This window comes from Dipodomys spectabilis, unplaced genomic scaffold (genome assembly GCF_019054845.1).
Source record: "Dipodomys spectabilis isolate Male_0828 unplaced genomic scaffold, ASM1905484v1 ptg000036l, whole genome shotgun sequence".
NCBI classification, from domain to species: domain Eukaryota; kingdom Metazoa; phylum Chordata; class Mammalia; order Rodentia; family Heteromyidae; genus Dipodomys; species Dipodomys spectabilis.
This window is the reverse complement of record NW_024870713.1, coordinates 4,747,027-4,891,205: the sequence shown is the minus strand read 5'-3', so window position 1 is coordinate 4,891,205 and position 144,179 is coordinate 4,747,027. Positions and strand designations below refer to the sequence as shown.

The 144,179-nt window shown below is 38.0% G+C and overlaps 2 protein-coding genes, 1 long non-coding RNA gene, 1 other non-coding gene and 1 pseudogene across 5 annotated transcripts; 3 read left to right on the top strand and 2 right to left on the bottom strand.

The window, feature by feature from the left end:
- Positions 1 to 37,302: 37,302 nt before the first annotated feature.
- Positions 37,303 to 43,675, top strand: Rgs4 (regulator of G protein signaling 4). Of its 2 annotated transcripts, XM_042677334.1 has the most exons (5): positions 37,303 to 37,466; positions 39,680 to 39,784; positions 40,092 to 40,153; positions 40,768 to 40,934; positions 41,340 to 43,675. In XM_042677334.1, exons 1-5 carry the CDS (start codon positions 37,423 to 37,425, stop codon positions 41,577 to 41,579), a joined length of 618 nt encoding a protein of 205 aa, XP_042533268.1. In that variant the 5' UTR covers positions 37,303 to 37,422; the 3' UTR covers positions 41,580 to 43,675. The 2 variants fall into 2 exon arrangements, with proteins under 2 accessions (XP_042533268.1, XP_042533270.1); XM_042677336.1 differs by lacking the exon at positions 40,768 to 40,934 and having other exon boundaries at positions 41,340 to 41,500.
- Positions 43,676 to 68,015: 24,340 nt separating this feature from the next.
- Positions 68,016 to 69,142, bottom strand: LOC122106093 (annotated as a pseudogene).
- A 12,403-nt stretch (positions 69,143 to 81,545) lies between these two features.
- LOC122106066 lies at positions 81,546 to 92,839 on the top strand. The gene is made up of 3 exons (XR_006147114.1): positions 81,546 to 81,556; positions 89,491 to 89,498; positions 91,786 to 92,839. It is a non-coding gene; the product is annotated as an uncharacterized LOC122106066 (long non-coding RNA).
- Positions 92,840 to 93,048: 209 nt separating this feature from the next.
- Positions 93,049 to 139,679, bottom strand: Rgs5 (regulator of G protein signaling 5). Its single transcript, XM_042677332.1, has 5 exons — positions 139,524 to 139,679; positions 112,102 to 112,212; positions 105,713 to 105,774; positions 98,818 to 98,984; positions 93,049 to 95,136 (listed from the first exon to the last, which is right to left on the bottom strand). Exons 1-5 carry the CDS (start codon positions 139,565 to 139,567, stop codon positions 94,975 to 94,977), a joined length of 546 nt encoding a protein of 181 aa, XP_042533266.1. The 5' UTR covers positions 139,568 to 139,679; the 3' UTR covers positions 93,049 to 94,974.
- On the top strand, positions 109,606 to 109,727 carry LOC122106103. The gene has a single exon (XR_006147118.1). It is a non-coding gene; the product is annotated as a small nucleolar RNA SNORA3/SNORA45 family (small nucleolar RNA).
- Positions 139,680 to 144,179: the final 4,500 nt, after the last annotated feature.

The following is a 144,179-nucleotide window of genomic DNA, read 5'->3' as shown; positions in this document are numbered from 1 at the left end:
TCAGCTTTCATTTTAAACATCCTATAAAATGCAAACCTATATTAATTTATGTTTATTACCATGGAAACCTACACCTGCATTTGCATTTGTACTAGTCCTAATCTGTCTCACGTGTCAGTTTTCAAAAATGTGTTTCAGTGATTTATGTTTCCTTTAAATAGATATCATTACTTCGTCTGCTACTAATACTTTGGTGTTTCTATGTATTTTATTTATTTATTTTTTTATCGTGAAAATACTGTACAGAGGGGTTACAATTACATGGGCAAGATAATAAGTACATTTCTTATCAAGTATTGTAGCCTCCTCCTTTGTTTCCCCTTCCCATCCCTTCTCATCCTCCCCCCCCACCCCCCCACCCAATCCCCCCCCCCCACCAAAGTTGTAAAGCTTGTTTTCGACATAACAACTTGTACATCTCATTGTTGCAACGGGTCCACCTGTATCTCTATTTAAACGATTTGTTTTTCCCCTTCCCCTCCACAAATTATACCGACATCAAATACAGTGAAAGCAGGAATTTCCTTGTAAGGACTTTCAGACTTTCACTCTCAGACACATTCCTTCCTTCCTTCCTTCCTTCCTTCCTTCCTTCCTTCCTTCCTTCCTTCCTTCCTTCCTTCCTTCCTTCCTTCCTTCCTTCCTCTTCTCTTTTTTTTTTGTCCTTTCTCTGTCTCTGTCTCTCTCTGTCTTTGTTTCTCTGTCTCTGTTTCTGCCCTGCCCCCTCTCCTGGTACTGGAGCTTCAACTCAGGGTCTCATGCTCTCACTTTCAAGTCAAAGGCTCTACTAGTTGAGCTTTTTTTCTGGTTAATTAGAGATAAAATTCTCTCCAATTCATCTGCCTGGGTTGACTTCAAGCCACAATCCTCAGATCTCAGCCTCCTGAGTAGCTAGGATTATAGGCATGAATCAATAGCAGCAGGCTCATATAAGAAGCTTTTAAGCTCCACAACGACCACACACTATCTTACATGTTCTCCTAAATTTGTCTCCACCTATATCCCCTTTTCAAAGCTTACTTCAAATCCTTTCTTTTCCAGAAAGCCTTCATGTGGGCTGTTACAGAACAGTTGCTCTGTGTTCTTTCTTTCCAAACTACATTGCTCTGTTAAGCAATATCTCATTTCCACTTGTCTAAAAATTTCTGCTCCTTTCTTTTTTCCTTACCTTACTTAGAATTTATTAAACTCCATACAATAAGGGTAAGTGCATGCCACAATAATTACTATAGCTCATAAGTAATTACTATATCTCATAAGATTCAGCACAATATCAGTGAAAACTCAAAATTTATTTACAAAATTTAAAGCTGTTCTCTATTTCCAACCAACTCCCTCCTCTCATTATACTCACTAAGAAACACATAAAGAGAAACAGCAAGAGGAGATTAGCCGTGGTCCTCTTGGGTGGACTTAGAGAAGAAATTGAGTAGACATGTGGAACAGGATATCAAAAGAGGCATATTGGAGAAGAAAAAAACACAGAATGGTCTCTATGAGGGTGTCACAGAAAGATTCACAGGCAAGACAGTATGATGGCATGTCAAAACTGAGAAAGATATCTTGAGGAGGCTCTGTGGGGGCTTCCTAACTTAGAATGCTAGCCTCTCTTACAGGGAATCTTTGAATATAGGCTAGGTATGATGGCTGGGAAAAGGTGGAAAAACTGTTAAATCTCAACCATAAGTTGGAGAGGAAAAAAGTCCCAGAAAAGCAGTTAAAGTTTGGAAAGAAGAATGGATTTACAAATCAGAGTAAACCATCACATTCAAGACTTGTGTTTATCAAGCTCAGTGGTGTCTTTGGCTGGTCAGCTGAAGTTAATATATCTTTTTCTGTGGCCATTACTGAATGGGCCAGAGCTAAATGTCATAGGCTTTGAGGATTAGAGATGAAGGTGGGAACAGTTAGCAAGATTAGCTCTGGCTTCTACTGTGAATTACATATTTAAATTGCAACCTATTGAGCTTTCAACTGTCTTCAAAAACCTGTCTGCAACATCAGTAGTGATAACAGAAAAAATTTCTGCCTTTGAAATAAATAGGTAACAGTCTAAAACTGCACTAAAGTTTTGGCAGAATTTTCCACTGGTGGCTCCACAATCATCTATCAAACCTACTTCTCAGCTCTGTTGGGAAGAATTTAACTTTTTGTTATATGGTTTGCTCACATTATATCATCTATTCCTTGTTTGGTCTTTTGCTTTTCTCTTCTGGGAAGTTACCTGAAGGTCTTCTGGTGTAGCTTCACTGGAAAGATGAGTGACTTGTATTTGGGCTTTACATATTATCTGAAGGCCTAGATAAGTGTTGTAATTACCACAAAAATAAGCTTTGTCATCTGAAACTTATGGATGATATTCAACATGGGATTGCTGTGAAAAAAACAAACAATGATAATAATAGAAGATTTTCATTGCTATAATTGTGACTATTAATGATAAAGGTTCAAGTATCAGCTTTTAAGTAACCAAATAAGCTCTTGACTCCAAGACTTATTTTAAAAAACATTTTGCACAACTCAAGTTTCAATGTTCCATATTTATATAATTGTAATTATCTTGCCAGCTCCCTAGTCCTTGTTTCTACAGCATAGGAATACAATTACAAAAAAATAACAATTTTTTTTGGGGGGTCCGGTCGTGGGGCCTGAACTCTGGGCCTGGGCACTGTCCCTCAGCTCTTCAGCTCAAGGCTAGTGCTCTACCACTTGAGCCACAGCGCCACTTCCGGCTTTTTTCTTTTTGCTTATGTGGTGCTGAGGAATCGAACCCAGGGCCTTGAGCATGCAAGGCGAGCGCTCTACCACTGAGCCACCTTCCCAGCCCCAAAATAACAATTTTTGAGAATATTAAAACTGTTCCTTGTAATGATTTCCCAATTTTGTGTTTTAGGAATTTTCCATGCCTAGAAAATTACTTAAAAAATAAGTTCCTTAGTTCATAAAAGAATGCAAGTTAATAGCATGTGTACTGAGAAATTAAGAGAAAAATATGTAAAAATATTTTATATTCACTGTTAATATTTTCATATTCTTAAAAAATCTTTTAAATTCTTAGGATTACTTTTGTAAACATAGGATAATTCTGCATATTTCTTCTAAAATCTCACTTCCCAGTTTTGAAATAATTTTTCTACAGTGTGACAAAGATGTAGATAATGAATCATAAGTATCCATCTTCATTCAATCATTCCTTAACTCTGAACATTTTGGAGCATTTTTTTTCATGTTCATAATGAAATCCATTGTTTGCAGAGTAATTTAGATAAGAGCTTGGTAGTGTTCTCCTACCCAACTCTTGACAATCTAGAAATCTTCCCCCAGATTCATTTTCACATCCAGCTTTGGCTCTCTGTGCTTACTTATACCAAGTTCATCTAATTTCTGGATAGTTCTGTTTCTTCCTTTCCTATCCATATGTCTCCCTCCTCGTACCTTTAACTCTGGCAAGGAGCTCAAAACTTTGCTGAGATGTACATCCAGACATGATAAGCCATTCACACCCTTCCACTGGGTGCCGGTGGATCTAACTGAAGCTTGCTGGATCTTTGTGTTCTACTAAAGATACAATTGAGATTGGGACTCATCACCAGTGCATCTAGTGGCTGGATTGGGTTTTTAAGGTGACACCATGGTATGACAAAAAGGTCACAGGCTTCTGTTTAGAGGCCTGGAATTCCTACAAGCAACAATGATTAGCCAAGTGCTAACAACATTATTATAGCTTTGGACCTATTGCCACCTTATCTTCCAGATATGTGATGTGAATTTAGACTCCCACCCATAGACTCCCACCAACAGTGTATGAGATTGTCCATCTGATAGCCAGTAACTTTTGAAACAAATGGAAATTCCTACAACCTGGCCTTCCACACTGATTCCACATTTGAACCTGTCCCCAGCTCTCACAAGCAGGATCTGTAAAGATTCCTCTACTACACTGTGGATGTGTATATGTTCTAGACCTAATCATATGGTACCAAAATTATTTATGTGTCTGCCTTATTCTTTAAATCAACTCTCTGAGGCCAAAATCAAGTCTTCCTCTTCTCTGTGACTTTAGTACAGAATGTATTGGCCAGCAATAATATATTAGTCAGAGTTCTTTAGAGGGATAGAACTTGCAGAATCATATAATATCTATATCATATATAGTTATGACAAGGGATTTATTAGGTTAGCCTACATGATTGTAGGGCATCTATCTGTACACTACAGAGCCAGAAACATTAGTACCTGCTAAGTCTAAGAATCTCTGAGCCTCAGAATAAAGACCAAATAGGCCATCCAGTCTGAGGTTCAAGGCCTGGAAGTTCCCTTAAGGAAAGGTGGAGAAGGTGGAGTCTGAATCCCCTGACAGAAAAATATATGTACTTGCTTGGAAAGAATCCAGTGTCTTTATACCAACTGTTCTTCTCCTGTATTTGTTCTACCAAGACATCTAGCCTAGTAAACGGTGCTATCCACATCAAGAGGGGTCTTCTACCCTCAATTGTTATACTTTATGTAAATTATTTGTGGAAATACTCTTACAGACATACCCAATAGTGGGCTTTACTAATCTCTTTAATCTAATCACATTGACACTTAAACAATGATAGGCCCCAATCAGGTAGGTATTCATTGCATGCTGCTTTCAGAAGTGTGAAATGGCCTGATCAACATGAATCAGTTTCTTCTGAAGTCTGGGGGCTTCTTGCTTACTTGAGGCTGATTTATATTATGGTTGGTCTTTAATTGGTCAGCCTATTCTAGATTCTTTCTCTTTCTCCTGCGATGTTCATCTTCATTTGCTCGGTTTTCTACTATGCTCTCTTATACCAACACACCAGGAAACATGATTTCTTTCCTTGAAATGCCTTTTATTTTTGTACCTGATACTTTCCTTTTTATCCCTCAAGATTCACACCAAAGCTGACCCTATTAATGCCAAACACCATATCACCTGGAAAGGGTTAATGTAATTTCCTTAAGATCCAAGAGTTCAAGGTAAATGTGGTTTTTGGAGTATTCCCATATTACATCTAATTTACTAATTTGAGTATTTCCACATTGTATCTAATTTACCAATTCAATTGCCTTTCTTTTTCAATAGATGTGTGGTTTTCAAATTAGAGATCAGAACCTACAACCTCCTAGTGTTGTAAATTAACTTTACCTAGGGTAAAAGATGAGGGACAAAAGGAAAAAATGAAATAGAAAATAGCAGGACACATTGCATATAATAAGCTGGAGAAAATATTTATTTCATGGCAGTTTGAATGTGTTATGTGTTGGAGCAGTGTGATGTTGCAATGTGAGGCGTGTTTCTTAATTTAAGTTGTAAGTAAATGGATTAAAATTCCCTGTTCTAACTTTGATCTTTGAGAACAGATAATTAGGCAGAAGTTCTTTGACTGGTCATATGCTCAGCATCATGAACAAAATCTAATTTTAGCACGCAGTATGCAATATAAAATACTTAAATGTATAATGCTCATATATGATAGCCATAGGAAATTTATCTCAAGAGCAGTGAGAGAAATGCTTGAATCTGGAGTTGACCATGTTTTAGTTATGCCTTAAGTCCAGTACAGATTCAATTGATGGGTATCAGCAATTCCATCAGATAACTGACATGAAAATGATACATGAGGTTTTCCAACTCTTATAGTGAAAGGTTGAATGTAGTGATAGCCTTGCTTGGTTAAAATCTTGCTTGGTTGAAATGAGGCTTTTGCTACATCATCTTTGCAATATCATCTTTAAAATGAAGACCTGCATCATGTGCCTTAGTCCAATAGTGACTACTTAACAAGTGTGGCTTATTAGTAGGTCATAGTATTTATTTGCGGCAGAGTAATGATGTTGTCCAATCAATATTTATTCTCTTTTGTGTTTTTATTTCCAACATCTAATTTTAGCAAGAAAAACACTGAAATATTAGATTCTGTAATCTTTTTGGAAGATGGATGAAATACAAAACATTGAAATTCAAAACTCCATAGTCTTTTCTCTGACTGGATGGAATTTCCTGAACACTCTTTTTAAATTATTATCTTTAAGGAACAGTACAAATGGGTTTTAATTTATGATTTTAATTTATGATTTGATCAATGTCATCATGTCAACACTAGGAATACTCTTCAAAGTAAAATTGCTCTTCAGGCCTGGCCTTTTATATTTTCTCTCTATTTTTCTTCTACCTGGAAATCCACATTGTCATGACAATGTGGAAAATTGTGGTAAAGAAGGCAGATTGTAAACAGAATCAAGTTTGAGTCTTGCTTCCAACATGGACCCTAACTCTGCTCCTCCTAAGTTTTCCCATGTGAGCGAAAAAGTAAATTTTCTCTTGTTAAATACACAGTTGTTTTATTAACTATACCATTGGAACCAATTCTAAAGTAGAACTCAGTAAGTATTGATTTGTTTTCAGATTTTAAATCATTTGAGAAAGGAAAATTGGCCTTTAAATTAACACTTACTATGCGAATATATTGGGATACATCTTTTCCTCCCACTTAGTTCTCATAGGATTCCAGAGAGATGGAATTACTATTTTTCCCTTTACAGATAAGGATATTTCAGCTTGTCTGAGCAAGAACTCTTGGTAAGCAGAGGAAAGTCAGATAAGCCTAGTCTAGAATACCCTCTTTTCCAGTAAATATTGAGTAGGTAGCCCATTTTCCTAATCAAGAGATATTGTTGAACACATAAGAAATAAAACTTATTTTTCTATTTTAACAACACAGATGCATTAGAGGCTGGAACTCAACATGCAAAGAGATTTCAAACAAATATGGCACTGCAAATTTAATTTCTAGAGAAGTGTGTTTGTTAAAACGTTAGAAATTCTTCAGGGGCAGATTTGTGAAGCAATGGGTGTTATCTGATTACCTCTTGAAGAATATGAATGATTGTCTTGATGCCAGCTCCCCACACAGCAAAGAACCTCAGGGTGATGTGCTCCTGAATCATCAGCTCGTGATTCATATCCCTCTGCTTTGAGCACTGTCTTCATTTCTGGAGAATTTAACTCCTCCTGGCTATTTGTTCTTCTTGTAATAGAAGTACCTTGACCTGAGCCTTGAAAATAGCTTCTGAAATGCCTCAGTTTTGTAAGATAATGAGCTCTGGTGGCATTCCTAAGAGGATGCAGCAACCTCATCCTTATGATGCTATAAACCTCAGCTATTTCCTCAGCCTCCCACCTTTCCTCTCAGGGCTTTTCCTCACCTCTGAGGAACCCTTACCATTTGGACAGAAAGCAGGAAGGGCCTCAAACCTCACCTGTGGAAACTCATAATGCTGACACAAACCTTTGTGTTCTGCGGTACACAGATGGAGTCTGACTGGTCTGTTATGAACAGTGTCTCCTACAAAGGCACATTATTCACTAAAATTAAATCTTAGAGTGTTACTGCTAATCATTTTTCTTACAAAGGTAATATAAATTCATAATACAAAAATGTCAAAAGTGAGGCATATACTTTCCGTATAGGCCATTCAGATACACCAGAAAACACCCACTCCACGGTCTTGTTCTACTTCAGGAATTCCTACATGGGTAAGTGTATACATGAGTGTCCTCATGAGGAGACGGTCATACCTTGAATCCTGACCTTTCCAATTCACTGTGCAATAGATTGTGGGGATCTAATTAATGCAATTTGCACTTTTCTTTGTACTATCCGCATGGTATACCATTGTGTGTCTATATCATAAATTATTAATTAATTTCCTGTTTATGGAAATTTAGATTGCTTTTAGTTGGCTTCCAATTAGCAAAGAAATGTGCCGAATATGTAGTCAAGCCCAAGTACTCTATGAAAAGACAACTCAGAAGGAAAGGTGGTAACATGAAGTCAAAAGAATAAAGACTCTAAGTATCCAGTATGCAAATAAGATGTCACCAAACTCATGATTCAGGAGACAGAAACTAAAACACACTTCGAGGATATCATTTTGACCTATCCAATTGGAAAAACCTTAAGATATATCATGAACAGCCTTTGTCAGAGTTTGAGGAAGGAAATTTCATTCATTTATTGCTGGAGTGTTCATTTTGTGCAATGTTCTATGGAGGCAATCTGTCTTAATCTATTTAAATTTTATAAAAACAGAGCCTTGATGTTCAATTCCTGCCCTATGTGCTCTTGCTCAGGTATGCAGAAATATATGTGCACAAATGTGTTGGCTTGAATGCAGGGCCTAAGTACTATCCTTGAGTTATTTTGCTCAAAGTTGGTGTTCTATCACTAGAGAGCCACAGCTCCACTTCTAGCATTTATTTATCTATTTATTTTGGTGGTGGTCATTAATTGGAGACAAGAGTGTCATCTACATTTCTGACTGGGCTGGCTTTGAATAATGTCTCCCCAGCCTCCTGAATAGCTTGGATTACAAGCCTGAGCTATGGCAGTACTTGCTGCAATGTATGATTGCAATAATCACGAACTCTAAATTTACTTGTAGATGTAAAAAGAAAATAATAACACATTGCCAGATCGCTATAAGTTTACAGATGATGTACTTAAGTTCTTGGAACCATGCCCACGCATAGTTATTATTCAGCAAATGGTGGCGATTTTAACCCTCAGAAAATCAGGTTCTTCTTCATCTTAGCTGGAGAATTGGTCAGGGTGTTTCTATTACCACCTCACAAAGGGGACACCTGCTACATGATACTCCCAATTCTGAATCATAATAGGGCTCTAATGGCGTTATATCAGTGGTGCAACTGCTGCAGCTGGATTTCTACATTGCTCACATAGTTGAGAGTAGGGAATTTAGAATGAGGGCTCTTGGTTTGGAGATGCTTTGATATCAAAATTGGTGTGTAAGTTAAGCATAAGGTAAGAGAGGCTTTGTGCTCCCATCATATCTGGGACTGCTTAAGAATAAAGGATAAAGAGAAGATAAACCATTATTAAACAGTTAGTGTTTCAGGAACTCAGCAAGGTGTTGCAACTTCATAAAACATACCTGAGAGTAAACAATCTGTTCCATTTCTGGATGAGAAAGCCAAAATCTGATAAGTGATATGGTTGGTAGATGTCACACTCCAGGGAACAACGGGTTCAAACCCACAATTTTTGCACTAAGATTTTCCCTGCAAGTAGATTTATTATGGACAGTAAAAGGAAAAGAACTAAAGCATTACATCCTCTAGGCTGACATAGCCCCTGGGGGAAGCATCACTGAACTCAAAAGTAGCCCATCAGTGTTAAAAGACTCTTGGAACAATTCTACCTCTGCCACTACCAACTGGTTTACCAGGGAGAAGTTGCTTGGAAACTCTGAAACATTTTTCCACCTATTTCCCAAGATCCCTAGAAGTGGTTAAAGTTTAGAAAAACTGCCTTGATTTAGCTGTTCAGTTCTAACAATTCAAAAAAAATTAAAGCTGTTGAAAGAAGCATACCTATCTTGGATGACCCAAAGTTACCTACACGTGAACTGCTCAGAGTTAGAATGTAGCTTCTGATACTGGAGAAAGACGAGATCCTCAAGCTGAGTCTTGGATGGAGTAGAATTAGGCAAGATGGGACCAAGTTTCCTGGAATAATTCTTTGATATATTTTCATGTGCAACTATTCTTGAACTTTTTTAAAAAAAGAATGAGCTTAACATTCCCAGAGGGTGTTATTAAATATTTATAAAACATTGTGTGTCTGGTGACAATTTGGATGAACTTGAAGGACATTGAATTCATGAAATAAGCTGGCCACACCAAGCCTATATTTTTCAAAATAAAAAGTTAAGGAGAAGGATGGTATTGTTTTCATATTTTACAAATTTTTGGTCTACTTTGAGAGAAGAGATGTGAGTTCTACCTACTTAAACATTCATTCTGTTGTAATAAGTAGTCATAGTTGAGGGAAAATTGTTCTCACACAGATAATAGTTGGAAAAGGAATCAAATTTTAATAGGCTTTTCACTGAATTGTGAATATGTTTCTTCTACATCAAAACTTGACAGGTGGTAATCTCTTAACTTTTTTTTTTACAATATAAGATCTGAAAGCATAGAAAACAAGTTGAATAGTTATCACACCACCCACTGGTCTTTTCAAAAACCTGTTTGCCAATTTATGCAGATCCTCCAAATATTGCCATATTTCCTAATATAATATTAAAAAATACTTGATTGAAATACGATTTTTGCATACAAAATGCTGTAAGCCAGGTGCGGGTGGCTCATACCTGTAATCATAGCTATTAAGGAGCCTGAGATCTGAGGATCACAGTTCAAAGCCAGCCCAAGCAGGAAAGCCCGTGAGACTCTTATGTCCAATAAACCATCAGAAAACTGGAAGTGCAACTGTGGCTCAAGTGATAGAGTGCTTGCCTTGAGCTGAAGAGCTCAGGGACAGTGCTTAGGCCCAGATTTGAAGGCCAATGATGGGGGGGAAAACTGTATATATTTAAGGTATATAAGTTGATGAGTTTGGAGATAAGTATACATGAAAATATCACACAAAAGCCTAAATAAATATCTAGCCATCTAAAATGTCCTCTTGCTTTCTTCTCTTTATTTATTATTGATTTTTTGTGTTAATAAGAACACAACACAAAATCTAACCCTTTAGCAAATTTTAAGTATACAATATAGTGTTGTTAACTAGTCAGGCCCTCTACCACTTGACCCACAAGGACTAACATCCATACTATTAACTACTGTTACACAGCAGAGCTTTAGAATTTACTCTTTACAACAAATATTGTACCATTTGGCTAACACTGCAAGTTTGTCTCTAACAATTAACATCTTAACTTCTGCTTTTATGAGTCTCATTATTTTAGCTTCATTATATAAGTAGCTTCAGGAAGTGTTTGTCCTTCTGTATCTGTGTATTTCACTTAGTGTAATATCATCCAGCTTCATTCCTTTTTGTTGGCAAAGGTAGAATTTTCTCTTTCTTAAGGTTGGATACTACTCTATTATCTGTATATACCATATTTTATTTAACTTCTCACCCATCTATGGACACTTAAATTGCTTCCATATCTTGTTTTCTTAGTAGTGTACTTGGGAGACAGATATGTTTTCAAGATCCTGATTTTGGTACTAAATCATGTGGTAGTTCTGTTTTATTATTTGAGGGATAGCTCTGTTCTTCTATATACATACTCCACCAATATACATTCTTACCACCGGTTTACAAGGGTTGCTTCATTTCACATCCTTACCAATAGTTTATCTTTTTGTCCTCATAATAATCATCCTAGCAAGTGTAACATGATGTCTCATTATAGTTTTTTAGTTGTTTCTGGTGATTAACAATGTTGAGCACATTTTCTTATACCTGTTAACTCTTTGTCTGTCTTCTATAGAAAAAGGTCTACTCAGTTCCTTTGTTCATATGTTATTTTGGATTATTTGTGGTTTTGCTATCAAGTTTTATGATTTCCTTATTTTTGGTTATTGGTTAATTGGTATGTTTTTAAAGTTTTTCTTCTCATTCTATAGACTTGCTTTTGCATTTTATTGATTGCTTTCCATCTTTACAGAAGCTCTTAGTTTGAGATAATCTCATTTGTCTATTTTTGTTTTGTGCCTTTGGGATTATATATAAGAAACTGTTGCCAAGATCCATGTCAAAATAGGTTCTCTCTGTTTTAAAAGTTTTACAATTTCAGGGGCTGGGAAGGTGGCTCAGTGATAGAGCGCTTGCCTTGCATGCCTGAGGCCCTGGGTTTGATTCCTCAGCACCACATAAGCAAAAAGGAAAAAGCTGGAAGTGGCGCTGTGGCTCAAGTGGTAGAGTGCTAGCCTTGAGCTGAAGAGCTGAGGGACAGTGCCCAGGCAGAGTTCAGGCCCCACGACCAGACACCCCCCCCCCCCCCCGCCCCAAAGAAAAGTTTTACAATTTCAGGTCTAACATTTAATCTGTATTTATTCTGAATCTGTGTGTGTGTGTGTGTGTGTGTGTGTGTGTGTGTGTGTGATATGAGTCCAATTTCATTCTTTTACCTGTGGATATAGTTTTCCTAACATCATCTATTGAAGAGATTACTTTTCTCTACTTTTCTTCTACTTTTCTTGAAGATTAGTTGACTTTATGTCTTAATAATGTCTTTGACTCTGCTCCAACTGGACTGTGGTATTCTGAATTTGAATAATTTGGTCTTTGTAATCCTAATTCTAGCACATAGTGAGTTCTTGGAAAACAAATAAATAAATAAATTGTACCAAATATTTCTCTGATTTTCTGGGGACTACAGACCAAAGGGAAGTTGGAATAGATGAAGGACATGGAGAAGGGAACTGAAGACAAAGTTGACATAATTCTGACATTTGTAAAAATCCCCACATGTGTATCTTTTGTTGAATGTGGACACATTGGGTTTCATTGTGTCTGTGGCAGTTACGAAGAGCACAGCCCTGAGCATGAAGCCTGTCATCCGTCTGCAGGAGATGAATTTATTACTTCTTTGCTTTTTAAATCCTATATCCCTTATCAGAGAAGATCTGGCATTGAAGTATTTTCATATGGAAGGGGTCAAATCTGAGGATGGAGGAGAATGATGGGAGGGACCTCCACCTAGGAAGATATGTCTGATGGTCCAGATTGGTTCTGTAAGGAAGATAACGACTTTGGGTTAAGAAAGTATATAAGTGGTACAAAAAGAGTTGATGGTTTACTACAAGCCATAATGAGGCCGTAGCATGAGGAGGGCAGGAAATCTGCGCAGGAATAGACGAGTTCTTCATGACAGTGGTAATCATGGAGAAGTCTTGCTGTTGGAAACTTTGTGTTGGGAAACAAGCTTGAAAGTAAAATTGGCTTGTTGACAGTCAGAAAGTTCATGATAGCCACAAGAAGGCTCCTAGGAATACCATAACAACAGACACAGAGATTGGAGGAATCTATGCCCAGGAATGATGAAGATTGTCAGGAACTAGAAGAAGAAAGGAAGGACATCCCCTTAGAAGCTTTCAGGGAAGGTATGGCAACTAAACATCTTGATTCGTGGTCTCTCATGTCTAAAACTTGTGAGAATAAACCACCTGGGATGTATTTCATTGCAACTACTTGCTATGGTTTGGAAAATATTTGAATGTCCCCTATAGGTTCCTGTGCTGATAGCTTAGTCTCTAGTGTGGTGTTGAGGTGATAGAAACTTTCAGAAGTTTGGACTATCCAGGGACCTTGAAAGTTGGGCTTTTCACCTTTTACAAACAGAAGTGTCATTGAAGAGGGGACTTCTACAGGAAGCCATATGTTTGGCAAGACCCTGGACACCTTTTGAAAGAAAGCACAATTTGTGGGAGGGAAATAGAATGAAGGAACCAATGGCTTTTCACCAGTTGATCATGGTAACCCCTGAGGAGTAAACTGACTCTAATAGTAGAATGGAAAAGAGTTGATAGACACTAACTTACCAGCAGGCAAAGGCTGAAGAAATCAGAAATGATACAAAGTTCTTCTGTTTCGCTGTATCATTTTCAATAGTTCTTCTCTTTGGGGGAGCGAGCTTTCGGCTATATGTTTCAGGTGTCTTTCATGGAATCTGTGCAACAATTAAGCATTAAATGACAAACCAGATGACACAGCACCAACAATATCTCAAACTGAGGAGTAGGCAAGGACAAAGAGGAGGTGTAGATTGTTACAGAGGTGAAAGTGTTCCTTCTCCTTCTTTTTGCTTCCCACCCCTCCTTAAACCCTCCTCCTCCTCTTCCTCCCAATCAGCACAAGAAGATGCTCCTGGTGTTTTCTTCAGATGTCCCCAGACCTGCATCAAGACCTTCCCCTTCCAAACCTTCAGCTCTGCCTCTACTCAGCATGAAGCAGGCAGAACAGAGACGTTACATAACGTCTCTAAAAACTGGAAAGAGGGATTGGTGGTGAGAAAATACAATACACACAGAAACTACACTGCGAACTTGAAAGCAGAGAAAAAATACCCAGCACAAAAAGCATGTTAAGTTGATGATTTTGGAGTAGAAGAACTGGAGTGTGAATTGGGGACTTTTGTTTCTGTTGCTCCTCCCATTCGTTCCTTCATCTTTTATTCACTTTGGCTTCCATACCCACCTTTCCACACTCTTGGAAGACCCATCCTTTTCATGTGATATGGTATGTAATGCCCTCTCCCCATGTTTATACTAGCTCTAGGAAGTTAAGATCAAGATCATTTTTCAGCCTGTAACCCAGCTTGAATCAGAAGGATCACTGTTCAAGGCCAGTATAAGCAAAAAAAGAAAAATTAGTGAGACATCATCTTAATCAATAAGTTAGATGCACACCTGTGAACCCAGCTTCCTCAGAGGCATAGGTAGGAGAATCATAGTCTGAGACCCACCTCAAGCAAAAACACAAGGCCCTACCTAAAGCATGTGTAAAAGCAATGTGAACTAGGGGCATTGCACAAGCAGTAGAATACCTTGCTAACCAACAAACATAAGGTTCAGAGTTCAAATCTCAATTACGACCTTCCCCTCCCAGGCTCCTCCCTTCCCCTCCCTCCTCTCCCCACTCCTCCCCCCACCCCAGTCCAGATCACTGTCAAGAAGAGGAAAAGAAGATGGAGTTCTGAAGAGGAAGATCTCAGCCAACCTGAGGACTTCCTGCCCATTGTCTCACTGTAGCCTTTTGCTCCTAAAACATCTTCAAAAAATGGGGGTTTGAGACAGAGAGGTTTCTCTGTTTTCTTCAGGGCTGGACTTGAATAAATCTGTTTCCTTCCATCAATAAGTAAATAAAACATAACCGAGGTATAGCTTTTGGGGCAGTAGCTACCCTTGGAAGGGGTGAAAGCTGTTCTTTTGGAGTAGGTTGGATCTTTCAAGGATGAGCTAGATTCAGAAAAATGGGGTTACAAGAAAAGAGAGCAAGGCTGGTTACCTGCCTCAGTCTCTCACTTTCTATTGCATCATGTGACCTCATCTTCCACACAGGCTTCTGCCATGGTGACATAACCTTATGAGTTAATAAATCTCTTCGTTATAAGTGCCCAACCTTGGGGATTTTGTTATAGCACAACAAATTGAGCAAAACACAAATCCAGAAAACACGTTAGTATTTTTTTTAAGATTTTAGTATATTTTACTAGGATTTCTTTTTTTTCCCCCCAAAAGAACAAAATTGTATGCATTAAATTTCAGGTATCAGAAAGACTCCAAAGGCTGTTTTTCACTTTGTTCAAGTTTTGTTTCCAAGCATTAAGTGTGTCATACAGTTGTTGCCACTGCTGTTTTCCAAATGTCCGATGTGTGCTATGACTGACCACTACTTTTCTCTGGGTCTGATCAATTTTGCTGTAGACCATTTTAGTTCTCACTGCATCAATAACACGTTAGTATTTTTTTCTGACAGTTCTGAACCTAAGGCAGTAGTAAACTCAGGACCCCAAGGGTCATGGGCAAGTATCCTACCACTGAGCTACATCCGAAGCAAAGCAGGCTCTCTGTCATTTAGAAGACAAAACTGAAGCGTTAGAGAGCCCTTTAGGATTGGGCTACTTTCTACCTGCACAACATCTTATCTAGCCACTCCCTTTGCTCTAGGACTCTTGAACCATCTATGTTTCCCATACATTTGTATCTTCAAGATATAGTACACACTGCCCACTCTTCTTGGAATGACTGTCCCAACACTGGTCCACCTACTGTGCCTTCCTACATTTTATGTCTTGGCTCAAGCACAACATCAGTGATTGCAGTCTCCCCTGATTCATCAACAAACGCCGTGTTCCCTAGGTATGCACTGCAAGGTTTCATCCAATTTTGTCATGCTTCTTATGTGTCTATTCATTGTACTAATGCTTCTTGTGTTGTATGTGAACAGCCACCATGAGCTCTAATGAAAGGAAGAGGTTCAGATCCCTTCCTGGAACAGCCTTGTATTCCAGGCTGTCCCAACTTGCTGAACACTGGGAAGATATTGATGAACTGCATTCCAGGGGTAAAGAGCCTACATAATATTACAGAGCTCCAGACAATGTGCAGGATTGGTCTAAATTCATCCAAACCTTGATGTTTTAGGCAGGAGAATTCCCAGAAAAAGCAAAAATCATCTTAATTGAGGGTAACTGATTTAAGTGGATTGAAACAATGGTCAGAAAGCCAAATAGCAGACTAGATCGGAGCAGAGCTATTGGTTCTCTCATGTCTTAAAAATGTAAGTTGTCCTCAAGTAAAGTAACATGGTGCAATGGAAAGAACGAAGGCTTGGGGGCTCAGCCAGCCCCCAGGTCTGCTATTTAATAGTAGCATAGCCAAGTAATTCTGAGATGGTATGCGTGTACATATACATGTATGTGTATGGGTACTGAGGCTTAAGCTCAGGACCTGGGTGCTGTCCCTGAACATTTTCCACTCAAGGCTGGTGTTTTACCACTTGATACACAGCTCCACTTCTGATGTTTTGATGGATAATTGGTGATAAGCATCATAAAGATGTTCCTAGCCCATATAGCTCAAAACTACAATCCTCGCATTCAGCCTCTTGAGAAGGTAAGTTTACAGGTATGAGCCACTGGCACCTGAGTGAGATTTGGTTTTAACCTCCTTGAGTTTCAGTTTCTTATCTGTGCTATGAGGGTGGTTCAAATGAACAAACACCCAAAGTGCATCACTAAAGGCCTGGCTCACAGTGAGTGTTTCCTTGCCTTTTCCATCTTGTTAGGAGGGGACACCGATAAAGCTCAGGATTTACATACTGCCTCTGACAGCATTGTGCTAGGATGGATAAGAATTCAATGACAAAGTTCTCTATTTCTGGGGCAGAGAGGGTAGAGAGCGTAGTGGTGATTCCTGATGGGAAGGGTAGGTAGGCCAGACATTAGAAATAGAAGACCTTTTAAGAGCCTTGGGAAATGACATGAGTCAGAGAGAATTGAAACAAGCTACATTTAAATTTAATTTTAAAAGATGGGGGAGAAAAGCAAGGTACAATGAACATTGCTCCCAGTACACACATTCAGAGCCCCTGACAAGCATAGTTCAAGGTTATGTGTGTGTGTCCTGTAGTCCCACAGAAACTTATTTTGTCATATTTACACTTGAGTGGATTTGGCCATATGGTGCCACTTGCTAAAGGTGTTTGGAGAACATGTACTTATTAAAAACACACACACACTTCCCTCTGGTAGATTTGCCACATTAGGAAGACTGTATGAGCAAAAGGCACAATAATAAAATGGTAATCGTCGGAAAAATGACTGCATGAAACGCAGACTTACTGCTCTACTTACCTAATTACTCTGCCCTTGAGATATTTTTGTTTAAAGCCACTTAGATAAGAGTAGTGTTGCCATAGAAACCTGATGTTGGATGTTGTTTGGTATCTCCAAGTAGATTAAATCACCCACAGTTCCCATCAACGATGCTCTAGTGGCATAATTTCTAAAAGCCTAGTTCATTTTCCCTCTTAATCATTCTATAAAGTAGAGCAGAAAACAGGATGGCAGTTGTCAAAGGTCCCTGTGGTTTCTGACATGTGCCTCTAGAAGGCTTCAGAGGCTAGAGTTCCAATGGAAGCTCCGATGGGAGAAATGCTGGTCCTGGACCCAGAACACTGGCTGCCCTGTTTTACTAGCTAAGTGATTTTTCAATACTTTTTTAACTTGACCTCTCCGAGCCTCAGCTTCCTTATTGGAAAAATGGCTTGGGGTTGTGATTTTTCTCCTCACCCTGCCCTAACCCACAATGCATTGTCAGGGCTATATGAGATGCTGTGAGAGACAAGGGGAACTGTGCTGGATCAGGTCTGGACCTCCAAGACACGGCACTGGTATATTTCCTGTTCCTTGGTGCCTCTAAAGACCTCCCACAGCCGTCAGTCCAGAACTCTTATAGAAGCCTCAGTTCTTATGTAGAAAGAATTCTGATGCAGAGTAAAATTTCACATAGAATAAAAAAAATCTTAAGGTTGCTTTCTTGGGTATGTCATCTCTTTTTGATTATTCATGCACATTCTTTTCAAAAGTATCCAATAGCAAATTCATCTCTATAAGACACAAATTTTTTCTCCTTCCTTCCTTCCTTCTTTCCTTCCTTCCTTCCTTCCTTCCTTCCTTCCTTCCTTCCTTCCTTCCTTCCTTCCTTCCTTCCTTCCTTCCTTCCTTCCTTCCTTCCTTCCTTCCTTCTTTCTCTCCTTCCGCCTCTCTCTACCTCCTTCTCTCTCTCTCCCATGCTCCGCAGGCAAGAACTCTACCACTGACCCAACCCTACCGCCACAAGACATATTTTCTTGTTACAATCATCTTGAAAACTGAAAAAAAATCCCTGAAATGTAGGAAAATAAAGAACCATTGCTACTAGTCTCTTGACAGAGATGTCTCTGTCATCATTAGTGTGAAAGAATATAGTAGACACTCAATAGAATAAATAGAATATATATATATGTGTGTGTGTGTGTGTGTGTGTGTGTGTGTGTGTGTGTGTGTGTGTGTGTGTGTGTGTATACATTCTGTGGATGGTGATTGGGGCTGAGGCAGAAAGGCAAGTCTGAGTTAGCAAGGGGGCATTATGCTTGAGTTAACAGCAGAATCTCAAAAAAAAAAAAAATAGAGGCTATCTCTGACACTGGCAGTTCTTTCTCCTTCTACCCCACTGTTGACCCAGCATGACAGACAAGAAAGTCAAGGAGCAAGAATGGTTAAACACACCCAGAATCACTAACTCTTCCACTCCAAGCTTTGTGTGGAAAATGGCAGCTTTTGATGCTGGAATCATGATAAGACTTGAAATATGGCACTGGGAAGGTGGCCTAGTGGTAGAGTGCTCACCTAACATGAACAAAGCCCTGGGTTCGATTCCTCAGTACCACATATGCAGAAAAAGCCGGAATGGCTCAAGTGGTAGAGTGCTAGCTTTGAGCAAAAAAAGCTCAAGGACAGTGCCCAGGCCCTGAGTTCAAGTCCCATGAATGACAAAACAAACAAATAAAAAAAAAAAAACGACCTGAAATTCACAAGTCATGGGAGCGCGAATGTTCCAGATGAGACATTGAGGTTGCCTGCGTCATACTTGACTGTCCCTCCATTTCCTCATCTCTCTCCCTCCTTCTTCCTCCCTCCTTCCTTCTTTTCTTTGCCATTGCTCGGACTTGTGTCTATTTCTGTGGTTAGCTGTTATTCTTCCTTGTCCTCACAACTCCCTTGATTCTTAACACCACTCTTTTTGCTTAGCATTAGGACCAAAAAAGGTAGTTAATGATGATAATGATTATATTTCTCCAATTACCTGAAATTTAAAATGAAAAATATCTGAGCCTGAGACTTTTTACTATCTAAAACCCATTATTAGTCTACTTTCTCTATTAAGGGGAGAAAGTCTGGAAAGGAAGCATCATTTAATCTCTAGTGACTCAGCAGCTTATAAGAACTCTAGAGTGGACATGGATTCTCATCAGAGAAGGAGGTGGGGTCCTTGGGAGGTAGGGGTAGGGGCTCAGAAGCAGAGCTCAGACCAACTGCTCTGGGATCTGTTCTGGAGATTATTTTTCTTTAATTTTCTTTCTTCCTTCTTTCATATCTCTCTCATTCTCTCTCCTCATTCTTTATATCTTTCTTCTTTTTAGAAATAGTTCCATATTATAAGTACTTCTGTGACTTGATTCTGTACCCCACAAAAAATGTAAATGCTCCTTTGGCAGTACAACAAAACTCTATGGTTTGTGATGTCCAGCAAATATAGGTTATACTTATCCCCTTTCCTCTTTCAGGTCATTAAAGACTTCTCCTTTATCCAAATAATGTAATCTCCACACCTTAGCACTGGGGCCTGGTAGGGTAAATTTACAAAATGTCCTGAGTTATACTGTCAGTCTTCGTTCATCCTATACCCACTCATCTTCTAAGTAATTCTCCTAACGCACAGACCTCCATTCTTTCTACTTTATTTTCTTGGAACATGGAAGACACTCTTTCTTTCCTTTATAAAAATTATTAACTATAAGTATCTGTACAAAGGAGTTGCCATTTAACAAAGTAGTCTATGAAAACAACATATTATGATTCATGTCACCCGTTAACATTCTCACCCATTCCTCCCCTGCCCTCCCCTTCTCTTACTCTTCTTATTTTATAGGATATACACTGGATTCTTATCTCCATTTCCCCCCTTTTCTCCTCTTCATTTGTCTACTCCTTTCCCATTGACTCCTCCCCTCATCCCATCCTTTCAAATACCTGCTTCCTGGTGTTTTAGTTTGACACACTTCAATTACACTATTTGAGTTCACCCTTGAATCTACTGGTATTTCAGTTAATATATCTGTACACAGTTGCATACCACCAACTTATTTGCTTATGAGTTTTTAACAGATGTGTCAGCATCTGTCCCTTCTCAAAACTCAACTTTTTGAAAAGAGCTCTGTCCCACCTCTTTTGTCCAACAGACTGTCAGCAAGCAGTTAAAGTAGAAGAAAGGGTTGAGGGTGGGTGAGGAGGGAACAAACATCAAGGATTCTGAGACATTTGAGCTTCAGAGAGGATGTAGAGTAGACAAACCATCCACAGGTGAAGGTGTCTAACAAATAAGACATAAAGGGGAAATCTAATACATGTAGCCATTGGTTATGGAATGGATCATGTTCAAGAATGGAATTCATTTTCACTAAGTTTTGTCTGAGGTTCTTGTGGGCATTTGAAAGTGGCAGCAAGAGGAACCCTGGGATTGTTCTATCTCTTGAATTCTTCAGTTTTTCAAGGCCCACTCCAATGGCACGTCTCTCAAATCCTTCCTCTTCTCTCAATGGATATTCATGTAATCTCTGTGTGTCTTTGTCTTCCTCTTTTGAACTCCCTTAGCTTAGCATACTGTACCTCCCTTGGAAATTCTCAACTGACAGTATTTTGTATTGTGCTATGTTAATGTTGCATGTCACTTTTTCCTGTTATGGGCCTGTAAATTGTTTTTGAGGACAGATTGAAATTGACTCAGCTGTGTATCTGCACTGTGAATAGAAAAGGATTGAACAGAATTTAGTTAAAAGTGAGCAAAGGTAAAAGACACAGTAGGAACAGTCAGCAGGAGCTTTTAAACTAGCTTCTCACCTTGTGTTTTGTGGGTAGTCATTCCATCTCTCCAGCTGTCCAGGTTGGAAGGGTGAAGTTTTGATGTCTAAATACATAGATCGATCATGACAATTGATCTTGCCATCAAAATATTTTTTGGATTCAATACCCTCCTCTATCTGTAGTCATTCTAGTCTACAACCTACATTTTTTTTCTTCCTCCAGTGAAGGGCTAGAATGAATACTTAAAGCTTACAGGATCACATGCAGGACCTACAACCTATTCTTCACTAATGCTGTTGTTTTTACAACTGTCTTAGTCAGTTATGGCTGATACAACAAAGTAACATAGATAAAGATTTCAGCGTATGGTTATTTGAGTCCTTTGTGTTTGGGCCTATTCTGAGGTAGGTCATGATGGCAGGGCATGTGTGGTAGAAGAAAGAAGTTCACTTCATGGCTAGAAGTAAAGAGACTGAGAGATGAAAGACCAGCAGCCATTAAATAGGACACTTCTAGCCCTAGATGAGGAATTATATACAATCTATTTCCTGGGTCTAGCACAGTACATGAAACAATAGAAATGCATTAACAGTTTGTTGAATTCTCCAAAGAAATGCTCAGAAATCTCCTCTGCTTTTGCTACTAATAGAAAAACGAATAAAACTTTGAAAGACGAATATGAGCAAAGTCACTCTTGGCCTTTTATATGTCCACTTAGTTCTTTGTGCTATCAAGCTTTGCTGAGCCTTTTTATTTCTGAATGCTGGTAATGGTATTTGGAGTACAGGTAATGCAGGCAGACCTTGTGCCATGTACAGAATTCTCACTGCTTCTGATATCCTTTAAAGGCAATCAACAATAACAGGAGCTGTCACTTCCTGTATTTCCATCTATGGCCACCACTGCTGATTCTTTAGCCCTGCTATGCTAGAAGAATTGACTTTAAGCAATCATGTCTCTCCTTTGTTCTCTCTTTTCAGATGTTCTTAGCAGGTCAGGTCAGTTCAGATGATAGAACACAGTTGCCTCTTTAGTCTCAGCTTTTCTCCACTGAGACTTTTGCTCATGATGAAATGAAAACAGAAATTGGATTTATAAATCAAATGGCCTTTTACCCCTCCATTCTGTCACTGGCTAATTGTGGGGTTTCTGACAATCATTTAAATGTTTTGTGGAAGACTTCATTATTTAAAAATATTTGCTCTCTGTCTTAGGAAAATGATTTTAATTACCAATTTTTGATAGTCCCTGTGATTGGTGAAATAGAATATGAGAACTAATGGATGCCACTTTTACAGAGGCACTTTCAGAGATAAAACATAGTTTGCTTTTTTTTTCTCTCTTTCATGATGTCAGAGCATCATGTGAGCTCCAGCAATATTATAGACAGAGGCTGTTCCAACAGCTTGTGCCCTGCGGTCAGTCAACAATAATAAACGAAATCACAGGATACAAAAGAACACACAGTACAACAAGAAAAAAGTCCGTGTTCTTTTAAGTTTTCTGAGATTTAGGTGGGGAGGGGGATTTTATGTTACCGCAACGTCACTTAGTTTATCCTAAGATTCATCTGATTTCTTAGTTTCCTCATCTGTAAAAGAAAGTTGTAACAATCCAGACTCCCCAGATTTATTCAAGCAGCAACTTTACAAACCACTGTCACATTTTTTTTCAAAAACGTATTGCCACTAAGTTCCTACAAAATGACAATCAAGTTTCCTAGCGAAGACTACGGAAGATAGGACATCCCAGTTCCATTTCTACATTAATTTGAAATCCTTCATAAACACTGTGAAATGTTTGTTTTTGTCTCTCATTGATCGATGACTCTCAAAACCTGAGTCATTTTGATGGGGGAGGAAATTCCTCCATCCTAGTTCACAGTGTCACTCAGTCTTCAAAGTCAATGCTCCTACAAGAAGAATTTCTTGAACTTTCAGTTGAAAGGGTTGTGCTTCTTTAAATTTACCAAGACATTTTGCTTACTTCATATTTGGTGACATTTAACAACTTCAAGCATAAATTTTAATTTTGTACTCACTACTCTTCTTTGTTTTTAATATATATATTATTGTAACTGTACAGAGGGGTTACAGTTACATGAATAAGGTAATGAGTAAATTTCCTATAGAGCATTGCTATCCCCTCCTTTGTTTTTCCCCTGCCATCCCTTCCCTCCTTACCGCCCCAACTTGTAAAGTTTGTTTTCAACATAGTGTCTTGTACATCTCATTATTACAATGGGTCAACCTGTATCCTTATATCAGCTTTTTGTTATTTCCCTTTCCCTCCCCAAATTAGCAAAATGTGTATACAAGATGCAGGTTACCAGAATCAAATACAGTGAAAATAGGGGTTATACCATGGGAGAAGAACATATTAGAGAGACAAAAAAAATCACATAGTACATTATAAGTACATTAAAAACAACAGCAACAAAGATAAAATTTCTTGTGTCACTATCACTTGGGGTTTATTTTGCTTAGCATCATCATATATGGCCATATGTACATAGCTTTACTCTTTTACTGTTCTATAAATTTTTTTTTTTTTTGGGTCAGTCGTGGGGCTTGAACTTTGGGCCTGGGCGCTGCCCCTCAGCTCTTCAGCTCATGGCGAGTGCTCTACCACTTGAACTACAGCGCCACTTCCGGTTTTCTGGTGGTTTATTGGAGATAGGAGTCTCATGGTCTCTTCTGCCCAGGCTGGCTTTGAACCGCGATCCTCAGATCTCAGCCTCCTGAGTAGCTAGGATTACAGGTGTGAGCCACCAGTGCCTGGCTGTTCTATAAAATTTTTATGATAAGTACTTGCCTACCGTTTTCTAGAAAATTTTTAATTTTTTAATTATCTTAAGTGGTTATCTTAAGTAGTTGTACAAAGGAATTCAACGTGATAATTTGTGAGGACAATGTATTTTGATCAATGTAATACCTTTTAGCATTCTCCCCCTTCTTTCTCCACCCTACACATGCTCTCCATTTTTCTAATTCTATTTTCACACACATACATTGGATATTATAACTGTATCCACCCATACTTTCTCTCTTCATTTGTCTACCTTTTTCCCCATAACCTCATACTCCTCTGACAACACGTTTCGGCTTTCTCGCATTCATTTTGTTAAACTTTAAGTTAGTTGTTCAAAGGATTCCTCCCGTGCATGGGCATCCAAGCCTGATGGCTCAATAGAATTTTTAAAGGCCAGAAAGTAAGTAGTTCAGCTTTTATGAAATGTGCACTCTGTATGGTAACTACTCAGTTCTACCAGCATAACATGAAAGCAGATGTAGACTGAAAAGCAAACAAAAATGGACGTAGATATGGTCCAATAAAGCCTTAGGTTTTCTTGGGATTTTCTTTCTTTTTTCATTTTGATAAGTATTTTTTAAAGTTATATTGTAAAGGTGATGTACAGAGGGGCAATAGTTACATAAGTAAGGTAATTAGTACATTTCTCCCTGAACAGTGTTACTCCCTCCCTCGTTTTCTCCTGCTTCCCCGTTCCCCATTGCAAATTGTGTTTAATTTCCAACATTTAAGTATCACTGATGCATTGACTCACCCTTTGTCCCACCATTTCTATGATTCCTCTTTCCTTCCCCAAATCAGATAAACTTATAGACAAGACAAAGGGTACAAAAAACAAAAACAGTGACAACAGGGCATAAACCAAAAGAGAATAAAAGTAAAAGAAAAGGTAACAATGCTTGATAAGAAATGTGCTCATTACCTTACCCATGTAACTGTAACCCCTCTGTACAGTATTTTCACAATAAATAACTTTTTTTTTAAAGAATTAAGTGGATTATTCTGAGAGGATATAAACACCTTTCTTCTTTATCTCATTGGCATCATCACATTCTGTCTTGTACACTGATGTACCATATCAAGACTTCATTGGAAAAGAAGCAGTATTCCCATTTTGAAAAGAAATGAGAACATCTGTTCTAGGTGACATGTAAAGAGCTTCTGAACTAGGACAGTAAGGAATGGAGAGGAAGAACAGGGTGAAAAAAATGGTAGGGGTAGATTTACAGGAATAAAGAGCACTAAAGGTAGAGTAGTTTTGAGAGGGAGAAATTATTTCAATTTTGGAAATACTGAGTTTGAGGTGAGAGACAAATGAGATAATGTAGGAAAAAGTGCTTCACAAACTGTGAAGTGTTTTAGCAATGGAAGGGTTATTTTAAGAGGAAATGGCTAAAGCCATTTTATGACTCAACACAAACCCATCAACACTTCTGCAAAAGCAATCAAAGCACATGAGCTGTAGTTTGTGGGGTAGCCCTATCCTATTTCTAGGTCAACACCCCGACATTATATTATTCTCAGCACTGTCATTTCCTTTGAAGCAAAGGGCAGCCATTCCTATAGCTTGATATATGTGAATCCATTTACTTGTTTACACATGAGTCTCAGTAGGACTCCTGAAGAGGGGCTGAGATGTTTTCCTGCTGAGCTTTGACTGGTGAAGTACTAAGTGCAGAAGCCAGGGGTAGAACTTGGTCATCACTCCTCCGCATGATTTTCTTCCTTAGAATTTTGTTTCAGTATTTCTTTGCAATTTGACCTTTATGGAAACAGATAGCATTGACTTCTTCATAGCATAATAGTTAAGTCAAATGATCATTTTAAAGCACAAGGCTCTTAAAGGTTTATGCCCTGAGGAATTCATCTACTGACAAGAAGTAGCTTGAGTTTTACAACTCTTGGAGACTTGCTCTTTCCTTCTTGTCTTACTTTCACTTTGATCTTTTTGGTTAGATCACTGTAAGTTCAAGATGAAAGGTCATAGTCATTAAATGGAAAGAGACATGGGAAGATTAATTCACTGACACAAGAAAGGCTGATTCTATTACTTTGCTTCCCAGAAAGAAAAGATGATGTGATACATGTGTTCTAACTATCATTAGAACAAGCAAGCACATGAAGCTAGGACATGTTACTAGCTCACGAGGGTCAAAGAAGTAGCATATTTCATGAGAGTTAGTCTTGCTCTATGGCTTCTTACCTGTGCAACTGCTAAGCATGTCATTTAACTTCTTTGTGCTTTGGGTCCTTCATTTGTAAAATGGAAAAATAATTTATGTGTTTTGAATATGAAGTGTCCCTCAAAAAAGCTCTTGTGTGTTATCTGGGCATGGGTGGCTCTCCCCTGTAATCCTACTTAGGAAACTTAGATTTGAGGATAGTGGTTTAAAGCCAGCTTGGGCAGGAAAGCCCATGAGACTCTTGCACTGTGCATTATTAAGTGATAAAGCGCTAGGCTTGAGCACAAAGGAGCTCAGGGACAGCACCCAAACCTCAGGAATGACAAAAAAAAGGCTCTGGTTGAAGGCTTGGCCCCAGCTGGTGTGGTGCTATAGAAAGGGTAATTAGACCATGAGAGTGCTATGTCATCAATGAAGTAAGTCCTTGATGAGTTCAGATCTGAATAGGCTATTAGGAGGGGGAGTTGAGCTGTTAGAAGGTGTTAGCTCAATGTGCTCCCTTCTCATAGTTCAGTACACTCCTTCCCTTCTCCATAGCTTAGCACATTCCCTCCCTAGGCAACACTAGGCCCATTTAGTAAAGGCAGTTAATAATCAGCCTCCAAGCCCCTTTACCTTAAGATGGAACTTCTCTGGGGCAGCTACCACTATATAAGAGCAACAAGAACCCCTTGGAGTGAACTTCAGGTCGGGGCAGCTGCAGGACCCCTTATCTACTATTTGGACAGCAGCCATAAATCCTAGTCCACCATGATGAAGCCCCTGACCTTCATGTCCACACCAGGGTCTCCACCTCCTAGCCCCTCCTAAACCTCCTAGGTTATATAGGTCAGCTCAGAAAATAGCCGGCGCTTCTTGTCACTTCCCCCTTGTGAGAAGGGCATCTTGCCGGCCCTTTTCCTGGTAATAAATCTTTCTCTTCTCTGTACCTGGATGTCTGTGTGGTTTTCTGGCAAAGTCCAAATAATCTAACAGAAGGATATAACTTATCCACAGATCTGTCTTCTCTGTTCTCTCTGCTTCCGGGTCACTATGAGGCAAACAGCTCTGCTCTGCCATGTGCTCTCTCTACCATGACTACAGACCAGAAAACACTGGAGCCTAACGACCATGTACGGAAACCTCTGAAACCATAACACAAAATACATCTTTTATTCTCCGAGCTCTCCCTCTCAGGCATTTTCTCTCAGCCATAAAAAGCTAACTTACATATACTGATATCTATCTTGTAAAGTAGTCGAGAAGGCAGCCTACACGGTGTGATCCATAGGGATTAGTTGTACTACCTTAAGCTGCTAAGAACAATAGAGCAGTGTTAACCTAGAAGAAGGGTCAGAGGTTGAGATATCAGTACAAAGCCAAATGGTGACACTGGGCAGGGGCAGAGTAGAGGGCATGCCCAGATTCTGATATTGAGTTAAATGTGAGCAACATGGATTTGTGAAAAAAGGAAATGTAAACAAGCAACAAAACCAGAAATGATGGAGGAAATAAGGAGATAGCACGAGGATGATTCTGGAAATATCTAGAAAGAAACTAGTCCTTATATCAATGTGATCGACTCTCACTTCTGAGGTGGAATGCGTTCCAAGGTTTCCAGTGCATGCCCCACACTGAAACTATGGGTAGTGTTAACCCAGTTGCATCCTCCCTCAGAGCTTAGTATGCTCTTTTCCTAGGTAATGCTAGGCCCATTTAGTAAAGGCAGTACATGATGAGCCCTTACCCCCTAACCTGAGAGGGCTCTCCTTTGGGGTAACTACCACCATATAAGGCAGCAAGATCCCCTAAACCTCACAGGTCAGGAGGGTCACCTGAGAGGGCACTCCTTTGGGGCAGCTATAACCATATAAGGAAAAAAAGATTCCCCTGACACAACAGCCAGCACTCCCTCTCATTCCTTCTCTCTTGTGAGAAGGGAGGGTCTTGCTGGTCCTTTTTACTGGCAATACACCTTTTCTTTGTTCTTTGTACCTGGATGTCTGCCTGGTTTTCTGGCAAAGTCTAATTTACTCCAACAAGTAGTATTAACCTATATGTATACAGTGCTGTTATTTGGTGGGTTTTTTTTCCTGATAAGGCCTACAGAATGATATCTAACACCAAAGTTAACCTGTCCTTTATTTTTTGTCCTGGTGCTTCCTTTTCATCACTACTTTTACACTTTGGGGCTGTAATGGAGTAAAATAAAATTCACATAAACACAACATGTATTGCATGATCTGGAAAACAGAGTGACTAAGTGGTATTTATAACATGGGTATATCATACAAAGGGCTGAATCATGGCTTGGTTGAGACAGGAAGGCAGTGATAGTAGCCTTCATCATGTTATTCAGAACAAAATCCAATTTAACAATTAGGAATAGTTTATTCCTGGAAGTTTCCATTTAATATTTTCGGACCATGGTTTGTGATGAATAACTAAAACATGAAAAGTGAACTAACAGATACAAGAGAAATGCTGAAAGTCTTCACTGGAGGTGGTTCTGGGAACCGAGCCCCAGGCCCATGCTTAGCATATAGTCTAACCGCTAAACGATGCCCTCATTTACTTCTTTTGATGTCAGCCCTTCTCTCTCAGGGGCTCTTTCAGCTCCTGTAGAATTTGTCTGTAGCTCTCTAAAGCCAGTGTCTGAAATCAGCCTGCTTGCAGCTAGGAAGGACATTTTAGTGAATCATTTGTGCATGCCTAGAGAAGAGGTTTTAAATCAAATGAACTTTGAAGAACAAAAGCATTTAGACATTCTTTCTCACTCTTTCATTGTGCCAGACACAGCAAAATAGAATGTAGGTCTCTTGGTTTTCATTTAGGCATCCTCCTTGCCTCATTGCTATGGATTTTATTATTATTGTTGCTGTTTGCATTATTTGCCACCAGAAGTTTCCAGAAGTCCACCTAGAACAACAAGAATGCAATTCATAGGCATCATAAAACTTATATCTGATTATTTAAAAAATTGAACTTTTTTTTTTTTGGTTGGCTGTGGGGCTTGAACTCTTGGCCTGGGCGCTGTCCCTCAGCTCTTCAGCTCAAGGTGAGCACTCTACCACTGAGCCACAGTACCACTTATGTTTTTCTGGTGGTTTACTGGAGATAAGAGTCTCATGGACTTTTCTGCCCGGGCTGGCTTTGAACCACGATCCTCAGATCTCAGCCTCTTGAGTAGCTAGGATTACAGGCGTGAGCCACTGATGCCCAGCTTGAACTGGTTTTATAACAGTGCCCAGAGGCAGCCATTTTTAAGAGGGTGAAAGACCTCAAAATGAGCTACCTAAGGACGAGGTGGAACCACCATTGCTTAAATATGCCCAGATCCAATCAGCCCAGTGAAACTACTGGAGCTTAGCATTGTGCAAAAGCAGTAAAAGTAGGTAAATAATTCAGTTCTGGGCTGAAATATCAAGGCTGGCATACAAAGACCAACCCAGTAAATTGCATAAATTTGTAAATATTACAATGCCTGAAAGAAAAGCTTATTTTGAATTTTTTTTGTGCCCAGTTGTAGGGCTTGAACTCAGGGCCTGCATGCTGTCCCTGAGCTCAAGACAACATTCTAGCATTTTGAGCCACAGCACCCCTTCTGGTTTTCTGGTGGTTAATTGAAGACAAGAGTCTCACAGGGATTTTTCTACCTGGGCTGCTTCAAACTGCAATCCTCAGATCTCAGACTCCTGAGTAGCCGGGCATGAGCCACTGGTGACTGGATAAGAAAAGCTTATTTTATTATTTATGTTTGATTGTGGTCCTGGGGCGTAACTCAAGAGTCTGGGCACTGTCCCTGAGTGTTTTTGCTCAAGGTTAGTGCTCTACCACTTGAGCCACAGCTTCACTTCTGGGTTTTTATTGTTGTTGTTTCTTTTGGGTGGTTAATTGAGATCAGAGTCTCATAGGTGTTCTGCTTGAACTGTCTTCAAACTGTGATCCTCAGATCTCAGCCTCTAATAGCTAGGATTGCAGTAGTGAGGCACCAGTGTCTGGCTGAAAGCTTATTCCTAAGTAGAATGTTCAGGGTAAGCTTATAGAAGCTGCTTTTAAGATATGTTTTAATGGATCTGAAACATTTTAGAAAGGTACACCATGTCAAGGATGTGTGCCTTGCTCAAGTCTCTAATCTGTTTTCATTCCCTTTTTTCCCGTTAGTTCTATCAGTCCACCCTTTACTTCTTCACGTTCTTATTTGATGTGCTGCTTTCCAGTGGTCTCTTATTTGTGGAATCAGCTCCTGGAACGTCCCGTGCTGAGGAGCATTAGCCAACATGTTCTTGTTATTTTGATCCCAGAGACACTAGTAAATTTTGAATCCTAAGAATCCAAAGCCAAATCCAACAAATGAAGTTGTTGAAGAGGGAATGATAATATCTTACCACTTATCATAAATTATTCCAAGTCCAGCCTAGTTACAAGACAGATTATATCCATGAAGAACTTATACTTCTTTCCTTCTTCTTGTACTCATGGTCATCTCTATTTTGGAATGTTTAATGATTCAGAGGCTTTATCTACCACCACAGCAATAGCTCTGTAAAGTTAGGGATGAGATCATAGTCATTTCCCTGGTTTAGGCTCCATTATCTAGACAATTGCTATGGTTTCTGACATACCTTCTCAACCTCCTAAAGTCTATTTGTCATGGAGAAACCAGAGAAGCTTGAAATGTAAGCAATGAAATGCAAGACACAGCTCTATTACAGATAAAATAGGCAACCCGTTCACTAGAGTCTCCATGGTTCTGTATGAATTGCCTCGATGCTATCTTACGCTATTCCCTCTATGCTGTCCACATTCTCCCCACTGTGGTCCCTAAACATTCAACTTTTCTTGAGCCTCAGAGTCACACTCATGTTTTCTCCTGTGTCAGATACCCTTTTATTTACATAACTAGTACCTTGTTCATCCATTAGGTGTGAATATAAGTATTACTTCCTCAGAGAAGTTTTGCTTCATTCTATAAGACAGCAGGACGCTCACCCTGTCATTTCTTCAGTTACTGCTCTTTTGATTTTCTTCTTCAAAGCACATATTCTAATTTACAACTATTTTAGCTATTTGCCTCTTATGGTCATGTGGATATAACAATATTTCGATGATGGACTGGATATACCAGAGTCGTCCCGTAAGATTGTGCAGAAGCACAATCTAGTCCTGCTGTAGTTATGTTAGTTTGAGTATGCACCCTTTGTGATGGGCACACAATGACACAATTAGCAATTCATTCTCCAAATGCATCTCCATAGGAAATTAATGCCTGATCGCACTAGATGTTTCTGTCCATTTTCCCACCAGAATATACTGTAAGATTAAAGGGTACAGGATCTGTTTCTGCCCCTGGTGTTCCATAGAATATCTAGGGAACACATATGTAATATGTAATCATCAGATTTATATATCAGGAGTTATCAACTTTCTAAAACATGTAGTGGAGTTCTCCATGAATCCTATTGAATTGAACTTTACTGTCAAATGTAACACAATCAGATTTAAAGCAGCATGTTGTTGTGCAAAAGAAGTAATAATTGATTAGCACTGGAATCTGAGAGAGAAAGAGGTTGAGGGTGAATATTGTGGGTAGACAGGCTGATGGCCCAACATGCCCCAAGGCAGAGAGTGAGTGACATACATAGGTGTCTGGAAAATGATCAGTAGTTTGAGCTGTCTGCGGAGGTTAAGATGAGGAACTAAGTCAAAGGACGTAAAGTTGGATTGGAGTCAGAATGTAAAAGTACCAGAGTATCTTGCTAGGAAGTTAAAGGTTTTAATCCAGGGGCAATTGAAAAATCCAGACTTAGAAAACTGCAAAGCAGTAAGTTTGGCACAGTTTGCCAAGATTCTCCAGCCCATCAGTGGAGTATCTGGAATTAGAATCGAGGTCTGCCTCCTTGTAATGCTCAAGCGTTTTCCATGACACTATACTGTCTCTTTCCACCTGCACAATGCAAATGACTCTTATGAAACTGCTATTTCGGTCTTTTTTCTGCAGAAGAAAGATCTAATCTTTTGGATAGAGATATTTTTGTTCTTCCTTTACTTCTTGGGAAAGAAAGAGTTTTTTCTAACCGTTAATACAGTATGTCCCTCCAGGGAAACCCAGTGATATATTGTCTACTGCTATCAAGTGTCAGGATTAGAGTTTCTGGTGACTGTGTATGGTGCAGTGGTAGATGCTTCCCCAAAGTAAAGACTACTGGGAAAGTCCCTGATAGTTTTCCTGGTATACAGCATTCTCCAGAAGGGTCTGTTTGCTCTTTGGCCTTAAGAAAATCAATAGCTGTGAACTCTCAGTGATGTCCAGGCCATTGTAGTGAACAATAAAGAAAGAGAAGGTCTTCTGTCAGCTGAGAGGAAATTGTAGTCTGAGATGGTGCAAATACTGCCTAAGGCTGAGCTTTGGCTCATATCCTGGCCCGGAAGAAAAGCAAAGGCCCCTTTGAAAATCTGATAGGAGAAAATATCCAAGTCACATGTCATAATGGCTTATTTCCTTGTGGTTGATTCTGTAAGTGATTGAGAAATAATTGCTGAGCAAAGCTTGGAAAATCTGAAATTTACCTGGGGACCACACAATTTCATTTCCTGTTGTGTGGCTGCATGCCATGCAACACAGTAAGAAACAGCTATCCTATAGCATCTTGTTGACCACAACTCTGCAGAATCCAGAATCTTACTGCTGACTAAGCTTTTTTATATTTACTGCTCTTTTAATTCTCACACCAACATGGCTTCATACTAGTTTTAGTATTGCTTTTCCTGTAGGTAATTGAGGTGGTCTTCCAACTTTCTGCTGGTTTCTCTCAACATCCACTATAATTCTATGCCTGTAATTCTGTGTTCTCTTTCTAAAACATTAATCTGATCAGCTTAAATACTTCGGCAAATATACACCCCTCATCAAATATAAATTCTGGTGTTCAGTGTGACAAGAAGCATCCAATAAAATGGGATTATTGTGCTGAAATTGTAATATTTTGGGTTTCTTACTACATTAAAACTCCATCTCTATTTTGAAAATTACTTCAAAGTCCAAAGCCATTCTTCATTTTCTGTGCTTTCTTAAAAATTTGTAGTTATTGAACAGTGGCACTCAACTTAATGTTTTCTGTTTGTGTATGCTTCTTCCCAACTGTAAGATGAAATCTTACAGCCATTACTAATTCTGGTGTAGATCACCATGCAGTTTAGAAACCGGTAGGCCAGGATGCTCACTACTGACTCTGCAGACTGGTCTTCTGCTTCTGTGTCCCTGCCTTCCCACTTCAATTCTTTCTCCTACCACAGCCAGCAGGCAGAGAATCTGCTGGCTCCCACTGCACTGGCCCCTTTAGTTCCCTTTGTTACTGATAACCTCTGGCCTCCTTACCACAGTTCAGAAATTCCTTGCAGCATTGGCTGCCTCCTTCCCACCTCTGCTCCACGCTGCTCTCTCCTTGTTCTCAATCCCCAACTTAGAGCAAGGACATTTTCACTTGCTCTTTCTTCTATGTGGAGTATTGTTTTCTAGGCGTCTTACATAGCTTGTTTGTTTGTTTTTCTCATCCATCAAACCTTGTTTTGGAAGCTAGGCATGGCATTCCATACTTATAGTCCCAGCATTTACAAGGCTGAGATTGGAGGATTGTGTATTCCAAGTTAACCTTTGCTACATAGCAAGATCCTATCTTGACTCCTACCCTTTCACACAAAAAAAGGATTAAAAAAAATTCTACTCATTCCAGATACTACCTGGTCACAGAGACCTTTCCTAACACCTTGGTTATATAAACCCTTTGTCATTCAGTTATATCTCCCATTACCTATTTTCTTCATGGTACAAGTCAAATCTTTAATTTTCTTATGGGTTAGTTTTCTGATTCTTTCCAATACTACGAGTACAGATTTCTATCTGTTTGGTTACCATGTTAAAAATACTCATTTAAAATATTACCTGGCCAGAATAGGTTCTCAAAAGTTAGGTCTTAAATAAATAAATACAAAGTAGATATTTTTAAGAGCAGAACTATTCACACTACCAGAATTATGCGAATCATCACATAATAAAGTTTAATGTTTTGTGCATCTCAGAGAAAGGAGGTGAAATATTATCATGGTGTCATGATGCACCAGACCTCATCTCCTGAACACAAACAGCAAGTCTGGGGGTAAAATATAGCTAATTTATGAACAGCTTTTGCAATAAATCTTTGAAAGTATTAAAACATTAAGGGAACCAAGAAATCATAGTCAAAGAAGGGAAGAAATATGATATGTCTAAACAGCATAATGGTTTAAAGAATAGAATTTACCAAAGAAACAATATGGAGAACATTCACATAGAGCAAGAGAAAATGAGCAGAATGAACGCTTCTTGAATAAAATGCAAAAAATTCAAATTGGCCTCTACTATCTCATGTATATAAACTGAAATTTTTTTAAAAACTTTGCCAAGCATCTTCTAGTTCAGAAATTTCTTTATTTACACAGTTTATCTCCTTTGATAAGACCATTAGTGAAAATCCATACAACCGTGGATGAGGAAACCTGGGTTTGGCCAGGTACCAGTGGCTCAAACCTGTAATCCTAGCTACTCAGGATATTGAGATCTGAGGATTGTAGTTCAAAGATAGCTGTGCAGTAAAGGCCATGAGACTCTTATCTCCAATAAATTACCAAAAAGCCAGAAGTGGAGCGGTGGCTCAAGTCGTAGAGTGCTAGCCTTAAGCAAAAGAAGTTCAGTTATAGCACTGAGCCCCAGAATTTCAGCCCCCAGTCTGGCACACACATGCACACACACACACACACACACACACACACACACACACACACACACACACACACACACACACAAGAAACAGAAACCTCAGTCTTCATCCAGCCCCATTGATGAGAAGCTGTGACAATGTCTAGTTACTTTCTTTCTCTGGGCTTCTGTTTCTTTCTTTGATAAAATGAGAGTATTGGATAAGATCGTTGTTAAAGTCTATTCACTCATCTATTGTAGTGATCTATATTTAACTCATGAAAGAATCAGGCTTCTCTTTTTTGAAGATCAAAGATATGAACTTTCAGGCATTAATAAATCACTTTTTTGTCCCCACTCAAGTTCCTAAAACTAAATAAGTTCTTTTTTTCTTTTCTTTTTGTCAGTTGTGGGGCTTGAACTCTGGGCCTGGGCACTGTCCCTCAGCTCTTCAGCTCAAGGCAAGCGCTCTACCACTTGAGACACAGTGCCACTTCTGGTTTTCTAGTAGTTTATTGGAGATAAGAGTCTCATGGACTTTGCTGCCTGGCTGGCTTTGAACCACGATCCTCAAATCTCAGCCTCCTGAGTAGCTAGGATTACAGGTGTGGGACACCAGCACCCAGCTTCCAAATGAGTTCTTTGATCATTCTCCTAAATGCCTAGGTAATCAACGGCAGCCCTGGCTCACCTTTAAGTATCCATGATTTCCAAGTAAAATACTATCTTCCCTTTGGTGGCAGGGCTGCCTGATTCAACACCTGTGTTGTCCCCTGGCAAATGGCATCTCATTGAATGGTTCATGACGTTCCCTCTACAGCATCACCAACTTTCATTTGTCCTGTGTTATAACTCAAGGAAAAGCTTCCCAGCAGTCAATCTAATAGATATTTTTGATACCTGTTATACTCTGTCTTCATGGAAGAAGGCTGGAAATGCCTTCTTATACACAATTCTGAAGATGCCGCTCTTCTACCCTTTTATATTTGTCTACCATTTGCTTACTCTGCCAGCCATGGGAGGGATTGGGGAGGCTCCCTGAATCAAAAAGGGGTGGGAGTGGACAGCAGTAGAATCTTGAAGGGGCATGTAGGTCTGAGAAAGGACTACATAGAAGTAGTCTCTTTACTATTTTTCCTTCTCTAATGTTGGTACTGTTGCATTTCATCGGAACCCATCCACTTTTCAGGTCTAGCCAAACCATTTGACATTTCTGTTTCTTATACATAAAGTAGAGCATGCTGTAGCCTATGGCCAAGAATCTATCTGCTTTTAAAATAGATGTTGTGTCCAGGTGCTGGTGACAGCTGCCTATAATCCTAGCTACTCAGGAGGCTAAAATCTGAGGATCACAGTTCAAAACCAGTCCAGACAGAAAGGTCTGTGAGATTCTTATCTCCAATTAACCAACAGAACACAGGAAATGGAGCTGTGGCTCAAAGTGGTAGAGCACTAGCCTTGAGCACAAAGAAGCTCAGGGATAGCACATAAGCTTTGAGATAAAGCCCCATGATGGACAAAAAAATACTGTTATTGTCAAGCATAGCAATGAATTTGCTACTTCCAATCATAGATTCTTACCTGAAAGCATCCCTCTGGAAGTCTGAGGTGGGTATTTGAGCTACAAATACCAGGTGGAACACTTACATGATTGTTTGAAGGACTCAGTCCATGGTTTATATGCAAAAGATACTAACTGTCCAGGTTCTCAGAAGGTTTGATATTCTTCCATCATTCTGAAGACTGTTAATATCCAAGGCAAACTGCATTTTTCAATCTGCTTTCTCTCTCCCCTTTGAACTACTAGCTTTGTGACTTAAAATTATATATTATATAATAACATAAGTTGCTACTGAGAGCAGGTGCCTAGATGTGATCATCTGCTCCCTGTTCTGGTCCTTGTGCTGCTATATTAGGTTTCTTGTAGGAGGTAAGCATACCAGAGAGACTGTCAATGCGAGGCTAAATTCTGAAAGATTTCTAGAAAAGTATTCCACAGACAAGTTGGTTATAAAGGCAGAGGGCTTATTTCCCTTAGAGTAGCTTTTCTGGGCAGTTGGACATAGATTGCCTGCTATTCACCCTTTTCTCCCCACAACTCTTTGTACAGGACAACCCAACAGGGAACTTCTGCACATCACTGCCGGGAGAATGGAGACATGATCTTGATAGCTCCTGTCTGGGAAGCAGATCAGGTTAGATCTCGGATCACATGGAATATATTTGTAATTCATCTGTAAAGCATTCAGAAAATCTTCCCCAACTAAAGCCTTAGAATTCCTGCTAGTACCTTTCCTTCCAGGAGGCAAATTTTCTGCATATTATTATTATTGTATAAACAAACCCTTTATTTGCTGCACTGCAGACGTTCCCTTTATTCTTTCCCCCGAATTCAGAAGCTCAGATACTGCTAGAGACATGGAATAAAAACTCATTCTCCGTGCCGACTTTGGAAAAGGATTTTGTCCACCTGGCTGCGTTACAGATGCGTCAATCCTTTCATTCCTCCCCACCTCATCTCTGTCAGGCTGGAGAGGCAGAGAGAGGCAGAGGAGCTGATCCATTATGTTGCTGCTATCTGATTGGCTGGAAGGTCCGTGGCTGGGCTATAAAAAGAGACCTGAACAGACTTTGGAGGGAGAAGCTCAAGAGGATTCTGACAGCATCTTTGTGGAGAAGGAAGAGCTTTCAAAATAGAAACCACAGCTCCTCCTGCTGCCTTTCTTTCCTACCTGCGACTCCCACACCGATAGCAAGATGTGTAAGGGACTTGCAGGTCTGCCAGCTTCCTGCCTAAGGAGGTAAGATTGCTGCTATCACTGATCAGCTTAAACTCTGGGATAGACAATTCTAAGTCACTTGCATGCTGTATTTCTTAACTTCGTTCTTTGGAATTAGAAGCGACATGGTTATCAGAACAGCAACTTCCTATTCTTTTTTTCACCAAGATTAGCTACATATTGTGAGTTCGGAAGTATCTATATGTTCTGCAAATATTCAGACTTGTGTATTGTTTCACATGACCAGTATCAAGAGCTGTTCTGAGCAGGTCCTTTCATCAAGCTAGCTTAGACTAAGGAGTAATATGAGGTTTGGGGCTATGTAGAGGGGCTGACAGGAACTCTGGGATTCATGCTTGTATTTGAGCATCACAGGATCACTTTTTAGTTGTATACTAGATTTGGGATATGAAGAGACCTCAAAAGTAAGTCGAGTGGCATCACCAGACAAACTGATGATGCTTTTCTCTGTCGTGTTGCAGTATTGGTCATTCTATGTTCTCATAAGCAATGGTGGCGCTAAAATGTGGTTTTCAAAGCTAGGTTTCCCCCTCTCTGGCTGCCCCACTTGTAGTTCTTAAAGTTTCCTATGTGAGAGGATATTGAGAAGTACTGATTAGAATAAATCAGCTAGAAGTTCTGCAGCCAATCTCTGTAAAGACCTGGTTTTATCATGTACTCTCTTATTTAAAAAAAAAAATAAAGACTTTAAAGGTATGTAGCTCTTGATCTGCCTTCAGCTTTTCAAACAAGATCTAAGTAAATGATTTCAAAGGATGCTTGCATATCTGTCAGTCAAAAATAAAATACAAAAACAGTATATGTTACATGATTTTCATTTATAACAAAAGGTAAAAGAAATCAATCTGAGAGTATACCAACTCTGTGTGTGTGTGTGTGTGTGTGTGTGTGTGTGTGTGTGTGTGTGTGTGTGTGTGTGTGTGTGTGTGTGTGTGTGTGTGTGTTTCCGGACAAATAGAAATCACCTTATAATTCAGTTTGGAAATAATCCCTGAAATCATAGTCTTTGTGCTTTCCTGAGAAGTTTATCTTTTAAGCAGTCTGCCATTCATGAGTAAGAACATGTTAATGGTCACTTTAAGTGAAGCAGTGAGGTCTGACAGAAAGGCAGTAAGAATTCCTCATCTTCACTTTTGATTTCCTGATCAGAGTGAAGGAAGGCATTCGAAGCTTTAGTTATATTCTTCACAATCAGTAAAGAGGCTTCACAGGGGGTCCTGACTGCTCAAGGTCACATGCAAGGTGTGTGGCAGAGTGGAACCAACTTAGGTTTCCTGTCTCCAGTGGCTTCTAAGGTCACTTTAGCTTTTATCTTTGTAGTTGTATTCTATTGTGTTATAAGGAAATTTGTTAGGCAGAATTTCAGTTCTTCATAAAATTGACCCTGGGTTTATTCAATAAATGTTGGATCTCAGGCAAAGACAACTTATGGGAATATGAAATAATTTCTTTGGAACTGAATTACAAATATTATCACGTTAGCCTTCCAGATTGTATCTTTCTATTATTGAAGAGATTTTTGCCTCTCCTGACCAGTTTCCATTTAGGGAAGAAGAGAAAGGAAAGCAGTTTTGTGAAGGAAAGTAGATACTCATTAAAGGATAATCCAAGAACATAATGAGATCCAAATAGTTTGGGAAGGGACAAGTGTCTCAGTAGCTGAACTGTCTTTCTGCCCTTTGTGCCCTTGTCCCTTCCAGGTAGGAACAACCGCTTGCCAGCAGGGGGAGTGCAGCAAAAAGATTTTGCAGTTCCTTGCTTTGCTTTTCAATCTACAGGTTACTCGAGCTCACTCATATATCTAGTATCGTTCCACTGACAATAGCAAAGATATGGTTAGAATGGTGGCAGTACAGAGGAGCCTTTCTGAGACAGACTGAAAAGTGAAAATTCAAATTATACATGAATAGGTGAATGAACCAGTATTAGGATTTGGTCTCACAATTTTGCTAGAATTACAAAAATTTTGTTTTCCCAAGAAGTTTATGTTGCTACAATTTCGGTTCCCTCAATACACTGCTCTGTCTCCTGCATTAATAATGATTTTTTTTTCATGGTGATGGTACTGGTATTGAACTCAGTGCCTTGCATTTGCTAAGAAAGTTCTCTACTGCTTGAGACATACCTTCAAGCGCTTCAAGATCTATCCAAAGGGTTTCTTTTATACCAAGATGGTTATCATGTTAATTCTCTCCCCCCCCTCTTCTGTGCAGTGCAAAGGACATGAAGCATCGGCTGGGGTTTCTGCTGCAAAAGTCTGATTCTGGTGAACACAGTTCATCCCACAGCAGGAAAGACAGAGGGGTTGTTAATCAGAGGTAAGAAAAATGTTTCTGATCATAGTCCATTGACTAGGGGTTATCTAATGGCAGAGTCATCTTATAAGAAGAGAGGAACTTATGCTCATAGTCAAGTCAGATTTTTATCTCCAGGGCTTCCATTTTCATGGATGTCATAACTAGATTTGAAATTCCCATCTATTTAGTGAAAAATTGTCCTAATCATTGTTTTCATCATAATGATGGAAGATAGAAATCTGCATGATATTTAGGATCTTATATTTCTTTCCCCAAGTCTATTTTATGACATTCACATTATTCTTTTTTTTCTCTGTAACGTCTCAAGGGCGAGCCAAGAGGAAGTCAAGAAATGGGCTGAATCACTGGAAAACCTGATTAGCCACGAATGTAAGTCAGATACCCTTCACCTTGAGGCTGAGGATAAATGCACTCTAGATAAAACAACTTATCTTGTATTCTGCAAGTCTGAAAGGAAATACAGAAAGACCTAAGCTCCTTCTGTTCCTAGATTCAGTATAAACTGGCATTACAATTGGCGAGCTTAAAATTTTACCATGATTTATGATTTATGACAGGATGTTCATAGAGGGGCCTGGTGACAGAAAGAACATCATTCTCATCGCATAGAAAAATGACAAAGAGAAAAGTTTTCTGAATATGAAATCTCGTAGAGCCATTCTCAGCTTCTCTTTCCAAAATTCACTTTGGTAATATATGGCTGCATAGATTCTTCAGGAATGTACTGCTTTTTTGAAAGTAGCTTTAACATTGAGTGGAAATCATTAGGTATAGCTAGCACCTACTAGATATAACTAGAATCTACAGGATGTTTAACACATACTAGGGTTATTTGGCCCCAAAGTACTCTCCAAAGTCAGCAAGATTTCCCAACCCCACACTCATCCCCCCTAAGTAGCTTAGTTTAATTTGAAATTTGAAGTATTAATTTCCAACTGCTAGCCAGCATGATGATAACTGTCATTCTTTTTCTTGTGTCACAGGTGGGCTAGCAGCTTTCAAGGCTTTCTTGAAGTCTGAATTCAGTGAGGAGAATATTGACTTCTGGGTCAGCTGTGAAGAGTACAAGAAAATCAGGTCACCCTCTAAGCTCAGTCCCAAGGCCAAGAAGATCTACAATGAGTTCATCTCAGTTCAAGCAACCAAGGAGGTAAGTTTTCATAGCTGAGAAGTCTTTGGATCTGACTGCAAGTTCTTAGAGATGACATTCTAGGGATCATTGGATTAAGAAATATTTGAGTAGGTGTCATAACAACCCCAAAGTGGATTAAGAAAATTAAAGCTCTTTCATCCATGTGGTTTTAATAATATTTCCTGATAAATCTCCCTGATTTGAAGGAAAGAAGATACTGTTCTCACTTTGAAGTAGAATCAACTTATTAATTATTATTATTATTATTATTATTGCACATATGACAGGGTAGATCCAATTGTCCTGTACTTCATTCTTGGGACATGGAGTACCCATAGTCTTCTATTATCCTGTACAGAGCACATTACCTCCTGTCCTCAACAGGGTTGTAGGACTAATGGCACCCTGGCCTTTGCTCCTCAGGTGAACCTGGACTCTTGCACCAGGGAGGAGACAAGTCGGAACATGATCCATCCTACAAGAACCTGCTTTGATGAAGCTCAGAGGAAGATTTTCAACCTGATGGAAAAGGATTCATACCGCCGATTCCTGAAGTCCCGATTCTATCTTGATTTGGTCAATCCTTCCAGCTGTAGGGCAGAGAGGAAGAAAGGAGGCAAGAGATTGGCAGACTGCACTCACCTGCTCCCCCAGTATGCCTAATTCGCACTGAAGGCAGAGAGCTGACAAACTAAGACTCTATGCTCTGAAAAAATCTGAGGCCAAATATTGATCTCTATAAAGCACCAATGCTTTATCCACATTGTAGCCTAAGTGTTCATGCTGTCTGCCATGTGTGAGTCACTTCCATGTACAAATTAGATTTAGTCATGGTGGTTGGGTCTTCATCAGGGTGGGACCTTGTTCTAGTCCAATTTCTCCTAGTTTCCTTGAGGATGTCATGCAAGCAAGTATTCAAATAATGACCTTGTAGGTCTGGAATCTCAAAGTATGTTGGGAGTTCTTCTCCACTCCTAACAGTCTGACCTCAGGTTGGTTGATGGATGCACCCCATGTGTATGTATACATACACATGTATATGTATTCAGTTAGCCAGTATTTCCTACAGACTCTCAGTGTTTAGGGGAGGTGGATATGTATGTATGTATGCATATATGTTAAATACATATATATGTATATATACTATATACATATACATTCCTTATATGTTGTATCCATGTATTCATATTGGTGTGTGACACACACACACACACACACACACACACACACACACACACACACACAGAATGTAAGAATAGTTGGGAAAGACCTAGGTGCTCAAAATAGAGTGTATATGCAATTCCATGCAAATGATGCTGGCTCTTCAATACTGCATTTAAACAGGGCAAACTGAACTGACTACCATTCAGACTAAGAGAGAAGGATGGTAACTTCTGGGAAGTTGGTTCTTTAAAGCCACTGGGTCTTGGGGAATCATTGGGGAAGCATCTATGGGACTTCATGATTAATTTAACTGCTGGTGGTCTTCACATTGAATGCTATTGTAAGGAACAAATACCATAAAGAATCATACATCTGGCCAACACAAAACTGTCTTGCATTGGTTATCACTTTTAAGTCCTTCTGCTGCTTGCTTTTTCTTCTTTGCCTGGGTACTCAGGACCTGTGGCTCAGCAGTTGGATTAGTCTAGAGTTGGGAGAGGAGAGACTTGAGCTAAGAAATGCAGTCATGGCATTGCCAGCTAGCCCTATCATCTGTAACTGGCTAAGCAAGAGCACAGAATTGGAAAGTTACATTACTATCCTCTGTCCTCTTTTTCTTTCCTGATTAAGGTGCTCTTCTCATATTTCCCCTGAGAACCTTAGCCAACAGATGAGTTCCTTGTGGTTGCTTATTTTACTTTTTTTCTCCTTCATAGTGGTTCCTGGCTCTATGCCTTCGATACAAAGCAGGGGAAAGGTAATACTTTACAAGGGGAAAACAAGTTTTCACAAACTGAGAAGCTCTCATAAATGTTCTCTTTTAAGGTAAAGTTGTGTTCATTCCATACCAAATATCAGGGCTAGCAGAGACTGAAGGCATTTCTTTCTAGGCTCTGAGAATAAAGGAGAAAGAGAGAAAGAGAGAGAGGGAGAGAGAGAGAGAGGAGAGACAAAGGAAGAAAGAAAGGAAAATGAAAGAAAGGAGAAGAGAGAAAGTTGTTAGAATTGTTGTTTGGATCTTTTCAAGGCAAATGAAATACTTGAAAAATTATCATTTATGTTATTTATGCTGTTGTTTTATACAATATTTTTTAAATTATTATATTATTTTATAAAATGGAGATACAAGATATCACCTGAATTACTAATGAATGCCCAGGAAGTAATTTCCTTCTCATTCTTCTAAAACAGTTGCCTTTGAACTACCCATACTCATGCGCACACACACTGTATCCAATGCTCAAGTTACATGCACAAGCACTTTTGTGGCTTTTAGCCAGTGTATAGAGCTGCAAAATGAAGATGCTAGAGTGTTTGTATACAAATCCCATGGTGTCAAAGATGTAAAGGTTCAAACTATACCCTTTCTGTCCAGCAATCTTACTCTCCATGTCCCTAAAGTTCCTCATCAACTTCCCTCTTTTGTTATCCAACACAGCCATGTTTCTAGTTGACTCTAGGATCCAAACATACAACTCTGGTCTTGCCCTATTATGTCAGTCAGAACTTTCAGATTGTACCTGTACTCACTGAATCCTGTCTCACAAATAGGTCTGGAAGGTCATTCTGAATGAGAAGTAAATTATTTTATGTAATATATTTCGAGTGTGTTTTTCAATTACATGTTCCTGTGATCTCAACACCACTTGTTTGCTCATGGTCCATGGACAGAACATTCCTTCCATCTGCATGCCTCTTTCTCCTGTGCTTTATAGGCCTCCTAGCTGCTGCTTCCAGTGAAGCACACACATCTTATTATTAAGGGTAAATAAAAGCTTCATGCAAAATGTTGTGCTTGGAAACCCATTAATGATCCACAGATACACATTGTGAGAGGCAGCAGGGTGCAGGATAACTTCTGAAGATGACTCACACTGGGTCTTTTATCCTTGCCATGCCAACTATCTCTGAGAAGCAGAAACAGAATGTTGTTTATTCTTTGTTTCCCGAAGCTCTGCTGCTTCCACTCACAGAACCAGCCCATTTTGGCTTCAGAGACTGTACTGAACACATTCAAAGGGCTACTTCCACTTCATCAATAGAGATTTTTTTTTAAAAAGAACTCTTCTACTTCCAATTACCTAGCTGATTGAAGAAAAATGGAGTATGGAGTAATTGAGAGGGTTGAAGGAAGCTATAATATCTGGGAAATGGAACCCATGCCCAAACTGCTAAAAAAAACTCTTCCTTTATTTTTGAATTATTTTCCCTGAAAAGAGGTCACAGAATGCTCATGTGTGAAGCCACAGATATGTCATGTTATGAGACCCCTTTCCCCACTTCCTAGAGCTTTTCTTTTTATACTTTAAGAGTCATGTTTGGAGGGTGCTAGGGACATCGGATCATAAACATTTTTGAATGGTTGGCCTTTTAAAGAGCTCATGGAAACTATGGTTCATATCCCTTAAAAAGAACACAGAGCAATCCAAATTTCTCATAAATGTTTAGCAACAACTTTCACAGCCTCCCTTCAGCGCATACAAAATGATTATTCCTATCTTATACTTGTCAAACCATACTTAATTCTCAAAACATCCCTGAGAAACATAGGTCAATTTTGACATTTCCTTCACTGAATTTCCATAGATGAAGAAACTCAGGTACAGAATATTAACTTGGCAACTTCTAATTGCTTGTAAGGGATAGATACTAGCTCAAATTTGAACTGAAGAAGCCTGGGCACCTACAAGCATAGCAGAAACATGTAGCACTCACCAAATAGCCACATTCCAGTCAGTGAAAAGCAAAGGGTCTCTTTCAGACATATTAGTGAAGAACCACCTCAAAAGTGACTGGCGTCATGACACATACCTGTAATTGCAGCATTTAGGAAACTGGACTAGGAGGATTGGGAATTTGAGGCCGGAATCAACCTGGCTATATAGAGAGTTCCAGGCCATCCTGGATTACATAAAAACATGTGGTTTTAGAAAAAAAGCAAAATAAAGAATAGAGCCAAAATGTACTCTCCATTGCTCTCTCATGTTTTGTTGCAAGTTTGGAGTCTCCATATACAATGTGGAGAAGAGCCTTCTGGCCTACCTCAGAGCAAGAGGTAAATAAAACAAATCATGGTTGAGTTAAGCAATGTATGCATCTCTCTTCTATTGTAGCACAGTATTTATTACACTAAGCAATGGAAGCTCTGTACCAGACTTTTGCCATTTATTTATGTGAGGAAGAGAGCAGGCACTCAGTATGTAGTTAAGAGGGCTTATTTATAATTACAGCAGTTTTAGAACTCCAAACTTCACTTTATTGGGAGACATTACAAAAGCCAAGGTGCCTCAAGCTATCTTTTGACATTCTGTATTATAAATGCTTAGATTTTTAAATTAAAAATGAGATGATAGAAAGGATGGAGCCCAATAAAATAAGTACTAGAAAATAGGTATTTGCAAGAGGGGAAAGTGGGGCCAAGGGGAGAGAGGTAGAGGAATAAAGGGGGGATAAAAATGCAGGAAAGAATTCATTGTATATACCACAGAATTGAGAAATATAAGGGAAGGGGCTGGTTGAAGGGGGTTGAAGATGCTGAAGTGAAGATATAGATCGAGATGCATTGTACACATAAACTGCTTTGTTAAATGGGAAAAAATTCAACACTTAACCTAAAATGAAGATAAATAAGGGAAGGAGTGGGTTGGAAGGAGGGAGTGAGAATGTTGAAAGGAGTGGCATTGATCAAGATGCACTGTTTTCATAAACTGCTTTGGTGAATGGCAACTTCTTTGTACAACTACTTAAAGAGAGTAAAACTATTTTTTAAGAACAGGATGGAAGATGAGAAAAGGAAAAAAGGTGAAGGAAAAGCTATAAAGAACAAACCTGAAAGGAAAACCAACTCCTCATCAGCCCAGGCTAACTACACCATGGTGAAAAGTGTCATTAGAGCAAAGCCAGTCAGATCGCTTGGTATATATGACAAGCCAGAAGTCAAAATACTGTATAAAAATCTATAAAAATGGAATTACCCTATAGAGTTAATCCAAAGGCTTGGTTCTAAACATGCTTAGGTGATTAAGCCACAAGATGAGCTACTAAATCACCTTGTTTTTTTAAATACACATGGCTTTGCTTTTTAAACATATAGTTGACATAGGAAATATGACAAAAGAGAGGAGCATATTAGGACTTATCCTTTTTTAAAAATTAATTGCACAGAGGAAACATTTAGTCAGATGACTTAATCATATCCAGGTACAATTAGTATCCAGGTTTTAGATTTTTTTCTAATTGGAAGAAATGAAGTCAGTGACTGTTCAATTCCTAAGACATCCCAGTGGAGGGAAAGGGGGTTAAATAATGCCTGGAGAGAATGTATTGTTTCCAAAGGAGACTTAAAGTTGTTATGTATTCCACAATGTTTTATATAATCTTTACATAATCTTACTTAATACTTAGGACAAAACTGAAGTAGTTAGTCTTATTATTTTTTTCCATTGTAGAGAGTGAAACTTTGATATAGAAGAGTTCAGAAATGTATCTAAAATCATACATCAAAAAAATGTGGTAGAACTTGGGTCAACTCAGAATTCTTCCCACAGAGTTTCACATGTTTATTCTAATCAAGGACAACAGAGAAGGCAGAAATAAACAAAAACAGGAACTGAGGCAAGCAAGAGAAGAATAACTGGAAGTAAATGAAATGGAGAGAAGAGGTTAAAAAAAAGGTGAGAAAGGAGGAAAAAATAAAAAGAAAAGAAAGGGAGCAGAAAAAGGAAAGCAAATGTGGAAGAAAGGGACATGAAGGAGTGAGAAAAGAAAATAAAGAAACATGGTATGAAGAAGGACAAATGTAAAATGCTCTTTGGTCTCTTACTACAAGGTGGCTGAAGCACCAGGCAGCTACTGGGTTTCTCCAGGTCCTTCATTTCTTCTAAATTTTATTTTATTATAAAGATTCTGTACAGAGGGGTTACAGTAAGGTAATGAGTACATTTTCTGTCGAGCATTGTTACCTCCTCCTTTGTTTTTCTCCAACTATACTTTCCCACTCCCATCTCCCACACTCCTCCTCACCACCAAGTTGTAAAGTTCATTTCCAACATAGTGTCTTGTGAGTCTCATTGTTGCAATGGATCATCCTGCATCCTTGTTTCAGCACTTCGTTATTCTCCTTCCCCTCCCCAAATTAGATAAATGTATTTACGAGATGCAAGGTACCAAAATCAAATACAGTGACAACAAGGAAATACCATAGGGGGAAGAAAATACAAAGGAAACAAAAAAATCACATAGTGCATTAAAAACAACAACAACAAAGAAAGACCTCTTGTGTCCGTTTCTTGGAGTTAATTTCACTTTATCTTATATGGTCATATGTACATAGCTTTGGAACTTTTCTGTTTATCTGATAAGATTATTTTAGATGTATACTAATTATTGGAAATTAGGGAAATCATGAGACCTATATTTCTTTGGGTCTGGCTTATTTCACTTAATATGATTTTTTCCAAGTCTTTCCATTTCCTAACAAATGGGGAAGTATCATTCTTTCTGATGGAAGCATAGAATTCCAAATATACCACATTTTCTCATCCATTCATCTACTGAGGGACATCTGGGGTGGTTCCATATCTTAGCTATGGTAAATAATGCTGCAATGAACATGGTTGTGCTGGTAGCTTTAGTATGGCCTTGTTTGTGATCATTTGGGAAATCCCAGAAGTGGGATTGCTGGGTCATAGGGGAGCTCTATGTGGAGTCTTTTAAGGAACCTCCATACAGCTTTTCAGAGTGGTTGAACAAGTTTACCCTCCCAACAGTTCAGTAGGTCTCACTTTTGGCCACATCCCCTGCAGCATCTGTTGTTATTAAATTTCTTGATTATAGTCATTCTAATTAGGGTAAGGTTGAATCTTAATGTTGTTTTGAGCTGGGGCAGGTCCTAGGTACCCTGAGGGTCAGTGAAAAGGGCAATTTGGAAGCAAGGATTAGAAAAGAACCAGGACTATTTTGCTCTCTATCATTCTTCTGTTTGTTCCTTCTTCTTTGCAAGGTTGTGAACTACCCACAGAGCAACTATTTAGTTCATTTTTTTTCAAATTTATTATTATTTGTACAAAGAGGATACAATTCCAAAAGTCAGGTTATGAGTGAGTATAATGCTTCTTCATCAATGTCACTCCTTCCATTGTTCTCCTTCATGTTGCAACTATTTTTTAAAATATATGTCAACAATAACAGCAACAACAAAAAACAAAGAATGACAAAAAGAAAGGATATACAAATGCCCCAGATCTCTTTTGGCTTCAGTGCACTGCTGCTTGGGGGGCATTATTCAGAGACTAGAAGTCAGTCAGCCACTCCTGAGATCTCACACAACCAGGACCCCAGCTGCAAACAGACTTTGGGCCCCATGGTCCTGGTCACGTTGTTCCTGCCTCCCCTAGGGGACAGAAGCCAGTGGCCACTGGTGACTATTGGGCCCGGGTTAAAGGGCATTCCCTCCCTAGTGTGGTCAAGGCAACAATGCACACAAATTAGTAGCTGGACCGTGGGAACTGGTAAGAGGTGACCTCTCCAGACTCCCAAGGGCTGACTGAGAGCACTGCTACTGAAGAAAAGAGAAAATGACTTTTTTTTCCCCAAAGACTATTTGTAAAATTCCCAGAGTATTTCACCAATCCATTTGGTCTTTCTGTAGCTGTCTTCTCTCAGGACAGTGGATCCCTGAGATATATGTTTGATCATAATCAATCATGGAAAACAACATCAGAAGTCACATACATGAAAATGACTGCTCCTGTGGTGGTGGGGAGGTCGTGCGCGGGCGCGCGTGTGCGTGTGCCAGTTCTGGGACTTGAACTCAGGGGACCTAGCTACTGTCCCTGAGCTTTTTTGCTCAAGGCGAGTACTTTATTTCTATCTTTTGGGGTAGTGAATTGGAGAAAAAAATCTCAATCTCTCCTGTTTGGGCTGGTTTTGAATGGTCATCCTCAGTTCTCATCCTTCTGAGAAGGCAGGATTACAGAAGTCAGCCACCCGGCACCTGGCGCCTGCTCCTTTTATCATTTTTCCACCATTTCCCAAATATTCAACTTCTTAGTATACATACACAATGGAATTTTACTCATCCGTTAAAAAGAATGTTATTTTACCATTTGTAAAGAAATGGAAAGCTAAGTGAAGTTAGATCCTGAGAGAGATAAAAGATGACTGTTTTCCTTTACTTGTGGAAGGTAGTTAGCTTACCTTGGGGAGTATGCACGTGTATATAAATACATTACCTGAAATATGGTAGTTTCAAGGGAGATCTTAGATATAATTCCTTAGAAAGGCAAAAATCAACATTCAGCAATATAAAACCCCAGGAATCAGGCACTTGAGAGGGATGAGGTGAGGTCAAGGGAAAATGGGTAGAGAAATGAAAAGGAGAAGGGGAAGAAAATGTGGTCAAGGACCCACTTTGTAGCCAACCAAATAAAAAAGAGTGAGGGAAGGGGTGGGTAGAGGAGGGATGGGTGAGAATGTTGAAAGGGGTGACATTGATCACATTATTTTTATGTTCATAAATGACTTGATTAAATGGAAAGTCCGTTGTATAACTACTTAAAACAAAACAAAACAAAAACTCTTTAAAAACGATTTGACTTCTTCCTTCTCTTTTCGTTTTGTAGGACTTGGACTTTTTTTATTTCCAGCTCATTTTTTCATGATGTGGGGGTCTTAGAAATATTGCAAATTCTAAAGCAAGTGCTTTTCTTCTTCCTTTCTTTCCTCCTGAATGATGGTCTGAGCTTGCATAATGTCACTCCAACTACAGACTACAGAGCTGTCCTTCCTGACTCACTTCACACATGCAGCTATCACCCAGCTTTGCAGAATTCCTCAAAGTTAAAATTTTCAAAATGTCTCCACCTGAAAGATGTCTCTTCATCCAGGACCTTATCCTAAATGTCTGGGTTATTGATTTAATATTTTTGTCCTCCTCCTACCAGCGGTCCTATATCTTCTAATTCACTTCAAGTAACTGACAGTGTTTGTCGATACACATTTGAACGATCTCCTTTTGAAAATTCACAAAGCCTTCAGGCTAGTGTTCAAGGCCCTGATTTTTAAGTTTTTCACACTTTCTTCTTTAATCTGGGAGCTATAAAGATTTGTGATTCCTGAAGTGGTACAATGCTACTTGCTTCTGTCATTTTCCAGTTAGTTCATCTCCAGAATCTAGCTAACACCTGTTCTTTGTTTTAAACTTAACTACTCATCTTGAAAAATCTCCCAATGTCTTGCGTGGTATGACTTAAATGTTCCTTTTAAAACTCTGGCATGCTTTTTTAGCCTAGTATCCTGACGACACTAGTTTATATGTAAATCTCCCAAATTTTACTGCCAACTCCTCAAGGTAAGAACCATGTTTCATTTGCACCAAGTAATGAGCTTAACACATACAAGTTTACTGTTGGCTGAGTGATTGTCACTAGTTTATGGATTCCTGGATATAAACAGGAAATAGTCTATCTAGTTTCTACTACTTCATGAGTGCTTATGCTATACTGAGTGTTGATGTGGTATAGCCCTAGTTGGCCATGGTCTTGTCATTTGCCTTTGGGAAAATAGAAGCTGTTTTACCCAACCTAATACTAGGGTCTGAGAATGAAAGAATCAGGGTAGAGATGATCTGATTAGAGGTACTTCTCAGAAAAGAAAAGGTTTTACAAGAGTTACCTGAGGCCAACAGTGTTTGTATATTTTATACATACCATGAAAGTTAATTATATTTTCTGTATGTTATACTTTAATGATGCTACTTTATATACACAAACTTTTTGATTATATCCAAACCATAGATTCACTCACATTATTACTGTTTACTTTGAAGTAGTACCACTCTTTGCATTAATTCATTGAATATATAGACCTGTCCTGTGATTGAGAAGCTGTAGAACTGATCACTTCTCTTTCAAGGACAAGGAACTGAGAAAGGCAAATACTTTGCCCAAGACCACATGGTTCATATGGAAAGGAACCAAGACTTGGTGGAAGATATCATGATTCCAATGCCTAAGGGCCTCTCACAGGAAAGTAGATTCTGCTCAGAGTGACCACACCCAAGATGTGGCCCCCAAGGACCCCTCTTCTCTCAAAGTTTCTTCTGGTAATCTTGCCTGTATCTATTTCTTGAAATGATCCCATTTCTGTTTATTTCCACTATCGCATGTAAATTTCTAGACAGTTTGCCAACACAGTCTCATGTTTGAAAGATGCTTGTTTCAAATATCATCTTTGGGTAGGGGAAAAACAAAGGAGGAGGTAACAATGCTCAATACTCATTACTCAGGTAACTGTAACCGCTCTGTACAGTATTTTTACAATAAAATCATATAAAAATCATCTCTGGATTTACACCATATTCTTGTAAATACACTCTTAGTTAGGTTTTCAAAAACTAAATTAAATCTAGGTCAGAGCTGTATTGGCATCCCATAATAGCCAGTCTCCTCTGCTGTCTTTAATTTCTATCACCCCCATTAGCATCTGGATTCATTCCATAGAATGATTACAGATGGCAGGTGGGCAGTCTCCGCACCTGCCTCCAATTCTGTTTCTTGATTTATGGCTCTTTAGCACATTGATAATTAGGAAAATAACTTGAGTATTTTGGTGACTCAGCACTAAAAATGAGTGTTGAAAATAGGTCCCAGGGCTGTTTATTCTTCAGGATTAAATATCACAGAAAATTTGAATCAGATGCACCAATTTAAGAATAAATAGAAATGACCAAGCAAAGCAAAGGGAATTGAAGATCATTTAAGGGGAGATGTTGGTCTATGTGTTTTAGGAGAACAGCTTTTAATTATTTGAGGCTACAATTAAGCCTGTCACTGGAATTGTGCTTTATAATTTTTACACTATTAATTTCTTCTAACAGGTCCACATTGCAGATTAATAAAGCCAATCAGAGTCCAGTGAGACTGAGTCATTAGCACAACATCTTATAGCCAATGAACAAGGATTTAGAGCTCAAGAAGTCTCATTTTAATAATTTTCTCTCCCCCAAATTATACCATTTTCAACAATCACCTCAAAATGAGTCTTTTCCATGTCTACTCACATGTAAAATAGCATTTGAGGTACTATTATGTGAATTTGTATTTATCTATCCCTAGATAATTGATTAGAGGAAAGAAAAAAATGCTTACCTAAAGCAGAAATCAGGACAGCTTTACAATAATGACAGACTCCCAGGCCCCAACTCCAAAGCTTTCTTATTTAGGCAACTGGTATCTAAAAAATAAGAAAAGAAATGAATAAAACAAAATTGTAGTTGGTAAATAATAATCAGTTTGGCAATCGCATAGCTAGAGAATGTAGCCCAGAATCAAGGCATAGGCTGTCTATCCATTTATACAAATTATGTTTCCATTACTCTTTACATCTTTCCTGTTGACAAATTAGCTTAATGATGAGCCTATTGCTCACACTTAGGAGCAATGGAGAGGTGGATGGCAGTCTGGAGAGAAGTCTAGAAATAGTCCACATGGAATACTGGAGGATGATGGGAAGGGCCCTCCACCCAGTAGTTTACATTGATGGTGATGATGAAGCAGACCATTGTGCATTGAAACAAATTGATTCAATGGACATCCATGACAACCAGTGATGTAGATATCATTGCAATGATCTCCACGTTTTTCAGACGGGAAAAGAAAAACTGCTTAGTTAATAAGCAGCAATGTCAAGTCATAGAATTCTAAGTTCTTCCCACAAGACCATATGGATTCCTAAATGATAATTATTCCTTCCTGGGTAAAACAACTAGACAAGGAAAATATGACAGGGTCACTATGTGCAAATAAATTGAAATGATAAGCTTGTTGATGAACTCAAAAGTCATTCATCCATAGGAATAAACAGGACCAAAACATTGGTATATCTCAGGCATCTTCAAATGGTTTTTGAAATTTATGGATGTAATGTGGTGGAGCACTCAGAATAGATATTCCTTTCTATAAAGATACTCTAGAAGCCTTAATCATCATAATAAAGTCCCATACTGAATATTGAATCAAGAAGTCAACTGAAGATGATATTCCTTCAGTTGACTTCCCATTTTCTAGAGGATTGTATCTTTCTGAAGTTCCTTAAAAGAATTTTGGATGCTGTCTGGTCCATAACAAATATTCAATAAGTGTTGTCTAGAATTAACCTTGTTACATGTGAATTCTCCTTCCTTTATGAAGTACAAACTTAAGGAGCAACTGACAAATTAATATTCTTTAATTCTCCTTGCTGGTGCATTATGACCTTTCTTAATAAATGTGTTTTCTCACATTTGTTTCTATAGCCTCAGAGAAGTTGCTTTTGTGCAGTGTTTACCACCTAGGATAGATTAATGATAGCATCTAGCCAGGATCCATCTGCCCTAGAAGAACCAGAAAACAAAAAGAGCCAGAGAGGACAAAACAAAATGTAAATGCATGCTTTAAAAGGCTGAAGTTGGGTCCCAAGTTCTACTTTCAGTAGCACTATGCAAGTTTCCTTTGATCTTTATCTTTGCCAACTTTTAATGGGTTTGGTCATTATCTCTAGTCAATGGTTGCCAATATTGAGAATGTGAAATAAGAATTTATTGTGTTTATAAGCTGAATTTTCCTGATGACAAAGTTTTTGTATCTTTGCTATTTATAACCCTTTCTTCTGTGAAGTAATTGCTCAAGAGTTGTTTGTGCTTTGTCAGATTTTTTAAAAGAATTTTAACATATTGTAAAAGCTATTACTATTCTTTTCAGCTGTACATGTTGTACACATTTTTCTTCCAAGATTTTTTGACTGCAATCCATAGGATATTGAAATGAGAATTGACTTATATTTTCTTCCATATATTTAGGTCTGAAAAATTGACTTATTTCATACAATTTGTAACATTAAATGTCTCATAAATTATATTTCTATACAAGTATGCACTTCTATCTGGAAATATACTGTCTCAATGGGTGATTTGTCTATCCATTGTCTTATTCTGGTTTTAAATGTTTTCTTTTTCTGTTTTCCCAGAAGTGTCCTTGATATACTTATACCTTTATCCTTCTACCACTTCTGGGTACCAGCTTGGCAAATTCCTCCAAAAACAATTGATAAGCTATCTCAATAATTTAATTGGAATTTTAACTGAAATTGAATCTTACTTAAAAATGGAATTGAAGCAAATTGATACACCTAATATTCAATGTCACTGTTTATTAAAATGATAGTCCTTTTTATATCTTCCTGACTTTTCAAAAAATTTATAATTTCCCCAAGCTCATGCTTTTTAAGGCATATCCTTTACCATTTTATACCTTTACAGTTATACCTGTACCTTATTAGAAGTATTTTAAAATTATACTTGCTTTTTATTGCTAATGAGAAGTATACTTGAACATTAAAATAATTTCCTATCAGAATCTTGATGAACAGTTTTATTAATTTTAATCATTTATTTGCAAATTCATTTGGGATTTTTTCCAAAGATAATCACAGTGTTTGTAAATACTGAGAGTTTCACTTCTTAAATTTTCATGTAGTATGTTTTCTTTACTTTTCTTACTTCGGCAATGAATGCAGTGGTTATGATCATTCAGGCCTTGCTTCTCATTTTAAGGGTATTGCAAAACAAATGCTTACTTTGGGCTATTTGGAGGCATTTTTCATTGAAACATTTTTATGATCAAGGATATCTAATAAAACCAATAAGTAAGCTTGGAGTTTAAGTGAATGGTTTTCTGAATCTTTTCAAGTGATATAGTTCCGTTCATTATACTGAATGTACAAAATGAAACAGGTGAAGAGACTGTTGTAAAGCAGACAGTGCTTGCAGCAAATACTATCAGTACTGGGAGAAATGTTGGCCAGGGTTTTCTTTAGTAAACACTAATATATGTTAGCTGAAGATGTCTGAGATCAAGCTAAAGATGGCTATATGAGTCTGTGCTAATTAATGCCAGTTGAATATTTTCAATGGACCAGAGATTATGAGTGATCAGCAAGGATATATAAATAAGTCTCTGATATAAACAAAATTTAGTGAGTGGAACTTACAATGCAAATGATGGAAAACCAGATTATTTTTATCCTAAAAGACTCATATGCAGGTAGAGAAAGCAAGTTGTAAGTAACCTCCTTCTCTGCTGGTTATCCTGGTAATTCTGTTCCCTCCCAGTTATAATTTCTCTATCTTACTCTTTCAAATCCCTGTCTGTATTTTCTAATCCTAGAGATGACTCACTTTTCTCAGAAAATATTAACCAATTCTACTACTTTCAGTGACTCAGTTCTTTCTCCTAACATCAGAGCTTCAGGAAAACTAAATTCTATGTTGCCCTATGTCATTCACAGAGTTTTTCTAATATTTTCCATGTTCTCTGATAAAGAATAAGACCTGAGAAGGCAAGACACTACATGGAAGTAACTTCTGTACATCCTATATCTCCAGTACTGTGGTAGTCAGAGAGACTAGTTCTTAGCAAGTGCTTATATAATGACATTGATTTGTAAATAGTTTTATGATATTTATTAAAGCAGTTTCCATCCAAGTACTATACCTCCTCTAATATGTATCTCCTCACACTGTAGGACTCTTTAGGCTCTGGATCTGAATCATACTCTTTTCTGGAAAGTCTAAAATAGGATCTGAATAAGGGTTCAATAAACATTTGTTGCTGTCTAAAGAGAAATTGAATGTGGAATAAAGGAATGAAAAGAAGAGGGAGAAGGGGAAAAGATAGGGAGAGAGGCAAGGAAGAAACAAAGGAAGAATGGAAAGAAGGAAGGAAGAAAGAAGAAAGGAAGGAAGGAAGGAAGGAGGAGAGGAAGGAAAAAGGAAGAGAGGGAGGGAGGAAAGAAGGAAGGAAGGAAAAAGGAAGAAAGGGAGGGAGGAAAGAAGGAAGTAAAGAAGGAAGGAAGGAAGAAAAGAAGGAAGGAAGGAAAAAAAGAAGGAAAGAAGGAAGGAAGGAAGGAGGGAAAGAAGGAAGGAAGGAAAGAAGGAAAGAAAGGCTTAGTCCCTGACAGATTTGCAATTATAGATTTTCAGGGGCAATAACTTCCACAGTGGATTTTGTTTCTACAATTAGGAACCATGATGAGCATAGTAAAATTACAAAATTTTAGTTACATCTGAAGGTAAGTGCTAGGGAAGGCTTCCTTTCAGGGACTGCAGTTTGGGATAGTGGGAAAAAATCATGGAATTATTTATTAGAAGCCATAATTCATATGAATCATGGAACATCAAATTATTCCACTTGTGTGAAATTCAAGATACTCACCTGAACTAAGTTAATTAATATCAATATACAGAAGCTCCTATTTATTTACAATAGTTTGCAGTCATTTGCTAAATGTTCACTCTTTTTTTGGGGGTGGGGGAGGTCTGGTTGTGGGGCCTGAACTCTGGGCCTGGGTGCTGTCCCTCAGCTCTTCAGCTTAAGGCTAGCGCTTTACCACTCATTTGAGCCACAGCGCCACTTCCAGCTTTTTTCTTTTTGCTTATATGGTGCTGAGGATTCGAACCCAGAGCCTCATGCATGCAAGGCAAGCGCTCTACCACTGAGCCACCTTCCCAGCCCTAAATGTTCACTCTTTTAAATTATATGTTATTATGTTTAAGTACTTATACAAAGAAATTGCCACTCACCAAATCAATTTATGAATTCAGAGCATCTTGATCAACATCACTATTTCATTGTTCTCCCTACCCCTCCTAACCCAACTTCTCCCCTCAATTTTCTTAATTTTGTAGGACATGCATTGAATTTTATAACTATATTCTCTCCCTTTCTTCTCTTCACTTGTCTATCCCTCTCAACTCTTTCAAACACTTTATTTGAATAAAATAGGCTAAAATGTGCTCTCATAGAGCTTACATGAAACAGGAGACAAAATAAAAAAGAGCACCATGTGCTATATCAATTGGGAATAAGTGCTTAGAGAAACAAATAAGTTAAGAGAAGAGCTTGGAAAATGACAGGATGCAGTGGCTGACCTCTTCGTTTATCTTGTATGCTTCTGTGAGGTTAGAAGCATGGTAGGAAGAGACACAGTGGGTACATGAAGTGAAAGTTTGGGGCAGAGGGAAAACATATTCTGCACATTTAAGGACCAGCTCAAAAGCCAAGAAGCAACATGAGAGTTGGCAAAATACATAAAATAATGTATATAATATGTCAAATGGAAATAAGAGTACTTTATATGTATGTACTTATATTTATGTACATAAAACATGATTAGAAGTATAGACCTACTTAGATATTGAGGGAAGTAATGACAGGGAAAAAATCTGATGGAGGATAACTAGTACTGAAATGCATTGCATCTGTGTTTGAATATGGTATAAGAAATCTCACTGAAAGCTGTTAAACAATAGGGACAGGGAGGAGACAGGGAAAGAGTGAGCAATTAAGGGATTATTCTGAGTAAAATGTAATACATGTAAATGTAACATACCATGGTGAAAGCCCTTAGTGCAATGAATATAAACTAAAAAAACAAAGACCACATGGTAAAATAGATCCTTAGGATGTGGGGACCACCAGGAAGAGGGAAGATGAACATGGTCAAAGTACTTTGCATACATGTATAAAAATAAAACAATAAAACCAGCTCAAATTGTCTGAGGAAGGAAGAAGAGGATAAAGGAGAATGATAGAGGAGTTGAACTGATGATAGAATACATTGTATGAAATTATAGAATATCACAACAAACCCTCCTTGAATAACTAATATATGATAATAAATTCTTAAAAATTCTTTTTCTGTATATTCCTTTCTCTAGGAAACTCATCCCCACATACTACCAATTCATTACTCTTAGGACAGGCCATCTTCAATACACCGGTGAATATAAAAAAGCCAACTTATAAAGAAAGTCAACTTGTAAAAAATTGAAAGTTGATGTCACATTTTAGGCTTACAATCTGACACTTGGCATGAGAAGAGCATGGGCAAATATTTGTCACATGAGATAGAGTAGTTCATCAACTATGCTGTTAAAGTCAACAGACATCTCTAAATCACTTCTCTGACAGAGTAGACCTGGCCTTTCTTCACAAAGCCATTGTTTTGTTTGTGATGTTTCATTTGTCAAGAATCATCTTCATGTTAAGGATTTAAAACCCTACGTTAGTCAGTTCTAGTCTCTGCTGTCAATCTCTTTATCTTTATTGCTACACTTCATAATTATTCCTATCTCCCTAATAGTCTGAGAAGCTTACAATGTGCATATGGATCAATTATCTTTTTTAACTATTTTCATTATCATCATTCATATTTTTTGGTGCTTACAAAAATGTCTGTTGGCACTCTGAAGAAAAAGAGTAAGGAAAGAGGCAAAAATGAAGGGAGGAAGGAGAAAAGAGGGGAGGCAGAAAGACTATATCTTTCTGGCATGCTTTTCATTTTTAATGTTTTTTAAAAATCTGTATGTTTCTGTTTGAGACAGGATCTCACAATATAACACAGATGGACAGCGAACTTGCTATCATTTTGCTTCAATCTCAGATCAGGTAATGTTTACATTTTTTATAAAAGAGGAAACCGAAGCTCAGAGGTTGCTTTATTTGCTTGACTTATGTAGTGTATTCGATCCTGGAGAAACAGATTTAGGCATTTAGGTAAATCATTACCTTATGCCTATATTTTGCTGTTTGTAGCAATGCAATCTTTATTTTAAGCCTACAGCATTTTTGACATCAAATTGTGTGGATTCTAGATTATAGACTAGGTTGAAGCTCACAAGAAGGGAACCCTGATTGTGGTCTGAGTTGCAATCCATACTTAAGAGAAAAGACTGTGGCAGTAAGTATGCTCAGATGGCAAAATGGAAATGTCTCCAAAATGGTAGCCGACAATGTGAAAGTTTAATCACATAAGACAAATGGCAGGGTGTGTTTTGCTGTTGTTGTTGTTTCTGTTTTTGTTTATTTGTTTTTTTAAATACCAACTAAGCTCCTAACAGTTCCATATGGTAGCATTTATCCTGGTGAATTCGATGTAATCTTTGACAGTTTAAAGTCTGCCTAATATCTAGAAATCAATACGTTGCTACAGAACCAACTGCTCTGTCTTTCTCCCTGCTGGCATGCTAACATTCATAGCTGACTGAAAGCTAGTCAAGCATTTCTCCTCTGGTAATAGAGAAGGCAAGATACTGGTAGATAAGATGCTTTTGTGGAGAATGTATCTGTTACTTGAGCCAATAGTCACAAAAGGCCAAATCAACAGAGAATTGTCATTCAGCCCTAACAGCAGGGTCAGTAATTCTTCATTTCACTTAGCTGGCAATCCCACTGTAGTGAAAATGCTCCCCTGTAGTTATGAAAGAACAAGTTTGTGTTGAGAGCCATCAGAATCTTTTAATAACAAGGTGAGTTGGAATTTCTTTAAGGCCTACATTCTTAAGTGTTAAGCTTTTTGATGAACGTGATCAAATGTAATGAATGCTGCCTTCGTGTTGCTATTTTTTTTTTTTTTTTTTTGTCGGTCGTGGGGCTTGAACTCTGGGCCTGGGCGCTGTCCCTCAGCTCTTCAGCTCAAGGCGAGAGCTCTACCACTTGAGCTACAGCGCCACTTCCGGTTTTCTGGTGGTTTTTTTATTGGAGATAGGAGTCTCACGGTCTCTCATGCCCGGGCTGGCTTTGAACCGCGATCCTCAGATCTCAGCCTCCTGAGTAGCTAGGATTACAGGCGTGAGCCACCAGCGCCCGGCTATGTTGCTATTTTTATTTACTCTGTTTTATGAAAGTAGAAACAGAACTAGAAAGACTAAATTACTGGACTGAGGTCGCAGATAATGTCATTGACCACTGGGGACCCTGAGTTTCATCAGATTTATGGGCTATTCTAGAAGAGAGAAGATTATGTGTAATTAAAGGAAAAGTCAGTATGATGTAATGATTTAGAGAGTTTTTAAATGGAAAGTGACTGAGAGAGGAAGCAAATGATTCCTAGCCATGTAGAAATAAACTAATGTAAGAAGATGTAAGGATTCTCCATAAAATAGTAACTGTCTACTAAAAGGTGCATCATAAATTCAGTTAACTTTAGAGAGAAATCTCAGCTTTATAGGTACAAAGAAGACCTGGGCAATGACCTGGATCAGTTATCTCACATAGATCCAAAGACATTAATTGTTGGGGAATTTAACACACCACTATCCCCAATAGATAGATCAACTCAGCAAAAACTCAACAGAGAAACCGCAGATCCAAACAACTGCATAGAACAAGTAGATTTAGCAGACATCTACTGAATATTTCACCCAACAGCATCAGAATACACATTTTTCTCAGCAGCACATGGAACATTTTCCAAAATAGACCACATTTTAGGCCACAAAGCAAACTTGTCCAAATTCAGAAACACTGAAGTTATACCTTGCATTCTCTCAGACCACAAGGGAATAAAATTAGAACTCAACACCAAAAGCCACCAAAGAAAGTCCTGTAACACATGGAGGCTGAACAACACACTGTTGATTCACCAGTGGATCATGGAAGAGATTAGAAATGAAATTCAAATGTTTATGATATTCAACAAAAATGAACACACAAATTACTAGCTCATCTGGGACACAGCAAAGGCAGTACTCAGAGGCAAGTTTATAGCTCTGAGTTCCTACATCAACAAATTGGAGAGATCTGAAACCAACAATTTAATGAGACATCTGAACCTCCTTGAAAAAGAGCAGCAATCCAGTAGACAGAAAGAAATAATTAAAATTAAATCAGAATTAAATGAATTAGAATCCAAAAAAATCATAGAAAGAATCAACAAAACAAAGAGTTGTTTCTTTGAAAAAATTAACAAAATTGACAGACCCTTAGCAAATCTTATCAGAAAAAGAAGAGAACACACCCAAATTAATAAACTCAGAGATGAGAATGGAAACATCACCACGGAAACAACCAAGATTCAGAACAGCTATATCATTTTAGACATCTGTAATTTTATGTAAAAATGAAAAGCAGTAAAGCACAATAAGTAAACAGAATATGACACTCTTCTAAGAACTGAATTTTTCAAGAAAAATTGACCTTAGGGTATGAGTCAGTGAACCATAGGTGACAGGAAAAAAACAGGTAAAACAAGAACAATTACAAAAGCTTAGAGAAAAGAATGCCTGGAATACTTAACATATACACAGAGTGGGTAGGGGGAAGGAGGAAGGGACAGAGGCAAAGAGATATTCTGGGCAGGAGGTTTTGAAAAAGAATGAATAGATGAAGCTGGAAAGAATGCTTAGAAGATGAGCACTTAATCACACAGGGTCATGATAAATACTTCATTCTAAGCGTGTTGGAAAGCCATTAAAAAGCTCTCAGTTAATTTATGTTTTATAAAAATACCATTCTGATTGCAGTGTACAAACTAGATTAGGGTGCATTATAAAAGGGGCCATGAATAGAAGCTGAGGGAATATTTAAGTGTACTTGGTAAAAGCTTGGACACAAACCAACAGTGGAAGTAATGAAAATAGTCAGATTCTGTGTATATTTCTGTGGGAGACTCAACTAGAGGGAATTTGTAAAAATAATGAGTACAAAATATAGAGGATGGAGAAGTGAAGGGTGAAGACAAAGTTTTAGTCTACATAATGGGGCAAATTATATCATTACTGATTACAATGGGAAAGAAATTCTGTAGAAGAGACAGAGTGAGAGAGAGTTGGAGTATAAAATGCCTGACTAAGGTTTGAGATTATATTTAAGATTCCCACTTTGGCCAGCTGCAAGTGGCTCATACCCATAACCTTAGCTGAGAGGCTGAGATCTGAGAATAGTGTTTCAAGCCAGTCCCAGCAGGAAAGGCCAGTGACACTCTTACCTCCAATTAACCACCAAAAATATAAATAAAAGTCACAAGTCAAGTTGTAGAAGACTGCTAGGTTTGAACAAAAAACATCTCACAGATAGTACCCAATTCTTGGGTTCAAGCCCCAGAACTGCCCCACTCCCCAAAGACATCATTTTGTTTACAACAAAAGCAGCATCTCAAGTCTGCAGGAAAAGTTAATTATTAACTCAATGTTTTGGAAGCAAATGGAGAGCCAGATGGCAAAACCAAAGTCTTTTATGGATCTTCTGCTAGGATAAATTGCAAATGAGTCAGAGTTGTAACGGCAAATGAAACCATAAAAGTGTGACAAAAATTATTGGAAAAATTCTGTTATTAGCTTAATTTAGACACACTCTGACTATGACACAATATTAATTTTAAGCCTCCATCAATGTCAAAAAAATCTCAACATTAGCTGATGTAGGATGTAGTTTTGATTTCTTAGTCCATGCTCTCTGAGGGTTCAACAGAGGAGCTGATTCTTGTCTCGGGAGAATGTAGATACAGAACTTCATATTCATATCTCTATAGTATTTTTCTGCTTTAGCAATGGGATTATCAAGTCCTGGTTTCCATTTTATTCTTCAGTCCAGGAATACTATGGCAAAGTCCAGGTTTCTATTCCCTTTGGGGGATTTGTTACAAATCCTGACTATCAAATTTCCTAGGGTAATGTGTGATGAACAGACGAAGGAAGTCAACGTACTTTCCTTCACTCTAGTACCTCATCCTACAGCTCTTGACTATGTCACTTTGTGATATCATACACTGCTTTTTATTTCTACTACATTTTTAACTATAAAATATTCTCAGGAGAATTTGTAAGGTACCAGTTATTCCATCGTGGATGAACATCCCTTCTCTTAGTAATTAATTGATCATAAAAAGTATCAGAAAGACCTTAGATAATTTCAGTAGCACAATTTATAAGCTCAACCTGAAAGGCACAGCTGGAGAATAAATGTTTATTTTAAACTGTCTTGGAAAATCTGCAAAAATGTATCATGTGTCAGGATGTAAAATGAATCCCAAGAAATTTCATGGGTTTGTTTTCATAAAGACTACAAGCAATTGAATATTATATTTAAGTTGCAAATGAATGTAAAGTTCATTTGAAAATTCAGAAAATGACTCAAAGGGAAAATTATCATAGAAGCAAAATCAACTTCAAATTAATTGTGAAAACATTATGCATCAAAATTTGCATAATGAAGTTGAGGAATTATTTAGCAGATTTATTAGTTAAAAGCTTTATAGTTAAAAAAAAAAAAGAACATTTGCTGGTGACAGTGGTTTTCATTTAATAGTTCAATTACTCAGAAGTCAGAGATTGGGAAAAGTGTTTCAACAAATAAGCCAAATGAGATATAGTTCAGACCTGTAATCCCAGTGCCAAGGAAGGCATCAGTAGGAGGATTTTGTTCCAAGGTCAGGCTGGGGAAAAACATGAGACCCTATCTGAAAAATAACAAAGGTTTAGAGGAACTACTGATTGGAAAGCATTCTTTTACCAAGTTCCAGCTCCTTAGTTCAAATGACAGATAAATTGCTAATAAAAAAAATGTTTAACATCCAATTTCAGACAAAAAGAGAAATAGATAAAGAAAAAGAACAAGTAAAGAAATCATAAAGATAGGAACAGAAATTAACTGAAAATAAAAATTGTATGATAAAGAAAATCATAAAATCAAACAGTTAATATTTTTATAAAGATTAATAGTGCAAACTTGTTAGTGATTAATTTCCAGAGGACGTATAATCAAATGATACTTAGAAAAAAGTGTATGCAAAACAACCACATTAGGGATTTAAAGATGAGAAACATTATAAATTGCACAACATTTGAGAACATATGTAAAATAACTTTTAAAAAATATAAGATATGGTAAATGACTGACTCATGAAGAAGTTAGAATCACTAGCAAAATTAAATCAGTCTCAGGTAACTTCTAATGGTGAACTTTGTTGAACATAGAAGGGCTAGACTTGCCTCTCTACCTATGTGGAATTTTTCTGGAATTCATAAAAATAGGGAATATATTTTTCATTATATTTTGTGACAGTGCTATAACAAATTTGATACCAATAACACAAAAAATACAATAATTGCAAGTAAATCTCACACATGGAAAAGAAACTAAAAATGCCAAAAAATACTTACAAAATGAACTTCACAGATGAAAAAGATGAACACATCAAAATTAGTTCATTTTATTTCAGAGGTTCTAAGTGATATAACACTTTCAGTATATTTTATTCTGTACTAAGGGAAAATGCATGAGTTATGGGTGTCTGTTATGTGCAGAAAAGTATTTGGTAGAAAGTTCATCCTTTTTTGCTGATGAGCTGTTTGAGTAAACTAAACATTTTAAAATGTGTTTTTATTTGAAGAATGACATTTACAAAAATGGTTCTACAATGTTCTATTTTAAGGTGAGCCATTAAAAATATTGTTTATTGGTGATGTTGTAGGTATTGTTTGTTTTTGTTTTTGTTGTTTTTTAGTCTTTTGTGGAGGCAAAAGAGGCACAGGAAATGGATGGAGGAAGGGTGAATGAATGCAGTCATGAGATTCAATATACACTAAGTAAAAAAAGTAAAAAATTCTGTTTTAAATCTGAAAAATATACAAATACCTATACCTGCTATCACTCTTAAAACTCCACCTTGTCCTGAAAAATCCTAACCAGTGCACAAAATTAGAAAAATACAACATAGAAGTATCAGAAAGGGAAAATAACCAAAGTTTTGTTCAATTCATAGACAAACTCAAAAGAATGCAAATTATTCAAGTAATAAAAATACCAGATCAATAAAAAATTCAATGGCCTTTTTATTTGCTATCCATAGATAAAATGCAGTAAAAATAAGATGTCATTTGATACAACATAAAAAATGGTGAGCTTCTTAAGAATCAATCCAACAGAGGTCTTTATTAGTTATCCAGTATTGCTCAGAAAGTGCCACAAAATACTTTGAAAACAATACAAGAGGGGGAAATATAGTCAAGAGTCCCATGTATAACTTACAAAATTAAGAAGTAGAGGATGAGTGAGAACATTGAAAGGGGTTACATCAATCAATATCTACTGTATTCATGAATGATTTTGTTAAATGGTTAAAAAGAGAGAGAAATAGATACTCTATTCATATCAGATGCTGGAAGTTGGAAGTTAAGTGCTGGAAACCATGCTCGTTATTAAATTTTTGTTGAAGGACTCTTCAATTCGTCCATTCTGACAGCCCTGGGCATTCTTTGTCTTATGGCAGCTCAACTCTGACCACTGCATCTTCACAGTGTCATCTCTTTGTGTGTCTGTAACTCTTCCTTTGGGATACCAGTTATGCTACATTTAGGCCTGCTCTGAGTTTGACCCCATCTTAACATGATTTGATAAGCAAATAATCTTTTAAATAAGGTCATGTTCACAAATATTGGAATTTAAGACTTTAAAATCTGTTTTAAAGGGATACAATTCAAATCATAATAGTTATGCATGGACTTTATGTAGAAAATTATAATGATCTGTTGAAATGTAGGAAGATATTTCAACGTGGAGAAATATTCAATATATAATTCAATTTAAACCAAATTATTGGTTCAATGTAGTTCCAACTAATTGAGAATTTAATTTAATTTATTCTTCTTTTTTAAATTTTATTATCTTTAGGTAGTTATACAAAAGAGTTGCCATTTAACAAAGCAGTTTAGGAAAACAGTGGATCTTGATCAATAGAGTTTCTTCTTAGTGAAACTTAGTAGATTGTTTCCTAAGGTTTTGTGAAAGTATAAGAGGCCAAGAACCATCAGATCAGTACATTTCCAACACACACACACACACACACACACACACACACACACACACACACACCCTTAAAAGTGGGGGTCTACTCTAATACATGTCAGTATTAATGTCTTCTTTTTTAAATCTAGCATGACATAATTTGTACGATATGCTATTAGTTCTGTGCCATTAAGAAAGAAGGCGCTCTGGAACTCTGAACTGTGACACTATATCTTAATGAGAGTCTGTTTAATGTGTGAATTAATCACAACAGCTTCTCTTTGTTTTGAAATGTCTTTCCCTGTTTGAGATTAAGCCATCTCTCCTGCTTTTAAATGAATTGTTTTGTTGATGATAGGAAAGCTTTCGCATGCATCTTGTGACTTGTGACTCTCTTGATTTATTAGTATGTGGTATCATTTTATGTTGAAAAATTGAAATCATGGTCACTGTGTGATTCAACTTATATGAATTATCTACAGTAGTCTGACTTGTAGAAATAATTGACAAAAACAGAAAGGTAGTTGGGAGTTTAATGGCTGTAGAGATTCAGGTTTGCAAAATGGAAAAGTCCTAAGTATGTCAGGTATGCAACAATGTCTGTCTACTTAACACTACTAAATGGAACAGTTATAAATGATTTAAAGCATCACAAAGATGAAGATATGCAAACAACTGAGGGGTTCATTGACAAGTGAGTGGACAAGCATATGGCAATGGGGGAATTAGGGGTGATACTGAGAAGAATGATTTAGGTGGGGTCAGCACTCTGCTTGGACATGCTTTGAGTGAAGCACCAAAGGTTCATAAACCAAAATATGGTCTCTGGAATGACATTGTTGAGGCGATGGAACCTTTAAAATGTGAGGCCTGGCTGGGTATGGTGGCACACATACCTGTAACCCCAGAACTGGGGAGACTGAGGCAGAAGGATCATGATTTCAAGATTAGCTGAAGCTACAGTGAGACCTTGTCTCTAACTGAATAGATGGATGATAGATAGATAGATAGGCAGACAGACAGACAGATAGATAGCTATTTAGAGGTAGGACATTCTGGGATGTGACTAGGTCCCCTGAAATGGGGACTCTAGAGAACTAGCCCTAGTTAGTTATGGTAACTAACCTGAGAACAGATTATCATAAGAACATTTCTGGCTCCTGAGCTCCTCTCACGATATGATCACTTCTGTAAATACTGCTGCCAATACAATACTATTTACCCAAAGGCCCTTACCACACACCAGAAAGTTGACCAAGATTGTTCATCTTGGACTTTCAGCTCCCCAAATCTGAGCTGAATAAACCTATTTTCTTTACCTGTACCTTTCTGTGCTATCTTACAGAAAATAGAGATTGAACTGACATAAGCAAATCCCAAAAGAATGGAAAATATATTAATGACTGAAAAATCTCTTCCTGTCATTTTTGAAGTTGCTCTAATCACTGTTTTATTTTTCATTTCAATACTTTTAAAGATCCCATATTTTAGACAAAGAAATTTTCTCATAACATGTTAATTTCTCTGGAGACAACCATATAATCATTTAAAACAACATGTACATATATGAGATAGAAGTTTCTACAGCTTATAAAAGCCTCTTTGGGGTAATAAAAGTGATGTACTGACCATTCAAAATTTTAACTTTAAAATGAATGGTTTCCTTACCAAACATGGAGCTCTACACACGGAACTACCATTGGTGTAGGCAAAGAACTCAGGTCAAGTAAACCCCAAATATTACGCCTACCTTCAGTTACTGCAGGCAACTCTGGTCCCCTAGAAAGACCCTCAGCCCTCCAGCAACTTCTCAGATTGCTGCTTATTGTAAGCAGGGGTAAGCGGACAGTCTTCCTAAGATGACAGGAGGAGACAAACATTTGTGGAGTGTTTTTTGAGTACTTCTTGGGCATTTCACACCCACATCTTACTAATTCCAAGAAAACATGCCTCCAATTCCTTCCACTGCACCCTTCATTACAAAAAAGAAGGGAACTACTTCTTCCTAACTCATACTCGGTGTCTGGAACAACCAAATATTACACCAAACGACATGTAATAAATGCCATTTAATAGAGGTAAAAATAAGGAAAAAACAAAAATAACTGCTTTCATTTGACTTAAAGGAAAAAATGCACCAATGTGCTTTACTACATAATAAAATATCAGACAAGTGCACAGCATATTGCAAAACTTTAATACAACCTGGTTAAACACAATACTCAGATATTAAACGTTTCAAACATATAAAAATCATCTCCTGAAAGATCAATGGGCTTTCTATTGTAGCTTCTTGTAGTTACTTTTGCGTAACTTTATAAAAATTAACCCTCAATGTCTGACACTGATCTTGATGCTTGCTTGGAAGTTTGATGTAAGATAATAGCATCTTGACAGTCAGAGGCTTAGATTATTCCCGTTCCCATCTTCAGAATCCATCATCAGAGGACTGCTCATCATCTTCATCCTTTACTTCTCGGTATTTCCCCAAACACTTCCCTTCTGGATATAGTTCTGCATTTTAATATTCAGTCTTTCAGCTAGTATTTTTGTGCTGCGAGCTTCGCTTGCATCTCCTCATAATTCTGTTTCTGAAGCGCCAAGGACTCCTTTACGGAGAGCAGTTGTGTAGGCAAATGGTGAAGTGGTAGGAGTCTCGCTGCAGTGATGTCACCAAGATGCTGCTCTTCTGTGATGGCAACAGGTTAGTTTTAAATGTATGTGGCAGGGGCACTGGGTTCGGTGCTTGCATTTCTAGCATTCCATGTGATGAGGCTTCTTAGGAGTCCCACTGCAAAGGACTGTTGAATTCTCAGCACTCAGGTTTTCCTCTGAATTGTGTTCAACTTGATCTGCCAGCGTGATTCTTTTTAACCCGTCAATAAATAGGTTGTCAAGGCTGTAGGAAATGTCTTCTCAGTCTGAAGCACAGTGCTGGGAGAGATGCTCAATAGCTCCAGACAAGGAAGGTCCCTTCTCGGCTGCTGGAAGCTGGGCCCTTGCTCACTGAGTCCTCAGCCTCCAGAGTGTCTTCGTGGCCTGTGTGAGCAGGATGCAAAGTCCCTGCTTTCTGGAGGTTGTTTTAGATGACTTTTGATCCTAGCCACAGGGGAACAGCCAGGAACTGGTGATGGAGTATCAAGTCTCTGGACAGAATTCTGGGGCTTATCTCCACCCACATGAACTCCTGAAATTGCTTTTTGCCTTAGCTTATAGTCGAAACGAATAGGATGAAACAGTTCACTTTTTCCTCTAACCTCTTCACGTTCTGCAATAGCAGCTTTCAGTTTGTCAACGGTGCCAAAAGATCCTTTTCCCTTTGTCGGGCAATCTGCAAATGCATTTTCTGTTCCTTGGTAAAAGTCTCTCCTGGCGCCTCAGCATCTCCCGCTACTCAGTCAAACTCCGGGGCTCCAAGTCCTAGGGAGCTGGGGGCTCGAAGCCGAGGGGCAGCGAGGGCATCCTGCGGGACCTGAGGTTGGCAAAGGCGGAGGCAACTCAGGCCACGGGTGAAAGTCACCATTTCCCCCCCCCCCCCCCCCAAGAACAGAAGAGGTTATTTTTTTTAAGAAAGATGGTTGTTTTAAATTTTGGGATTTCTGGTTTGGGAGGAAAAATGGACATATGGTATCATGTTTGGATGCTGATAGAAATGATCTAGAGGAAAAAGTCAAAGTGGTTAATGTAGCAGAGTTTGTGTATAATTTGAAGGAGCAAAGTGATATTTCACTTCCTCTGTTATTTTAATACTTTCCTGAAAGCAAAGCAGCCAAAGCTCAGGAAAGTAGGACTGAAGCTAGCGTATGTTACACAATTGCACTAAGTTGTGAATCTCCAGGTGGAGAATGATGGGGTGAGTACCAACTATTCCTACCTTCTCTGATTGAGAAGGCCTCCTACAATGTGCTGTAGTAAAGTTCAAGGCAGGATGGAAAATGATCTAAAAATAAAATGATATAGGCAACAGAACTTGGGAGAAAATATGAAAGTGACCTTTAAATACGTGCCATTCAAAGAAGGAGTGTTTATTTTATCAACACATTCTTCAGAAGAGAAGTAGGATTAAGAGAAAATCTTAACTGGGCATTAATAACTGGGCCTGTAATCCTAACTACTCAGAGGCTGAGATCTGAGGATTGTGGTTCAAAGCCAGCTCTGGCAGAAAGGCCCTCCTGAGACTCTTATCTCCAATTAACCACTCAAAAACCTGCAATGGTGGGTACTGTGGCTCAAGTGGTAGAGCCCTGAGGTCAAGCCCCACAACGGACAAAAAAAGAATAAAAAGAAAAACCCACCATGAGTAGGTAGTTTTTGGTCAATTTTTCAAAAATGTAACCACATGTTTTGTACATATATAACATTTTAATAATTAAAGCTTTTAGGATTTACATAACTTAAAACCTATAATAATTAGAAATGTAAAAATATGGTCTAAGCACTTTTTCCATTGGAATGTTTGTTTCTTTTTGCTATTTTTTCTCTTTTTATATTCTGGATGCATTCCTCTAGCAAACAGGTGATTTACAATATTTTTCCCTGGTCTCTTGTTTCTCATTTTATTCACTTACAGTTTATAATCTATCTTTTCTGCTTTTGATCATTTTAATTTTATTGTTTTTCTTATTGATTCTCATTTTCTTTAAAACAAACTTTCAGTATTTTTATTCTATTTTACCTTCACTTTCTATGTAAATATTTTCTGTTGCATTTTTTTACTTGCATTCATTTTTGTTTCCATTACATTTATTGTGTTTCTACTTCTTCTTACTTGAGATACTGGCTCATAGCACTGCTGTGTCTGAGCACTCCTCCATTCTAATCCACACAGTTAAACGGTATATTCTTTTGTAGGCATAGATTTGGCACATCCCACAGACTTTTTTTTTTTTTTTGCCAATCCTGGGGATTGAAATCTGGACCTAGGCACTGTCCTTGAGATTCTTTTGCTCAAGGCTAGCACCCTACCACAAGCAATATTGCCTCTTCTGGCTTTTTTTTCTGAGTTTACTGAAAATAAGAATCTCACAGACTTTCTTGCCTGGGCTGGCTTCAAACCGTGATCCTCTGATCTCAGTCTCTGGAATACAAGCCACCCATGCCCAGCCCCACAGATTTTATATGTTATAGTTTTGTAATTATTTACCTAAACATTTTCTAATTTTCACTACATTTCTTTTTGAGGCATGATTTATGGAAAAGTACATTTCTTGATTTCCTAAAACATGGGAAATTCATAATTAACTTCTCATTACTGATTGCTGAATAAATTATATAACTGCATGTCTTTAATGTTTCTAAAATATTTGAAGGAATATGTATATACCCTACATGTGGCCTTATTTATTAAATCATCCTTGTACACTTGAGATTAATATATATTTTGAGGACATACTTTATATGCCACAATTAATGTTAACTGATTTATTCAACACTTATTCATAGCACATAAGCATATGAAAAGATGAGGGAACTTCAAATTAAAACTACTTATTCACTTAATTACATCACTTAAATATCAAAAATATTATGACACCAAATATTATTAATAATGGACAATTGCCCACATAATGGCTGGTGGTGAGTGCAGCATGAATTAGTTTGGAAAACAATTCCTTCCTTCCTTCCTTCCTTCCTTCCTTCGTTCCTCCCTTCCTTCCTCCCTCCCTTCCTCCCTTCCTTCCTTCCTTCCTTCCTTCCTTCTTTTTTTGAAAAATAAGAAAGGTAATAAGAGTTGGAGTCTTAGTTCAAGTGGTAGGGTACCTGCCTAGGTAATCTCTGAGCTCAAACTCTATTGCCATTGCAGAAGAAGAAGGAAGAAGAAGAGGAAGAAAAGGAGGAGGAGGGTTAATATCCTACAAAATCAATTTCCTACTAGTAAAAGTTTCAAAACTCCTCCCTAAAAGTTTACAACATAGTTCAGAATAAATATGTAGCATTTATAATGATGAATAAATTCCAGAGGAAAATAGCTATAAATTAATGATAAAAGAATAAAAGACAATGTATGCCCAAGATAGCAAAGAGAATATTGACTATTGTTTTCTTATACGAAGTAATTCAGGCTTTAAAAAAGGCCACAAGCACTGGAGGTGTGTGGCTTGCAGAACACTTGCTTCGACCCTGAAATCAAACTCCTGTAATGCCAAAAATAAATAAATAAATTTAACCTAGAAAAGCAAAGGCAAAAAAGACATTTTAACATGAAAATTGATAGTATTATTAGCATATATATGTATATATATATGAACTTTGGAAATGGTAAATATGTGGATAAATACAAACACCAACACAGGATTTGCATGTAAGTATGCAAACCCTAATCATAGAAAAGCTCCAATGGATGTGATACAATGAAGAGTCCAAGACAGTATTGTTAGAATTTAAGAGAGAGATTTTATTTAAAAAACACAAAAGAAAGCCAAATTTATGGAGGATGTCATCCTAAATGAGTTGACACCTAACAAGCAAAAGTCTGATATACAAAACAAAAATTATTGACAGAACACAAGTAGATAAACATAGTATGAGTTAATACTCATCACTCTGAATACCTGGGGGAGGAGCCCAGTGACTTGGAGCAGAGCCTCTTAGCTACAGTCTGGTTGTAGTCCCACTGCCCAGAGGTCAAGGCTGGCAGAGACACAAAGAATACACAATGAGGAATGGATAATCTCTTCAATAAACAAAGCTGGAAAAACTGGATATTCATATGCAAAAGCATGAAATTGAACCATTATACTATAAACAAATATTAACTTGAAAGGGATTAAAGTCTTAAAGATAACTTGAAAAACTTCTAAAATTATACAGGGAAAATGAATTTGGCAATGGTTTCTTGGATATGACATTGAAAAATCACAAGTGGCAAGAGCAAAAATAAACAAGTAGGACTATATCAAACTAAAGACTCTTGCACATAAACAGAATAATCAACAAAATTAAAGTGCAACCTATGGAAAGAAGAAAGTGTTTGTGAACCATAAATTTAACAAACAAGTAATCCCCAAAATATACAAATAACTCATATAACTCAATAGCAAAAACAAAACAACCCTCTAAACAACCAGATTAAAAAGTGGGTAAAGACCCTTAGTTATAAGGAAGATGAAAGTCAAAAGACAGTAAAATGGCACATCATCTATTTTAGAATGGGTTACTGTATATTTTTAAAAAGGAAAAAAAAAAATAAATGGTGTCAAAGTGAAGGGGAAAAAGGATTGGTACATCCACTATATGTAAAACAGTAAGAAGGTTTCTCCAAAAATGAAAAATAGGACTTCCTCTCTGTAGCAAAACCAGTTTGGGTATTTCTCCCAAGAACTGATGATCAATATGGCAAAGAGATACTTATAATTCTGTGTTCTTTGCAGCAATATTCATACATCATGCTAAGTGAAATAAGCCAGACACAGAGAGACTGATGTTTGATCTCACATACACAGAGTGCCTAAAAGAGTTCAAGTTACAAGAGTTAAGAATAGGATAGCAACTATCTGGTGAGGGGAGAAGAATAGACAGACATTGGTCACGGGGTAGAAACAATGTCAAGGTGAGTAAGTCTGCGAGCATAAATGCCTCCTACAAAACATATTTAATAAAACTATATTACCTACTTGAAACTTGCTGAGAGTGGATCTTAAATGATCTCATCAGAAAAAGCAAAGAGAGATCAGATAACTGCAAGTTGAAGACAGTATTCATTAGCTTGATCCTGGTAATCAGATAACAATCTATACAATATGAAATCATCATGTTGTACAGCTTAAATGCATACATAACTTTAGTGTTGTGGTACTGAGGCTATAACCCAAGGCCTTGTACATACTACATGTGTTCTACCACTGCGTTACACTTGAGCAACCTCTCCCAACTCTGTTCTATGTGGACTTCAGGCTTGTGAATCAGATAGGAAAACTATAGACTTACAGAGACATTTTAAACCAATTCTCATAATTGTATATCATACAACTTCTGTGAGTTAAAAGCAGTGCTGTGTTCCTGGCAATGTTTTTGGAAACAACTCCACTATCAAAGACACATGATTTGTAAATTCTTATATCCCTATTCAGGTAATAATATTTGATCAGTACAGAAAACAAATAGATGTGTCTTCCAGAATTACAGTGGATTGTCATAAATTTAATGAAGTAGCAATTCAAACTGCAGGTATTTCTTCATACTGTTTTAATTGCGAGAACATTTTCTGGATGCCGCTAAACAGCAGTGATCTGTCAGATGCTTTTTCCCTTCATATTCTTTTTATTTGTAAAGACTACTATATTGATATTCCTCTTAACTCCATTAAACGTTCACTTTCCTTTGACAAACGAGCAACATACATTCACTGTTCTACCACAGGACTATACCAACTCCCCAGTCTTATTCTAGATTGAGAGATACTTGAGAGATCTTTATTCCACAAGAAATCATACTTCTTCCTACCTATGTGTTATACAGACTGGGCATGTTAAGTAGGAACATAGGCTCCTCTAGACCAGAGGACAGCCAGCCATGACCAAAGTTCTCCTAATATTTGTTCTAATACTCATTGAAGCACAGCTACTTCTACATCTCCATATTATCTATGACTGCCTTCCTACTACAGTGAAAGAGCTGAGAAACCAACGAAGTGAGTTACAAGGCCCACAAAGTCTGATTTGTTTTCTGTTTAGACTTCAACAGAAAAAGTTTGCTGACCATTGCTTTAGACACATGAGAAGAATATTTGTCACACTGAGTGTGGGAAATTAATCCTTTCAAAATTCAAAGGACAAGGTAAGTTTACCTAAGGGTCAGACATCTTGAGGACTCTCTCAGGATCAAATATACATCATTTGTCTCTGGTGAAACTATCATTAGGATAAAGTCACAATGCTTTAGGGATTCTCTGGGTGTGGAGTAACATATACCTTGCTATGATAAATTATTTCAATCCTTTCACTCTGTAACCTGGAAACCTACCAGTGCCTAGTGGGCCTCAGAATAGAAGGAGGCTGTTATAAATGCCAAGAACAAGGTTTGGAATTATCCTATCTGGCTAGAAACCACAGCCAACTGATGTGCTTTCTAGAGGCCAAGGAATGTAGAATGGTCAGTGGAGGAATATAGTTATAAATCCCAACGAGAACACTGTGACTTGTCTGCCACATAGTTATTTGGGGCTTCTTTTAGACTCTAGAGGACTTGATAGTGCTTCAAATCTCAGTAGTGTATGGTGATGGTCTTTGGAGTCTTGTTGGGTCTTTAGGGGTTAATCGCAGAGAAGACCTTTAGTTTGGCACAAAGTCCTGCTATCATTGAGTCCTTTGGAGAAAAAGATTATAGCTTGTTAATAGGTGTTAGTCTTGGCCAAGGCTACTAAGTGATCATGTAATGTAAGTTGCTCATCTTTAACTGGGTGTCATTTCACATACTCTGCAGTGAAGGTAGAGATACATAGGAACTCAATCATCAAATGGAAGGGAAAGGGAAATAAAGCTTCAACAGATCTTGAAGGTACGAGTTAATTCTAGGAGGAAGTAGCTCAAATGCCTAAAGCCCTGTTACTGATACATTACCTCTCTCTCTTTCTCTCTCTTTCTCCCTGTCCATATTCAGTCTTAAGGAGGTCTACCTATCACTAAATCACTGAAGAAGATTAACACATAGAGGCCTAGTTTACAGATTTTTCTGCATTATGTTTATTTTTAAAAAAATCATCCTAAGCAGGAACCAGCTACAAAACTCAACCTCTTACCTGGGGCAAGTGTAAAGGACAACAATGAAAGGAAATCTGAGACAGACTTTTAAGGGACGTATGTAGATGGTTATTTATTTATAAGAAGAGATAGCCATAGGTACATGTCTCTGCTTAATCATGAGTGGGGAAGCCTTGGAATTCACACCACTGAAAGTTATTGTGCAAAATACCTCAATAAACATGATCCTTATTTCAGTTCTTATGGTTGTACCCAGAAGTGGGGTTATTAAGCCATACGGTATTTCCAATTTTATTTTCTTTGAGGAATATAGTGTTTTATATAAATGATCTACCAATTCACATTCCAACCCATTGTTTATGTTTTCTACATCTTTGCAAAGATTAAACTGTTGCTTTTTAAATTATTTATTTTTATTATCATTAAGTAGTTGCCATTTCAAAAAGCAGTTTATGAACTCAATAGATCTTGATCAATGTCACCCCTTTTTAACATTCTCATCCATCCCTCCCTACTCACCTACTCACCCCTTCCCTCACTCTTCTTCTTCTTTCTTTCTTTCTTTCCTTCTTTCTTTCTTTCATTTTTGTCGGTCGTGGGGCTTGAACTCTGGGCCTGGGCGCTGTCCCTCAGCTCTTCAGCTCAAGGCTAGTGCTCTACCACTTGAGCCACAGTGCCACTTCCGGTTTTCTAAGTGGTTTGTTGAAGATAAGAGTCTCATAGACTTTCCTGCCTAGGCTGCCTTTGAACCACAATCTTCAGATCTCAGCCTCCTGAGTAGCTAGGATTACAGGCATGAGCCACCGGCACCCGACCTCTCACTCATTAATTTTGCAGGATATACATTGGATTCCTGTCTGATTTTCTCCCCACTCCTTCTCCTCTTCATTTATCTATGATTTTCCCCTTGACTCTACCCCACCCCATTGAAGTACCTGCTTCCTGGTGTTTTATTTTGCCAAATATTTTTTGCTTTCTAAAGATTTGCACTATTTGTGATCTCTGTTGATTCAAAGTATGTTACTTAGTACAATAGTCAATCTAAAAGGTGTGAGATAATATCTCAGTATAGTATTGGTTTGTATCTCCTTGATGAGTAGTGGTATTTAGTAAATTTTATACAGTGCAGGTCATTTATATGTCTTTTTTTGGGAGAACTACCTATTTTTTTTAAATTGGACTTTATTGTGAAGGTGATGTACAGAGGTGTTACAGACGCATATGTATTGTAGTGAGTACATTTCTTGTCAAACTACCTATTTCTTTTGCCACGTAAAAATCAGGTTTATGGAGTTGTACAAGCCCCATTTATATTCTTGGTAGTGGACATTTGCAAACAACTTGTCCACATTTTGTTGGCTTTTCAGTTGCTGGGAAGGAGCATTTCCATTTGACTTAGAACCATTTGGCTATTTTCACATTGGCTGCCCACAGCTGTGGTATCAGATCCAAGAAATCCTTGTCAAGGCCAATGTCAAGAAGATTTTCCACTGTTTCTTTAGAAGTTTTACAGCTTGGAAGTTTATGAGTAAGTCCTTAATTCATTTTTAGTTGACTTGTACATGGCATAAACATCAGATATCATTCCTTTGCATCTAGTTTTTCTGATAATTTTTGAAGTAACTGTATTTTTTTTCAGTCTATACCATTAGCAACCTTGGTGAGAATCAGTTTTCCTTGCTTGTCTGAGTTTATTTCTGAGATCTTTATTTTATTTTATTGATCTATGTGTTATTTATAAGCCAGGACCTTTTAGTTGTTTGTATTATAGCTTTGTAATATATTTTTAAAAAACAAAAATTTGATACCATCAGCTTAGCTCTTCTTGTTCAAAATTTTTTTAGCTATTTGGAGTCTTTTGTGGTTCCATATAAATTTTAAAATTTTTTTTCTTATTTTTTAAGTGTCATTGAGGACTTCATTGTAGATTATTTTGAGTAGTATAAACATTTTAACATACTAAAATTCCAATCTATAACCCTGAGTGTCTTTCCTTTTGCCAATATTTTGTACTTTTCAGTGTATAAATCCTTTGCCTCCTTATTTTATTCTTAATTTTTTTGGGGGGGGGTCTGGTCATGGGGCCTGAACTCTGCCTGGGCACTGTCCCTCAGCTCTTCAGCTCAAGGCTAGCGCTCTACCACTTGAGCCACAGCACCACTTCCGGCTTTTTTTCTTTTTGCTTATGTGGTGCTGAGGAATCGAACCCAGGGCCTCGAGCATGCAAGGCAAGCGCTCTACCACTGAGCCACCCTCCCAGCCCTTATTCTTAATTTTTTTGCTATCATAAATGGCACTGCTTCCTCAAATTCCTTTTGTGATCATTAAGTATTACAAGTTACTCTTATATGTTGATTTTTGTACCCTATGTCTTTGATCAAAGTTTTTGTTAATGCCAGTAGGTTTTTAAAAATATTTTCAAGGTTTCTACATGAGATACTTTTTAAATTTTTTATTTTGGTTTCTTGGGCCCAATGATCATAAAAAGTTCATTATTTAATTTCTGTATGTTTGTGAAATTTTCCAATTTCCTTCTGTTGTGTATTTCTAATTATACTGTATTATTTTTATGAAATATACTTGGAATGATTTGTCTTATTGTGTGTATATGATTGTGTTCAATCATATTATGTATGTATGTGAGAGATAGAGAGAAAGAGAGAGAGAGAGAGAGAGAGAGAGACCTAGAAGGTGAGCTATTCTTGGAGAATGTTTTATATACTTTTGGATAAAATTTTTATAGTATGTCTGTTAGATCATTGTCTATAGTATTTTTTTAGTTTTGTTATTTTCTTTTTGAATTTCTGTCTGGATAATCTATTTATTATTATAAGTGGTGTATTAAAGTTTTTATTAGTGTATTGTCTTTATTAGAGTATTGTAGTTTTTCAACACAGACTTATCAAGTGTCTATGCATTTTGGATATATATATATATATATTTATCTATGTATGTAAGTATACACACATACACACATATATAGTTGTTGTGCCTTCTTACTGAGTTGACTCTTCATCATTATGTATTTTATAAATCACTGAATCATATACTCAATCCATTCAGCCACTCTTTAATCAATGGGTTTGATTCATTTACATTTAAATTAATTATGTTTAAGATGTGAACTTAGGCTGAACATTTGGGGGTGGTCCTTTAGTGGTCCACTTTCAAAAGATACAGAGGCTCATATTTCCTAATATGTGACTCTACTATTTGACTGATCACCTTCATTCTATGTCAAAGCCTTTATCGCAAATCAGTAAATGAGCTGCCCTGCATTTTTTGAGCCATTCTGCCAAATTAAGCAAACCAAGGGAGGCATAGTTGGAAATCCAATTCACAGCAAATCAATCCAATGTGGATGAGAACCTACTGCTGGCAGCTGGGGAAGTCCAGTAAGACTAAGCCATTACCCGGTGAGATTTAATGTTTTGTAGGTAGATAGTTTCATAATTTTTTCATAATTTAAAGGAGATAGAGCTAGGTGCCATTGGAGAATTGTGTGAGTATAAAGAAAGAAACCTTCCAGCGGCAACAGACATATGTAATCTTCTGTAGAAAGAAGGAACAAGTGACTTTTGCCTATAAATGAGCGTATTTCACCCCATGATGAAATACCTGTGCTCAACTGGACCCTTATGCCATGATATTCAGGAGAACAGTTTCAGGCTGTCTGTGGTCTGCAGCTCTCATGGTGGGAGCAGCTTTGTCTTGCTCTTCTGCACCTTACATATGAGCCTCATTTCCAACACAACAATAGATTCCAAACCCTGTCCTTCACCACACAGCCTACAGTTATTTCTAATTTAAAAAAAAACTAAAAGCCAGAACAGAATCTGACAAATAAATTGTTAATTCTCAGAGAATTTCTGGTATATATTTATTTCTGAATAATAGAAATAGTTAAGTTCATATAGGAAATTTAATACCCAGTAAAATTGCTTTGAAACTCAAGACTAGCAGTGGAAATTTTTTGAGATAAATTTAGTAAATAAAGATAGAAATCCTTGTTTCTATCTTTATTTACTAAATATACAGGTGGACCTGTTGCAACAATGAGAAGTACAAGTTGTCATGTCAAAAACGAACTTTACAACTTTGGTGCGGGGGGCGGGTGGGGGGGAGTTGGGGGGAGGCTGGGAAGGAATGTGAAGGGTAAACAAAGGAGGAGGCTGCAATGCTTGATAAGAAATGTATGCATTATCCTGCCCATGTAATTGTAACCCCTCTGTGCAGTATGTTCACAAAAAATAAAATAAAATAATATATATATATATATAAGATAGAAATCCTTGAGCCACTGGATCTCAGAGTAACAAGTGAAACTCTATTAAAGGCTAGAAAAGTCAGTCAAAACGTTGAAAGACACAAAGTATCTTGGACATGATAAGTTATACAGGACTGTAGATATTCATACAATGAGACCAAAGGATATTTTTAGGAGCAAATCACAAAAGCTCCATAACTATGTGCATATGTCATATAAAATGATGTTTATTGAATTGAACTCCAAGATAGTAACAAGAGGGATTTTTCCTTCGTTGTTGTTTTTGTTTTCTATTACTTTTGTCCTGTTTGTTCATTTATCTGTCTTTGGGAGGGTAAGAGGGGGGCACAGAAATGGTAGGACAAAGGGCGAATAAATGTAGCAGTGATACTCATTAGACACTATGCTGAAAATGAATGATATACCTTGTGGGGGAGGGCAATTGGAAGGGGAAAACTGGGAGAAAACAAGGGAAGAGGAGACACTGATCAAAAAGAAATATACTCATTACCTGACTTATTTAACTGTAACTCCTCTGTGTATCACCTTTACAATGCCAATAAAAATAAAATAAAAGATATTTTTTATAAAAAGGAGTGACTTGCTGTTAGAACTGGGATAAGCCCACAAAATATTTTGATCTGGTATCAGTTGGTCAGTAACAGGGAAATCCTTTTCAGCTAGAGCTGCTTTCTGAAAGCCTAGAATTGAGAACAATGCACGACTATTGATTATTTGTGGTTAATGAATATAAAATTTGATGTTCTTGGGATGGGAGACCAAAAATGATAAAATCATGGAAACTCAGCATATTTTTAACATGGACATAACCATTCTGTATCTGGATTTGTGAAAGGGTATTAAAACAGAAAGGCAGAGGGCATTGACGATGCTGCTGACTCTCAGGGTGAGAAGGTGGTGACCATGTACAAGTGGTAGAGTTGAAATCATGACATTTACATCAGTTTCTTACTATTCTTAGGATCTGCAGATGATTTCATCTGCAAAGTGAATTTCTTCACTTGCAAAGTGGGCATAATTATATGTTTTCCTACCTTGCAAGATCAACTGAGCTTGACTCAGGTTTGGTATTCATTTATTCACCACTTAAAAAATAGCTTTGAAGTTATTCTCCTGTACAATTTCCTTGGATCACACAAATTAAGACTGTGTTCACTATCTGGGCAGACCTAAGAAACACGCTAACTTTTGGTAAGTTATCAAATCTCTTTTCTCATTTTAAGCCAAGAAAGCCAATAGCTACCTGTCATGTTTTTTAAAGGTTATTGTGATTGTGGATAGAAAGTCATAAATAACATGCTTAACATGCTATTATTTTAGCAGGAAGGCACAAACAAAAGGAGTCTGTACTTAGAGATATGATCAGACTTTTTTTCTTTTTTTTTGTCGGGCTTGAACTCTGGGCCTGGGCACTATCTCTCAGCTTTTCAGCTCAAGGCTAGTGCTCTACCACTTGAGCCACAGCGCCACTTCCGGTTTTCGAGTGGTTTATTGGAGATTAGAGTCTCATGGATTTTCTTTGCTCTGGCTGGCTAGGATTACAGGCGCGAGCCACCGGCACCCAGCTTTGATCAGACTATCTCTATGATAAACGAACTTCTACAGCAGTCTTTAAAGAATGAGTGACTGTGGGGGAAAATTCATGCAGATAAGGTGAGGGAACAACACTAGGAGTCAGAAGGTTAGGTTTAATTGTCTGCAGTGCTTTTCATTCATATAGGAACTAAGTGGTAGTGTTTGTGTGATATGGATGGACTCAAGCTCATCTGCTGTGTTGTGCTACATAGAAGGGTCACTTGGTGGCTAGTTTCATCTCCTAGAATTTCTGAATTCTGAGCTCTTACCTGTCATTAATTACTTTATTGTGGGACTTTCTTTGTGTATGTGTGTGTATGTATTATATATGCATATATACATATATAATACACACACACACACACATGTATCACTCCTTGAGAGCTGACATGGGATTTGCTTTGTATATGAATTCCTAACTAGCATAGGACATTGTACATAGTCAGTATTCAATAAATATATACATATGGAACAAACACACTAAGCAATATAGTTGAGTTAAAGACAAATCATAAAATGGAGAGAAGTAGGGAATGACAGACTTTGGTGAGTGCCAGACAGGATTTCATAAGCAGTAAAATCCAGAGAGTTAGGGCCAGGGTCTTTGTGTTATCCTTCCCAAGTGCCAATATTTTATTTTGTGCAAAATGATGTGTTCCAGTAGTCACTCAGGATCTAGAAAATTTAGCTGTTTATCCTTTGAAGCTGAAGAACGTGTTTTCCTACAGCTGCTGATTTATTAGTGTTACTATAGTTATACAAACCTTGTCTGTCTGGGCTAAGTAACAGCGTAAGCTGGAAGAAATGCATTTTCTAAACTCAAAGCTAGAACACATAGTGTAAGTGTGCTTAAGAGAATAACAGAATGGCATATTTGACATGGCAAACCATCTTGGAAAATTCCTGTAACCTCTAGCTGCAATTAGCATAGCCTGTTACTTCGTTGTGCTTAGAGACTATGTAAATTCCTCAGAAATCCATAGATTATGACCCAGGGCTGACCAGAGTGGGTTGGAAAGGGGAAGAAAAACAGTACATGGGAAATTTTCATGCCTCTGAATAAGTAAAAGAAAATCCAAGCTTTCTTTCCAGTAAAATAACACAGTGTGAAGTTCCAGAAGGAGAGGAAATAAAAATTAGGGAAGGAAAGAAGGACAAAAGCTCAGTGCTGATTGCAACTATGGATGCCTGCTGGGCTCCTTTCTAATTTTGTGAACTTGAGATCATCCCCAACTCTTTGAGTCTTGGTTTCTCAATAGAAAAATTGAGCAAAAACTAATTTCCTGAAAGTTATGTATGTGAAATACTTTGTATAGTATCCACAAAGAACATAAGCAAGTTAAGTTTTGAATAAGTAATAACTTCTATTATAGAACTAAAAAATCAATACCAGAAAGAAACCAAAGGCGAGAACAAGAGGAAGACTGCAGATGGAAATAAAGGATTAATGTCTAGAACATAAGCAAACTACCAAGTGGTAATTTGGTTTACCAGAGCTAGACTCAGAGAAGAGAATTGATGTGATCACACAGGTAGAATGACTTTAAAACAAACAGGCAGATGTGAGAAGTCATGAAATACTAAAACAAGATAATTATAGCAAAATAAACCAAGAGCAGTCCTCCACAAATATACATAAAAGCATCATTTCAGATGCTAGTCAAGAGCTCCAGACTTTATAAAAACAGAAATAACAGATGGCCCTTCCATCTCAACCTATGATAAGAACAAGGAATTCAATAGGAACTTTGTATGTAAGTTTGATAACAAACATATGTATTTTCCTTCATTCTTCTGTTTTTCTTTACCACTAGATCTATTATTGTTAACTTCTAATGAAAAGTATTTATAAAGGAAAATAAGCCAGGTGCCAACAGCTCTCCTAGCTACTCAGGAGACTTAGACTGGAGGATCATTCATTGTATGAAACCAGCCTGGACAGAAAAGTCCTGTGAAACTTTTCAATTACTAAAATGCTGCAAGTGGAGCTGTGGTTCAAATGGAAGAATGTTGTAGGGTACTTGGGATGCTTCTATAGATTGGATACTATGAACAATAAATGTACATGTAAATGTTTGATGTGTACCCCTTTGGATACATGTCCAAGGATGGTATCTTGATGGCATGGTAATTCTCTTTTATACACTTATACATAGTGTGGATCTTCAATGCAGAGTACACAGACTTATGCAAAGTCTGAATTCTGCTACTTCTAGTCTTGAGAAGATGCTATGACACAGAGCTTTTCATCATAGACTGCAGAGACTGGCAAAGGTGTTCCTGGGCTAAAGCCACTCTCCATGCACAAAGCTCTGCTAACTTTCTTGTTTATTTTAAATATTTTTTATTGAGTACGTAACTTAATGGAATCAAGTAATTCTGCTTTTCACATATACCTACTTTATTTAATAATACATCAAACACTTTTCTGCTAACTTTCTTTTGCTGATACGACTGGGTGACTGTGCCAAGTCTTTCACATTTCTGAATTTCAGATTTTTTTTTTTTTTTTTTTTGGGTCCGGTCATGGGGCCTGAACTCTGGGCCTGGGCGCTGTCCCTCAGCTCTTCAGCTCAAGGCTAGCACTCTACCACTTGAGCCACAGCGCCACTTCCGGCTTTTTTCTTTTTGCTTATGTGGTGCTGAGGAATTGAACCCAGGGCCTCGAGCATGCAAGGCAAGCGCTCTACCACTGAGCCAACTTCCCAGCCCTTGAATATCAGATTTTTTTAAGTATAAAATAAACATTTTTCCATCCTACCTCCCCATCTCATCAATTTATAACATCTCTCTCATCAACTTATGATGATAATCAAGTGAAATAAAGTAAGTCAAAATGAAACAAGGATAAATATCACAGTCCTTGAATAGACTTAGGTTAATGAAGCCAAAATATCTCAAGCAGACATCTGGTCAACCAGTTTAAGTTCACAATATGAGGCAATGAGATGATGTTGCATGTACTCAGGACACAGGGAACTTTCTGGAAGGAAGGGGAAATGGGATAGAAATGATAACATGTTATCACTCTCCTTCTTGGTAATACTGAAAGTAGTACCTTCTTTCTCTGATTAAGCTCTAATGAGTCATAGAAGAGTAATATAAGAAGACGGAAACTGCTCTGGATGGAGATCTGAGAAAGCAGTTTTATTTTACAGGTTACAAAGCCACTTTTTTTTTTTTTTGTCGGTCGTGGGGCTTGAACTCTGGGCCTTTGCGCTGTCCTTCAGCTCTTCAGCTCAAGGCGAGCACTCTACCACTTGAGCTACAGCGCCACTTCTGGTTTTCTGGTGGTTTATTGGAGATAGGAGTCCCACAGTCTTTCCTACCCGGGCTGGCTTTGAACCGTGATCCTCAGATCTCAGCCTCCTGAGTAGCTAGGATTACAGGAGTGAGCCACCAGCGCCCGGCTACAAAGCCACTTTTTATAGTTTATGTGTTTTTTTAATTTGACATTGCCTTTCTGGGTTATAGAATATCAAGGTATCCCTAAATGTTGCAAATGAGAAAAAAGAGGCTGAGGTAGGTATTTCAGCTGCTTAAGGTCATAGGGAGAAAGAACCTAGCCTACAAGTTGAGTGACTCCAGCCACATGGCACTGAGTCAAGTTGAATGACATGAAAGTTGTACATAAAAAATGCCCTCCACCAAGCCCTATTACTTGTGCACCATTTTTAGATGTCTGCACTTAGAGTTCAAAGAGCCACCGGTTTCATTTTTATCAAACTATAGCATCTGGATCATTGACTTCTTTTTAGCATTTGCTTGTCATGAAGAGCTAGAATCTGAATAAATGCTTTCATTTGGAGTTCAATTGCGTTTATTCGCATCTGCAGACCACTGATTAATAAAAATAGAAAGCTCTTCATACAAGCTAAAAAAATATGCTGTTTGACTTCCTGTACTTATAGTTAGTCATTCTATAAGACTAGACAAGGAAGTCACACAATCCCCAAATGTTATTAAACCTTTTTAGAGGAACAAAATATGGAAGGAAGTGCATGAGATTAGCCTCTTAGCACACTCACCCCCTAAAGGGAAACAGAAATACCATTAGAGTGAAAAGTCGCAACAGCTACTTGCCATAAAATTATCGGGAAGAATCCATTTATTTTCTGTCTCTTTTCTTTTATGGTTAGCAAATTGGCTGGAGATGTTCAGAGACAGGTGTCTGACCTACTTACCCAGAAAAGGAGCACAGTCACAGAGTCAAGGAAATTAAACTCACAACACAGCTTTGAAGGAGATGGAGGAGATGATTATATTCTTACTCTTGGGGAGTTCTGAGCTTATTGATGGTCCCAATAGTCTCTGATCTACTGTGGTGACAGACAGCCTTATTATATCTCTGACAGTACTTTCATCACACAGAATGACACCAGGGTGTTGGGGGAATGCTGTCTGCTGGTGGTATAGCTAGAACCCACAGTTATTTTAGTTTATGTTCTTGGCCTATCTTCCCAGGAATTTAGGAAGAGGGTAGTAACTGATCATTTTCATATTCTGAATTCTTTTCTAAAGTTAAAATAACAAATCTTTGTTTTTCTAATGCTGTTCTCAGAGACAATTCCCTTAAGTGCTCTATACAATGAATCTAAAAAAAGTAGAGGCATAGTTTTGGTGGAATCACAACACTCTAGAGAAATGTCATCCAACCTGGCTCAATGTTAGATGTGGTTTAATGGAGGTGAAGGAAGTTTCGTTGGGAAACCCCTTTGTACAAAGGGGTTTCAATTCAACAAATCAGATTAGGAGTACAATGTATCTTGATAGATGTCACTCCTTCTATCCTTCCCATCCACATGCCAATTCTTTAAAAAAAATTGTTGATGTTACCTAAGTAAAATAGAGGAAGCTCAATAAATGGAGTTTCTCTGCTCAAGACCTTTAATACCTGAGAAAGTAAGGTGTGTTCAGAGCTCTCTGGGAAAGTTGCTTATGCCTGGCTGGTTTACAGAATTTCATGTATGGTGCTGAGGATGCAGGATGCTATTCACTGGGGTTGTGAATTTCTGAGTGAATTTTGAGGAGATCCATAATAGAATAGCCACAATATCATTATCAATTCATTTAAAACAATGATATTGTGCCATTTGTAAGGAAATGGGAACACTTAGGAAAAAATTCTATTAAGTGAAGTAAGTCAGGCCCAGAGAAACACTAGTTGCATGTTTTGCCTCATTTGTGGTAGCTAGAATGTGCCTATAAATCTACCAGTAAATACATTGGGTGATAATCAAGGGGCTACAAATGAAGGAACAGAAGTGCAATAAACTCCATGGGAAGCACAAATAGTGTGACTCTTTTTAAAGACTAAGTCAAAGCCCAAGGAAAGAAGTACCAGGAAATGGATGTTTCAAGGTGGGAGGATGGAGACAAGGGGAAAGAAGAATGAAGAAGGAAGGAGTTAGAATGCAGGGAAGAATTCATTATATGTACCACAGAATAGAGAAATACAAGGGCATGGGTGGGTAGAAGGGAAGTGATAATGTTGAAGTCGTGACAGATCAAGATGCATGGTACACATAAGTTGTTTGTTAGATTGGGAGGTTAGATTGGGAGGGGTGGGTGAGAATGTTGAAAGAGGTCACACAGATTGAGCTGCACTGTATTCATAAATTACTTTGGTGAATGGCAACTCCTATGTAAAACTACTTAATAATAATAAAAATGCTGTTTCAAAATGTAAATAAAAGGTTAATTGTAGAAATAAAAATTACTAGTAAAATAATTTTTTTAAAAAGTTTTGAAATGACAAGCTCAGAGAAATTCAGGAAATACTTGAGTGAATCTGTGTTTTGCTATTAACAATAACTGGGTGAGTCTAAATACATGAGCATGTATTATTGAGTCAGTTGATGGGAAAGGATACCCACCCATTCATGTACAAATATTTCTGGCTCCTGGGTCTGAAGCTTATGGGGGCTACCAACAATAAACAGCCAGCATATTTTAAACAGAAGGAAAATATGATCGGCTACCCTACATTATTTTCCTTCTTGTTACAAAAAGCTGTTGAGGATTGTATGTGTTGCTCTTCCTGTGAGATTTGGGGCTTAAGTGATGGGCCATGTTTTGCCAAGGTGAACTGAAAATGGTACTGTGCAGTTGGTAACATGGGAAACAGCATGAGAGGTTTGCCAGTTCTTCATATCCAGGTAAAGAGTAAAGCAACAGCCAAACACTGACCACCATACTATTCAAGAGAGAATGGAATCCTGTATAACACATATGGATTACTAACCATCAAAATATAATAATAGGTAGATCTCACTCTCCTTCAATCAAAACAATCTTCCTCTCAGTCAGTGAACACTATTCCTCTGCTGTCTTCAGGGAGAATTTAAGAAAAATAAGCCATATGCACAATTCTATTGGAGATGCTTATTTTAAAATATGAATGGCTGATAATCTTCTAACATCATATTTTATATTCAGGGGAGTGAGTTGCTCACCCAAAAGGATATCCAGCTAGGAAAATTATCACCACAAAAGGAGAGAAATTCTATTTTCAAGATGCAGCATTTTATCTGAGCCAAAATGCACTAATATGTAGTAGCTCTATAATATCAACTTTAAGAACATCTATTATTATGAAATACATACATTAATGTTGGTAGAACACCAATTTTAAGATAAAACTATCCACACAAGGAACCATACAGAATCATTATCCAGATGTGTATCTGTAAGTGAATAGTTAGACCTCTGTGGACCTCAGTTTCTTCTTTGACATGGAATGGAGTCATGAAGATGACTGGGTTTATTTCTTATATGTGATATGGCTGATCACAGGGGTAATTTGGCTGAGAGACCTGGACAGGCAAATAGGTGTCTCAGTTGCTGTCCCATCAGAGACTGACATCCCAGCTGAAGTAAAACTTTGCAGAGGGAGGAAGAATAAGTACCCATGCTAGCCATGTGAGAATGTTTGTAAAGTCAGCTACAGTGCCTACATTTTACTGAACTTGGGTTTTTATTCTCTTTATTTTCTACCCACTCATTGCCATTCAAAATGTTAGAGAAACTCAAATAGGTTAGGGCTTTAGTTACTAAATGAAGAAGCAGTCAAAATAAATGTTCAGTGAAAAGAAATAAGGGAACATCAATCTCCACACATCCTCATTCATTAAAACCTCCGGGGCTCTAATTCCTTTTTAAGTGTCTTTTATGTTTTCCAAGAATTCTGCTTAGAAGCAAAGAGGCTTCAGGCATTTAGCAGCACAAATTGAGGCGGGCATCTATTTCTCACCTGTCACATGTTGTTCCTTCCTGTGGCAATGACAGGCACCACTTCTTAAGCGTGGGCATCCTTGCCCTGTTGGCTTACCATCATCAACTGCAAACCTCCTTTATGGGAGCAATGGGGAAATGTGACCTTAATAGCAGAGTCCTTGTTGGCTATGAGGTCTAGCTGCCAAAGGCTGAGCCTAGACTGCCTTCTCATAGGCTTTGCTTTTTATTTTTTATTTTTAAATTATATTTTCATTATCTTTAAGTAGTTTTCCAAAGGGGTTACAATTCAACATGTCTATTTATGAAAACAATGTATCTTGATCAATATCACCACTTCCATTGTACTTCCATCCCTCCTAATCATGCCCCTCTCCTCAGTTTTTCTAGTTTCCTAGGACATACATTGAATATTGTGACATCTGTTATTGTTTAAACAAGCTGAACCCTCTGTACAGTATGTTCACAAAAAATTAAAATTAAAATTAAAAAAAAAAACAAGCTGAAGTATAAGAAGGCAGGATTTGACCAAAGAGAAAATGAGAAGAACATTTTCCAGATGAGACTAAATCAAATGTTGAGTAAATTGGACTCACTTAGAAGCTACCTGAGAAAATTAATGTATTTTTAAGGTATTTATTATAGGCAAACTTTTTTCAAGACACTAATGATTCAGAAATTATTAACTTAGATATTCTTTGGAGATCTTATGGTTTGGAGAGTGTGGCTATCCTGACTTGGACACATAATAGAACTGGGTTCCAACTTTGAACCCAGTTATAGTGATCTTAGAGCCAAATTACCCAACTGTCCTACAAGTTCTCTGCTGTAGTGAACCAAACAGGAATTTGAGAAGCAACCTGATTTACAAGCTCTGTTCTGTCACTAATTTTCATATTGATCTTGAGAATATCACACTTATTCTTGGGGAGAGAGAGAAGTCTGTTATCTTTGTTCCAGTAATACTTCTGGGTGGAAACTCTCAAAAGCTCATCCAAGATCATTGAAATGAAGAGGAGAGAAGGTTGAAATGATTCTGCATGAGGAATAGGAATGAAAATTAAAATACTTGTCAAAGACTAAGAAAGGTCCTCGTGAATGTCCGTGTTGAATTTTCTTTGTCTCTGCTCTATCTTGGCTCCTCTCCCCTCTTCCATTCCTTCTCCCCTGCCTTTCCCTGTCTTCCTCTCCTCTACTTCCATCCTCCTATGTTCTACTCTCCTCTCTTTTCTCTCTTTCTCTTCTCTTTCCTCTTTTCTCCTCTCTTCTCTCTCTTTCCACATGGATTCCAATTATTACTTATTTCTATAATCTGATCCTATATGGGCTTTTTATTCTTTGTATACAAGCTTTCTCCCCTAGCTCCAATCCTCCTCATTATGTGACCCTAATGCTCTACATAAACTATTTTAGCATGAATTTTAAGGTCCTAGCTTCTTATAGTGACAGCTGGATTTCATATTTTTAACCAGTGCAGGAAAAAAAGAAAGCACTGCATTCATCAAATATTGTAGCATTCAATGAATATGATGTACATAGTCAATTTCTAATGGTGATAGCACCTAAATCAGTAAGTGATTGCCATTGGTACTTGAGAGACAGGAGTCACCAGAGCATAGGAAAACAGGGCACTTGGCATTTTTTTCTGAGTTTTGCATATTAGGATGGGTTATAGTGGACCCTTACTGACAAGGACCGCTCCATTGATCAAGGGCTCCTCTGCCATTAGAAACCTGGTGAGCAAACAAATCTTTCTTGAGGAAGAATGCATAAAAGAATGCTCAGGAGTCAAAAATGACACACACAAGGCTATTACAGGCATATATATTTAATATGACATTGTGATTATGGCTACAGATTATATATATATATATGTATATATATGGTGATTTATTTACCAAGAAACAAGAGTTGTTCATAAAATAATGGGTTTAAAAAAACAGAAGATAAACACAATTGTTCCAGAATTTAAAGCTTATAGGTATAATGATGACAAAATGGCTTGCTCAAACTTTTACTTCTACTCCATCCTCCTGACTTTATCTCCTGATGTTGATTTTCAAATTGCAGTATTTTAAAAAATCCTCAAACTTTAGTTCCCTCATATCCAGGCACTATATGACATAAAATGAAGTTTTGCAAATATTATGCTTGTTACTCATCTCTGGTAACATGTTTCTCAGTGTTTTCCTTTGTCTTGTCTGCATTGGCCTGTATATTTTCTTAGACAGGAAGTTAAATGCTTTTAATGTATCCACTATCAAGTAACGTTGATTAGACTTAACTATTTTAAATATTTCCTGTTACAGAGAAAAAAGGAAAAGAAAGTACAGGGGATATGTGGGGAGGAGAATATCACTAATGAGAGAGTAAGTAACTAATGAGAGAGTAAGTAACTTGCCATAGGTTTAGTCAAACAGATATTAATAAGGTTGTATTATAGTTTTTCTACTAGAAAATATAAGATTATTTTTAACCTATGGGCTGAAGATAGTACTCCAAATATTATCATGCTATGATATGGGTTTCCATTCAAAGTCTCAGATGTCTTCTAAATAGAAAGAGTTGAACTTTTAGTTCCAGAATTGTTTAGGGGAAAGTATTTCTTTGGATATCAATTGCTTTGGTTTGACAGATGATTTGTTAAAAAAGAAAAAAAAAGTATGTTTAACATAAGAAGCTGTTGCTAAGTTGTTAACTAAAGAGCTTTGCCCTAAGCAAATGTTAACTCTGTGCTTTTCACATCAATAATAAGCCAGAGTGGTCTCATAGATCAAGATATACCAAAACCTTATATCCAAAGCCAACATAGAATTGTCTTGCTCTTAGGTTTGAATGATTGAGTATTTTAGAAATTGGGTTCTCTACTAATTGCCTTCTGGCACATACAAGACAAATGGTATTAGGAGATTCTCCACATTTTTTTCTTCTAGTTAAATTTCTCTAGGGTGTTAAAATGGGCTTTCTTGTATAGCTACATGGTGGGTAAAGAAATGCCTCCCTGCAATGATGGAAAATGACAGCAACAAGCAGTTGGATTTTTAGTTAAAGTGAGCGTCTCTTAAATCTTTCTTAGCCAGTGGACTAATTTCACAAGTCTGGGTACTTCTTTACAACTTCCTTCTTCTGCTTTCTTGTCTTTTATCTCATGACCCATCCTTTCCCAAACAATCAAGATTCTCAAAGAATAGGGAAAATGGCTTACTAATGGGAATAGTTTCAGGAGTAAAGGTCATTTAGCTTAAATATAACTAGCCTTTCAGATGATCCTCAAATCATATAATTTATGATGGAATGTATAAGTATCAGAGGAGGAAGAAGGGAAGGATGGAGGGCTCTTCACATGACCCACCACTGCTTTTAAACAAACATGAACATAGTTTCCTAGTTACTCTGGAACTGATAGTCTGTCTTTTTGCCCAGACCCTAACCCCAAGCAATAAAACTTAGTTAGGAGATAATACCTAGGCTAATCATAGGTCTCTCTCAAGAACAAAAACAAATACTTCTTTTTCCACTGACCAAAACTTGGTTCTAACATGTTCCTACATCCCAAATCCACTATGACTATAGTTCCTTGTTCATAAGGGGGAAAAAGCAAACACAGGTCTCTAACGTGAGCCTTCATTTTTCCCAGGCAATTTATTCAAGTAAAAGTAGAGAGGAAGGAGAGGAAGGAGAGAAATGATAGATAGAGGTTACCCATTTTTTTCCTGGAAAGAACATCTCATGTTTTCTAATTTCCAAGATTAAAAGGAATATATTTTCTTCAAGTAACCATAGAAACTACTACCAACATAGAAGTGTTGCTTTTACTTTTCTTTCTTTCTTGCTGTTTTTAAAATAGCTCTGTATTATTTATGTTTCAAAGAGCTTTCCCAAAAGAATTTCTAGGGCAATTTTCATACATATGGCTTCTCATTTGGGTCTAGAATATTTATGCTCATTTTATTATTTTATATAATAGAAGAATATACATGGAGGTATATATAGAGCTGTTTAACTGTAAAATACTTATAGCTATAAATAGATGTGTGGGTACAATGTGACCATTTGGCTTCAGGATTTCCCTTATTTCCACTGTTGAAGCTTTACAACCCTAGTTTGAGATGCCCTTCCTGCCCTTTTCCTCTGGGTTCAGCAAAGGCTCTCTTCATCCTCCATTTACACTTCAGCCTCCCATAAAAGATGCACAGTCAGTTTTCAAATATAGTCAATTAGAGAAAGCATCTGAGTGAAAGTTGTGACACCTAGTTAATTCCATGAACAATTCCAAAATTTGGCTAGTTTGTATAACATAAAAAATATTTGAAGCCGGGCACCGGTGGCTCATGCCTGTAATCCTAGCTACTCAGGAGGCTGAGATCTGAGGACTGCAGTTCAAAGCCAGCCTGGGCAAGAAAATCCGTGAGACTCTTATCTCCAATAAACCACTAGAAAACTGGAAGTGGTGCTATGCCTTAAGTGGTAGAGCACTTGCCTTGAGCTGAAAAACGCAGGGACAGTGCCCAAGCCCAGAGTTCAAACCCCACAACTGACCAAAAAAAAAAAATTTAAACTTTTAACTACATTAATTTTTCTTAACAATGTATGGCATTCAAGGAGAAATGAACTTCCTAGATTAAGAGACTTCAAGGTCTGAGACTTTTTGTTTACTTGGTACAGAATGGCTAGCTCCTGAGGAAGAATGTCAGAATACCTGCTGGGACTTTTCATCTGAGTGCCTTGTCAATCCCACACAAGAGCACATAATGAGAACTTCTCCATGCCCGCAGTGTTGAGCTCATATATCGCATATATTGATACATGAAGAGCTCCTCTACAATACTGGAAGTATAAATGACAATATTGACATAAATGAATTCCTATCACTTGTAACTTTGTGGTATATTCTGTCACTTTAATTCATATTGAGAATGTGAAATGTCAATAATTCAGATAAAATATCCTTTGAAACCCCAAAAGCCTTACCAACATCCACAGTGTTTGCCCAAAGAAAAGAATAACAAAGTCACTTAGCTTTCAATATTCTTAGGAAATAAGTGAATAAATGCGATACACGTGGTGGGAAACTAAGAGTCTGTGAATGAAAAAGGAAAAAGAGCAAATATAATATTAAACAATGTAATCTACTTAACCATTTAAGGATTTTATTAGTCCTGTTCAAAACACTTTCCTTCTTAAAAATCAACTCAATGCCCTCAATTTAACTATCCTTATATGGTTCCGTTTACTTATATTTCTTACTAAATTATGTGAATTATTACTTCATAAAATCTATGAAAAAAGATTTTAGCAAGACTTGTAATAATGAAATAGAGAACTATAAGCTTAAATCTATTAAAAATACCATAGCCTATCACTTCGCTGTATGAGGCATGTTGGGAGTGTGAATCTGAACTTCTGACTATAATTAAAAGTTACTAATTCAGAAAGCAGGAGAGTGAAGGAAGTCTGGTTGCAAAAAGGTTCTATTATTTTGCAAACTGCAGGATATTTGAAAGCTGTCTCATTTAGAAAGCTTTCACATAGTCACCTTTTTTCAAAGACAATTTGGTATTTGAATATAATCATCATTACTAAAGAAACAGATGGCATCATAAGATAATTAATTATAATTAATGTTGAGATTATTTTTCCCTTTTTAGTGCATTGCCCTTTTGATATTGAGATAATAGGCCACTCCAAAGCATGGCAACAGTTTTATTTTATATGATTAGAGTCAGAAATTTGGGGATTAATTGTACACTCGGAACGATTTCAAATCATTTGGAAATTAAATTTTGGCCTGCATCTCAGTTACATAGATATTTTTATATAATAATTCATTGTTGATCTTAGGTCACCAATTTCAAAAACAATTTATAGAGAGACCAGTGAGGGAGATATAAGGTCAAGATTAATATAAATTATTTTAGGTTGATTTTATATAAACAAGATATTCATATTTGTATACCTTATGTATCACATCATTTGCAATTAACATAAAGATGATTTTGGAGAAAGCTCTATTAGAAAATCAAATGGTTATCTCATAAAAAGCTTATGACTTGTAAAAATTCAGAAATTATTAGAGGAGTAATCTCTTTCAGTCAGGATTAAAACAATCAATCGTGTTCCTTTGAAATTGGTCTTTTAACTATATTCTCTTTTATTTCAGGCTAGTTTAGGTGGCAATAATCTTTCCCTACACTTGATTGTACCATATTCTTCTCTGAGATAGCTTTGTGTTAGGCAAGATTTTTCTGTGATGAATGAAGACTGACAGAAACTGGGTAGAGCTCAATCGAATAGGGCAGGAAGAATGAAAGGCCTTCAGACAACAGATCCACATCCAGACTGATGTAGGCAAAAGAGTAATGGGCACTCCCTGGAATTCTCTGTGTGGGTATCTTTGAGCAAAGCTGCTATGGAAAGCTAGATGTGCATGTGATTGGATAATTCAGTGTTGTTATGGAAAGCAGAACTCATGGAATGTTTTTCATAGACAGATCAAATTACTACTTGATTAACTCCTGATAAAACTCAGAACGCACGAAGCGTGGCAGAGAATCCTTCTCCATCAGAGCATGGATTCTTTTCTGGGCCACATCAAAGCTGCTCAGGGAAGGTTCCACCAGGCTCTTCATTGTGATGTCCTTAGTGAAGTGGTCAATATTCACCTGTAGACCAGAAAGCAAGTCACTGAGTCAGCGTAGGTTGCAGGAATTGTCAGTGGGTGGACAGACAGGTGGGATTTCTTGTCAGTAAAATACATCCTGAGCCTAGTGGCTCATTTCTACAATCTCGCAACTCAGGAAGCAGGAGAATTGCAAGTCCAGGGTTACTCTCAATTAGTTATCATAGTAGTGTTGTTGAGAACTTGTCTAAAAACAACAACAAAAAATCCCAAGATGCCAGAGGAGTTACAGAAAGATGAGAAGTGTCACTGCTATTTTATAGGCAACAGGATAGAAAAATTGATATTCCAATAAATGGATAACACAGATTGAACCAACATTAAGACATCTAATTGCTTTTAGTCTTTCCATTACTAGCCAACAAATACATGTGTTATTTAATCCTAATAAACACACACACACACACACACACAGGAGAGGAGAGAGAGAGAGAGAGAGAGAGAGAGAGAGAGAGAGAGAGAGAGAATGTTCAGTGACTTGAAGATCATAGCACTGGTAAGAGCATTTGAATTCAGAAGATCATAATTTCAATCCAGACGTACTGATACTTAATTTGATAATCTTCCTACCACAGCATTTACTTCCCTGCCTTGTGGGGGGAGTAACAGCAGAAAAAGAAATTCTGACTGTGATCTTTTTTTATGGCTTTGGAAAAGCAAGGAGGAAAGAATAGTTCGGATAGAATCATAAATATAGCCAATGGCTGTGAGTATTTGAGAGGTTAGTCAGTGTCAGATGATGTGCCTCAAGGTTTAGGTGAATAAATTCAGTCAATCCCACATGTCTGTGAGATGCAGACATCTCCTATATTTTACAGAAGAGGAAATAAAGTTATAGAAATATTATGTGACTTGTCCAAGGCCACAAATAGCATAGAAAAGGAAATCCAATGTGGCTCCTGAACCCAAGGTTGTTAGCAGCAGACTGGGGCACTAGAAAGCATCAAGGCTCCCATGTCCCAGGTGCAGGGACACTACATCATACTTTCTGGAACATCATTACTATTAGGGTCTATGTGAATGGGTTCCTGAGCTGTGAGCTGTGCAAGATTCAACATATGAGTCTATCCCACTGGGATGTGAAGGGGACATTTATACTTTACAATGCATGCTTTAATGACTTGTAGGATGACTAAGTGTTAAAAAGAAAAGTAGAATCCAAATCAGTCAATAGTCCTGGATCAGAACATGGAAAATTGCTTCAGGTCTTTCCTAGGTTTATAGAGTTCATCACTATGGAAAAGAGTTATTTCAGAGTCTCAGATAGTTATGGCAGGTTAGAGTCAAGACAAAGGCTTAATTGGGCAGTTCCCACTCAGGACAGCCTGACTAGTTTGTCTTTGGAAGTTCAAGGTCATTGCTTAAAGTAGGCACAGTAGATGTAAAGGAATGCCGGAATCGAAAGCAGCCCCAGAGATGATGGATTCCAATGTCTGCCTCCACATTCAGCAATAACAAAGGTTTGGATGGTTCTCCTTTATTTACAGGCATTTCAGCATATTCTAGAATTCTGTGAGGAGGACTGAACTTGAAGGGAGAAATTTAGCTTGCAATTTAACTTGAAATTAATCTTTTGGTTAATAAACTCCCTCCTCACATAGAGAGATTCCATGAGGACAGAAAAATGATGCTGTCGTAAATGGCATCTGAAGTAGTGGAGAAAAAGAACTGTATAGAGGGTCTAATGAAAGTCTTTTTTTTCCCCCAAAAGTTGGAGTTCATGTTAATATGCTTCATTATATACAGTCCTTTGCACTAAACATTTGGGATCTTGAGATCCCCTGTTTATAGTATCTTCTACATATTTTAGTTCTTAGAGATGAGGGAGATCATGTGACTTGCCTTTCTTTGGGTCTGGCTTACTTCACTTAATATAATTTTTTTCTAAGTCTTTCCATTTCCTTATGAATGGAACAATGTTATTTTTTCTGATGGAAGCAGAGAATTCCATTGTGCATATGCAATAATTAGTATAAATCTAGTATAATTTTATCAGATGAGCAGAAAAGCTCAAAAGCTATGTACATATGATCATATAAGATGATGCTAAGTGAAACAAACTCCAAGATATGGACACAAGAGGTTTTTCTTTGTTGCTGTTGTTTTTAATGTACTGAGATTCTTTTGTTTCCTTTGTATGTTCTTCCCCCTATGGTATATCTCCTGTTGTTATTGTACTTGATATTGGTACCCTGCATCTTTTTTTGTCAGTCCTAGGGCTTGAACTCTGGGCCTGGGCTCTGTCCCTCAGCTCAAGGCGAGCACAATACCACTTGAGCCATAATGCCCTTTCAACCCCATCTTTTATATACATTTGTCCAATTTGAGGAGGGGAAGGGGAATAACAAAATGCTGAAACTAGGACACAGGATGAAACATTGCAACATTGATACCCCCAAAACACTATATTGGGAAATGAACTTTACAACTTGGGGGGGGGGGAGAGGAGCGTGGGAGGTGGAGGAGGAAAGGGATAGTGGGAAAACAACAAAGGAGGGAGTAACAATTCAAAACAAGAAATGTACTCATTACCTTACTCATGTGACTGTATCCCCTCTGTACAGCATCTTTACAATAAAATTAAATTAAAAATTAGTGGAGAGCTAACTTATGTGCTTATAATGGGAGGTGGAGGAAGTAGGTGGGGAGATCTGGAGAGAATTTCCAAATCAATACCCACAGCAGGATTACAACCTATTTCCCTTCTTGGAGATTTTCATTTTCTTAACATTGGCTTACATTATTCTGTACTTTCATCCTTCTAATCTTTGCTGTCTGTGTATGGAAAGAATATCTGTTGGTATTGAGTCATACAGTTTTCCCATCTATCCAAACATATTTGATCTCTTTTTTAGTGTATGTTTAAACTACAGCATTCTACCCCACATGTAGAGGAAAAAAAGATGTTATGAACTTCCTCCTTTCAAATCATGGTAAATAAATGACTTTCTACACAAAGAGTTGTTCAGTCATCTCTGTTCCTTATTCCAAACATGTTTCTATGAAACATGTAATGTTCAGGTTAGGTTAAGGGGAACTTGGTTTAATTAAATAGCAAAGGAAAAGATAAAGTTTCTCCAAAGTTTCTTTGAAACAAACACGTATGCTGTCTTTTCGAATCAAACAGCAGCCTGTCTGTAGCACTACTATCTTGTATTATTTTGGTTTTCATGAATAGAAGTGCACTTCTCCCAACTAGGGTATGAATGCCCAAAACCAGGGAAAGAGAAATAAAGGATATGAAAGAACAGAAAAAGGGGAAAAGGGGAAATTTGAAGACAGGTAAGGGGAAGGAAAGAGGAACAAAAAAAGACAAATAGTAGGAATACTCAGTAGACAGTTATCTCAAACACTCACAAAACAAATATCCATTATTCTTATTTTGATAGAGGAGAGCATTGTCATCCAAGAATCCTCAGTGGCATCTCTCCAACTTAAGATTGCATGAAGTGGTCTGAACAGGACTCAAGTTGTTTAGTGCCAATCTGACTGCATTGCTGTGACTTTGTGCTGACAAAGCCCACTCACAAATAGGGGCAGACCTCAGTGCTAAGTGTTGGATCTGTATCTCAGGTCTGCATCCTTCTTGGGAGTGTGTTGATCTGATCTTCAACTAACCACATGCAAACTCCCACCTCCACCCCCACCCCACATCTATATCAACCTCTTTAGGAGCCTCGGTTTGGATGAATTCTTCATAAATTTGTTTTGCCTTCTCAGCCATCTTGACAGGGGACTTGATTTTCTTGTAATCCTCACAAGCAATCCAGAACTCAAGGTTTTCTTCACTGAATTCAGACTTCAGGAAACTTTTGAAGCTGGCAAGCCCATCTAGCAAGAAAAGAGTCACTTAAGATGGTCTGTTAACTTATTCAACAAGTGTTATAGCCTGTGTATAGCTTGGAATCATTTCCTATGTATTTCTATCCTTGATGCAAGAACTTATAAATGTTACTTGTTCAGCTCTGATTCATGGCTAAGAGACAGGTGCCACATGTAAGTACTCCACTGGTGATGTCAGAGAAGTCAAGTAACTACTCATAGCTGCCCAAATGTAAGTGGCAGAGCCAGGATTCAAACCTAGACTAGCTGACTAATAGTCCACGCATCGATCCAGTACTCTGAGCCACTTCCCAAAGAGACATGTGATTCAGCTTCTTGGAATAGAAATAAAATGACTGCCTGTTTTCTAGTTTAGTTGGACTGAGAGAAAAATACAAGGCCAGTACAAACCTCTGACACGGACAGAAGTTTATTAGCTTGTCTTTTGATACAACTGAATGCAGTGTGCATTCAGGTGACACAAACCTATTTATGACATCCAGGAACATGATTGACACTGATGCCATTCTAGACACATATCAATTACCAATGCAGAAACAATCATTTCACATATGGTTTGCCAGTATAAAAAATAGTAATGAAGAGTATCATACATAATCCTGGTAATTTCTTTCTGAAAATTATTTCCAAGTAATTTGTTATGCTTCAGGTACTATGCTTAGTCAGTGTGGTAAACAAAATAAACATGGCTCCTGTCCAGTGAAGCTTATAGTCAAAGGAAAATGAAGAACTACACTAAGTATTCATACAGTAAAGAAAAAGGTGCATCACTACAGAGTCATAACAGGGTTAGGGAAGGGAAGGTAGCTACATTCAAGGTAAGAACTAAAGGGAAAGGTCAGATAGAGATGCCACATGTAATTAGTTAGTGTGGCCATAAATGACATACCTGTGATTGACATATATTGCATTTAGAGTAACAATCATCATTCTGTCTTCAGTTGTAATGCTACAACAAATCTTAGTTTATGATCTAAGAAACACATCCATCTATGCTACTACATAAAGATATAGATAGAATGCCATCTCAGAAAATTCTTGGATCTGGTCATTTTTCTTTCCATTTATTTCCCATCTTTCTTTATTAATTTCCAACATGGAAGGTGAATAGAATGTGTGGGGAAGATTTAATAAGGTAAGGGAGATGGAAAACATAAAAAATATGTATGTTTATATACATTTACATATCTTATATATATGAATCTCATATATTAGATACATATTTCATATGTATGAAACATTTCAAGCCAAAATTCCAACAAATTATATACATATATACATATATCTGTAGAAAGAAAATCTGTGTTGACTTGTTACATAAGAAAAGAAAAATTCTAGAGAAATGAGGTAATTCAACTTTTTTTTCCGATCATGGGACTTGAACTCTGGGCCTGGGTACTGTCCCTGAGCTCTTCAGCTCGAGGCTAGCACTCTACAACTTTGAACCACAGCACCACTTCCAGTTTTCTGGTAGTTTATTGGAGATAATAGGCTCATGGTCTTTCCTGCCCAGGCTAGCTTTGAACCATGATCCTCAGATCTCAGCCTCCTGAGTAGCCTGGATTACAGGCGTGAGCCAATGGTGCCCAGCTATAATTCTAATTTTCTATCTGTAAGATGTACCAATCCAGCAAGCTTACGTGTCACCTTCCTTCAGGGCAGAGGTAAAAAGGACTCCAATTTTCCTCCAACTTGCCCCATCAGAGATGCTTCTATAACAATCCATGAGTTCTTTCAGAATGTATTCACTATTCACAATGCATTTTCTTTGACCCTGTTTCAATCTATTTCTCTTTCCCTTGAGTTTTTCTCCTGTAATTTTTTTTTGTACAGACCGAATTTGCATCCACTAGTCATTGCCTAATGCAGTGACTTGACACATAAGCAAAAATATATGTGGTGATTAAAGCAGAAATGTAGTGTCCTCCAGCATTTGATTTACTTTAGGTATATTTTTATCACCCATGCTCTTCACAGTCTCTGAAACCACATTCAATTCTGAAGAAACAGAATACCTGGAGTGAAAATTAATTTGGATTAAAGCCACCATCGATTTCAGCATCCACACAAGGCACTGCATAATTTAATCGTTTCTCCCTATATCTACTCTAGAAATATTTTTATGAACAATACTTGAAAACCTATCATGGAATAATGATAGAAATGATAAACAATTTCCTCTAGAGACCTCAATTGAGGAATTACTTTAAAATTCTTTGATAGCCTTTCCTGGTTAAAATCAGGTGCATTTTCTTTCTATCACTACCTGTATTTTCTGTTAGATTCCCATCACCATTTATCATCATTTAATGACATGGGAGTCAACATATATACTGAAAGAAGAAATAAGGACTAGTTCTCTTTGTGTCACAGTTAAAAGTTTCACTGTGTATTAAACAAGCGATGTCAAATAATCTCTGTGGAAATGGAAAAATTCCCAGGGATTTTCAACTGCCAGGAAATGAAACCTTATGAGTTCTTACAGACTAGATCTAAGACTGCAGAGGAGAAAATAGTTCTAAAAAATAGGCCCATGTCAAATTAATGCTTATTAACCCCAAAACCCAATAAACTACCAGGCATTCTGAATCATCCTTTCTACATTGTTGTAAAATGGAGAGCTAAAAGAAAAGTCTTCCCAAACATTGTTATTTAAGATGAAAGGGCATGTGTCAGGATGTGACAACAGAGTTGACATTTACTATACTTCCAGGAAATAAGCCTAGAAAAGAATTTTCCAGGGTAGTGAGTCACCCTGTGTATTGGTTCTATAGCTTTAGTTGAATTCCACAAAATTATTTCAAGACTTTGTCCATGCATACACATGGCTTTATACCCTATTGATCCAGGAGATGTTTAAATTTATTCTTCCTGTCACCTGACTTTTGAGCATGTCTAGGGAATTGTTTTATGGGACCCTCTACAACAACTCTCACTGCTCTTTCTCCTCCATACACTGTGGTTTTTCTATTGATTCATTCATTCTAATGATACCTTCTCTAGTGGCCCAGCATTTCTACTAATCTATACTTTTCTAGTGATAGCTTCTCTGCTGAATTCCTATCACCCTTGAGGATGTCTTCTTGGGACAAGAGTTGAAAGGACTCCAAGCTAAATATTTATGTAAGAAGGCATATTTTTTCAGCCCTGCCACCTTCTCTGCCCTTGACACCCCAGGAGAACTCCCAACCTACATCTCTAGAAAGCCACACACTCCCTGCTGCTCCTGAATGAGCCTCCCTAACCCTCTCAACATACCTCCCCAGGCATTGACTACCCAGAAAGCAGATGATGCCAGTCCAATCTCCTGGAAGCACCTATAAGATCACTTGGTGAATAAAAGCAGAATTAGGTAAGTCCCAGTGAGTATTCTATAAAGGAAAAGATACTAAAAAGAGTACATAAATCTCTTCCCATAGAAAGGACGAAGGAGAAGAAAATGGTACTGACAATTGATATGCAACATTATGTAGCTTATTGAATGACAGCATGGACCCTACAGCCAAGATCTCCTGGGAGTGAATCCTAGCACACGATATTGTTGCAGAAACTTGGTCAAGTTGCTTCATTTGTCAATGGAGATAAGGGAACCTACTTGATAGGGCTGTGGCTAGAATTATATGATTCAGACACAGCTCTTACATAGTGCCAAACAACTATCATTATGTATGTATCTCCATAAATGCTGGCTTTGTCAGTGTTATTTATAACAAATTTAAGATTTAGCTTTGTCATTATTAAAAATAGAACTCAAATGTTGCCTCATTTCTGTGGTGTCTTCACCACTGCTGAGGATTTTCATTCCTAGGTAGGAAGAGATCAGTTCTGTTCTTTTGTTGAGATCACTTACTTCTGTAGCCATCTCTTCCAAGAAATATAAATTCTTTAAGTTCCAGGTTTGAGTTTCACTTACTTCTGCCTCTCTTTTACTTCCTATCTTCTAGCCCAAACCTGTGCACTTAGTAGTTAATACAGGTTTTAACTGAATGGAAGCATTTCCTTCCTTCCGATTGGCAGACCAAAATACACAAACGTTAAAGAAAAAAGAATTTTCTGATTTTGCCATTGCTTTAGTACTTTGTGGGCAATCTAGCCTCTCTAAATTTCAGTTTCCTGTTCTAAAAAGAGGGATTATTATTGTAACTATGTCAAAATTATTAAAATCATTTAATAGGCAAATGCATACAAAGTGCTTAGAATAGTTACCTGGCATGTAAGGAATCAACATATTAGTTTGCTTTTATTATTAAAAATAATTGTCTTGCATGGAAATTGTGGTTTCCAGTGACTTAGATGACAAGAAGAAAAATATTTTTAAAAACTCTAGAAAACAAAGAAAGAGAAACAAAAGGAAAGGCAATGGTAGACACAAAAAATTGATGTTAAGCGAAATGAACCCCAAGATAAGGACTCAAATGGTTTTTCTTTCTTGCTATTGTTTCTAACATGTTTATAAGATAATTTCTTTGTTGCTTTGTATGTCCCTCCCCCACGGTATAACCCTTGTTTTCACTGTATTTGATGTTGGTATACTTTGTGGAGGGGAAGGGAATAAACAAATTGTTTAAATAGGGATACAAGTGGACCCATTGCAACAGTGAGATGTACAAGACTTAATGTCGAAAAACGAACTTTACAACTTTGCGGGGGGCTGGGGGGAGGAGGGCAGGGATGGTAAGGGGAAACAAAGGAGGAGGCAACAATGCTTGATAAGAAATGTACTCATTACCTTGCTCATGTAATTTTATCCCCTCTGTACAGTATTTTCACAACAAAAAAACTTATTAATAAAAAAGAGCCTGGATTCAGGCTACTTCAGTCTCAAGAGTGTATCAAGAAAATATTTTGACCTTCTAGAACTCCTGGGAAAGGAGGATCCACTAAAAACTTGACTGCCATTCAATTGTTTCACTCTCCTGTCTCTCTCAAAAATGATCATTTGGAAGAAATAGTGTCATATAAGCACCCAAATGCAATCTATTTTTTTGTGTTTACAGAAACAACATACTTGTCATAAACCCCCATAGACCTAATAGATGAAAATAGATGGAGACACTCATAGAACTGAGGGCAGAGCATTGAAGAAGATGTACTTTAAGAATAAAGTAAAAGGGGCTGGGAAGGTGGCTCAGTGGTAGAGCGCTTGCCTTGCATGCTCAAGGCCCTGGGTTCGATTCCTCAGCACCACATAAACAAAAAGAAAAAAGCCGGAAGTGGCACTGTGGCTCAAGTGGTAGAGTGCTAGCCTTGAGCTGAAGAGCTGAGGGACAGCGCCCAGGCCCAGAGTTCAGGCCCCACAACCGGACCCAAAAAAAAAAAAAAAAAAAGAATAAAGTAAAAGACACTGGATAATTGAATGAGTAAAAGAGCATCATTGCTAGGTAGAAAAGACTGAATAGCAACTTACCTGCTTCTGTATTATTTAGAGGCTTGGTACCAATTGTCTTTATACTCACTGATGAAAATTTTGGCATAAGGAATAACTGGATTATTCTATCAACCATGAGGGGAAATGGCCTATTTTAATACAAAAAAATTGCCAAATGTCTCATAACTCAACAGATACGCTCTTCTCCAAGTTTAAATGCTCTAAGTTTATCAGAAGTAATTGTGAACTTCTGGAAGCATGTCTTTCCCAAATGCATCTGTCTTCCTTCCCTATTTTGTGTGAATCCCAGCTAACCTCAGACACTTTCTGGATACACATTATTCATTTTAGCAGATCCAAACAAAAATATCTCATAAGAACTGAGTAGCAAAAGTGTGACTTATAGTTGTTCTACACAGCCACTGATGTGCAGAGAAGTAGGTCAAGTGTCTTTTGTGCAGGTCGGTGACATTAGCCACCAGTCCTTCCTCAGGAATCTTTCACAGAAGGAAGACAACAACAAACAGAAGGCAATGCAAAAACTACCCATGAGCATGAACAATGTGCTGGCAGAGGTCTCTGGAAGTCCAGAGGGTGAATCATTCATTCTGAATGGAACACTGGGCATTTGACATGAAGGTTAGCTCTTATAGGAAAGAGAGAATTTCATCAGATAAGAGACATGAATGAGTACAAGGGGATTATGTAGAAATCTTACGCACTCTGACAGCAATTCAATTTTCCTGAAGACTAGCCCCAGAGTTAACCTGGTGAGTCTTCACTATGAGACCTTTGAAACTAGTACTATAAGTATGAGAATAAGTAAGGCTTTGAGGTTAGGGAAAAGGTAAGGAGTATTCATTGTTGTGCTGATTTTCATTTGGAAGAGAATTCTGACGTTTATATTGTTTTGAACATAAAAATATGGTCTGCTGTCAGAAGAGGATCTGAACTTCAAGAGATAACAATTCTTGTCAGGCCACAGGAGTAGCTGATAGCAGTTGGAGCTATATAATCCATAACTTGTGCAGAGATCTTTGTACTGCTACTATCAATCCTCACCAATCCATAGTTTTTCTGTGTTACTGCTGAGAGTTGTAACAAGCACTCAGGTCAAGCCACTTGCTCTGCTCACACAAGTAAGCAAGTATGTCTTCCTTTTTCCCACAGTTGTTTTTTCTCTCCTAGCCAGCTGTATAACTGCACACCCATGGAAATCTTCTCTTTTTGAAGCCAATTTGAAATATGGAAGAAATGTTGAAATTGAGGAAGAAAGACATGAGCCAAACCAAAGTGTTTTGTGTCTCTGTCTCCATCCTAATCATAATAAGAAATAATGTGAACTTACAGTTGTTCTGCAGGAGCTTATCCAGGGAGTCACGCCATTGCAGGGCGTCATCCAGCGAGGGCCTAAAATCAAGAATAAGAACAGAAAACGCTGATAGCATTGGTAGGGAGTTAAATACATGCACAGCAATGCCTTGGCCTTGTTTCTCTATGTGGTGGAAGTAATACCCATTCTCAAGACAAGGACATTTGAAGTTTTTTTAACAACTGGTCTGATGATAGGTTTGCTTTCATATATCTACACTGCTGCTTTTATTTTAACATTTATATATGCAGATACCCAGCAGTGATTTGCTTTCAACCACCAATCCTTTTCTCACAGCAGGATGTGTCTAAGTGAGCTGATTTTGCCTGAGGGGTGGTGGCAGGAGGGGGCTAGGGATGGTTGACTGCATTTGTTCCCTCTGGGAGCACCTTATTTGAACTCTTGTACTAGGATGTGAGTTCTTCATTGTCAAATCAGAATAGACTGATAGGGCATTTATTATAAGCGGAAGGGGAACAAGGATGTTTTTGCAAATTAGAATTTCCTTAGCTCTAAAATTTTTTATCAGTTTTCAGGAAAATTCTCGCTTCTGACTTGTAAGAAATGATATTTTGGGGATTTCAATGTTTGAAGCCAGCATCTGAGATCAATATAAAAATCATTTCATTTTTCATGTTACTGGTTCAGATTCCGCCTCATTCTGTCTGTGTAAGGAGTCTAAAGCAGCAGTGAATTTCTTGGCTAAAAGCACCGTGATTATTTCCTAACTTTTCCGTTCCTCATTGCAATGTACAGAGTGTGAACCTTAAATCATGTGATTTTTTTCATCATGTTTTATGTGTTCACTCTTTGAAACTTATACTTGACAAAAATGACAGTAACAACCCTTGTGAAATTACCTGAGGTATTTTCTATTTTCCAGGCTATAAAGACAAATATAATAGATTGAAAACACACTAATTCCCTGGAAGTTTATTTTTCACAAGTGAGCTCCCTTCACTTCTGTTCATGGGAAGGGACATGGGGAGGAAAAGTGACATGAGACATGGTTGAAGTGTGCCTCTATACTATAAAAAGGATAAATTTTCTAGAAGTCAATAACTCCTTCTGACTCTTCTATATTGCTTTATACCAAGAACTTTCTCTATGGATATGTCACTTCAGACCTACATATTCAACATAAGGCCATATACTCTTTAATTTGTTCACTGTGGGTTCATCATTTCCCATAAAATAGACATCTACCAAGTCTAGTTGTTTGCAGAAGCATCAAACATTGAATTACTGAACAAAAACAACTGGCTCAGACCAAAGGGAGTTGACTCACTGAATCATCTGATTTTATAAATATTCTCCCAGAATGCAATCACCTTTGGCCTTCATCTTCTTCTGGCTAATATAAAGGAGTTCAGGAAGAAATAATGTCATGGGGAGGTGCACCAAACTTTATTACCAGATCTCCTTTATCCCAAATGGTCTTGTTAGAACCAGGTCAATATTAGTAGCATCACAGCCAAGATTAAATTCCTGAAAAGGACATGTGCAGAGGGTATGCCTGGGGGTGAAATCAGTCCAAATGGATTTAAGGTCCTAGTCAAACATGACATATCTCCCACAGCTTGCATCCCAGTGTCCTGATGACCAGCCTAGGAGGTAACAGTTCATCCTGTCCTGATTCTCAGAATTTGTCAGCCCTCATTAAGTCTGACTTCTTTGGGAACAAGATAGATGCAGATCTCTAAATGACCAATAAAGCATCCTGGCTTGCAAGGTCCCAGCTCACCACAGAGAGAGTAAGCACAAAGTCACTGTGTGGACTGAGGGAGAGGAAGCTACTCCAAATGACAGGACAAATAAGCATTTATAGGAATGATTAACTGTGTGTTTTATAGTGCCCAGTGTAAATGCTATCTGGTTGGGAAATGACCATAGTACGTGGTGCTGGCAGCTCTCCTCTCCTTTCACCATTCTGACCATATTTTACTTGCCTAAACTCCCGGTATGACAATGGTGTCCTTGCTGCTGGAAAACTATAGCACATCATCCATAGAGACCCCTTCCCATCCCACCCTATCCCGTGGCTTGTCCCCCCACAGTGGCATCTGAATAAGTGACCTCTGTTGTGATGATAAAGATGTATGTGCAATTGTGAGTCCATATATATGCAACAGTTTTCTTGTTTCTCCATCTATCACCCACCCATGATTTCCAGGTCAGTACTGGCCATGGGATAAGGGCTCAGTAAATGCTAATGGACTTGAGATTGATCCTGAGCAAAACTCACTGCAGGATAGACAGCCTCCAATAAATGTAGATGTGTCAAATTTATAAATGAGTGCATGCTGTCTCATTTCACCCAAAGTTTGTCTGGCTATTGAAAGCCACAGAAGAAGATTAACTTATATTTAAACAATGAGTCCTATGAACCATGACTGCACCTGCTCTCTTGCTGTCAATTCCATGCATGGACTGTAACCATGCAAAGTGTCTTAACTATTCTATGTGCCAGAAGTGGGATTTTTGTTTGTTTGGCGTGGCTTTGATATTGATTTTGTTTTTTTTCCTTCTCTTTTAAATTTTGTGTTACTGGGGATTAAATTCAGGATCTTGCATTTCCTAGGTGAGTATTCTACCATTTGAGCCATGCCTCCTCCTCATTTTTTAAAATTTGGTTAAATTTTAAAGAGGGTCTCAGATATTTCTTGCCAACTCTAGCCTGGGCTATGATCTTACTCATGCCTTCTCTCCTGAGTAGGTGGGATTACATGTGTGTACCAATACCTAACTCTTATCACAAACTAAACTTACGTGGCTTACTAATTTTATTTATTGTTCATTTTGATGACCTGCCACAGAGCCTTGGTGTGTGTGTGGGGGGGAAGCACTTAGAGAATTTTAACAAGGAGATAGCTAGTGAGCTGCAGACAAATCAGAAAAGGGGCCTAGGAGGAAGAGGAGGAGGGAGAGAGGTAGATCGGGGCAGAGGAGGAGTTTAAAGCCTAATGAGAAGACAAAGAAAATGTTAGAAGTACATATAGACTTTGAGAGTTCTCTGAGAAGTGAATGTTATATGCCAAGGGGCTGGAGAGCAGAGATAGTGAAATAGGGAAGGGTACTTGTTTGCTCCAAGTGAAGAAGACAAGATCTGAGGAAAAAGTGTTGTTCAAACTAGTAAATCTGAAACCAAAGCTGGAGTTTGGTATAGGAATATCAGCTGAAGAGTTGTTCAAACTAGTAAATTTGTAACCGAAGCTGGAGTTTGGTACAGAAATATCAGCAATTGTTGTTTTCTTGACTTTGTTCTTGTTTTTTTAAATTTCCCAATGATTCAATTTTTTTTTTTTAGTTTTTTTATTGTGAACTTACTGTACAGAGGGGTTACAATTACATGGGCAAGATAATGAGTACATTTCCTATCAAGCATTGCAGCCTCCTCCTTTGTTTACCCTTCACATCCCTTCCCAGCCTCCCTCTGCCCCCTACTCAATCCTCCCCCCCACCAAAGTTGTAAAGTTCATTTTCGGCATGACAACTTGTACTTCTCATTGCTGCAACGGGTCCACCTGTATCCTTATTTAAAGGACTTGTTTTTCCCCTTCCTCTCCACAAATTATACTGACTATTTTTTTTATTCTTAAGGTGAACTACAGAGGAGTTACAGTTACATAAGTATAGTAATAAGTACATTTCTTGTCAAACTTGTTACCCTTTCCCTCATTTTTTCTCCTACTTTCTTTTTAATCAATCAAGAATTGAAAATATATTAAGCAACTGAAATGTTTCCTAAAAAATAAGAAAGGTAAGCAAGATTAAGAACACTTTCAGCCCAGAGGGTTAATTTTTCCTCTGAGAGAATACAGGTAGATTTTAAAAAGGAATGATAGAAAATGATGAGAAAATAAAAGTTGATGGAGTTCATGTAGGAAAAATTTTTATCATGATATGTTAGAGTTCTCGAGAGACTCTTCTGGTCTTGACTCACTGGTGGGGTCAGCCAGGGTCCCCATTTGTGTTCAGATCAGAAACATGTCCACTGGAGGGAAGACCTCCTTCATCACCTTTAGATAGTTGGTATGTGCTATATAGTATGTTGTAAATCTTCTTCTGTCCTTCTAGAAAAGCAAAACAAAAGCCAAATTCTCCTTGCTAGATAAAAGTCAAAGAAATTTGCCCAACATGAAGGTTTGGGGATTTGGAAGAGTTGGGGGTTATGGATTTGGAAGAGAGTGAAACACTTAGTAGTCACTGTAAAAATTATAGTAAACAACAGAGAGAAAAAGGAAGGAGATTCTTTAGGGATGGGAACATCTTTCCGGAAATAAATCAAATTTTCAGAAGGAGAAATTGGATGGAAGGCAAGAGAGGTAAATAACCCAATAAGGGCAGCACAAGTTTGCTTCTGAATCTATTTAGCCAAATAGTACAAGTGTTTATGTGGGACATTAACCTGCAGAATCAAAATAGGAAATGTAGGACTATATTTTTTAAAAAATTATTCCACTAGTCAACAATTACCAAACTATTTCCTTCAAAGTAGACCTTTTGATCTGTTCCTACTAAGAAATGTCATTCTTACTCTCCATAAGTACTCTGAGCCTCATGCTTTCCATTGAATTAACTATCCTTTTTTAAAAAAATTTTGCAGAGCAATAAACCCAATTATGCCCCACTTCCATTTTGAGATCACTTTGAAGTAATGAAAAGAGAAGGGAAATATCCACTTAGGATTTTTTTTTAAAGCATAAGGCATTTCTTTATCTGCCAACCAAGTCAGCTATATTAAGTTGAAGGTCATTTGGGCAAAAGATGGGTTAGCCACTTTCTACAAATGTTAAATTTAAAATGAGAAATGGAAGTCAGAGTTTCCTGTATTTTCCTATGTTTCTGTGATATCAAAACTTGCAGGAGGCATAGAAAAGTTATTATTACATTGGCTTTTCCTTTTCCATCTTTCCGTTCTTGAATTCTGCGTGTAACTATACTTTTTGAAGGGAAGATGAAGAGGATCTATTTAGACAGGAATGATCTAGATGGCTCTAGAAGGAAGATGAACAGGCAAATGAGGGGCCCATTTAAACTGTGAGATCTAGATTCACTGACATAACATACAGACTTTAGAACCATAGCTTCCTGCCAGATACTAGTAACTTATGCCTGTGATCCTAGCTATTAAAGAGGCTGAGAACTGAAGGGTTGTGGTTCAAAGCTATGAACTCCATCTCCAATGAACCAGCAAAGAACCAGACTAGAGGTGTGGTTCAAGTAAGTGGTAAAGCAAGAAAGCTGAGCAAGAATGGGAGACTTTGAGTTCAAGCCCTGGTACTGGCATATAGATAGATAGATAGATAGATAGATAGATAGATAGATAGATAGATAGATAGACTGACAGATTGATAGATAGATATAGATACACATATATGTCATCATCATATGTCTATACAGATAAAGATCTATATATAGAGAGATCTATCACTATAGATCTATATGGATATATCATATGATAGGTATCATATATAAATACATATTATGATATATTATATGTATGATATATGATCTATTATATGTATCATATATATGGTACATATATATGTGTATACATATATAGCCATATATATATATATTATATTGTGTACCCTATGATAGATTATGTAATATATGTACTACACAGTAGATATATAGTACATAATATACATAGTGCCAGTATCATATGTGCTATATTATATATTTCTATTTCTGTTCATGTTACCTACCATGACCAAGTTAAACAGAGATGTGGAGGTTGCAATGGTGGGGAATAAGAGAGGGAAGACAAAAAAATCTTATCAGGAATATTAACTTATAAATTGGGGAAAATATATGATATACATTAAGTAGAAATAGTACAAGTATTCATTTTTCCCAGAAGTAACAGTCTATCTTTCCTCAGATGGACCTTTGGAAGAAACTATTAAATAGCCTAATACAGCTTTATGAGGACATGTCTTTGTCTGTGTCAACATACTGAGGAAGAGCCTTGGATACTCCTTAGCAGGAGGCTGTGTGCAGGTCATAATGGGATCAGGGAAGTTTCCTAACTGACAGTTACCTAACACTGCATATGATCACATGTTGTATGCTAAATAACTGAGGGATATCTGATGCTATTTTGTGAGATAGGGTCCAATTTTAAAAGAAAAGGCAGGTCTTTTTTTTTACAAAAATTCTACCAGTGTTCAATATTATGCTCCCTGACATGGAACCAGTGGTGTTTCAAAGCCTGCTTATTTACAAACCAACTCTCCAAGGACTCTTGTGATCTTCAATGAAGAATTGAAGGGGATAGTTCTATAGACAGGTGTGGTGCTATCCACTTAAGGAATGGTTGTCATCTGGAAGAAAATGAGTGGAATCCAATCATGACTCACTTTTGGGTCTTGGTTGGCTTCTCTGGCTTCTCATTATAAGGAATGACAAGATCAACAACTGAGTCAGGCTTCTGGAGGAGAATTCCCAACTTGATCTTAATCTCCTTGGCCCTGAAAGAAAAGATATAAAGAGGAACAAGAATACCAGGTGAGCATTCAGATCTAGAGAAGAGATATCTTTCTATATCAAACAGCAATGGACAAAACTCCAAGTCCTTCTTCTTGTTGTGATAGAAAGACCATCTGTGCAGGAATTAAGACATAAAAATTCTAAAATATGGGAAAAGATAGGAAGGTGAAACAAAGGAGAAAGCAACAATGATTGATAAAAAATGTACGCATTACCTTGCCCATGTAATTGTAACTCCTCCGTATGGTATTTTCACAAAAAAAATTCTAAAATAAGCACTTACGAAGTTTTTTTGTTTCTATTGTCTCCTCTTAATCTTAGTGATTTTATAAGTATTCTCTTATTTTTTTATTGCACATGCCTTAGTACTATTATTTATATTTTACAGATGAGGAAAATGAATGGCAGTGAGCCCAAACTATCTACCTCTAGAATTCATCGACGTAATTCTCTACTAGTCTTCTGCTCCCAATCATTGATTACATTTAAGACATTTGGAAAAAATATTGGCAGCAATTAGCTGTATAAGAGGATTTCATTTTAATATGTCCATTTGTGCATACAATTAATCTTGATCAGAGTCACCTTTTCTCTCCGCTCCCTTCTCAAACCAGTCTTGGCACATTTCCTCGTTCCATCTTGACATGTGTGCATAAAGTATTTTGACTGTCCTCACCCTTCATCTTCTTTTTGGTTAGTCTCATCCTTTCCACTTGTACATACACTCCAGACAAGACATGTTTCAACTTTCTAATATGCATTTCTGCTAATGTATGCTAATGTTAGTGTGTGTATACACGCATATTACTATATGTGTTCACATATGTATTTATTTTAGGTTTATCACCCATATATGAGAAAAAACATATGGCCATTATCCTTCTGAACCTGGCTTAATTCACTCGATACGTTGATTTCCAGATTGTTCTACTTCTCTGAAAATATACAATTTCTTTTTCTTCTTGACTAAATAATACTCCATTGTGTGCTTATAGATACATAAATCTCACTATATATATATATATACATATACATATATATATTACTACTAGTCCTCTGTTTCCTTTTCTGTAAAATTTGAGAGTTAGAATAAATGCTTTCCTGAGCCACTTCTCATTATAAAATATAAATATTCTGCTTGATAGTTGTTTACGAAGTTTTCTTTTCCAAGCCCTGGTTATTGCACCATGATGGCTGCTGGAGTATCTCATATGCAGCAAGCCCTCACAGATGTGTGTTGTCTATGGGGAGATGACAGCCATGTTCTCTAGTCTTTGGTAGCTTCAGTATTTTAGTGAATTCTGGGTAGTTCTCCATCAAGGGCTACAATTATTTCATGCTCCATTTTAAATGTAGAATTATGCACCCCATTACTTTAACACAATTCTGAGCTTAGAAAGCACTATGTAAATCTTAAATATTAATCTATAAACAAGTCATTGCATACTAGGAGACCCAGAACTGTCCTTTTCTTGTCAGTGTGAACACTTTAAGCATGCTTTTACATATAAAGCACGTTTATGATAGTGCATTAGGGTTATTGATTTATGTGTTTTTCAAGCTGGGTAGAACTCTTTGAAGGTAGAAATTATATTTTAAATACCTTTTAACCTTTGTGCCTGGCACAATTGCTTGGCAACATAGTAAACCTTCAAAAATATTTGTCAATGTGGGCTAAAAATATCGTCATTTTGGCCCCATAAATCAGTTAACATTTGTCTACCAATCAATGGTAATCATAACCAAAGCTGTGATGGGGCTCACACTGTGGCCAGACAAGATTTTGATATCGTAAACATGACCCTTCTTTAGCCATAGAGAGATAGCAACGAGACAATTTAAATAGAATGGCCGAGGTTAACAAGTATGGATATTAGAAAAGTTAAGGAAACCTACTCTAGCAGCCTGGAAAAGCAGCACTAAATACCTAAGTCTTACATCATGTTTCTTTTGGTACTGTAAATATGATTTCAAAACCATGATTTAGAATTGGCCTCTTTTCCTTCTTATTTCTTTCTGCTTCTGTTCTTGGAAGAACCTTCTCGCTGACCGAAGCCCTATCAGGCCAGGCTCAGTGGAAAAATGACATTATGGGATGTTCTGCTAAGCTGCTTACATAACCTGCTGAATAAGAAGTCTTATTTTGATTATGTAATGTTTTCCTGTCCAGAAATTGGGACATATAGCATAGTGTAGCTTCAGACTTTTGAAATGAGTAAATATGCCCATGCATGGAATCCCTTACCACAACATTTGACATATAATTTTAATTCTGAGAAGTTGGATTTAGCAAAATAATTGTTGTATTCAACCAAACGCAAATTGTGTTTCTTACCTTTCAGCACCAAATCAAAGAATCAAAAAAGTTCCCATGTTACTTAAAAAACAAACAAACATTGCAACAATGAGATATACAAGTTGTTATATTGAAAACAAACTTTACAGCTTTGGTGAGGAGGGGAGGTTGGGTGGGAGGGCGGGGGGAGGGAAGAATGGGATGGGAAGGGGAAACGAAGGAGGAGGCTACAATGCTTGATAAGAAATGTACTCATTATCTTGCCCATGTAATTGTAACCCCTCTGTACAGTATTTTCACAAGAAAAAACACCAAACAGAAAAACCAAAACACTAGATCCACAAGCTTCCATATTCTATCAGTGGAGATAAGAATTAACTGTGTTAATTTATCTGAAATATGAAGGAAATATTATTGAGGGCATGGGAGAAATGCATGTAGAATGTGAGGCTCCCCTCTAAAGGCTGACATGTGGTCTATATGTGTCCCCCAATTCCTGAACATAAAGCAAATACATGCCATAAGTACTTTTAGTTTCAGTGTGAATTAGTAGTAACCACTGTTTAGTTGGTGAATATTTAGATTATCTAATGAAAATACCTCATATGTATTTTCCTATAAGTTTTTCCTCTCTCAATTCCTGTTTTTCTCCCTTTTGTCCTATGAGACAATTGCTGTTTTGTTTTGTTGGAGGTAAGAGCCTGGCCTTAAACTTTCAATTCTCCTGCCTCAATCTCCCAAGTGCTAAAACTACAACTGACACATGACCATGGACAGTTTGAGCCATTTATTTTTGTAAAAGGAAGACAGATATTTGTGTATAATGTCCTTTGCAAGAGCAACAGTCCATAGTTGTACATTAAAGGGTAACTAGAACAAAGAGGATAAATGTTGCAAAAATAATTATTCATCCATTACCTTATTTATTTCTTACGATGTTAATTATCTATCAGGTTTATCAAGTCAGGCTGTCTTCAGTAAGCATACAGTCGATAGCAATTTCAAGTACCTTTTTAAGAGAGGATGTGCAGAAAGCAGCAAGGCACTGGGCAGGAGTACCAAGGCAGTAGGGTCAGGAGACATAGACAAGGCAAAGAGAGGCCTTCTGGGAAAAGAGAGGGGAATGCGCTTGTTGGGATGCAAAAGCAGCCTGTCTGTCCTGTTTGAAAGTGAAGTGATGACCAGGAAGGATAAAAGCTGCACTTGGCCTCTTGTTCATGGAGTGCTGGTGATAAAGGGTTGAACTGAACCCAGCCAGCGGAGCATACAGTATAAATGAAACGAAGAGGAAAACTACTGAAAGGTGTCTTTAAAACAGATCTGTCTCTAGGTAAAGTGAAAGGACTCTGTCATATAAACGCGATGTGTTTCAAATTTTCTTTTGCTGATTTTGGATGCATTTTTCCCTTAGTTCTTTCTATTCTATCTCAATCATTTCTTTTCTTTCTTTTTTTTTTTGGTCCGATTGTGGGGCCTGAACTCTGGGCCTGGGCGCTGTCCCTCAGCTCTTCAGCTCAAGGCTAGCGCTCTACAACTTGAGCCACAGCGCCACTTGCAGCTTTTTCCTTTTTGCTTATATGGTGCTAAGGAATCAAACCCAGGGCCTCATGCATGCAAGACAAGCACTCTACCACTGAGCCACCTTCCCAGCCCTGGATCATTTCTTAAATAGGTGTCTATGTGTTTATGTGGGTGGGGAGCTCTACAAATCTGGTTTATAACAACCTTCTGTAGAAAAGTATATTCTATTTTCTCAGATTAGACACACACAAGACACCGCATGATTGCCCTGAGGATGCTGGGGTCAGAGGAAATGCTGGGCTTTGGAAAACACTGATTCTTAAGAGTTTACCTACTGGCCTAGTGTCTCCTTAAGAACAGGATATTAAAAAAAAGTATACAATCTGAAAAGTCCAATGACCCAATTGGAACTGTGAACCCATTCAGAAAATGAATAATACTGTTACATTTATGTCCACAAAGCAGTAACAGAAGCTAAAGAGTTGACAAATGCTGAAATTCAAACCACTCTAAACATTTTACTCCTTTAGCAAGGAAAAACAGTGTGCACACAGTGTTTTTTCTGCTCAGGATTTCCTGGAGAAATATTTTATCACCACTTTCCTCTTTCTTCTATTCTGGCTACATACCAAGGGGGAATGGAACACGTCAAATAGAATACTAAAATAAACTTAAATTTACTGAATTATTTTCCCCTTTAAAGAGAAAGCTAAATGGACTCGATTTTAAAGTAATTTCAAAAACAACACTATCTGGCAAAAAGAAAAATGAGTTTGTTTACAATTCCAGACTCAGTCTCTGCCTCTATTTGACTCAACACCAGGCATTTTTTCCTGGCTAACTCATATTGATGCTTATTTACAAGAAATAATGTTTGTTACCTCTCATCTTTCTCCCCTTCCTCTTGTTATCCTATTGTTTTACAAAGAAAAGCTTGTTTTGAAATGAAAAACTCAATTGGAGAAAACTGGGTGAAAGTTTAATTACAGTCTCAGAGGAAGAGACTTTTTCCTTGGGATGACTCATATTGTTGATTTCAAGCTGAAAGAGTTTGAAGAATTGTAAGGTTTTGCATTTTTAAATCTGCTTCCTATGGTACTATGGGAGCCAGGAAATGAAAATATGAAGCCATGGACTCTTTAGTGCTTCCTGCTAATAGGTGAATTAAATGAAAAGATTTTTCTCCAGGCATTTGTGAGGAAAGCAACACTAAGAGATACAATGTAATCAGTCTAATCTGTACCTATACCCAGTGTTTCAATGTTTACAAGGATGCTTCCTGCCTTGGAAACATTTGAAACAATTGAAGGACCCATTTCCATTGCCTGTAAACTCTATAATACATATGTAGATATATACTTATATCTACATTTCTAATTATTGAAAGGGGCAGGCGAGATGTACTAATACAAAGTGTAGGCCAGAAACATGTGAAATAACATAAAACTATTTAAAAAATAAAAGAAGTGTGATGGCAAATACTAGATATTCTAACAAAAACCTTTACTGTAATCTCAGAGCCCTTTATATTGTTAGCCTACAGAACTTATCAGTTTGAACTTATATCTCTGCATATATGTTTGATTATTCTCTCTCTCTCTTTCCAAGGTGTGCCAGGTCTCCAAGAGCAGGGTCAAGATCTCTTTTGTTCACAATTGTATCCTTAGCACTTAGCTCAGGAGTCAGAGCTTAATAAGTACTTGATAAAGAGTTTCTGTATAAACTAATGAATGGATAAATTGGTGAATGAATCGAATTGCTGGGTTAGTTAAACTGAAGGTGGGGATGAGGTGCGTAGAATATTGGAGTGTACCGTAATATGACCCATGGAGCACTAGGATGCCTCTAACTTGGTTAACAGGAGAGAAGTAAAACCATTAAATGATTGTAAGGATCACAAAACACCTGTATTCAATTTCCACCCCTTAAAGAGAATGAAAATAGAAAAATGGCTGGGGATAGGGTGTTGGCATCACCTGGCAGTAGACTGCTTACCTAGCATGTGCAATTCCCAGCAGCATGGAGAAAGAAAAAAGGAGAGGAAGAAAGGGGGCAGGAAGGGGAAAAGGGGAGGAGAGAGTAGATGGGAGGAAAGGAGTGGAAGAAATGAGGAAAAGGTAAAGTAAGGAAAGGGAAGAGAAGGGAAGGGGAAAGGGGGCAAAGGGGAAGAGGGAAAGAAAGGGAAGGAGACTTCCTGAACAAACATGCAGTTCTTCACACTATGGAGGACATCCTCTGAGAAAGATGAAAGAGGTAATTGCAAACACTGGAAATCCGAGTGAGGCTAACTCACCAGTAATTAAAGATAATGAAAGTGGCCCAGGGGCATAGACCAGTCCTGTGGTTGTTTATAGAACTGTGACAATCCCAGATAAATTTGATGATAAATTTCAGACTTGTGTTAGGAGCAGTTAAGAATAAAGAAGAGCTACAGGAAAGTCGGGATGTGTAGCAAACGATTTTCAGGACATTGCTATTAGAAGGGTCCTGGCATGGGACAATCCGATGTCAACTGAATCTGGCCCACATCTGTGTGGCAGATGCCCCCTGCTGGCCATGGGAAGGCATGGCCTAAAGTTAGTGAAGAGATAAAGAGAGAGCCAATTTGCTCCAAGCTCTTTCTGAAGAAATACTGCAGGAATGCCCATTTCCGTTAAAGTAAAAAGAGTGTGTCCTTCCTAGCAACAAATATGTGGACAAAATAAACACCAGGGTCCACCATGTTCGTTAGGAAGCAATCAAAATCTGGAGAATATGCTGCCATGGGGCCTGAGAGCGAGAGGAAGAAATGCGATTCTTTAAGTAGTGTTTGGCTGAGATCTGAATCACACAGTACCCACACAGAGGCCAGTAGAGAACGCGGAGCCCAGGAGATGCAGATTGAGAAGCATTGGAAAACACGTGTTAGCTGCTCATTTCGAATTTTGTATCAGTGGAGTTTGTTACATGTAGATGGACTGTGAAAATCCCCAGTGAAATAGAAGACCATACCAGTGGAAAACCAAGTCTATTCTGGAACTCAAGTTCCAAACTTTGTAGGATTCTCTGAACATGATCATTCAAAATCAAGATAAACTGTTGAAGTCAGGCAGAAGGCAATGGTGGTCATTTTGGTGCAGAACGAATGTCATTTTAACATTCCCCCCACATTATTTTCTGAATCACCCTACTTCCATTTGAACTAAAAACAATCCACTCATTGATTTATCAGAGGATGAAAGAGTAGTCATCAAATGCAGTGTGATATCATGCCAAGTACTTAACTTATTACCTGATTCAGGTTATACATTTATGGACATTATGGTTAGCATTTCTCAGGATAGAAAGGCAAAAAAAAAAACAAAAGATGCCAAAGAATCTAAGGTTAATGTATTGTGATATGACTTCAGCAATAACAGTTCTTTTTCTTGTTTTCCAAAAGCAAGTGAATCTGTCCTTGGTAGTGCCCTAAGCTTTTGCTCATGTGAAAGGTTGAATTTATCATAAGCCACTTCAATCAAGAAGATGGCGGAAGAAAACAGACTTGACAATGTCAACTGTGTTAAATGTGTCTCTGGAAAGTATATTCATCTATTTCAACCTTCAAACTTTTGCTAAGTTCTAGTATTTTGCTTCAGGAAGTTCTCCTAGTAACAACTATTGCTCTGTGTGTGTGTGTGTGTGTGTGTGTGTGTGTGTGTGTGTGTGTGTGTGTGTGTGTATAATATACTAGAGTTTTTACTGGGATTCTTGTCATATCTGAAGCCATTGATTCTTAAACACCTTGTTGCCTGATACAAACTACCAGGTGATCGGAATGCCATTTCAGAATATTTTGAGTTGGTGAATCTTTCACATAGTGGTAATCAGAGAACAGAGATCTGGAACTTTGTCAAGATTACAGAATAAGTTATATAAATGCTTTTTAAAATCAACTTGTTAATAATTATACAGTATAGTCCAAAAGGATGATATAATTAGACTTCATTATGGAATATCAGTCTTGCTTTTATAAGGTCTAGTTATGGAGCAGAAATGTTCTTATCATTAGCTATTCATAGCTAGAGTTATCTACTAAAACAAACCAATCGCTGATGATAAACAAATTGACTTGGGCTAATGATTTTCAACAGTCTTTTTGGGTCTGGTCGTGGGGCCTGAACTCTGGGCCTGGGCGCTGTCCCTCAGCTCTTCAGCTCAAGGCTCGCGCTCTACCACTTGAGCCACAGTGCTACTTCCAACTTTTTTCTTTTTGCTTATGTGGTGCTGAGGAATCGAACCCAGGACCTCAAGCATGCAAGGCAAGCGCTCTTCCACTGAGCCACCTTCCCAGCCCATAGTCTCTTACTATCTCAGTGAAATTATGCAAGTTATATATTATCTCTGAGGGCATCATTAGGATCTGAAGAAAGAGGTTTCTGTGAGGAGTGCAAGAGGTAATGATTGTAAAGTCTCATTGCCTGGCCCATGAATGCCATGTAGGATGTGAAACAGTATCATTATTGTCACTTTCTTCCCCCTCCTCCCTCCTCCTCCACTTCCTCCATCTTCCTCCTCCTGCTCTTCTTTTTCTTCCTCCTCTTCCTCTTCTTCCTCCTCTTCCTTTTTCTCTTCCTCTTGTTCTTCTTATCTATTGAGCTTACCAACACTCATTTCACTTAGTGTTTTATAGTAGTTTCTTTTTTACTCTTAGTATACTAATATTCAACTCATTAATCTCAGTTTCTTCTTGGTTGATAAAACAGACTCCAAGTCTTATGCAGTGAAATATCAGGGGTAGTAATTTGAGAAGAATTGGGAAATCAGAAGCAGTTTCCAATGATCCTGTAGTGGAGATGGTAGCAACCAAGTTAGGCTGATAAGCCAGGAGGTTCTGACCATAAAGCAGTAATCAAATGAGAAAGTGAGGCTCTGATACACTTCCAAGCAGCATGGAAGGGTCCATCTTTGCAGACCCCTTGTTTGTGCCCAGACAAATGCAAACTGAACAACACAGATTGCTAGAGCTTGTTCTAATTAATGATGTGAGGTCTTCCTCTGTCACCTGGGGAAGAAATTACTGTCTCTCCCCAGATCCCTGAAGTACAGGAGTGTGGAATATCACGTGAGGTCATCAAGCTTTCCTCTAATCATACCAGCCCTGATCCAGCGCAAGGGCGCCCTCACCCTGGCCAGTCACCCCCAAGCAGCAAACAGAAAACAGGCAATCCAAAACAACGCTTACCTATAATGACATACAGGGATTAACTTACTGAAGGTTTTGTTCATGTTTTTCTTTTCTCTTAAAGACAGCAGTTGGGGATTTGTGCTTTCTCATCTCTGAGGGAGTTGTTTGACAGAGCGCAAAGTGGATGGGGAATGGACTCTGTTGTCCACAATGCTAACTCACTGAGGAGCTGGGCTGGCTTATTCCCAGAGAGCAGGACTGAGAATCTATTACTTTCTAGTAAAAACAATGAAGTAGAAAACAATGAAGTAGAAAAGTAGAGAGGGAAGAGAGACACTCCCAGAGACAGGACAGTAGGATGGTGGTTTAAGGGTCCATAATTAAGCATGCCTTTCCCAACCACACCACACACCTTTGTAGCATTTAGGAAGAAAGAAGACTGTACAGAGGGATGGATATATGGTACATACCATAAGGTTCCACCCTTAGCAGCTACAACCATACCTACACTCAAGCCACAGACCCTAGAGTGACAGTCTGAGGAGCCTCAAACAAGAAACTTACAAGTAACAGTGCATCTATTGAAAAGGATTTTTTAACAATAATGTTTCATTTAAATATGAAAAAACTCCCACCGAAAGAAGAGTTTTCTGAAATTCAAACAGAAGGTGTTAAGGAGAACCCACTATCCATAATTGTAATGGAACCGTGGAAATAGTGAGTAATAAGTATGGCAAAGTTTCCATGACTGAAAAAAGTCATCAACAGCAGATTAACAACAGCTGTTTGGGAGAACAAAGTCATATGACCACCTGGATCTGTCCAAATGCTTTCATAAGACGCTTTCCAGACCTCTAGTCCATCATTACCATCACAAATAACATGGTGAACTGTGTTAAATCTCCTTGTACCTGCCAGAAAAGAAAGTCTAGATTTAATTGATGAAAAGTCTGTCTCAGATTATATAACTGGATGAGCTTGTAGAGCAGCCCTTCTACGCATTGAGATGGCTGTCCTTAGAGAGAAAGTCAAGTGGAGCCTAATGCTCCTATCAAGAATATTCATAGTCAGAAAGCACATCTGGTTATAGTGGTTTGAAGCCATGAAGGAGAGTGTGTGAGACTCTTATCTTCAATTAACTATCCAAATGCCAGAAGTAGAGCTGTGACTCAAGTAGTAAAGCACCAGCCTCGGAGTGAAAGAATTAATGGACAGTGCCCAAGCCTTAAGTTTAAGCCCCAGTAGTGTCACAAAAAAAGAAGGAAGAAAGGAATTATGGAAGGAAGGAAAGAAGCCAGCAAGCAAGCTTAATTTATATCTATGTCCATGTCAATCAACTGGAAAGTCAGATTAAGAGCTCTGACACTAAAATCAAATTTCTCTGATTTATCTTACTATGCATTTGGCAAGTTTCTAGACTTTACATTACTTATCTTTTTCTTAATCTGTAAAATGGAGAAATAATAGTAGTCCCTACTGCCTAATGCTTTCATGATGAACATACTCCTATTAGTACCTGGCACATGTAGTGTGGCACTCCATTAATTTCCTGGTTTATTTGTGGTATCATTAAGCACAGTAAATTCTATACTCCTGAAGGAAAACATCTGCCTTATCTGCAGAAAAAGGTGACAGCTCTCCACACAGAACATGACATAGAATATAACGGGAAGTAAAGGGAGGAAACTATAACATTTGCCTTTTACTACACTTTATTGTCAGTCTAGTCACCAATTTGCTGGATGATCATAGGTAATTTGATCCTTCTTATCTTTAAAGGAAGAGAGTGGAAGGAAGGAAATTAGCAAAAGACTTTGAATGTCCTTTCTGATATGTTTTCATAATTACATTGGACATCTTTAGCACATCATTGAAAAGCCACAGAAAAGAGGGCTTCAGTTTCCTGGGAATGGGATCATATATTCCATTTCCACTCAACCTTTCTTCCCAACAACAGTCATATGCTGGTCATTTGACTACTCCCTTCTCTACATTAGATTGTCTTCCTCGTTCCTGATAGCTAAGTTAGTCACAGATGCTGTTATTTCATCCTAGGAAATTCTTATAAATGTATTGCTTCTTCTCCATACCCGAGTTTACCATTTACAATTACTGTGACATCCTCCCTACGACTTCCCTCTCCTCCTTCAATACCAGACCATCCTTTCAGAAACAACTTCTGGCTCTTTGCGATGGTTCTCTCCTACAAACCACAGATCTCAGGGTCCTGAGTAGCTGGGATTATAGGTGTGAACCACTGGTATCTGGCTTAGTTTTCTTTTTCTTTCTTCCTTCCTACCATCCATCCTTCCTTCCTACCATCCGTCCTTCCTTTCTTTTCTTTCTTTCTTTCTTTCTTTTTTTTTTTTTTGTCGGTTGTGGGGCTTGAACTCTGGGCCTGTGCGCTGTTCACTCAGCTCAAGGAGAGCCCTCTACTGCACAACTTCCAATTTCCTTCTTTCTTTCTTTCTTTCTTTCTTCCTTCCTTCCTTTCTTCCTTTCTTTCTTCTTTTTAAATCTCCTTGTTTTGCTGTCAATATCTGGCCTCATTTGTCTGTATAAAATATTGATAACAGAGTTCCCATCTTATAGATATGCCACTGGGCTAGGAAGTCCATATATAAGTGTTTAGAATAACATTTATTAGGTAGTAAATATTTGGTGAATGCTATGTAGTTATTATTAGTCCCTTTCACTGTCATAGCATTTTGTACTTAGGTGTTAGCCAATAACCATTTATTGATAGGATAGGATACAGCAGATAGAATATAATCAGCTTAAAATGTGATCAACAGGACTGGGAAGGTGGCTCAGTGGTAGAGCTCTTGCCTTGAATGCCTAAGGCCCTGGGTTCAATTCCTCAGCACCACATAAGCAAAAAGAAAAAAGCCGGAAGTGGTGTTGTGGCTCAAGTGGTAGAGCGCTAGCCTTGAGCTGAAGAGTTGAGGGACAGCGCCCAGGCCCAGAGTTCTGGCCCCACGACTGGACCCCCCCCCCAAAAAAAAAGTGATCAACAAAGATCTTCTAGGCTGTAATTCAAGATAAGCTCCTTTCAAAAATCCTCTACCATGCAACTGATTTTGAGAATATGGAGAAGATCCATGTTTGGCTGCGGTGTTGGGGACAGTCTTCTGGAAAGACAAAGTGGATTTCATTTGTATTTTCTGAGGCTTCTACTGCTCCCTAACACCCTCTCGTCTTTTATATTTTAGAACTTTTTTCCCCCTAAGTGCTGTCCACTCCCTACTTGAGGGTTCCCATGGAATTTGAGTTATTTCCCATGCTTTTGTGACCGGTCTCTGTCACACTCATCACTCAGACTAGGTTATTGAGGGTAATGAAGGAGACAGTGTAGGGACAAGATGAACAGGACAGAAACAGTTCATTTCCCTTTGACCTCCAATTCCCTAACTTATTCAAAATAGTATTGGCTGGATGGCTGGACTTTCGACAACTCAATTTGAAAGCCAAATAATAAGTAGTGGGAAAATGGTTCCCTTCCAGTGGAGGAAGGCAGATATTTATGGCCATTTTAAGTACCAAAGGTGGAGAGGTCAGAAAAGATTCCCATGGGAGTGTCTATGAACAGTGGTGTCATCCACAGCTCCTGGATTCTTTTGAGTTAAATAATACTGATGGGCTTCATAGACTGAACGTCTATTATTCTGCATAGATCTTACTTTTAATTCATTTGATGTAACACTAAGAAAAATAAGTAATAAAGAATATTGGAGGAGAAAGGGAGGGAAAGGGGAGAAGAGTAAAATTAATTGAGATCTTAGTAATCATTTACAAATATTCTTTTAATTAATTAAGCGACAGCTCCCAGAAATGTGGTCTCTCACAAATCATTTCTGTAGTAGCTATGAACACAACACCTCAGAGAGAATACTTGGTCAACATTTATCTTCAGCAAATATGAAAAGGGTGTGTTTGGCAAAATAATGGCATAATAATAATGAGGAATGAAAGAACGGTTATTGTGGCATAGTTGGAGTTGTCCTCTGTCTTTCTAGAGTGTTTCTGCAGTGTATTCTTCTTAAGATTTCTGTTCTTAAAAGTGGCATCCTGTATATACATTTGTCTAATTTGGGAAGGGGAATAACAAAATGCTGAAACAAGGCCACAGTATGACCCATTGTAATGATGATACCCACAAGCCTGTATATTGGAAATGAACTTTACAACCTCCGGGTGGGTAAGGGAGTTGGGGGGAATGAGGGAGGGAAGTGGAGAGGGAAGGGATAATGGGAGAACAACAAGAGAGGGGCGAACAATGCTTGACAAGAAATGTACTCATTACCTTACTCATGTAACTGTAACCCTTCTTTACAGCACCTTTACAATAAAAATAAAATAAAACTAATAAACAATAAAAAGTGGCTATTGACTCACACCTTATTTTGATATTCATTTACATTAAGATATTTTTGTGTTAATTATTTTCTCATCTATAAAATGACAAGCAGGATTTCTGTTTTTTTTTTTTAATTATTAGCCTCAATAATGCAAGGGGAGCTCATTATGATAGTTACATATGGTATATAATACTTTGATCAAACTCACTCATCTGATCTGCACTACTCTTGTAACATCTTCTCTCACCTTTATTCCTTTGAACAGTTTTTGGTGGGGCTCACTGTGCGGTTTGCATGCATAGGTTTGATGTACTTTTACAATATTTAACTTCTCCTTCCTCCTACCCTAGTTCCCCTTAATCATGACATATTTTGAGGGCTTCTTTTAGGTCTAACCCCTTCAAATGAGCAAAAAGTGAAATATTTTTGTTTTATTATCTACTAGGTACTATGGTGATACTTCACAAAGTTAGTAAGAAATGATTCCTGATCTGAAGTTACTTCCTTTAGTCACTAATAAAGTGACAATGTCTCTGTTGCAGGGTTTGATAAAAAATCAAGTTGTGCAATACCAAGTACCCAAGCAAAGTTGAATCTGAGGAAAATAGTGTAAGACATGAGCTGAGTATGGTGGTATATGGTTATAATCCCAACACTCAGGAGACTGAGGCAGGAAGACTCCAAATTTAAGGCCAGTTTGGACTACATAATGATACCCTGTCTCAGAAAAGAAAAAAATAGTAATATCACTTACAAGAAAAATAAAGATTTTAAGTAAAAAAATGTTTGGTTACAGTTCAGAGAATGGAGGGATAACTTCTCCCTGGGGGAGGGGAATTACAAAAAGCTTCCCAGAAGGGGTGATATTTGGAGATGAATGCTGTAAGGAAGAAGAGGGCATTTGTTTGGATCCCAAAGCCTTCTACTTTTCATTCTCCTATCTCTCCAGAAGTTCTTAAAATTTAACATGGGAGTTCACATTTTCCTAAGGTATTTTTTAAGCTTTACAGAGAAGTCTATGCATGTGAAAAGGTTTCACTCCTGGAGAGTTCTCCTTAGCACAGCCAGAACATCCCTTCCTTTCCTTCGAGCCAGACATACAGTCTGCCCTGTAGCTCTTACACACTGAGGAGACTGAAGAATAATAGTAGCTCCCTCAAATTGTGTGTTTTAGCTGAAATAGGGTAGATTCAAGTGAGAACTCAAATAGTGTAATTCCTTAAAAAGGCGAAGTCAAAGTTCAACAAAATAAACACCAGGAAGCAGTTACTTGAAAGGAGTCAAATGGGGCCGTGGGGAAAGAGGTAGAGGAATGAAGAGGAGAAGAAGGGGAGAAGGTAATCAAGTATTCAACATATATCCTACAAAATTAACCAGTGTGAGGGAAGGGGTGGGTTGGAGAGGGATGGGTGACAATGTTGAAAGGGGAGACATTGATCAAGACACATTGCATTCATAAGCTGCTGTGTTAAATGACAACTCCTTTCTATAACTACTTGAAGATGATAAAAATTAAATAAATAAATAATGGATATTATTTGATTACTGAGAGAGAAGATACTAAGAGGGATCAGATGGCAGTGACATGTTCTATTTCTAGGTTAGGGTGGTGATGTTCTCATTAGTGGTGACTGCCTGCATTCATCAAATGAGAGGACATGACAGCATTACAGCAAGGGACTAAATCTGTGCACATTGTTTTGTTTGTTTTAAGACACAATGAGCTTTTTCTGCTTGTCAGCAAAAGAGGCAGAACTGCCAGCGGATTCTTTGGTGGGAAGGTTCTGAACGTAGTTGGCAGGTGAGAATAAAGCTGCTAACCTTGAGGGTTGCAAATAGGAAAGACACAGAATCTGGATTGGGCTTTGCTGTCCTGTTGTTAGATGTTAAGTTCAGAGTTCTACAAAAGCCCTGGAGTAGAGGTGATGCAGATTTGGATCGTTGACTGTCATTTCTTCAGAAAAAGGAATACACCTTGTCACCAAAAATGCCCAACAATTTGCAGAGAGATATCATTCTCTAAATGGGGAAGGGGACCAAGTAGTTGAAGCATTGGTTATCTAAAATGGAAGGGAGGTGGTGGAGATAAATGCATGAAAGGGGGGCTTACACACCCTCAGAAGCATGTCCTTACCCTCAACATGAATGGGAGTAAAGGAGAGAGAGGAGATAATGGATCCAAGATGAATGAATGGCATCTTGTTGGAAGATAGTACAACCAAAGAAAGATAACCAAATGGGACCAGCAATTGAATTGTATATTATTCTGGGGGGAAGAAGTGGGAAGAATGCTCTATGCCTTTATGCTTTGCACTTTTTTCCCCTTATCGCCTCACATTTTTTCCCACTTACTTCATGAGATGATCAACAGAGTTGAGATACAAATGTAATGCTGGGAATACTGGTGGTTCCACAGACTGAAGGGACTCTGCTCTCATCCAGTTTGGTAAAATTGAGGTTAAGAGTGATTGTAGCACTAGGTGCCGGTGGCTCACGCCTGTAGTCCTAGCTACTCAGGAGGCTGAGATCTGAGGATCGTGCTTCAAAGCCAGCCCAGGCAGGAAAGTCCGTGAGATTCTTATCTCCAATTAACCACCAGAAAACAAGAAGTGGCGCTGTGGCTCAAGTGGTAGAGCACTAGCCTTGAGCTGAAGAGCTGAAGGACAGCACCAAGGCCCAGAGTTCAAGCCCCATGACTAACAACAACAACAAAAAAGTGATTGTAACTATAGCGTGTAGTGATAAAAGGAAGCCAGTAGGTCTGCACCTATGTATGAATGGAAGTGAGCTGATGAGGAGGATCTTTCTGGGCTAAAAATAAAATGGTGTGCAAACTAGTATCCCTTTCCCAAAATAAGAACAAAAAATAAAAAAGAACTTGAGGGCTGGGAAGGTGGCTCAGTGGTACAGTGCTTGCCTTGCATGCATAAGGCCCTGAATTCAATTCTTCAGCCCTGAATAAGCAGAAAAAAGCTGGAAGTGGAGTTATGGCTCAAGTGGTAGAGCACTAGCCTTGAGCTGAAGAGCGGAAGGACAGCACCCAGGCCCAGAGTTCAGGCCCCACAACCAACATCACCAACAACAAAAAGAACTTTAGATGTAAGGGAAGAGGGGGGAATAGTAGTTGAGACAAAGAAATAAAGGAGTTTGAAATGAAGGAAATTTAATATCATGTTACGACTTCAAAAGAATCTCAGAGTAAGAGATGATATCTCATAGCCCAAATAGGACAGATTCCAGAAAGCATAAATCCATATGCTTCTGAGACTCCTCTTGCTTTTGGAACCCTGATAGTATCAAGTGGGTGTATGCAAACTCGAATGGCATTTCCATATAATATGATGATGGATTGAGTTAGTCATTAAAAATGAAATGTGATCTTAGTAGAGTGCCAGTATCTTGCTTTTGCAATTATTTTACTGTAAGAGGTTCATGGCCAGGGAACAAGAATTAGACCATGGCATAGTAAGGAATGTTCCTGGCCTATAGCCCTTAAAAAGTTTATAATTTCCGGAGTAATAGAGATGTTCTTACATTTGGTTTTGGATTCTGGTTGTTGACACAGGCTTCTGAAAACCCTTGGAATTTCCTGAGTGATAGGAACATCTTTTTTGTTGTTGTTGTTATAAGAAGACACTTGCTAGCATCCTGGATAGTGGCATGATTGCCAGAAAGACAAAGTCATACTTAGAAACTTGGAACTTTCAGCCCCATTTCCCATCCATTTAGAAGGTGGGAGGGGGAAGCAAAGGTAGACATTGAGTTAATAATAATCAATCGTACTTATATGATTGGTGTAGTTGCCTCCCAAAGGCCCATGTAAGGTTTTGGCCTCCCACCCACAACACTATTGGGAGGTGATGGGAGCTTTAGAAGCCATAGCTGAGATGGAGGTTTATGTCACTGATGGTCCTCCTCCTCCTCCTTGTCCTCCTCCTCCTCTTGCCCTTCCTTTTCTCCTTCCCCTTCCTCCCACCCCCCCTCCTCCCTATCCCCCACCCCTCTCTCTCATCATATACATTAGGTGAGAACTTTTGCTCTACTATTTATACCTTGCTATGATGGGCTACTTTACCATAAGCCGAAAGCAATGAGGCCCATGGATCATAGACTGGACTGTGTATAAGTGCGAGTGAAAGTAACTCTTCTCCCTTTACAAGTTGATTTGTCTTTGGTATTTGTTATGATGATAGAAAACTAATGACATGATGAAGCTTCCAAACAATTCTCTGAAGGACAAGTTTCAGAGACCTTCTAGGCAGTTCAATAATGACATATCATGCTCTCAGTGTGGGGGATGGGGGTGAGGAAGAGGTGCACCCATCTATGTCATGAAAACTCCTACTTTGACAGGTGCATCTCTTTATCTATCTCTTCATCTTTAATCTTGGTAATATCCTTTATGATAAGCATGTAAATATTTCCCTCAATTTTATAAGCCATTATATACAAATATTGAGCTCATAGAAAGACTCACGGGAAAGCTCTGTTTATAGTAAAACTTACAATTAGCAGCTGAAGGAGGACCAGTTTTGTGGGATTGAATCCCTAGCCTGTAGAGTTTGACTTTAACTCCCAATCGTGTTAGAATTTAGCTGATTCATAAGGTGCTGCACTGGTTTCAATGTAGTTTGAGCTCTGCAAAAGTTATATTGAAATTTGATCCCTAGTATAATAATAGTGCTGAGAAGTATAGAAATCCTGATGAGGCAATTAAGTCATGACGAAGGATTAATACAGCTCTCTCGGGACTAGATTAGTTACTATGAAGCAGCTTGTTACAGATTAAGATTGTCACTCCTGGTTTTAGCTCTTCCATGCAGGTTCTTTTTTTTTTTTTTAACTGAACCTCCAAGTTATAAGGCCGCATGAAATGTGAAAATCATGTTCCTAGATTTCTCAGCCTCCAAAACTCTGAGTTGAAATTAATTTCTTTTTTTTATAAGTTTTTTATTGTGAAAATACTGTACAGAGGGGTTACAGTTACATGAGTAAGGTAATGAATTCATTTCTTATCAAGCATTGTTGCCTTCTCTTTTTTTAAAATTAATTTCTTTCTTTTATAAATCACCTAGCCTCAAGTATTCTGTTACAGCTGTAGAAAATGAACTAAGTAACATAGATGCCCGATGAATGTCTGTAACAAGTAGAGAATTTCTTGGTGTGAAAAACTCAAATTCAGTGTCAGAAGTGAATTGCATATGAGATGTGCCAAAAGCTTCCTTTCTTATTCAACGTAAAATACAAAACATGACAGAAAGACACACGCGCCTGAGAAAGAAAAAGTTCCTCGCAATTTACACTCATCCTTGTGAAAGAAAATGTATTCCTTCCTGCCAAGTTCAGGCACACTTTCAGTTGTTTGTATAAATATCTGATTTCAACAATTTTTACCTAAGTCTCACACACTCACACACACACAAACAACAACATCTGGAATGTGTGTATGCAGTCAAGGGTATATGAGCCTGTTCAGGTGACATGCTAGTTTTGGAGGTAGGACATGGAGAAACTAACTTTAAGTTTCTTGAACTTTGTAATTCAGAAACCACCAGACCCCTAGACCTTCTGACAAAGTCCCCAATGTCTATGTCATTTGGTCCCACACTCCCATGGACCCACGCTTCTCTTGTAAACCATCATTTAAAATAAGTTGCCAAAGTACAGCTACTTCTTAATGGAACATCTTGATTCTTCCTAAAGCTCTTGAATCCCATAGACAAGGGCCTCATCAAGAAACAGATGTTCAGCACAAAAAAATATTAGAAAAAAGTAATAGCTTGACCAAAATAGCTCCCTACACTTCATTACTAATAATAAACACTTGCAGAGCTGAGCATGCATGGCACATTCTCACAAGCACTTTACTTTATGTTACAGCATCTCTTCTGAGTCAAATGGGATAGTTCTAGCATCTTTCTAGGGTATAGAGAGCTTCAAGGTTACAAGTGAGACTGTGTCCAGCTGGGCTTGTTGCTGTTCTGAGAAGTGTCAGGAAAGCAGCTGGGAAGGAAGACATGGGGAAAATGAAATGATAGGCCTAGCCCCTGTCGCTGTCAATGAGCCAACATATTCATCAAGTCCTTACTGTCCAAAATATTTAAAATCTGTCTGGCTGAATGCCTTAAAGCTTGAGATATATAGATATTTCCATTTTGAAGGAGTAAAGGAAGGCTAAGTAGAATGCTTTGCTAAGAAGTACCCTATTTGCCCTTACCAGGAGAACCTATGATACAAGTAAATGAGCCCAGAGATGCATGTGAATTACTTGTCTTGAAATTGTATGCTTCCTGTAATTAGCTTGATGGTACCTACAGGTTTTCTAAGAAAAAGCTAATTTCTAATATGTGGTCCAAAGGCAAGCCGTGTGTCTGCACTATGGTTTGAAATGGCAATTGTTACCCAACATGGACTCCTGCCATCAGAATCTGAATTTGTAGAACTTCCAAGGATGGTCAGTCCTCTAGGATCTACACAACTGGGAAATGAAAGTTGGTTAATGATATAAAAGCTTAGGAAACCTGCCTGACCCTTCCCATCTGGGCCTAAGACATGGGCTCTCTTCACTGGTAAGGCGAACAAGTCTCTCTGTGAGCGGTGCTCAGATGACATGCATGGGCCACAGTCCATGGGCTGCAGAAAAGTGAGGCATAGTGTAGAGGCACAGCGGCGTCACACCTCGGAAGTCACATGTGTCTGCGTCTTTGATTTACTTTTGCCTCCTAATTCTCAGAATATTTACACTCTTAACAAAAGAACAAAGTTAACTGTGGACCAAACTTAAGTATAATAAAACTGGATGAGAATGAGGGAAGGGATGACATTGTCCAAAAAGAAAGACACTCTTTAACTGTAACCCCTCTGTACATCACCTTTATAATAGCAACTTATTTGCAATAACTAGTACATGTGTAGAACAAGTAGAAAATGTCAAAAGCTATGTACATAGGATCATATAAGATGATGTTAAACGAAATGAAACCCAAGATAGAGACACAGGTTTTTTTTCTTTCTTGCTATTGTTTCTAATGTATTTATAATGTACCATGCGATTTTTTGTTTCTTTGTATGTTGCTCCCCAATGGTATAACTCCTGTTTTCACTGTATTTGTTATCAGTGCCCTGCATCTTGTATATATACTTCTCTAAATCTGTGAGGGGAAGGGAAAAAACAAAATGCTTAAATAGGGATACAGGTTGACCCACTGTAACAATGAGATGTACAAGACACTATGTTGAAAACAAACTTTACAGTTTAGGTGGGGAGGCGTAGTTGTGGAGGTGGGAGAGAAGGATATGGTAGGAGAAAAACAAAGGAGGAGGCAAAGGAGGAGGCAACAATGCTCTATAGGAAATGTACTCATTACCTTGCTCATGTAACTGTAACCCCTCTGTACAGTATTTTTACAATAAAAATGTACAAAAAATTTTTAAAAGAAAAGAATTCAATATAAAATGGGGAAGAAGGAAGGAGAGGAGGAGGAGGAAGAAGAAGAAGAAGAAGAGGAGGAGGAAAAGTATTGTTAAAGACTGCTAGATTTGGGGCTGGGAAGGTGGCTCAGTGGTAGAGCGCTGGCCTTGCATGCTTGAGGCCCTGGGTTCAATTCCTCAGCACCACATAAGCAAAAAGAAAAAAGCCAGAAGTGGTGCTGTGGCTCAAGTGGTAGAGCGCTAGCCTTGAGCTGAAGAGCTGAGGGACAGTGCCCAGGCCCAGAGTTCAGGCCCCACGACCGGGCCCCCCCCCAAAAAAAAGACTGCTAGATTTGGTTTACCCTCTTGTGTCAAGAATACTCTTTTCATTTATTAAATTCACCAAAGTAAATACAGTCTTATTCCACAGTTTCTTCATACATCTTTACAAACTGGGAACATTTTTTTCTGAAATTACTATGTGAGGTTTTAAATTGAGTTCATTGATATTAAAATTAGTATAAAGCTATATTTTTAACTCGCTGCTTCTATTGAAGTTTGTTCCTTGGCCTTTATCATTGACTTGGATGAAATGCCAACTTAAAATGTAAATGGAGACTATCCTGAAAAGAAGTAATGTCCAAATTCAGAATAAGAAGGTGGTAGAGCTGAAAGAAGTGTAGAGGATAATATAACATAGACAGTAATGCCTGGTGAGAGCCACTTATTGATATTCTTAGCCAAGTCTATGACTCAGGACACCTTACTTCTATCCAGGAATTTCCCTATGTATTATACAACTTTCTGTACTCATTCTTACATATGATGTATTATAGAGAGATAGAGAGAGATACAGAGACACAGAGACACAGAGACACACAGATACACAGATACACAGAGTAGAGATTAATAAACCTGAAGCAAAGTACCTGTGGCTCACACCTGAACTTCAACTACTCAGAAGGCTGAGATCTGATGATTCCAGTTCAAAGTCATCCCAGGCAGATAAATCTGAGAGACTCTTACCTCTAATTAACCAGCAAAAGTTTGGAAGTGAAGGTGTGGCTCAAGTGACAGGGTGCTAGCCTTGAGCAGAAAAGCTAAGGGACAACACCCAGTCCCTGAATTCTAGCCTGATTCAGTACTGGCACATGGATTTAAGAGATTCTCAATCTCAGAATGTGAAATTTTGGATTGTGATTCAATCATCCCAACTACAAAAGGTATGGAAAATATTTGGATATGTACTGTATATTTAGTAGTATTAAATGTCTATTGCTAATTTTTTTTGGTCGGTCATGGGGCTTGAACTCTGGGCCTGGGCGCTGTCCCTCAGCTCTTCAGCTCAAGGCGAGCACTCTACCACTTGAGCTACAGCACCACTTCTTCTATTGCTAAATTTTTGAGTATAAATTATGTTTTTAATGAGTCTTCTAATGGTTTTGGAAGAGTTAGCACATTTTCTCTAAAAAGTGAAACATATTGAAGGAATGATAGATTAAATGGTAAAAAAAAAAAAAGTGTTGCACTAAATACAGATTCATTTTCATTATAAAAATAAAAGATGAGGTTTTGATGCAGAAATATGAAAAAATATATTTTATCAAAAGTCTTGATGTTTGATTGACTGGCTTCAATGATATTTTTCTGATTACCTTCAAAAAGTAGATTACTCAGGGCCCAGCTAGCAAAACTAGTCACTTGTATGCATTATTTAATTTATTTTTATGGCACTTCTTTCCAACAAGATAAAAATTCTCACTGAGGAAGTGAAGCTCAGAGAGTGGTTCTGTGGCTTTCCCAAGTTTTCAAAGGTAGCAAATAATAGAGGGAAGTTATGGCCACTATTCTTTCCTGAAGGCAAAAATGGACTCTGAATTCACTTTTATATTCCTAAAATGAAGTAGGAGTAACTTTCTCAGGCAGTCAGTAATAATCCAGATTTTACTGTCTTGATCCTCTGGGTGACTGAGTCTTTAAAATATGGTACAGATTCAGTGTTATCTGAGAACTGATGGAGACTTTAAAGGAAAAAAGAGATAGGAACCTGCTATCTCCTGTCTTCCAGCCATATCCTGGTTCCTGTTAGTAGTGGTTGGTCCAGGCTGAATTAATTACAGTTTAGTTCCTTTGCTTTCTGGCCAACAGGACAGACAAAAGCCATTAGCCCTGCCCCAGAAACATAAATAAACTTTCTCCCTAGATACCATCTATTCCACAGTGTGTAATTCTTGCTGGGGAAGGAGAAACAAATTAGATAACCTTTCAGAGACCCTTCATAATGTAAGCCTCTGGGATCTGAAAATAGTTAGAACTGGCATCTGGTAAGTCAACATTGCCCAGACTAAATGAAAGAATGATTGGAAAGGAACAACAAGGTACAATGTAAAATGTAATTCACTAAAGCAGTTGTAATAGTAAGCTCCATGAGAAAGAGCCAAAGCCGTACAATTTCCTAACATTCACCAGTAGCCAAAGGCAGAACATCATTAGAAATAAGACATGCTTTATTCCAAAGGTGTTTCCAATGAAGTTATAGAAATGCTGAAGGTTTTCTTTCACATTTTTTTCCTTCAACCAACCAGGTGTGGTGGTAATGCATTGTAGCACCCAAGGCCTCTCACGTGCCAGGCAAGTCCTTCCTCCCTGAGCCACCCATCCTCAGCTCACAATTTGCCTTAAAAAGTTTCTGTTCAAGTCTCGGTCCCTAGGGAAGGGCTGTTAGGAGATCTTTACATAATTGGAGACTTACCCTAAAAGATGACTATGAGACCCTACCCCCTTTATCTGTTCCTTTGTTCCTCAGTGACGAGGTGCACCGTTTGGCTCTGCCACACACTCCTACCATGATGTATTAGACCCAAAAGTAATGGAGTCAGTCAAATGTGGATGGAACTTCCCAAACTAGGAGTCCAAATAAACCTTAAACTGTTATCTGATTATCTCGAGTATTTTCTTACAGTGATCATAGCCCCATCTCTACCTCAGGTTTCATACCACAAACATGACCATATGGTGGAGGACCAAACTGCCACTACATAATCTTTGAAGGCCAAGCCACAGTCAAACCATGACGCCATGGAGTCATAGGCAGGATGGGCTATCCAGGAGGCTATGCCCAAGTGTGGCTGTCTCTGAAGTTGACAGGGACCGTACCTAATGTCATAGCATCAGCCAAACTAACTGTGCCCTCTCACCTTCATTTCTTTGCACCTTGAGCCTTGTCTTGTTGGCTTAAAAGGCATTCCTTCTCCTTCCTCTTCCCATCTAGAATTAGCTAGCAGGTCCTGTGTTGGGCCCTAGATAGTTGTTCTTCATTCCACTCTTATCCCAAAATTTCAGAGAAAAATAAATTAGAAAAGCAACACCTTCAGTTATATCTCTCATGTGTCAGTGAAATCAAATACATTTGTCTGACCACGCTTATGCTAGGTTGCAGCTATGAAGGATATTAGAAAGCAGTGATACAATGTCACTTGTTAAGTTAGAAAATAGAGTCTAAGGAAAGTGAGGTAACTTGCTCCAGGACACAAATTTACATACCGTTCCCAACCAATAGTCTTTTAACTATGATAAATGACAATATATCCATTTAATTAAAACAAAACAGAATTCTCTATATGATGCAATATGATACAAGTTGCAGATTGATTCTTTAGAATAGCTTTTCATTAAAAACTGATTTGTGCCAGCACTGGTGCTCATGCTTGTAATCTTAACTACTCAGGTGGCTGATATCTGAGGATTCCAGTTTGAAGCCAGCCTGGGCAGGAAAGTCCATGAGACTCTTGTCTCTAATTAATCATGAAAAAAGCTAGAAGTGTCACCATGGCTCAAGTGATAGAGCACTAGCCTTGAGCAAATAGGAGCTCAAGGACAGCACCCAAGCCCAGAGTTTGAGCTCCATGACCAGCAAAAAACAAACAAAAAACAACCAAACAGAACAAAACAAAACACCTACTGATTTGTTTTGCAATGCATACTTGTTGCCCTCATTTACTCTATATGAAATTTAAAAGCTTTGAAGCAGAGCCAGATTCCTTTTGTAACTTAGAGATAGGTAGGAGCCAGTGGGATTAGGGACATGACAACTAAAAAAAAAATAGAGTTTGATGTTGATATTTTTTAGTAGATTGATTCATTTAACTACTAGAATGTGTGGAGTCTTGAAATGGGAGCTGTGGGGGAAAATGATAAAGTCATGGCATTGGTCAAGATGCATGATACTCATAAACTGACATGTTGAACTGAAGCCCCTGAATCCCCTTTGTACAACTCCTTAAAAATGGTAAAAGAAATAAATTAAAAAATAAAAGTTTGATTCTTAGCCTATTTTGACATCCTGCATGAATATTTACTAATCCACAGTGCATATGAGTTTACTGTTAATAACAGACTCATAGCGTAAGGAACTTAGGGTATAGCTCAAAGATAAAGCATTTGCTTAGTATATGTACAGCCCTAGGCACTGATTCCTTGAAAGAAAGAAAAATAGATTCATAAAGTGATTCAACATTAGCGTTGCCAGAGAACCAAACATGAAACAGTACTAGAAATAATTGGGCAATGTCCCATTTGTGGGTCTTAGTAAACAGGCATGTTTACAAAAATACACAGGGCAAAACCAGTGATTAACTAAGAGTGCAGACATGAGCCCCGGGCACCTGGCACAAATCAGTTTCTAACGGAAAGCTATGCTAAAGAGTCAAATTGCAAGTTACATAATATTGCATTATAAAGAGAATTCCTTTTTTAAATCTAATGAACATATTGTCATTTATCATAATGAAAATTTAACAAACATCGATTGCTCACTAAATGCCAAGCAGTATGTCATACAGTCCCAAAATTCTTGGCAGACTGATGGTCTTACAATCATTCCTGAGTTGATTATTCACTAGTTAATGTGGAAAGACTTATCTACTATATGTAAGTGTGCAATCCTTTCAAATAATAAGTAAGTGAAAGGATCCACTAACATTGTGAAAATTCTCCTAGTTAGAAATATTGAGATGGAAATCATTTTGTACCACCTCATATTCAAGGAAATTTAGGTACCTTTCAGATCTCTGTGCTCTGCCTGCTTCTCAGGCTTTCTATACAGCAGGTAAGAGAAAGGAGCAGCAATAAACAGTACCCAGTATTAAATCCCATCTTCCTCCCCATGGATGGTCCAGTGGACAGCAAGGACCGTAGTTACCATCTATTATGATTTAACTAGTACCAGCTTCCTTTATGTGCATCTGTTTAAATAATCTGTGGTTTTAAAGGAGGAAATAGGATTCCTTGGAGTCTAGCAATCACTAGAAAACACTGCTGTGGAAAAGAAAACAGTGCTATATTGTTATCTGATTAAAAATCGTCTTGAAGTAGGATGTGAATCATCAGAAAGAAGACTAAAGTTTTCAAAAGACAGAAGTTCAGATGGCCCACTAAATAATAATTTATGACTTTCTTATACCAACACTCCTAGTGCCTTTAGGGATAAGAGTTATATTGTGTAAGGATCTCTTTTACTTTTTCAGTAATGATCAAACTAAATTTAATCAAATCCATTCTTAATAAAAGGAGAAACATTCCTATCTCTGCAGGATTGGTAGGTTAAATTTTGTAATAGACATTTGTTCTTCTTCTATTTACTTTTAGTTACTTAAGATTTCCTCCAGGTATTTTCCAGCTCAAGTACAGCCAGAGAGCAACAGAAGGATAGCTCCATTTGTCCAGAAACTCTAGCTAATCAATAAACATTGCATTCCAAGATTTTTACTTTCACTCAGCAAATTTAGGACTTCTATGTAACAGAACGACAGTGCAAAGTACAATGAGGAATCCCTTTGCTCATTGCAAACCTGCTTTCTTCTCCAGTCTCTGACCTTAATACCTGTCACCATTTGAGAGTATTATATACATAGATTCACTTGTTCCTAATATCCAGACTGTGAGGCAGACACTTTTAAATACCCTCATTGTAGGGATAAAGAAACTTAGAATCGGAGACGTTAGATATATTGGTCAGAACTGTACAATAATGATTGGATACAGTATTCTTCTAATTTAGCTTGCTGTTAGAATCTCCATTTTTAAACAGATTTTTTTTACTCTGAAGCCATCCATGGTGGCATGTACCTGTAACCCCAACAGTTTGGACTGAAAGCAGGAGGATCAAAAGTTCTAGGCCAGCTTAGGCTACATGGTGAGCTCCTAGCCAGACTAAGGCTGTAGAGTGAGACCTTGTCTCAAAATGAAGAATAAAAAAGAAAAGGAAGAGGAAGAGGAAAAGTACATTATTTTTACTCTGAATAAGTACCTTTAGACTATTCTAAAGTCTTGGAATATTGTTCTGAGCAGTAAATGATGCATGGAATCCCTCATGCCGTGTCAGTCTCCAAGTTTACACCTTTCAAAACCTTTATTGTTTACAGATAGGAGACAATTCCAACCCACAATCAAGCACCTCAATCTAGTAACAAACCACAGTGCCTCTCTCACCTTAAGGTGATAGACTTCAAGTAAAAACTCACCATACCTCTGTCTCTTAAACTAAAATCATTTGGTTCTCACCTTTCCAGGCATGAGTGGGGCAAAGCTGCAAGTCCTTTACACATTTTGGCAAGTTATTGAACTCCTCAGCTTTGCACAAAACTTCTTAACAGCAGGACTGGTCTCTGAAAACTTCAGCACTGTCTGGGGTAGCCTTTCTCTCTTGCAGAATAAATACAAGCTTCCTCCCAGCCCTCTGGGGCTCTTTGGACCAATGGAGAGCTGCTCAGGAAATTGCAGGCTGGAGACAGCACAGTGTGCTTGAGGTGGAGGCTGGGATTCTTCCTGGACTGCAGACACTGCATCATTACAAGACTGGAGATCACTGTTACCACCACATTCTACTTCTGGTTCAGCCAGGACACAAAGGACATTTGTGTTTGAAGTTAGTAATATCAGGCGGGCTAAAGTCAAGAGCAGGGCTTTCTTGGGGAGCAGAGTGAATTGGGCTACTTCGTATAGGTCAGAGATATTGACAAAGTTCCTTGGAGACTATTTAGTCCTATATTCGTTCACAGTGGAGGGAATGTGTACTGTATGTGAATACTTCTCTCATGCCAGGCACTTGAATGGATGCTAAAAATTCAGAGAAGAGACTCTCCTTGCTCTCAAGATCCAAATGCAATACAAAGTGAACAAGCTGTTAGAGTCATGTGAGAGCCTCTCAGCATCAAGTTCTCTTCCTCACCCTGTGCTGAAGGATGGGCACCAAATTATCACTTAGATAAATCATAGCACATGAATATATAGTGCCTGCAATCCCAGCAGTTAAGGGAACTGAAGCAGAAGGTAGGAGATTTGTGTCTAGCCTTGGCTGTGTAGCGAGACCTTATCTCTGATGTCAAAAATAAACACTCAAATAATTACTATATACCCTTTATGGAGTTACATGTATGGAAAGTTGTTAAAAATGATCAGGAACATCACACGTCAAAAATCTTAATAGCGATTGAGTAGGACAAAATCCAAAAGGACAAAGTGCATCTATCAGATATTATTTCCTAAACTTTGGTAATTCCACAAACATTATCCTAATTTCTTGATAAATTGATGAACTAAATTTTGGATTCCACCCCAGAGCCATTCATCTGTTTGCATTTGGACAGGCTTGTCTTTTCTTACCCTTCATCCTGTCTCCGCTAATTATCACTCAAAGAGTATTTCCACCAAAATTAACCTGAATTGCATCATATTCTGTTGACACCCAATGTAAGTCCTAAGGAGTAAATTGAAGTTCAACTTGAAAATAAGAAGCATTGCATAATCTTTAAGAAAAGCTCTGAATATGGCATTCAAGATCATGCTCATAATTTTTTTGTATTTTTAAAAAATTGTTTGTGTGAAATATCTTAGGTGAGTTGAGTGAGGCAATTCATGCCTGTAATCTCAGATACTTGGGAGGCACAGGAAAAGGCTCCTGATTCAAGTCCACGTCAGGCAAAGATAGCCAGTCCTTATCTCAACTATATATACCCAAAAGCAGGAAGTATAGCTCAGTGGTAGAACGCTTGTCTGGCAAGTGGTGGCCACGGGTTCGATTCTCATACCTACAGGACCAAACTCAAATAACATACTTCATATTGCATGTTTTTCAGATTGTTAATTAGGACCTGTTATTGACTTGTAAAGTCAATTCAATATATTCCGACCAAACATTTTAAATTAAATAACTAGACTAGGCAAATAGAATTGAATTGAAAAGAATAGCCACCTAGACAAACACACTTGGGTGCATTACATTTAGAAAGTTAACAATTATTTTCTGAAATGTTTGCTTTAATTATCAGGAGGTATGTAGGCAGAGGTTATTATGTAATATATATTTCTTACTATGGGTCACTCAGAAGGTACAGGCAGGAGGATTACAAGTTCAAGGCCAGCCTGGGCTACATAGTGAGTTCCTGGATAGCTTACTATGTGGTTATGTGGTTATATATATGCACTTTATACCCTGAAATCTAAGCTCAATGTCAGTCATACATATGGATACAAATATACAGCTTGATTTAACACAATGGCCCAAATTCTGCCATTTACTGGCTAAATAAACACTAGCATATCAATCAATCATGGTTGTTTAAACACGTGAACACTATCCTTGACTAGAAAAACAAATAGCAGAGAAGATTCCTTGGGGAAAAGCCCAAGTCATTCTTTGGAAGTCAGGGGCCTATCATGATAATAAGGGGGATAGGAATTTAATGCAGAGCAATGGAGGGTGATGTCTGAGGACTTGAAAAAATCAAGAGTTTCTGTTTCCCCAAATTTTGTATATCTAAAAATCAATTGTATAGTAACACTAGAGCCTAGAATGCAAAATTCAATAACAAAAGTATTAAATGCAATGTATTTTTTTTAAAAGACTTCATAACCACGATCGAGCCATGTAAAAGAGCGGCTCTAGCAGCAAGAAGCAGAGAGGTTGTTTCTAGTGGCTGGGGAGAAGGGATTAAAGAGTTCCTGCTCCCTAGGTGTGAAGTGTCAGTTATTAAATATGAAGCATTACTAGAGATCTCCTGGATGCGATGGTAGTTAAACACTGCTATACACTTAATATGTTGATAAGAGTATCTTTTCTCACAATGAAAAAAAAAAAAAGTGAAAAGTACTCAAGTAAAACACATTTGAAGTCTTACCTTTATTTATTTTTATTCCTTCTTCCCTCTAAGAATCTCTCAAATGGCAGCACATCTATATGGAGGGTAAAAAGCTATATAGCAACATGACTGCAGACTGTCACACCGTGAATGACTTCAGTCATGTTATGGTTGATGAAATGACGGGCAGGAGTGTGGCTGATGAAGCAAGGGATGCTGCAAACAGTAGTCCATCTGCCTGCAGTATGTTGGGGGCAGACTGAAGCGCCAGCCAGGGCTGCAGGAGGCAGGAGTTGCCGGGGAGGTGGAGAGGACTATCTGATGGAAGGATCTCTGGCTCTCATTCTAGTTCTTTTTCCTAACTAAATGCCTTATTTTTTTCTGTTAACTGTGATGAGCAGTATGCTTATTTTTGAAATATTATTTTATTGTAAAGATGCTGTACAAGGGCTGGGAAGGTGGCTCAGTGCTAGAGTGAGGCCCTGGATTCAATTCCTCAGCACCACATAAGCAGAAAAAGCTGGAAGTGGCACTATGGTTCAAGCGGTAGAGCGCTAGCCTTAAGCTGAAGACCTGAGGGAGAGCACATAGGCTGAGTTCAGGCCCCACAACTGACAAAAAAAAATGCTGTACAGAGGGGTTACAGTTACATGAGTAAGACAATGCGAACATTTCTTGTAGAGCATTATTAGCCCCTCCCTTGTTTGTCCATTATCCTTTCCCGCCCCCACTCTACCTCCCTAATTCCTCCCCCCAACCATCACCGGAAGTCGTAAAGTTCATTCCCAATATACTGTCTTCTTGTGGGTACCATTGTTGCCAATGGGTCATCATGTGTCCTTGTTTCAGCGTTTCGTTATTCCCCCTCTCCTCCCCAAATTAGACACATGTATATACAAGATGCAGGGTACCAAAATCAAGTACTATGGCAACAAAAAGTATACCATAGGGGGAAGAACTTACAAAGGAAACAAAAAAGATCACATAATACATTAAAACCAACAACAACAAAGAAAGACCTCTTGTGTCCATATCTTGGGGCTCATTTCACTTAGCATCATCTTATATGGTCATATGTACATAGCTTTTCTGCTCATCTGATAAAATTATCCTAGACATATACTAGTTACTGCAAATAAGGTAAACGATGGGACCTCTGTTTTGGGGTGTTTGGTTTACTTCACTTAATATAATTGTTTCCAGGTATTTCCATTTCCTAACAAATGGAGTGATGTCATTCTTTCTGATGGACACATAGAATTCCATTGTATATATACCACATTTTCTTGATCCAGTCATCTACTGAGGGGCATCTGGGTTGGTTCCATATCTTAGCTATGGTGAATAATGCTGCGATAAACATAGTTGTCCTGGCAGCTTTAGTATGGCCTTGTTTGTGATTATTTGGGTAAATGCCCAAAAGTGGGATAGCTGGGTCATAGAGGCTCTCTATGTGTAGTCTTTTGAGGAACTTCCATTCTGCTTTCCAGAGTGGTTGAACAAGTTTACACTCCCACCAACAATGCAGTAGGGTTCCCTTTCCAGAATCTGTTGTTTTTAGATTTTTTTGATTATAGCCATTCTAACTGGGGTAAGATGAAATCTCAATGTTGTTTTGATTTGCATTTCTTTTATGGCCAGAGAAGTTGAGCATTTCTTCATGTGTCTATTGGCCATTCTTATTTCCTCTTCAGAGAAGTCTCTCTTAAATCTTTAGCCCACTTATTAATCAGGAGGTTTTTTCCTTGAGGATTTGTTTATGGAGGATTTGAATTTTTGAATTCTGAGTATATTTTAGATATGAGGCCCTTGTCTGTTGTACAGCTTGTAAAGATCTTCTCCCAGTCTGTGGGCTTTCTATTGATCTTACTAGCTATGTCATTTGCCATGCAGAAGGTCTGCAGTTTCATGCAATACCATTTATCCAACCTTTCTTTGATTTGTTGTGTTTCTGGGTCTACATTAAGAAAATTTTGGCCTGTTCCAAGGAGCCCTAGAGTTTCTCCTATTCCTCTTGTAATGTTTTTGGGGTGTATGCTTTTACTTCAAGGTCTTTCATCTATTCAGAATTGATTCTGAT

Bases quoted from the DNA above. Each gene is read 5' to 3' on its own strand.
- Rgs4 (XM_042677334.1), top strand. From the start codon at position 37,423: ATGTGTAAGGGACTTGCAGGTCTGCCAGCTTCCTGCCTAAGGAG. The intron at 37,467-39,679 runs GTAAGATTGCTG...TCTTCTGTGCAG, and splicing joins CCAGCTTCCTGCCTAAGGAG to TGCAAAGGACATGAAGCATC. The intron at 40,935-41,339 runs GTAAGTTTTCAT...TTTGCTCCTCAG, and splicing joins CAGTTCAAGCAACCAAGGAG to GTGAACCTGGACTCTTGCAC.
- Rgs5 (XM_042677332.1), bottom strand. From the start codon at position 139,567: ATGTGTAAAGGACTTGCAGCTTTGCCCCACTCATGCCTGGAAAG. The intron at 105,775-112,101 runs GTGAGTCATGAT...TCTTGATTTTAG, and splicing joins AAGCCAACCAAGACCCAAAA to GCCCTCGCTGGATGACGCCC. The intron at 95,137-98,817 runs GTTGATATAGAT...TCTGGTCTACAG, and splicing joins AAACCGAGGCTCCTAAAGAG to GTGAATATTGACCACTTCAC.